Source organism: Loxodonta africana, chromosome 3 (genome assembly GCF_030014295.1).
Source record: "Loxodonta africana isolate mLoxAfr1 chromosome 3, mLoxAfr1.hap2, whole genome shotgun sequence".
In the NCBI taxonomy this organism is placed as follows: domain Eukaryota; kingdom Metazoa; phylum Chordata; class Mammalia; order Proboscidea; family Elephantidae; genus Loxodonta; species Loxodonta africana.
This window is the reverse complement of record NC_087344.1, coordinates 162903900-163048078: the sequence shown is the minus strand read 5'-3', so window position 1 is coordinate 163048078 and position 144179 is coordinate 162903900. Positions and strand designations below refer to the sequence as shown.

General features: G+C 40.9%; 1 protein-coding gene and 1 long non-coding RNA gene across 3 annotated transcripts; one reads left to right on the top strand and one right to left on the bottom strand.

Moving 5' to 3' along the window:
* Nucleotides 1-48591: 48591 nt before the first annotated feature.
* LOC135230777 (uncharacterized) lies at nt 48592-60174 on the bottom strand. The gene is made up of 3 exons (XR_010321492.1): nt 59995-60174; nt 59790-59861; nt 48592-49015 (listed from the first exon to the last, which is right to left on the bottom strand). It is a non-coding gene; the product is annotated as an uncharacterized LOC135230777 (long non-coding RNA).
* Nucleotides 60158-115903, top strand: LRIG2 (leucine rich repeats and immunoglobulin like domains 2). Of its 2 annotated transcripts, XM_003409589.4 has the most exons (18): nt 60158-60605; nt 81105-81170; nt 82488-82562; nt 82733-82867; nt 83372-83515; nt 83631-83774; nt 84282-84425; nt 84617-84760; nt 92775-92855; nt 93548-93619; nt 93758-93826; nt 100057-100220; nt 102075-102395; nt 103450-103731; nt 105005-105454; nt 106062-106211; nt 108657-108947; nt 111441-115903. In XM_003409589.4, the coding sequence occupies exons 1-18, from the start codon at nt 60367-60369 to the stop codon at nt 111665-111667; spliced, it is 3198 nt and encodes a 1065-aa protein (XP_003409637.1). In that variant the 5' UTR covers nt 60158-60366; the 3' UTR covers nt 111668-115903. The 2 variants fall into 2 exon arrangements, with proteins under 2 accessions (XP_003409637.1, XP_023403250.1); XM_023547482.2 differs by lacking the exon at nt 81105-81170.
* The last annotated feature ends 28276 nt before the right edge of the window (nt 115904-144179 follow it).

Sequence of the window (144179 nt, the reverse complement as noted above, 5' to 3'; positions counted from 1 at the left end):
GTTGAACAGAGACTGTCCACCTCAAGCTTGAGATGAAAATTAGAGTCAAATGCCAGCCCTGCTATTTACTAGCTCCATGACCTTCTGCAGGGCACATAAACAATTGCTCTGGGATTTGGTTTCCTCATGTGGGGTTGTGGAAGGTGAATTCACTAGACCAGGGGTCAAAGGATGAAGGTTCAACTGCAGGCTCTGCCACTTTGTTGCTGTGATCTTGGACACACTGGTTAGTCTGTGAACTTCAGTTTCTATAAGAGGGGGATAAAAGTTAATTTCCACGGAAGTCGTGAAAGTGAGACAAGAGATGTAAAATGCCTGTTGTCTAGGAGCTGTGGATTCTCAAGTCATGTTATTGTCCTTACCTTCCTCTTTACCTTCTTTCCACATTTTACCTCATAAAATGGGAAAGGAGAACTTTGCAGAATCTGCCTATTGTTTGGATCCCATGTCTCACATAGTGCTTTATAAACCGTAAACCAGAAAGTGGAATGAATGGTTATTTTGGCACCAGGCAGACATGGGGCCCCAGGCTATGAATTTCTCTGGCCTCTCTAAATTGTGCTTGGATTCCAGAAGAGAGCTCTGTTTATCTAGGTGGGAATTAAGCAAGCTTTTCCAAAGGGTCATGCCAGGCAGTCGGCTAAGGTGGGGGGCTTCTTTCCAGATATCTCCTCCTCGATTGTGCCAATTGCACCGTGTGTCTCAGCATAATGGAGCCACTTGGGGAGCCCGAGTGGTTATTGTTCTTCAGAGCCTCCTTGCTCTGTAAGGGCGAGAGAGACAGATCAGGCCTTTCAAACCCATTCTTGAAAACCTACTTGCATTCACAAGGAAGCCAAAACTGATGAAGATACTGCTAATAGCACAGATGCAGTCAACTTGATTCCTGTGTATTCCGTTCAGTGAGGTCCACGTGTACAGTCGCTGTTTATGTTGGTGAAAAAAGGTATTTCCAATGAATAGGTCGTTGGTCTTGCAAAATCCTATCATGCAATCTCCTGCTTCATTTCTATTACCAAGGCCATATTTTCTAATCACTTCTTTATTTTAGTTTATTCTAATTACTTCTTCTTTGTTTCTAACTTTCGCATACCAATCACCAGTAATTATCAATGCATCTTGATTGCATGTTTGAACAATTTCAGACTGTAGAAGTTGGTAAAAATCTTCAATTTCTTCAGCTTTAGCATTAGTGGTTGCTGTGTAAACTTGAGTAATAGTTGTATTAACTGGTCTTCTTTGTAGGCATATGGATATTATCCTATCATTAGCAACTTTGTACTTCAGGATAGATCTTGAAATATTCTTTTTGACAATAAATGCAACACCGTTCCTCTTCAATTTGTCATTCCTGGCATAGAAGATCATATGATTGTGTGATTTAAAATGGCCAATACCAGTCTCTTTCAGCTCATTAATGCCTAAGATACCTATCTTCAAGGGTTCCATTTCATTTTTGGCAACTTCCAATCTTCTTAGATTCATACTTTGTACATTCTACGTTCTGATTATTGACAGATATTTGCAGGTGTTTCTTCTCGTTTTGAGTCATGCCACTTCAGCAAATGCAGGTCCCTAAAGCTTTACTCCATCGACGTCATTTATGTCAACTCTACTTTTTTTACTTTGAGGAGGCAGCTCTTCCCAGCTGTATTTTGACTGCCTTCCAATCTAAGGGGCTCATTTTCCAGCACTATATCAGGTAATGTTCCGCTGCTGCTCATAAGGTTTTCACTGGCCAATTTTTTTAGAAGTGGATTGCTAAGTCCTTCTTGCTAGCCTGTCTTAGTCTGAAAGAGTCACTAAAATCTGTCCACCGTGGGTGACTGCTGGTATTTGAAATATCAGTGGCATAGCTTCCAGCACCACAGCAACACAGAATCCACCACAGTATGACAAACTGACAGATGAATGGTGGAGGGGCTCTTTGCACACATGTAAATTGCATATTTATGCCTGGTGCATAATTAAAAAAAATTTACATTAGGGGTGCATATCATAAAAGGAGCTCTGGTGGCACAGTGGTTAGCTAACTACGGCTGCTAACCAAAAGGTCAGCATTTTGAAGCCACCAGCTGCTCCTTGGAAACCCTGTAGAGCAGTTCTGCTCTGTTCTATACAGTTGCTATGAGTCAGAATTGACTTGATGACAATGTGTTTGGTTTTGGTTTTATGATTAAGGCATTTTACTAGACAGTGGAAATGAGTTAATTGCAGTTTACTAAACTGATATTTTACTGGGGGGTAATTGAGAGTACATAGTATGTCTAAATCAAATTTCATGTACAAATCATGGGTGAGCCACTTCTCAATTCATTGTTTTCTTCCTTCCTTTCCTCTTTCCCACCTTAGAAAAATTACACCTGTAATTCATTAGATCATTCTCATAGTAAAAGAGTCAAACAATACAGAGCAAAATCTTCCTCAGCCATTCTCCACACTGCCCTCTCCAGTCCCTCACCAGTGATAATCGCCACAATAATAATTATTCTGATGTGTTTTCCAGGCCATTTTCAAATTAAAGTTACATTATTACTACCCTTAAGTTGTTGCATTAAGAAAAAAAGGGATTCTGGAAGGAGTGAGGAAAAAGTGAGATTCAATAAACTACAAAACATATTAAGGCAGGGCACTTTTGAAAATGCAACAGGCAGAACTGGAAGTTGAGCTGAGTACTGTTTCCAGCACAGGGCATTGAGCCACCTCCACCTCAGTAAACGTTGTTGATTGAATGGCTGTGCCTCGTGCTCACCTGCCAGAGACAGCCAAACACGGGAAACCTGACGAATCACTCACTATAGCATCCTTCGCTTCTGTATTTTTATTCTTTTTAGTCCTCAGCTCCCCTGTGCCCTGATAATAGCTGGAAATAGGAGTTTCTCTTACACTAGCATGGGACACATTTTCTCTCCTCTTTTCTTTCCGAAGGACAATGTCAAGGACAAGTCCAAGCCAGGTCAGAATGTTACATCAGAGATACTGTGCTATATTTACCCCCAGCCACTTGCCTTTCAAGCTAAGCAATTTATGTGATGAAAAACAGCAGAGACAAACTGTCCTCAGTCTCCTCAGAGAAGGAAAACATCGAATTTTATAAAACTGTGTATGACTGTATTTTTGCAGTAGGTTTCTCTGCGGGCTAAATTTCCTTTTCTCTTTATTTTATTTTATTAATATTATTTTTAATACTCTGGAGGAGAGTGAAAGAAATGCACAGTTGTACTCTGTCCTATAGGGTCGCTATGACTCGAAATCAACTCGACAGCAATGGGTTTAGGTTTTTGTTTTTGTTTTTTTATTTCAGCCCAGGCCCAGAGACCTACAGTTGCTATTCATGGTTTAATTCATTCCAGGCTGTCACCACAGCCATCAAGAGGGAAGAGACTAAACAGACACTAAAACGACAAGCAGGGTCATCACTGGATTGTGCTTTGGTCTGGAAGTTTCCAAGCTGGCCTCTGTGACCTCACCACCCCCTCTGAATCAATCACGTTGATTCTCCAGGCCTCAGTTTCCTGCTCAGTAAAATAGGAAAAATCAATTCTGTTTCACCTGGAGGGATACTGTTTGGGGAATAAATGCGATAAACGTAAATCAAGATCTTGTCATTGTTAGTTACTGTACAGTTAGTTGATTGTGGCTTATGGTGGCCCCATGGGTGCAGAATAGAGCTGCTTCATAGGATTTTCAAGGCTGTGACCTTTTAGAAGCAGATGGCCAGGTCTGTCGTCTGAGGTGCCTCTGAGTGGGTTCAAACCACCAACCTTTTGGTTAGTAGTTGAGTGCTTAACCATTTTCGCCACCCAGGAACTCTTAATCAAGGTCTTTGTTGTTGTTGTTATTAAAAAAAAAAAAAAATTGTCAAGCTGATTCCAACTCATAGTGACCTTATAGGACAGAGTAGAACTACCCCATAGGGTTTCCAAGGAGCAGCTAGTGGATTTGAACTGCCAACCTTTTGGTTAGCAGCTGAGCTCTTAACCACTGTGCCACCAGGGCTCCATTATTGTTATTAAAAATTGTTATTAGGTGCCGTCTATTTAGCTGTCTATTTCCAGCTCATAGTGACCCCATGTGACAGAGTAGAATTGCTCCATAGAATTTTCTTGGCTGTGATGTTTTGTAATGTTTATGGGAGCAGGTCTCTCCCTCACAGAGCTGTTTGAGTGGGTCCCAACTGCCAACCTTTCAGTTAGCAGACAAGATCGCTTGACTGTTTCACCACCAGGGCTCCTTAATCAAGATCTTATTGTTGTCGTTAGGTGCCATGGAGTCGATTCCATCTCATAGCGACCCTATAGGACAGAGTAGAATTGCACCACAGGGTTTTGTAGGCTGTAAGGGTCACTATGAGTCAGAATCGACTCTGCAGCACTGGGTTTGGGTTTTGGTTTTAATCTTTACCAACTATATGAAGAAGAATGCTGCATCAGGACTAGAGGAAGACTCTTTAATGACCTGCGATATGCAAATTACAAGACCTTGTTTTGCTGAAAGCAAAGAGGACTTGAAGCACTTACTGATGAGGATCAAAGACTACAGCCTTCAGTATGGATTACGCCTCACCATAAAGAAAACAAAAATCCTCACAACTGGACCAATAAGCAACATCAATGATAAACAGACAAAAGATTGAAGTTGTCGAGGATTTCATTTTACTTGGATCCACAATCATCTCCCATGGAATCAACAAGTCAAGAAATCATTTGCACTGGCAAATCTACTGCGAAAGACCTCTTTAAAGTGTTAAAAAGCAAAGATGTCACCTTGAAGACTAAGGTGCACCTGACCTAAGCCATGGTGTTTTCAATTGCTTCATCTGCATTCAAAAGCTGAACAATGAATAAGGAAGACTGAAGAATTGATGCCTTTGAATTATGGTGTTGGCAAAGAATGTTGAATATACCATGGACTGCCAGAAGAATGAACAAATCTGTCTTGGAAGTACAGCCAGACACTCCTTAGAAAGGAGGGTGACCAGACTTTGTCTTATGTACTTTGGACATGCCAGGAGGGACCGTTCCCTGGAGAAGCACATCATACTTGGTAAAGTAGAGAGTTAGCTAAAAAGAGGAAGACCTTCGATGGGATGGGTTGACACAGTGGCTACAACAATGGCATAGCAACGTTGTGAAGATGGCGCAGGACCGGGCATTGTTTTGTTCTCTTGTACATAGGGTTATTATGAGTCGGAGATGGCACCTAACAACAACAACCTTTGTGGAAGAAGGCAGACTGACCCATTTTTGTCCCATGGAGTTGCTGGGTAGGTTTGAACCACCAATCTTTTGGTTAGCAGCCAAGTGCTTAACCATTGCACCACCAGGGTTCCTGATCCAGATCTTACGGAGGGGAAAAATAAGATTATTCAGCTCTGGTGGTGCAGTGGTTAAGGTGCTTGGCTGCTGAATATTGTCATTTCGAATCCACCAGCCGCTCCATGGGAGAAAGATGTGACATTCTGCTTCCATAAAGCCTTGGAAACCCTATGGGGCAGTTCTACTCTGTCCTATAGGGTCACTACGAGTCAAGTTGTCTCGATAGCAGCAAGGTTTGGTTTTGGTTTTGAGTATGATTCAATTCAACAACCACTTCTTGGGTACATATTACTGCTGGCAGAATATACCACTCAGACTAAGGCCTTGTCCCTGCCCTTAAGAAGTTTATAATCTGATAACTGGTAAAAGATAAATTCAAGAAGACTGATAAGAGCAGCCAGTGGTAAGAACCTATAGATTCAGAGAAGGGAATACTAAAATAGAGGGATTAGGGGAAGCTTAGAGCCCTGGTGGCACAGTTGTTAAGAACTCAGGCTTCTAACCAGAAAGTCAGCAGTTGGAATCCATTAGTCCTCCTTGGAAATGCTATGGAGTGGTTCTACTCTGTCCTATAAGTTCACTATGAGTCAGAATTAACTTGGTGGCAACGGGTTTGGTTTTTTTTTTAGGAGAAGCTTCAAAAAGAAGGTAATATTTGAGATGGGAGAGGACAAAAGGACAGAGAATAAAGAAAGGTGTAGAGGAGCAAAAGCTCAAAAGGTGTTCAAGGAACAATGAGTGCAGCAATCTGGCACATATCAGGGAGCCATGGGCAATAAACTGGGTTCACACTGCAGAGGTTAAGAGGTCTGTGCTTAATTCCATAAATAATGGAGTGTCATGGATGTTTTAGCTGAGGAGTAGTATGATCAAACCAGTGCTAATCAAAACAAAACAAAACAAAAACCTGTTGCCTTTGAGTTGATTCCAACTTATAGCGACCCTATAGGACAGAGTAGAACTGCCCCAATTGGGTTTCCAAGGAGCAGCTGGTGGATTCAAACTGCTGTCTTTCTGGTTGGCAGCCAACTTCTTACCCACTGTGCCGGTAGTGCTAGAGGGTAATTAATATGGCAGCTATGGGGGGGGGGCGTTGAAGGAGTAAAAGGCAGAAGTGCTTCAATGAGGCTGATCTACAGTGAGTATCTGGGTCAAACACTGTCAAAGGGAGAACTTCCACTCCTTGTATTTTTTTGTTATTGTGTGCCATCAAGTCAATTATGACTTATTGTGCCCTATAGGACAGAGAACTACCCCATAGGGTTTCCTAGGCTGTAGTCTTTATAGGAGCAGAAAATCAGGTCTTTTTTCCTGCAGAGGCACTGGTGGGTTCAAACCACTGACCTTTTTGTTAGCAGCCAAGCACTTAACCATTTCACCACCAGGGCTTCTTTCCCAGTGCTTATATACTCCATACTTATTTCTACCCAAACATGTTTTTGGTGCATCTCCTTTCTTTTCCAAGCATGACTCCCAGCTCCCCATTAGAGGGTGAGATTTCTGGGAACAGGGCCTTTAATTGTTCTTGTCCCCTTCTTGCCCTCTGGGCCTGCAGCCCACATGCCCCCTACCCCATACTGTCCCCAGCCTGGCAAAGGTCCTCGCTCAGAGTGAACAGACTGACATGCTATGTGTTGGGCACTTGACCATAAATTGGGCCACCTGCATTTTCCTCTCTGCTGTTGTTTCAACCATTTTTTCAACATCATCTAAAACATCCTATTGATTCAGAACGTAAAAAGGGGGGATTAATTGGTAGGCTGGTAGGGTAGGAGGAGGTGTGCCTGTGTCATAGTGAAAGACAAACTCAGGTTATGAACCTTTCAAAACATTATAAGACAACCGTTGCTGAGCAGTTATTATATGGCAGGCACCTTGTAGTTCAAATGCATTATCTCATTGCACCCAGGTGAAAATCTTATGAAATAGTATTATTTTACAGATAAGGAAACTAAGGCACAGAGAGTTTCAATAATTTGCTTGATTGTCCATAGCAAGTAACAGAGCTGAGATCTGAATGGTTTTTCTGCTGTTAAAATCCATTATTTAACCAATGTAGTCTACTCGTTCTGCATTTCAAAACAAACAAACAAAAAACCAAACCGTTTGCCATGGAGTTGATTGTGACTCATAGTGACCCCATGTATGACAGAGTAGAGCTGTTACATATGATTTTCTTGGCTGTAATCTTTATGAAAGCAGATCATCAGGTCTCTCTTCTGCAGTGCTGCTGGGTGGGTTTGAATGGCCAATCTCTAAATTAGCAGATGACTGCAACCCAGGGATTTGGCTCTGCATTGTTGTTCTTTGTCAAGGAGCCTGTAAGGGTGTATGTATCTCGAGCCCTTCAAACCTACCCTTCCCCCACAACACAATGACACTGTTGCTTGAATGTTTACTTAAGGAGTTTATTTATCCTTTTGGTTTAAGACTTTGTTCCCAGAGATTAAAATGCAAATCTCTGACCTTTTCATTACTCAATAGCTCTCAGGTGTGGACCCCAATGTTCTGAAAGATTTTAGCCTGCCAGACAAACATAATTTTTAATTAATAATTCATTTTCCCTTAAGACAAGCAGGGCTACCACAGTGAGTTGATGGAACTTCAGCCAAAAACAAAGGAACGTGAAGTTTCAGTTAATTTGGGTAGCCTAAAAGTATACCCACTCCTCACTCATTGAGTATCCTGTTATCCAACATTTTGCATTTACAAATAGTAAAAAATCTACTATCCAGCTATTTTTCACATTAACGACATACGTCCGACAGTAACGAACACTGAGGTGTGAGGTGAGAGTAACACTGGCTGTGATGATTAAGGTTATGTATCAACATGGCTGGACCATGATCCCCAGCGGTCATCCTCCACGCATAATGCTGATTTCACATAAGGACCTGGTTTTTGGAACCTAACCATGTCGATAAGTGAGAAGTGGGTATAATTGCCAATTTCTATTAGGCCTCTTTGAAAAGGAGAGAACAAATCTCAGACCTTCATTAGCACCTCCATGGATCCTCCAGGTAATGGCGGGAGAGCTTAGGGAAGGTCCAGGACCCCACCCCTCCTTGGAAATTCCTGCTTTAACCTTACAGGGTTATTTAGGTTAGAATGCTTGAGTGTCCGAGGGTTTCTTGAGAGCTCAGTTTGATAGGAAGGGAGGTGGAAAAGGGAAGAGAATAGAGCACCTGAGGAATAAGAGAGGGAAGAAAAGATGGTGAGAGTGGGGGAAGAAGAGGGTGAAGAGGAGGGAACCTCTATGGGTATATTCTTGCCTTAGAAATGAAGTTGTAGCTTTTAGTTAACTAACTAATCAGTTCCCTGCTTTGGTTCTACTGAGAAGAAGGCAGTGTTGTAGCACAGAAAGATTATCGGCTCTGGAGAGAGGCCCATTGGGGTTTACTTCCTGTTTCTTCCTCTCACTGACCACATAACTCTAAACTGCAACGGCTCAGATGTATAAATGGAATAAAATACTTATTTCTCAACATTGTTATATATGAGATAGAATAGGTAAAACGTTTTTGATAATAGGCATTGAATACAGGTCATGTATTAAAAATCTTGAGAACTATTTTGTATTGATTCAAAAGGACTCAGAATTAAGATGACTTGCATAATTCACACATTTTTATGAAGTTCAAGCCCGTTATCTCTAAGAAGCCATGGTTGAAATAAACTTAGAGACCTCAGATATTTTTAGTTAATAATGGGAGTTAGCCAAACAAAAACACATGACCTTAATGAATTTCCTGATCCCCAGGGAATATAAAATGTTGGCAAAACCACCAAATTTTTGTTCAGAATTTTTTATTTGACTTTCCTAATATCATTTAGATTATTTTTTAGAGTAGAAAGTCATTATTTTCAACATAAAGATCACCAAGAATGAACTAAGTGGCATCATTTCAAATGAGACTTAAGACATAATTTTTGTTTATTTGTGGTTTTAGAGTCTTCGTTCCAAAATCTGCTGGGTTGGATGTCTGGTATTTCAGGGGTCCAGTTCTGGCTTCCAAGCTTCTGCCTGACTTCCTGTTTTGTTGTTTTCTTGCCCAAAGCCAGATGCTGAGTCTCAGTGCCAAGATCCTATCAACAAATGGTTCTGTATCTCCAGGAGATGTGGGGAGAGTGGTGGGGAAGAAGGTGGACCCTCTAGCACTACTGTAAGTGCTGAATAAGCAAGGCCACTGGCATTTTTAAAAAAAAACATACCCAAGTAGGGACAACATAAGCGTATTCAATGGGTGTTCTTGCTGGGTTTCTGAGTCCCTAAATTTTAGAGTATACGTACAATAAAATAAAACCACCTGCTTCCATCATAATCAATTTCAAAATTCAAATAATGACCAAGGTAACTGTGTGCTGTCTCTATTCCCTGCATTTTCAGTTCATTGTTGCAACACACAGGGCTGTCCCTCGGAAACTAGTTTGGTCAGGTGAGGATGGAGAGATTCCAGAGACAGGAGTTAAAAAGCAACAAATTTTTTGGCAGACTTCCCTAGAATTAGTTAGGAGCTCTGCGCAATAACGTAATGAAAAAGCAAGATCATCACATGGGCAAGGTCTTTGCCTAGGACGTGCTTCCCCCACATCTTCACCTGGTCAGAGTCCGCTCAGCCATCCCCTCCTCAGGAAGTCTTTCCTATCACCTACCTCTCCCCTTATCAGTCTGGGTTAGGTGCAGGCTTACAAGCTTCCCCTCACCCAGCCTTGTTGTCTCATACAGCATTGTGATGGACTGACTGCACATTGACTGCCCTTGCCAGAACATGTTTCTCAAGAGATTTTTTTTTTTTTCTGATATTTACAGAACCTAGTTAGTGTAAGATCAGGTAAATAATAGGTATTTAATGGGTGCTACAAAAAGTTAAGTGCTCAACTACTGACCAAACTATTGGTGGTTCAAACCCAATCAGAGGCACCTTGGAAGTCAAGTCTGGCAGTCTACTTCCTAAAGGTCAGAGCCTTGAAAACCCTATGAATGTAGTTCTACTCTGCACACATGGGGTCACCATGAGTCGAAATCAACTCAGTGGCAGCCTTTTTCTTTTCTTTCTTTTTTTTTTTTTTTTTTTATCATTTTGCTCATGGAGGGAAGGAAGAGAAAGAGTGAGAAGGAAAGAAGGGCCAGGAAATCCCCGCTGATACTTCTCCTCCCTCCCCCTGCCTTCTACTCCCCTCACCCGTACTCATACTTGTACCCCACTTTGATTGATGAGAGAACAGTCTCCCCCTCAGTTATCAGGCAGGGAGGAGCAGTAGTGGTTTCTGAGCCTAAAAAAAGAAAGCAAATGCGTTTTGAGTTTCCGTTTGGTCCAAGTGTCTTTGTTTACCCTCTCCCAGTGGCCTGGCACTGAAGAATTGAGCATGGCAGGGAGCCTGCACAGATGCAGACACATTTATGCACTGAAATTTCGTATTTAAAAAATTTTCCAATTCCAAGCAAAGATGACTGCCTTTGTTCTGAGTTGAATCTAGCTCTGTGCAGGCAAAGTTGAGAGTTCTCGCTGGTGTCGACACAAGCTGAGTGACTCGGGGGCTTTCGCTTTGTTTCAGCTTGTTCATCAGCAAAATGAATCCACATTTAAAACTTCAAGTTGTGACCCATTAGTAGGCTGCGTCATCAATTTAATGGGTTGCAACTGGCATTTTACAACTGAAATCAGAATGTTGGTATGTGGTAAGGTAAGGATTATTTCATGAAACTTGGTTATATTTTATATTTATGCAGGTACTGGGTCATGGTATAAAATATATTTCTTTCTATGTGTTGAGGTAAAAAATTTTGAAAGACATTGCATCAGATGATCCATGAGGCCCCTCCAGGCCACAATTCTGTGTGAATTTGGCAGGACTGCAATGTAATCTCCTAAATAGAAGGGAGAAAGGGAGTGGCAAGAATTGAAGACAGAGATAAATTAGAATAGTTGTGAGACAGGAGGATAACTACAGAAGATGAAGAACTGAAAGAAGGGCACCAGAAGGGTACAAAACAGAAAATTTTCTTCTTTAATTTTTATTGTGCTTTAAGTGAAACTTTGCAAATCAAGTCAGTCTCTCATACAAAAATTTATATACACCTTACTGTATGCTCCTAGTTGCTCTCCCCACGATGAGACAGCACACTCCTTCCCTCTACCCTCTATTTCCACGTCCATTCATCTAGCTTCTGTCCCCCTCTGTCTTCTCATCTCCTCTCCAGATAGGAGCTACCCACATGGTCGCATGTGTCTACTTGAGCCAAGAAGCTCACTCTTCACCAGTATCATTCAAAACAGAAACTCTCATCAGAATTTTTTACTTTGCCCCCCTCCCCTCCCCCCCGGCCTTTAATCTCCCTGACCTATCCCTTGCCTTGCTTCTCTCAGAATGGGAAGAACATTGCAACTGTGTGGAAGTGCTCCCTGTAGCTCCACCCCCACCCTTCTACTCCTCTGTTTATATACAGTCTTTGTGCTTTTCCCGCCCCTTTGCAACTCCTCCCCACTCCCATCCTCATGCAGGCCATGGGCCTAATTACTGCTGGGTATCTGACCCACACCTCTTTCTATTCATCTTTGGTGATCTGCAGCACATATCCCACATACTCTTAGAGCCAAAAAGTGTGTACCTGGAATGTGGGGTCCGGATGGAGAACACTAGATGCTGGGAATGGGCAGATCATAGATAAAGTCTCTAGCAATGATTCTCTGGGGGAGCTCAAATCTTTCCAAGGGAGGCAGATCAGGGTCTCCATTGGGTGGAGAATTTGAAAACACATATTCTAATCCCAAACCATTGCTTCAAATCACATTAAAAAATTATGATTTTATCAAAAGGGAGCATGGGTTTTAAAAGTGTTCCTCAATACGCTCAGAAGCACCATTACCCACCCAAACCCAATTACCAGTCTTTGTTTTAGGTAAGGTGGGGAGATCCAATAGGGAGAGGTGGAAATGGGTCTCTGAAACCCTGCTTCGGAATGACTGGTGGGAAAGGTTTGAGCCTGAAAGCAAGTACAGTCTGATTTTTAACCTTCCCCCCCCTCCAAAAAAAAACCTGTTGTTGTCGAGTTGGTTCCAACTCATAGTGAACCTATAGGACAGAGTACAACTGCCTCATAGGGTTTCCAAGGAGCGGATGGTTGATTCGAACTGCCAACCTTTTGGTTAGTAGTCGAGCTCTTAACCACTGCGCCACCAGGGCCCGTGGTTTCTAAAATCACTTCTAATTATCAGAATCTTAAATATTAAGATTTTAGGATTTAAGGAACAAAGAGAGGTAATATGAGATTTTAGCAGGTACATACTCTATTCTGTTATCGTGGAGCCTATAGTCAGCCATGGACCTTCTGGACAGTGATTAGCAGAAACCCATGAAAGAATCGACTGTTCTCAAGGCCGGTGAAGGAAAAGATGTGAATTTCTCCCCACTCTTCCATGAGCTCTGAATCCCTGCCAGGTAATCTAGAGGTGGATAGGCTAAAGCCAGGATATCAGTGTTCTTGTCTTTTGTAACTGGATAATCAAATGACCTTTGGCATCTGACATCTGACTCCATCTCCCTGTTTCTTCCTGTTTGTTAAATGGGCATGTGTTCAAGTAAACTATAATGGCTTCCATGGCCAGGTACTTTTCCAGGTAATACATAAATTGAAAAGAAGCAGTAGTGGACAAGGAAGAAGTAGTAAATATTATTCCTACTTTATAAATTGGAAAGCTGAGGCACAGAGAGGTTAGCACCTCAGCCAAGAGTGCCTAGGTATTTGTGTACGTGTCCGAGTCAGATAACCACCTGAGGTTCTGTGGTTCAAAGGTGAATAACACATGTTGGTTGCCAGGAGTGGGGGCGGGAAGTAGTTAAAGAGAAAGCAGAAGACTTGTCTGGCCCTGCTCTGTAAGTGTCTAGGAATGATGCTGGCTGGGAGAGTCAAGTCATGGCCCTTCTTTTGGCCTCAGTTTCCTCCTCAGGAAATGACGGTGTTGACCTAGAGCCAAGGCCTTCAGATGTCTTCGCTCCTGTATCTTCTAAAAGAGTTTTGAAAAAACCATGTGTTCCCTTGCTCATTTTAAAACTCGCCTCTAACATTTTAATCGTCAATACGTTTAAGCATCATAAGTTTAAAGAGTTGTAAGATATAATTACTGGCCTTTTGTAAACATCGATATAATAAAACTATTAAATCACTTTTAAATTAATCCAATGGAATATACAAACCATAGTAATCTGACGCCACCATCAACCACTTAGAAAATTCATGACTAAGTTCTTTAAGTTGGAAATTTTATGTTTTTTTCTTTGAAATCATGTTTCCATTCTACCTGTGTAATTTTGTCTTAATATAAGTTTGTGATTGAAAGTATTTTATTAATCACAACAAAAAGCCATAAGTTGAAATTTAGTTTTAAAAATGTTTTCAGTGACTTTAAGGCTCAAAAAGTATTATTGTTATTAGTAGCATTTTCAAAAGAACAGATATTACAACTTTTGATTGTTAGCAAACGTTACCCATTGCCGTCAAGTCAATTCTGACTCATAGTGACCCTGTAGGACAGAGTAGAACTGCCCCATAGGGTTTCCAAGGCTGTAATCTTTAAGGAAGCAGACTGCCACGTCTTTCTCCCACTGAGTTGCTGATGGGTTTGAACCGCTGACTTTCTGGTTAGCAGCTGAGCGAGCGCTTAACCACTTCACCACCAGGGCCCCTTTAGTAGACATTAAGAAGTGAAATTTTATTGGAAATTTGTTTCTTAACTGAGATGGAAGGAGTAGGGTGGCGTTTATGATTCCTAGATTAAAAGAGGCGCCCTGCTGGCTCAGTGGTTAAGAGCTCAGCAGCTAACTGCTAACCAGAAAGTCAGATTAAAAGAATTGTGGAACTGCCCTTTTGTTTGGAGTCCTGGAGGTGTTTATACCTCAGAGCAAGGCATCATTTAGTAGGATTAGAGAAGTGTGAGAAAAAATTTTTAACTTCTATCAAGTGGAAAGAGGGCAATTGTGAAAAAGAGGTAGAAAGGAGACTCAGGCACACTAGCGTTAGGAAAGAACACCAGTGTGAGAATCTAGAAACTGATTTTTTTCACATGCCCCAAACACTGGCCTAGAAGATCTCTGTGGTCCCTTTCTGCCTGGACAGTCTCTGCGTTAACGGTGTTTCCCCCTCACCAACCTGGGTGGAAAAACTGGATCCTGGTAGCAATAACCATGCAATGCTCTTTGTCCCTACCCCGCAGGGTTTGCACAACTGCCAGCCCCTTCAAGGTTCTCCTGAATCATTCTGGAGTCTCTGGGGGTAGCTATCATGTGCTCACCAACTGGTCTTTTTGGCCTCCTTTGTGGCTTCTGCCCATTTCCTCTTCTGGAGCTTGGCACAGCTGCTCGCCTCTTAGCCACCAGAAACAAGTAGACTGTTCCTATAAGAAATCAAGCTTCAGAACCCTGGGACTCTTCTGGCTCAAACAGTAACATTCTAGAGGGAAACATACCTCCAGGTGTTCCCTGGAATAAAGGTGATTTTTTTTTTTTTTTTTTTTTTTAGGAAGGAAAGGACCTCCTGCTGGCAGTTCTTTCACGGCTTTGTGAAACAAATCTTCCCATTTAATCTCCTTTTTGTTGATGATAAGTACTCAGCTGCTAACTGAAAGGTTGGAGGTTGCAGTCTACCCAGAGGTGCCTTAGAAGAAAGGACTGGCAATTTACTTTCAAAAGGTCACAGCCTTGAAAACTCTATGGAGTACAGTTCTACTCTGACACACATAGGGTTGCCATGAGTCGGAATCTACTTGACAGCAACTGCTCTGGGTTTTTTTGCTTGGTTGATGAATGGTGATAAACGCTAAAGTGGCCTAAGTGGCAGGTGATTTGTAAGGGCAAAAAAGGGCTCCTGATCCCAGACTGCCTTTATATTTCAGTATTACTCTAATTTTTTCATATGTTATTGTTGTTAGGTGCTGTCGAGTCAGTTCTGACTCATAGAGACCCTATGCACAACAGAACGAAACACTGCCCAGTCCTGAGCCAACCTTACAATCGTTATTATGCTTGAGCTCATTGTTGCAGCCACTGTGTCAATGCACCTGGTTGAGAGTCTTCCCCTTTTCCACTGACCCTGTACTCTACCAAGCATGGTGTCCTTCTCCAGGGACTGATCCCTCCTGACAACATGTCCAAAGTATGTAAGACGCAGTCTCGCCATCCTTGCTCCTAAGGACCATTCTGGCTGTACTTCTTCATATTTTTCATAATTTTTTCGTATGCAAAAACTCAAATGGCTCCTTCTCTTGGGCCCGCTATTTTGTCTCTTTGGAGAACTCATACTCAACCTTCAAATCTCAGTTCAATCCCCTCTTTCAAGATGCCTTCCTGGTGCTTTGATGGCCATGAGCCTTTTCTGTTGTGTCCATGCTCTTACTACATTTTGGAAACCCTGGTGGCACAGTGGTTAAGTGAAACGGCTGCTAACCAAAGGGTCGGCACTTCGAGTCTGCCAGGTGCTCCTTGGAAACTCTATGGGGCAGTTCTACCCTGTCCTATAGGGTTGCTATGAGTCGGAATTGACTCGACGGCACTGGACTGGGTACTACATTTTGGAATTTATTTATTAGTCTTTTGGGTTCCTTGAGGGTTAGCACTAATTTTTTCAGAGATGACGGCACCCCCAAGGTCTAAAATGGTACCTGGGCAGAGTGGGTGCTCAAAGGATGTTTGTTGAATATAATGTCATACTGTTTGGAAAGACTCAGAGTAAAAAAAAAAAAAAGATAATAGAATTATCCTGCTGGTTTGGGCTTATGTCATAAATGGTGGTAAGGAGAGGATTGGAAATGTCCATCGTCTCACTGGTTAGGAGACGCTGAGCTTCTGTTTAGGGTGATGGAAAAAGCTGAAACAGATAATGGTGATGGTTGCACAAGATGATGAATGCAATTAATATCACTAAATTGTACATGTAAAGAATATTAAAATGGCAACTGTTTTATTACATGTATGCATATATATATATATACCAAAAAAAGAAAAAGAAGTGTTCATTGACACTTTTCCCTGTCTTGCTATCTCTTGGTGCATTAACAGAAGAGATGGAGTTTCCTTAAATCAGTTTAAGTGCCTTTGGGTGCTCAGCTCTCTGGAGGACAACCAGCTCATTCTGTCCATCTGCCTCTGTGACTCTGGAGGATCTGGTGTCTGGAGGGTGCTGAGGAGGGGACAGAGGCCTCTGGGCACAGGCTGCTGGATACAGTTGAGGTCAGAAAGAATTCTTCATTTTCACGTGGATTGAGTCTTCATCTCCTAGCCAGGCATGAAAGACATGCCGGCTGTGATTCTCTTGCCAGTGGGATGAAAGAAACAGTTAATGGAGAACCAGCCTATTATCTGAACTCAAAAACAAAAACAAACCCATTGCTGTCAAGTCGATTCTGACTCTAAGCGACCCTATGGCACAGAGTAGAACTGCCCCATCGGGTTTCCAAGGCTGTAATCTTTACAGGAGACTGCCACATCTTTCTCCTTCAGAGCGGCTGATGGGTTCGAACTGCTGACCTTTCCACTAACATCCAAGCACTTAGCCCATTGCACCACCTGGGCTGTGTTATCTGAACTCAGCCGTCCACAAACAGTGCTCTAGTTGATACACTCTCTGCTCCTTTTCCAAGGGGAGGGAACAGCAGCAGGCTGATGCCTGAAATCTTTCTTCTTGTTTGAAATTAGGGAGATCTGGGCTGATCGACCACCCGAGGAGAGGTCATCTCATCAGGATTCTATTCAAGCACGTCCTGGACCCAGATCCATACAAGGGATCCCCTGCATTGGGTATACAGCAGTGCTACTCAAAATGTGGTCATGGACCGGCAGCAGAGTGTTAAGAATGCAAATTCTTGGCTCCACCCCAGACCTACTAAATCAGAATTCCTGGTGAGGCCCAGGAAGCTGTATTTTAACAAACTCACAAAGATGACTTTCATGCATGCTAAAGTTTGAAAAGTACTGCTAGACTGTAGCTCTCTCTCTCACACACACACACACATACACACACACAGCTACCTATGGCAACTCCTGCAGCTGCTAATGCCACTTGATCATTTTCCTGTGGTTTCCCTCAGCAGGACCCTGGGATTTGTTTTTCTCCACTGTGGACCTTGTTCATTTCCTGCTGCTTTCAAGAGGTTGGGAGAGAAAGAGTGAGAATGAAGGCAGGAGGGAGGGGAAAGGGTTTAGCTGAGGCGGTAAAGCTTTCAAGAAGGAAAAAGAAAATGTTTAGTGACAATGTTCTTTTGTGAAGGGTTCAGCTTTATGTTGATGGAGCTGCAAGTCATTAGCAACCCGGGCTGTTGGCGGGGTTGACCGGGTCATTCTCCAGGGCCAGAACGCCCTCTGCTGCCAACTGATAAATAACACTTTGAGACTCTGGACCGGTCAACGAAAAGAGAGGAAGAGCCTCTGGGGCTGGGGTAGGAAAGAGGACATGACTAAGGCCAGGAGGTCACAAAGTCACCACTTCATGGCTGTAGAAGAAATTCAAATCTGCTTTGCAGGGAAAGAAGCAGCAGCCAATTCAGTGGGTGTTTCCAGGATTCATCCAACAAACAGTGGGTTTCTGCCAAGATCTCCACCGGCTCCCATGATTCCAAGCTCCCAGCTTGGCTTGGCTCTGCTGCCACCACTCTTACCCCTTATAGCTCACCCTTACCTCACCTTGAAAAGAAAGGGTGTTTAAAATAGAAAGAGGGAAACGAGAAAAGAAAAAAAAAAAGACTGGAATTTTTCGTGTGGAGGCATTTAGGGGCAATTAGTTAAGGCTCAGCTTAAAAAAAAAAAATCTAATTTTCTCAGACTTTCTTTGTTCTTTTGTCTCCATGAAAGCACAATGTCTTTCATTCTTTCTTCTCCTGCCAGGGAGCTGTTACCCCACAGCTGCGGCGTCAGCCCTTCTCTCCAACTTTATTGCCCCACTTTACTGCTGTTGGGAATGACGGTTCACGTGGGTCACTGGTGGAAGAGCAAAGATCTGTTCTCAGAATGAAAACTCAGGCGCAGCAGTTGCTTCTGCCAACCACGGGCAGTGACCCATTTCCTCCTGCTTCTTGCCTTTGCGCCTTCCCCGCTCTCACTAGAGCTGGCTAAGGAGGGCCTTCACCCCTCCACCACCACCCTTGAGGCCTCTGCAGAGTGCAGGCATCTTGCTGTGGAGTACCTTTAGGAAAACTATTTAAATTGCCCTAGAGGGGCTAGAGTTGTTGGGGGGAAGGGGGTAGGTTTGCAGGCAGGGAGGAGCTGAGAGCAACCCAAATTCTTCAGAATGTTCTGGTGTCATAGAGTACCCTGGCCTCTCTCCAAAAATCTAATGCACAGGATGGGTCTATCTCAGTAACACCAAGCCCCTCAATCAAAAAAGACATCTTTAGATTAAAAAAAAAAAAAAAAATTTTTTTTTTTTGCTTGGTTTTTGTTCTACCTGGGATAAAATATCCAAATCTTTAGAGAACCACATCTGGATAATTTTCCCTACATGCCCCCCAGACATATGCTGGTCATCTATTTCTATTAAAATCAAAGCATCTTATACAATGTCTTGTGATTATGGTACTTGAAGGACAATTTTCCTCTCATAAGTAATTTGCTTGGTTGTCTTCATTGTGAGCAAGGTTGCATCTCTGGGTTGTGTCTGCTGCTGGACTAAAACTCCAAGTAAAAGGGGCATGATCATGGGCACTTTGACTGGTGACAGGTAGTCTGGTCTCTGCAAACACAGGCAGGTAGAGAGCTAAGAAAAAAATGGTTATTAAAGGGCATGAACAGCTATATAATTTGTGGGGCCTGGTGCATAATGAAAATATGGGGCTGCTTGTTCAAAAGTTATCAAGAATTTCCAAATGGTGACAACAGAACATTAAACCAAGAACAAGGCTCTTCTAAGCATGGGCCCTGTGTGACTGCATAGGTTGCAAGCCCACAAAGCTGGCCTGGTGGAAGGTTCCTTAGGGTGAGCCAACAGACTCTATGAACAGTGATATATTCTCTCCAGTTTAGGTGTTCCTCCATTTTGATGTCATTCCCTCCTACTATCCTCAAGGCTTCAGCCAGGCTTTTGTTGACACCCACTTGCCGGTCTTATCTGCTCTTTGCTGGCTTGGGGAGACACACCTGGGAGAGAGCAGCAGCAGTATCAAGGAGGAGCCAGTCCCCAGAGGCCAGCAGGTACCCTCAGAGCTGTGGAGCAGCAGCAAGGTGGTGAATGTACTTGGGGAAGAAATCTGCAAATGTCTGGAACATGTTAGCTTTCTCCCAGGATTCCCACCATAAACAAACAAAGGGAGATCCAGTAATAATCAGCTTCTCACATCCCAGAGAAAGACGATTGGGAGTCAATCAAATGTGTATATTAAAGAAAATGTGACCTTATTCTATAGTCTCTGGCTAATGAAGTCTTGGGACACTTTTGGTCTCATAATCAGGTATGACTGCTATGACAAGTTTCACAACTTGGAATATAAATGTTGTTTCATCATTACTTTTCTGTTGATTACTTGAGCCCCTAACTGACTTTAGTGCCAAGAAGTCTACTATCTCCACTGAGTGCTTCCCATAACCCCTCTAAATTTTTAAGAACATGAGGCTTCTGCTTGTCTAGCCGGGTGACTGGGAGGATAAGCAGAAACAAGGAGTGGTTTAGGGAGTAGAGGAGCCCATGTTCTGATGTTAACTGAGGCAGAGAAAGCAGCACCACTGAAGATCTGCTTGATTCCCTTCCCTTTCAAGGCAGAATCCGTGCACATTTTTAGGTGAGTGAGCCAACTACATCCTTCCTGAATTTTTTTCTGAGAATTAGGAAACCCTGGGAGCCCTGGTGGTGCAGTGATTGAGAGCTACAGCTGCTAACCCAAAGTGTGGCAGTTCAAATTTACCAGGCGTTTCTTGGAAACCCTGTGGGGCAGCTCTAATCTGTCCTATAGGGTTGCTATGAGATGAGTTGGAGTCGACTCAACGGCAGTGGGTTTGGGTTTTTTTGTTTTTTATTTTATTTTTTTTAGGAAACCCTGATTTGCACTGGTAGAAGGGCAGTGGTGGTGCCAGGTTGGAGGTTTGAGTTCACCCAGAGATGCCTCTGAAGAAAGACCTGATGATCTACTTCTGAAAAATGAGCCTTTGAAAACCCCCTGTGGAGCAAAGTTCTATCCTGAAACATATGGGGTCACCAGGAATTAGGATGGATTTGCAGGCAACTGCTTGGTTTTTTTGGATTAGCATTCAGAACCTCGTTTTCATAGACATCAATCATTACAACATCAAAATTTACACTACACGCTGATAAAATTTAATATTAAGGAAGGTAATAAAACATTTAAATATATTTGAAATATACATTTTAAAATGTGTTTAAAATATTTTTAAATGTTTATTGATAAGTCACACTAATTAAAATTGATGTTTAAAATAAGAATTGATTGCCGATTCTTCTTTCTAAGAGAAGTGGCAAAATGCATGTTGCTACGGACATAAATCTCTGTCTTGGTCCCTCCCCAGAAGCCATTGGAGGGGTTGGATCTGGGGAAAGTGCCCACAGGTCAGCAGAGCACATTCGCAGAGTCTTTAGCTGGCAAGGAAGGCCTGGAGCTGACTAGGAGGTGGTAAGGTCAGTTGTTTTGCATACAAGAGAGAGAGAGAAATTGAATTCCTAGACAGACCAAGGAAAGGGGAGCCTGAAAATAAGCAAGGAGGCTTTGGGAAGAGTATGAGTGACAAAGATACTGGCTAAAAGTTTATTTTAGGATAGCCAGTTGTCGTTGAGTCAGTTCCAACTCATGGTGACCTTGTGTGTGTCAGAGTAGAACTGGGGTCCACAGGGGTTTCAATGGCTGATTTTTTTTTTTTTTTAAGAAGTAGATTGCCAGGCACTTTCTTCCAAGGCACCTCTGTGTGAACTTGAACTTTCAAACTTTTGGTTAGCAGCCAAGCACGTTAACCATTTGTACCACCCAGGGACTCCTGTCTAAAATTCAGTTTTGAATAGTTTGTTTCTACAATGTAAACCCCTCTCCTCTCCCCAAATATTCAACAAAGTCAGCTGCACAAACCAACACCTTGGCCAACAATTAATAAAGCAGACACTTATATAGTCCTTGTTTGTGTATAGTTAACTGCTTTGAACCAAAATCAATCCCGTTGCCATTGAGTAGATTCTAACTCACAGTGACCCTATGGGACACAGTAGAACTGCCCCATAGGGTTTCCAAGGAGTGCTTGGTGGATTCGAACTGCTGACCTTTTGGTTAGCAGCTATAGCTCTTAAACACTATGCCACCAGGGTTTCCCTAACTACTTTACATACATGAATTTATGAATTTATTTAATTCTCGTAATAATCTCATAAAGTTGGTACTATTATTATTTTGTTTTTTAAATAGACTTTATTCTTTAGGGTAGTTTTAGGTTTACAGAAAAATTGTGCAGAAAGTGCAGAGAGTTCCCATATGCTCCCATCCCCTGCACATTATTTCTTCTATTAAAACATCTTAGCATCTTATATTTCTGTGATACATTTGTAACAGTTGATGAACCAATTTTTTTGTAAATAATTTTTGAATATTTATTACCTTCATTTTTAAAGTATTTTCTGTATTTATAAAAAAATTTATAAGCATATATAATTTTTTATTGTGCTTTAGAGGAAGGTTTACAGAGCAAATTAGATCCTTATTAAACAATTAAGATACATATTGTTTTGTGATGTTGGTTGCCAAGCCCATGTTTTGTGCTATTGGTTGCCAAGCCCATGATGTGTCAACATTCTCCCCTTCTCGACCTTGGGTTTCCCTTACCAGCTTTCCTGTTCCCTCCTGCCTTCTCGTCCTTGCCCCTGGGCTGGTGTGCCCATTTATTCTCATTTTGTTTTATAGGACGGTCTAATCTTTGGCCGAAGGGTGAACCTCAGGAGTGGCTTCAGTACTGAGTTAAAAGGGTGTCCAAGAGCCATACACTCAGGGTTTCTCCAGTCTCTGTCAGACCAGTCTGGTCTCCTTTTTTTTTTTTTGGTGAGTTAGAATTTGTTCTACATTTTTCTCTTGCTGTGTTCAGGACTGTCTATTGTGATCCCTGTCAGAGCAGTCAGTGGTGGTAGCCAGGCACCATCTAGTTGTGCTGGACTCAGTCTGGTGGAGGCTGTGGTAGTTGTGGTCCATTAGCCCTTTGAACTAATCTTTCCCTTGTGTTTTTGGTTTTCTTCATTCTCCCTTGCTCCAGACAGGGTGGGACCAGTGGAGTATCTTAGTTGGTTACTCCCAAGATTTTAAGATCCCAGGCGCTACTCACCAAAGTAGGATGTAGAATATTTTCTTTGTAAACTATGTTATGCCAATTGAGCCAGATATCCCCCAAGATGATAAAACAATATTGATACATTATTATTAATTAAGTCCAGAGTTTATATTAGAGTTCACTCTTCGTGTTGTACAGCCCTATGGGTTTTGACAAACACATAATGTCTTGTGTCCACCATTACAGTGTCATACAATATTATTTCATGTTTATGGTTGAAGAAGCTGAGACACAGAAAGGCAAAGTAATTTGCCTAAGTTCACTCATTGTTAATATATTTTGAAACTCTTACTAGGTATTATTGTTGTTGTTGTGTGCTGTCAAGTTGATTCCAACTCATACTGACGCTATAGGAGGGACTAAAACTGCCCTATAGGGTTTCCTAGGCTGTAGTCTTTTCTCCTGTGGAGCGCTGGGTGGGTTCAAACTGCCAATTTTTGTGCCACCAGGGCTCCTTCATGTGCCATTATTTATTTAAATGCCATTAATTCAATAGGTTTAAATAAACATACATCAAATACTTGACAAATTAATTTTAAATAATTAACTTTAAAATTAATGGAGAGACATAGCAGGGGAAAGTGTGGACCAGGAATGTTTTCTTGTTTGTTTTCTGTTTTTTCCTCTCCTAAACTAAAGGATTGTACCTTGACATAAAGAAAACAAAAATCCTCAAAACTGGACCAATAAGCAGTATCATGATAAATGGAGAAAAGACTGAAGTTGTCAAGGATTTCGTTTTACCTGGATCCACAATCAACACCCTGGAAGCAGCAGTCAAGAAGTCAAATGATGTATTGCATTGGGCAAATCTGCTGCAAAAGGACCTTTTAAAGTGTAAAAGCAAAGATGTCACCTTGAGGGGTAAGGTGTGCCTGGCTCAAGGCATGGTATTTTCAATTACCTCATATGCTTGTGAAAGCTGAACAACGAATAAAGAAGACCGAAAAAGAATCGATGCCTTTGAATTATGGAGCTGGCAAAGAATATTAAATATATCATTAACTGCCAGAAGATCAAACAAATCTATCTTGGAGGAAGTACAGCTAGCATGCTCTTTAGAGGGAAGATAGTGAGACTTCATCTTAGTACTTTGAACATGTTATCAGAAGGAACCATTCCCTGGAGAAGGACACATGCTTGGTAGAGGGTCAGTGTAAAAGAGGAAGACCCTCAATGAAACGGACTGAAACAGTGGCTGCAACAACGGGCTCAAACATAGCAATGATTGTGAAGACGGCACGGGACCAGGCAGGTTTCCTTCTGTTATGAATTGGAATCTGCTTGACAGCACCTAACAACGACAACAAAAAAAAAAAACTAAAGGAGGGCTCCCTGGGTTGTGTGAACCATTAAGTGCTTGACTACTAACTAAAAGGGTCGTGGTTTGAACTCACCTAGACATGTCTGACAATCTATGTCCGAAAGGTCACAGCCATAAAGACCCCATAGAGCACAGTTCTACTCTGAAACAGTTGGAGTCACCATAAATCAGAATCAATTCAATGGTAATGGTTTTTGTTTTGTTTTGTTTTTTTAAGCAAAAGGAGCACTGAAGCCAAAATGCCGGATACCTAAGACACTGCTAGACAGAAAGGGTTTTTGTTCTACAACTTCCATGGACTCCATCAGACTGAGTCTAATACTACGAGATGGTGCCTGGCTACCACCACTGACTGCTCTGACAGGGATCACAATAGAGGGTCCCAAACACAGCTGGAGAAAAATGTAGAACAAAATTCTAACTCAGAAAGAAAGACCAGACTTGTTGGCCTGACAGAGACTGGAGAAACCTTGAGAGCATGGCCCTCAGACACCCTTTCAGCTCAGCAATGAGGCCACTCCTGAGGTTCACCCTTCAGCCAAAGATTGAACAGGCCCATGGAACAAAACAAGACTAAAGGGGCACACCAGCCCTGGGGCAGGGACTGGAAAGTAGGAGGGAACAGGAAAGCTGGTAACAGGGAACTCAGGGTTGAGAAGGGAGAGTGTTGACATATCGTGGGGTTGTTAACCAATGTCATACAACGATGTGTGTACTAACTGTTTGATGAGAAACTAGTTGGTTCTGTAAACCTTCATCTAAAGTTCAATAAAAAATAAAAAAAGCAAGGGACTAACTAGCAGGACAAGGGCATAGCAAGTGCAAACACAGGAAGAGCAGTGCTGAGAAGAAATTACTCCTAAGGGAGTAGGAAGATGGTAAGTGAGCTTTTATAAAATGCTGATTAAAATCTCTGGGCCCAGAGAATTACTTTCCATGGTAGTCACATAATTTGTAGATGGGATCATGGAACTACCAGTCATTATCTTTGAGCATAAAGTTATATGTATTTTAACTTAAAAAAAAAAAAAAGAATCCTTAAGAAATTGTGGTAAAAGGGAAGGGCGTCAGAAAGGGCGTCATGAAAATGTTATTATAAATTTCATGAATGAGGAAAGGGTGGATTTCAGAACCATGTGGCAGGAAGTAGGATACTGACCTCAGGAAAAATCCCAGAATGAAGTATTAAATAGAGTCGCTATGAGTCATGATTGACTCAATGGCAGTGGGTTTTTTGGGTTTTTGTGGGCACTTCATAAAGAAAGATGCTGACCCTTGGACTGAGTATGAATTTTCCAGAAATATGGCATGTCAAAACGTCTATTTTTTAAAATTTTATGACAAACTTGATAGATGTATAAATTAAGGTGATACAGTTGTTGTTGTTAGGTGCCGTTGAGTTTGTTCTGGCCCATAGCAACCTTATGCACAACAAAGGGAAACACTGCCTGGTCCTGCACCATCCTCACAATCATTGTTATGCTCGAGCTCACTGTTGCAGCCAGTGTGTCAATCCACCTCGTTGAGGGCCTTCCTCTTTTCTGCTGACCCTGTACTTTGCCAAGCATGATGTCCCTCTCCAGAGACTGATCCCTCCTGACAACATGCCCAAAGTATGTTAAGACACAGTCTCGCCATTCTTGCTTCTAAGGAGCATTCTGGTTGTACTTTTTCCAAGACAGATTTATTCATTCTGGCAGTCCATGGTATATTTCAATATTCTTCGCCAACACCACAATTCAAAGGCATCAATTCTTCTTTGGTCTTCCTTATTCATTGTCCAGTTTTCACATGCATATGATGCAATTGAATAATAGTCATATTAACTGGTCTTCCTTGTAGGCGTATGGATATTATCCTATCACTGACAGCGTTGTACTTCAGGATAGATCTTAAAATGTTCTTTTAGAGGATGAGTGCAACACCATTCCTCTTCAAGTTGTCATTCCCCGTGTAGTAGACTATATGATTGTCTGATTCAAAATGACCAATACCAGTCCATTTCAGCTCACTAGTGCCTAGGATATCGATGTTTATGCATTCCGTTTCATTTTTGATGATTTCTAATTTTCCTAGATTCATACTTCGTACATTCCAGGTTCTGATTATGAATGGATGTTTGCAGCTGTTTCTTCTCATTTGGAGTCGTGCCACATCAGCAAATGAAGGTCCCGAAAGCTTTACTCCATCCATGTCATTAAGGTTGACTCTGCTTTGAGGAGGCAGCTCTTCCCTAGTTGTCTTTTGAGTGCCTTCCAACCTGGGGGGCTCATCTTCCAGCACTACATCAGACAATGTTCTGCTGCTGTTCATAAGGTTTTCACTGGCTAATACTTTTCAGAAGTAGACTGCCGGGTCCTTCTTCCTAGTCTGTCTTAGTCTGGAAGCTCAGCTGAAACCTGTCTTCCATGGGTGACCCTGCAGGTATCTGAATACCGGTGGCATAGCTTCCAGCATCACAGCAACACGCAAGCCCCCAGAGTACGACAAACTGACGGACATGTGGGGGGAGGTCATACAGTAGTTAACACTATTTCTTTTTATTTTCATTTGTTTACACGTTTGCCAATGCAACATTTTCCATGTATACAATTTGGGTTACATTGTATCTTAATTTTAGCAAAGTGCAAAGTTCCTTGATATTATTATGGAAATGATTAAAAAAATGTGGCCAGATTCTAAAATGGTTAGCCAGGTTGTACAGCTTAAACCATTTGTGCCAACGTGAACAGATTCAGGGCTCTCTCTTTGATCCTGTCCTACTTGGTGCTTCTTATCAAGGGCTTAAGAAAGCAATATAATGAAATTTGTAGATGACAAATTTGGGAGCAATACTTAATGAATTAGAAAACAAGGTCAAGATTCAAAATGATCTTGTTATTTTGGAATAATTACTCCAAGCCAATAAAAATATTATTGTGTCATGCAATTAAGTCTAGAAACTGATTGTACAAGTAGTAGCCTGTGGAGGTCTGGTTCAACAAAAATTGCTATGAAAACCATGAGAGGAATTTCTTTGATTATATTTAGTATAACTGCCTCAAATAGTGTAATACAACACTATATGGTACAATATAATATAAGAACTCTTCTCTGGGTGAGCTGCCTTTGGAGCACTGTGTGTGGCTTGATGTACCACGCTTTAGGAGGAACCTTTAGAAACTGGAGAATATTCAATGATAATAATACAAGCAGTCCCGGGATTATGAAAGAGTTCTGTTCCTAAATCTGTCTTTAAGTCGAATTTGTATGTAAGTTGAACAGTTAGGTACGGTTCATATCTAACTAACATCAGTAAGTCAAATGTTTGTCTTAGTACATAGTGTATAGTGTACCTTTCTATGCATAAAAAAATTAAAGAAACACTTCCAGATATATTAAAATACCTTTAACATAATAATATAGTAATAATAATAATGTTTTGATGCATGTCACAAAGAAAATGCCTGTTTGTTATTATGAACCATTGTATGTACCTTGAATTTTTAATATAATAGGCTTTGGGGGTTGATTGGTAACTACGGGTTATATGTAAATAGGACATTTGTAACCCAGGGGCTTCCTGTACTGTGCAAGACCCAAAACTCATTTCAGTCAAGTCAATTCCAACTCTTGGTAATCCCATGTGTGTCAGAGTAGGACTGTGCTCCACAGGGTTTTCAATGGCTGATTTTTCACAAGTAGAAATAAGACCAGATAAGTAACAGCCCTATCTTCATTTCCTAGTGCTGCTGTAACAGAAATACCACCAGTGGGTGACTTTGAAGAACAGAAATTTATCCCCTCACAGTTTTGGAGGCTAAAAGTCCAATTTAGTGTCTTGACCATGCTGATCCCTTCCTTGTAGGTAGTCCCAAGTGTTCTTTGGTACCTTGGCTTGTAGATGCATCCTCACATGTCATCTGTCTTCCTCCCTGTGTGTCTGTGTCTAATCTGCTCTTTTTATAACTCAGAAGTGATTAGATCTAGAACCCACCCTACTCTTGTATGATTTAATTAACATAACAAAGAAACCCTATATCCAAACAGGGTATAGGGGTTAAGATTCCAACACATATTTGGGGGGAGTTGCGGATGCAATTTAATCCATAATAGGCCATTAAACCATGCCTTAATACAAATGGTCAAAGAGCTTGTGTCTCTTTAATTTAGGGAAACAAAATGTCACAGCTATTTTCAAATATTACATGTGTCTCTAGAGACACATAATTAGGATAAAGAAGTGGGTCAATATCTGCTCAATGTAAGCAAAGACTTTGTAATCATTAGAACTGTCCAAAAATGAAATAAGCTGCTTAGAAAAAAATTTGTGTGTGCGTGCATACCGCTGGTCCACACTCCTACATGCTGGGATACAACAGTAAACACAGTTCCTGCCCTCGGGGGGCTTCTTGTCAGTGTTTCAAAGTGTTCAAGGAAAAAATGGGTGGTGACCTTCTATGGTCTTAGAAGTGATGACATTTGAGTTGGGTTTATACCAGTTGCTGTCCGGTAGATTCTGACTCACGGTGACCCCATGTTTGTCAGAGTAGAACTGTGCTCCATAGGGCTTTTAATGGCTGCTTTTTCAGAAGTAGATCACCAGGCCTTTCTTCTGAGGCACCTCTGGGTGGACTCAAACCACCAAACTTTTGATTATCAGCTGAGCACTTTAACCATCTGCACCCCCCAGGGACTCTAAGTTGGGCCTATACTAGGTAGGAACTTGGGCTGGTGATATTTACATTTGCAATCAACTCAATGATTTCAATTTGTAAATGCTTGGATAACTGAATGTTTAAGATTTTATACAAATGTGAGCTGCATATACACTGAAAAAGAAATGGTTTACATGCCACTACCATGTCTCTTTCCACATCCCCTCCTCAGTCACTCACGGCTATTGCCGTTATCGTTCTATCAGAAATTCAAATCAGGCTGTCTTTTATGTTTACACAAAAACTCTTACGTTAATGTTCAGAGCAGTTTTATTTATAATAAGCCAAAAACTGCAAACAATCCAAACATCCATCTACAGATAAATAAACAAGTTGTAGTCTACACCATGTACTGTTTATTACTCAGCAATAAAAAAGGATGAACTACTGATACACACAACAATAGGGATGAATCTCAAAATAATTATGATGTGTGGAAGAAGCCAAACCAAAAGAGTATGTACTGTGTTATTTCATTTACACACATGCCTAGAATGTGTGAACTAATCTATAGTGACAGAAAGCAGATCAGGACAGGGTTGACTGGGGTGGGGGAAGGATGGATTACAAAGGAACATGATGATATTTTGAAGGTGACAGAGACAGTTCTGTCATGGATTGACATGATACTGTGAAGTGTATCAACTTGTTTAGGCCATGATTTCCAGTATTCTGTGGTTGTCCTCCATTTTGCAATTGTAATTTTAATGTTAAAAAGGATTAGGGTGGGATTTTAAGAGCCTTACCAGGTCACATCCCTGATCCAGTATAAAGGAAGTTTCCCTGGGGTGTGGCCTGCACCACCTTTTATCTCTCAAGAGATAAAAGAAAAGTGAAGCCAGCAGAGAGTTGGGGACCTCATACCACCCAGAAAGCAGTGCTGGCAGCAGAGCACGTCCTTTGGAACTGGGGTCCCTGCATGGAGAAGCTCCTAGTTTGGGGGAAGATTGATGAAAAGGCAGATAGAGAGAGAAAGGCTTCACCTGGAGCTGACGTCCTGAATTTGGACTTTTTGCCTACTTTACTGTGAAGAAATAAATTTCTCTTTGTTAAAGCCATCCATTTGTGATATTTCTGTTATAGCAGCACTAGACGACCAAGGCAAGTTCATTATCTTGATTGTGGTTATGGTTTCACAGGTACATACCTATGGCAAAACTCACCGTTGTAAATTTTAAATAGGGCAGTTTTAGTATGTCGATTAAGATTCAATAAAGCTGAAAGAAAAATAAGGTGTGCAAGAAAATACAGGCAACTGTAAGCAGTTATTACCTCTGAAGTTTGGACTGGAGAAAAGACGACTCAACTCTTATTTTGCTGTTTACATTTTTATCAAAAAATTGCAATAAAAAATAAACAAATATTTTAAAAATTATCTGGCTGCTCTGAACCTAGAAATTAATGAATATGAGAGAACTTTTCAAAATGGGTTGCATGTAGAACAAACGAGGCTGCCGTAAGTAGAAATGTTCAGAGGTGACCTCATTATTGAGAACTGCAAAGGCCGAGCTTTAAACTCTCTCAGAGGTTTCCTCATGTTCCTCTTAACCTGGGGTCAAAGTCTTTGGGACTCAATAGTAACCAGAAAATAGCAGCTTGCCTCTTTGGGATAAAAACAAAGGTCTTTAGGGTAAGAAATTTGGCCATCGTTCACTTTTTTTTTTTTACTTCCTAAGCATCTCTCTTTTTTTTTTTTTTCTGAACATCTTATTGTGGTTTAGGTGAAAGTTTACAGAGCAAATTAGTTTCTCAATCAACAATTTATACACAGCTTATTTCGTGACATTGGTTGCAGACTCCTGAGTGTGTCAGCACTCTCCTCCCTGCTTTCCCCGTGTCCATTCGCCCAGCTTTCCTGCCCCTACCATCCTTCTGAACTTTGCTTTTGGGCAAATGCTGCTTTTTAGGTATCACACAGTTGATTGTTCTGTGTACATTCCTTACTGGTGTTATTGTTCATTTCATAGGCTTGTCTATTGTATGGCTATAATGTGATCTCCAGGAGTGATTTCAGTTCCAAATTTGAAGGATGTCTAAAGGCCATCATCTCAGGGGTTCCACCAAAAAAAAAACTCTATCAGACCAGTAAGCCTGGTCTTATAAATGAGTTTGAATTTTGTTCTACATTTCTCTCCCACTCTGTCCATGACCTACTCTTGTGGTCCTGGTCAGAGTGGTCAGTAGTGGTAGCCAGGCACCATCCAGTTCTTCTGGTCTCAGGCTAGTGGAGGCCATGGTTCATGTAGGCCATTAGTCCTTTGGACTGTTTCCTTGAGTCTTTGGTTTTCTTCACTCTTTTTTGCTCTGGATCAGAAGACACCAGTGGTTGTATCTTACATGGCTGCTCACAAGCTTTGAAGAACTCAGTTGCTACTCACCAAGGAAAGATGTACAACATTGTTTATATGGATTATGACCACCACTCATCTCTCAGTTTGTCGTACTGTGGTGGCTTGCTTGTTGCTGTGATACTAAAAGCTTTGCCACTGGCATTTCAAATACCAGCAGGGTCACCTCTGGCAGACAGGTTTCAGCAGAGCTTCCAGACTAAGACAGACTAGGAAGAAGGACCTGGCAATCTACTACTGAAAAAATTGGCCCCTGAACACCTTATGAATAGCAGCGGAACATTGTCTGATATAGTGCTGAAAGATGAGCCCCTCAGGTTTGAAGGCATTCAAAATACTACTGGGGAAGAGCTACCGCTTCAAAGTAGAGTCGAAGTTAATGACATGGATGGAGTGAAGCTTTTGGGACCTTCATTTGCTGATGTGACATGACTTAAAATGAGAAGAAACAACTGCAAGTATTCATTAATAATCGGAATGTGGAATGTATGAAGTTTGAATCTAGGAAAATTGGAAGTCATCAAAAATGAAATGGAACGTATGAAGATCGATGTCCTAGGCATTAGTGAGCTGAAATGGACAGATATTGACCATTTTAAATCAGAGAATTGTATGGTCTACTATCCTTGGAATGACAAATTGGAGAGGAATGGCATCATATTTATCATCAAAAAGAACATTTCAAGATCTATCCTGAAGCACAATATCCATACACCTGCAAGAAAGACCAGTTAATATGGCTATCATTCAGATTTATGCACCAACCACTAATGCCAAAGATGAAGAAATTGAAGCTTTTTACAAACTTCTACAGTCTGAAATTGATCAAACATGCAATCAAGATGCATTGATAATTACTGGTGATTGGAATGTGAAAGCTGGAAACAAAGAAGGATAAGGTAGTTGGAAAATATGGCCTTGGTGATAGACATGGTGCCAGAGATCACATGATAGAATTTTGCAAGACCAACAAATTCTTCATTGTAAATACCTTTTTTCACCAACTTAATGGTGACTATACACATGGACCTCACTGAATGGAATACACAGTGTCTTAGTCATCTAGTGCTGCCATAACAGAAATACCACAAGTGGATGGCTTTAACAAAGAGAAATTTATTTCCTCACAGTAGAAAAAAAAAAAAAAAAAAAATTTTTTTTTTTTTTTTTTTTGAGTAGGCTAAAATTCAAGGTGTCAGTTCCAAGGGAAGGCTTTCTCTCTCTATCTGCTCTGGAAGAAGGTCCTTGTCCTTAGTCTTCCCCCGGTTGAGGAGCTTCTCAGGCGCAGGGACCCCATGCCCAAAGGAAGCGCTCTGCTCCTGGTGCTGCTTTCTTGGTGGTATGATGTCCCCCACTCTCTGCTTGCTTCCCTTTCCTTTTGTCTCTTGAGAGATACAAGGTGGTGCAGGTCACACCCGAGGGAAACTCCCTTTGCCTTGGGTCAGGGAGGTGACCTGCATAAGTGTGGTGTTACAATCCCACTCTAATCCCCTGGACATAAAATTACAATCACAAAATGGAGGACAACCACACAATACTGGGAATCATGGCCTAACCAAGTTGACACACACGTTTTTGGGGGGGACATAACTCAATCCATGACACACAGGAATCAAATTGACTACATCTGTGGGAAGAAACAATGGAGAAACTCAATATCATCAGTCAGAACAGGGCCAGGGGCTGACTGCGGAACAGACTATCAATTACTCATATGCAAGTTCAAGCTGAAGCTGGAGAAATGAGAGCCAAAGTACAACCTTGAGTATATACCACCTGAATTTAGAGACTATCTCAAGAATAGATCTGACAAATTGAACACTAATGACCAAAGAAGATCAGGTGAGTTGTGGGATGACATCAAGGACATCATACATGAAGAAAGTAAACGGTCATTTAAAAGACAAGAAAGAAAGGAAAGACCAAAATGGATGTCAGAAGAGACTCTGAAAATTACTCTCCCAATTCTAGAGTTGCTAAAGCGAATGGAAGAAATAATGAAGTAAAGGAGATGAACAGAAGATTTGAAAGGGTGGCTTGAGAAGCCAAGAAAAGTACTATAATGAAATGTGCGAAGAGCTGGAGTTAGAAAACCAAAAAGGAAGAACAGTCTCAGTACTTCTCAAACTGAAAGAACTGAAGAAAAAATTCAAGCTTTGAGTTGCAATACTGAAGAGTTCTATGGGCAAAATGTCAAATGATGCGGGAAGCATCTATAGAAGATGGAAGGAATACAGAGTCACTGTACCAAAAAGAAATGGTTGACATTCAATTACTTCAGGAGGTAGCATAAGATCCAGAACTGATGGTACTGAAGGAAGAAGTTCAAGATGCACAGATAGGAATGGCGAAAAATAAGGCTCCAGGAATTGACGGCATGCCAGCTGAGATGTTTCAACAAATGGATGCAACACTGGAAGCACTTACTCATTTATCCCAAGAAAATCGAGAGACAGCTACCTGACCAACTGTCTGGAAAAGATCCATATTTGTGCCCATTCGAAAGAAAGGAGATCCAACAGAATGCAGAAATTATCAAACAATATCATTAATATCACACACAAATACGATTTTGCTGAAGATCTTTCAGAAGCAGTTGCAGCAGTACAGTGACAGGGAACTGCCAGGGATTCAGGCCATATTCAGAAGAGGATTTGGAATGGAGGATATCATTGCTGATGTCAGGTGGATCTTGGCTGAAATCAGAGAACACCAGAAAGATGTTTACCTGTGTTTTATTGACAATGCAAAGACATTCGACTGTCCGGATCATAACAAATTATGGATAACATTGCGAAGAATGCAAGTACCAGAACACTTAATTGAACCACTGAGGAGCCTGTGCATAGAAAAAGAGGCAGTCTTTTGAACAGAACAAGGGTTTAAAATCAGGGAAGGTGTACACCAGGGTTGTATCCTTTCACCATACTTATTCAATCTAAATAATCTGAGAAGCTGGACCATATGAAGAAGAACTCGGCGTCAGGATTGGAGGAAGTCTCATTAATATTTTGGGGGGACGCAATTCAATCCATATCAGCTGCTAACACCAAAATGCTGAGAATTTGAATCCACCAGCCACTCCTTGGAAACACTGTGGGGCAGCTCTACTCTGTTCTATAAGGGTGCTGTGAGTTGGAATCAACTTGACGGCAACCACAACAGGTTTGGTTTTTTTGGCTATAGTACTAACACTGATATAATTTCTTGTCCAAACCTGGACATTTTTGAGAATTGTTGTTGTTAGGTGCCGTCAGGTCAGTTCCAACTCATAGCGACCCTATGTACAACAGAATGAAACACTGCACAGTCCTCACAATCATTGATATGCTTGAGCCCATTGATCCAGCCACTGTGTCAATCCATCTCATTGAGGGTCTTCTTTTTCGCCGACCGTCTACCATGCATAATGTCCTTCTCCAGGGGCTGATCCCTCCTGATAGCACATTCAAAGTACATGAGATTAAGTCTCGTCATTCTTACTTCTAATGAGCATTCTGAGGTACTTTTTCCAAGACAGATTGTTCGTTCTTCTGGTACCCCATGCTATGCAAAGGCATGAGACATCATTAATAATTACCTCAGAACAGGCTTAAACTGGCTGCCATTTTTCTTATCATGTCCAGTGGCCACCCTCAAGAGTAGAATTGCTGAGTTAAAGAATGTAAAAACTGTTTTAGATCTCATTTACTCACAATTATTTTAGAGATATTGATAGCAATGATTATGTTAGCCAAGATTTAATTACGTTTCAACGTGCGTTTCTGTATTTGATCTGTAAAACATTTTGTTTTTTCAAAGTTGAGTTCTGAAATTAGAGAGGTTCATTCAGATTTAGTAGGTTACCTGGTTTAATTTAAATGGGTTAGCTGTACTATGAAATGTTGATTGTGCTTTAACGCCATCTTCATGCAACAAAGAGCAGAAGATGAGTCTGTTTTATTAAATCTAGACAACACATTCTTTGGGGCAGAGTCTGTGTCCCTGACTGAGGGCAAAGCCTGTGTCCCAGGCACTACAAAAGGCCAGTGTACCTAATCGCAAGACACTGCAGATGGAGAGACCCAGAGTTGGGCGTCTGCCATTCAGGTTCAGGACTTCAGCGAACCGCCTCCAAGTCAAGGTAAGCTGGCCCTGCAGTCTAGAATAGTTCTGTCATATTTCTCTCTTTGACAACAGTTTCTCTTTCGAATACCTTCACCTTTGAATTTCAGAAGAGAAAGAGCCAGTCTTGTCCTATGTCAGAGAACTTTCTTCACCTTCCACTCTAACATCACAGTTTATATTTTTGTGTAGTAACCTCAGGTCATTTTCACACATACATGTATATTTATGCTTTTACAACTGCAACGTATGTGTCACTGAATTTTTTTTTCCCTTTTATTTTCTAACATTATTTCTTAAATGACTTTTCTAAGTTTTCCGAGCCATGGCGGCACAATGGTTAAGAGGTGAGGCTACTAAGAAAAAGTACACTGTTCAATCCACCAGCTGCTCCTTGGAAACCCTGGGGAGAAGTTCCACTTTGTCCTGGAGGGTTGCTAAGAGTCGGAAGGGACTCAAGCCAATGGTTTCTGTTGTTGTTTTAGTTTTTCTGGGTTTTCACCTAAGTATACTTGCCACGTTTAATTGTATTATACTTAACCTAATCATTGCATTATTGTTACATAGATTGCTTAACAATGGAAAGAACTACTTTTTTACGTATGTGGTATTTTTCTTCTTTTGTTAAATTATTTTCTTCAATACCTTCCAAGGTGTATTAGGCTAACTCTTTTGGATTGCAAGCATTATGTTTAATTTGCCTTAAAAAAATAGTTAAAAAACTAAGAAAAGATGACAGGGTTTAAGGAAGAAGGTTATCTCTATTGTCACCCAATCAGACCCCATCAAACTGGAATGCCACTCAGACAATGGAAGGCTTCCGAAGACTCCAAGTTTCATGTGGGCAGATAGCCTATTATTACACACATCTGTATCTCCCATATTTTTATTCACACTCACTCAAGCCTTGATTAGTTTTCCAAAAGTACTTTAATGCATTTAATCGGAACAGTATTTTGCCCTTAAAATTCTATGATTCTACAATGGGCAGCTCATTCATTTTGCAGTGGATTTTGCTTATTTTCCTTAGATGATAATTCTTTGAAATTCTGGGGGTCCCTTATAGTCACCTTTATGTGATGAGGAGAGTACGGTGGGCTTTATTTTTATCATCAATTTAGATGTGGAAATTCTTCCATTCTTGAACTGCAGGTGACTTACAAAGGAATACTGATTAGGGGCGTAGACTGCACTCTTAGAAAGGATAAGACCCAGCTCAGCTCAGCTGTCACAGAGAACCTCACCTGGAAGTCCTCAGAAAAGGTAAGCTGCCTCATCTGAAAAGACAATATCCATTGTCCTATTTCTCTCTGACCACCATCACCTCTGAAACAGCCAGCATTGCCTTGTCTACGTCAACACATTTTAATTTTTTCATGTTAACTTAAGGTCTTTTTCCACATGTGGTTTCAGACATATCCTGAAGAGCAGATTGCAGTACTCAGGGCTCCCAACTGCGTCTAGAAGCTAAGAAAGAGCCATTTCAGTTCATTTCACTGCGGACCTTCAGGAACTGTGGCCAAGAGTCTGAAAGCAGAGGTGGCCTGCCCTGTTTGTCTGGATTTTTTCTCTGAACATTTTCTCTCTCCTGTGCACACATCTTCTGTTGCTACCACATTAAAACTTGGATTCGCAAAACGGAGAAGCCAATATTGACCTGCCCTGTGTGTTGAGAAATAAATGAGAAACAATTTTTTGCAAGGATGGAGAATTACACCATTGACATTTTCCATCAAGCAGCATGGTCCCCTACTGGGGGATAGGCTGCACTTGAGTGATGAACTCCTAAGGTCCCGAGAGGATATGACCATGGACCCAGCTACTGCCAGCTCCTTACTTGTCCTCTCCAGTGACCTCAGAAGCGTTCAGTGTGGGAAGATCTGCAACAACCCAATGGAAGATTCCAATAGATTCACACACATGTTGACCTGTGTCCTTGACACCCCCTGCTTCTCCACTGGCTGCCATTACCGGGAGATAGAAGTGGCAGAGGGGAAAGAATGGTTTCTGCAAGGAGTCTGTGGACAGAAATGGGAAGAACAGTTTATCCTCTGAGCTTGGCTTCTGGACCATTAGCATAAGGGCAGGAGCAATCTACAGTGGCTCCTTTCCACAGATCAGAATTTCTGCAAGCCCTTGCCTTCACGGTGTGGGAGTTTTCCTGGATGTTAAGATGAGAGAAGTACAGTTTTTCGATATTAGAAGTGATGCCCTCATCTATACACATAGTCACCTCTCCTGTTTGGAGCCTTTGCGTCTGTTCTTCTGTCCTGAGCTGCCTGGAGAAGGTGACAGTGGAGCGCCCCTGAGAATCTGTCCATGAGAAACGCAGTTCTTAAGTAACTATAAGGTCTTAGGGGATATTATTAAGCTCTCTAAGCCTCAATTTCCTTGTCTGTAAATGGGGATAATTGTATATCTCAGCTGAATAGCCATGATTATTAGAGATAATACTGCATCTTTGTTCTGTGAAAAGGAATGAATTGGGGATTGTTAGATTGTAAATTTATTAGATTATTAAATTTCGTGTATAGAAACAATGTCCTTTTCATGATTTTTATACCCTTTTATATAATGTGATATAATGTAAAGAAAACAAAAATCCTCCCAACTGGACCAATAAGCAACATGATAAATGGAGAAAAGACTGAAGTTGTCAAGGATTTCATTTTACTTGTATCCACAATCAACACCCATGGAAGCGGCAGTCAAGAAATCAAATGACATATTGCATTGGGAAAATCTGCGGCAAAAGACCTCTAAAGTGTTAAAAAGCAAAGACACTTTGTGTGTCATGAAGACTATGGTGTGTGTCATGGGTTGAATTGTGTCCCCCCAAAAATATCTGTCAACTTGGCTGGGCCATGATTCCCAGTATTGTGTGTGTGATTGTCCCCCATTTTGTCATCTGATGTGATTTTCCTGTGTTGTAAATCCTATCACTATGATGTTAATGAGAAGGATTAGCTGCAGTCATGTTGATGAGCTCTACAAGATTAGATTGTGTCATAGGCCAATCTCTTTTGAGATATAAAGGAGAAAAGCAAGCAGAGGGACATGGGAACCTCATACCACCAAGAAAGCAGCACCGGGAGAAGAGCGTGTTCTCTAGGCCCAGGGTCCCTGCACCTGAGAAGCTCCCCGACTAGGGGAAGATTAATGACAAGGACCTTCCTCCAGAGCCAACAGAGAAAGCATTCCCCTGGAGCTGATGGCCTGAATTTGGACTTGTAGCCTACTAGACTGTGAGAGAATAAATTTCTGTTTCTTAAAGCCGTCCATCTGTGGTATTTCTGTTATAGCAGCACTAGACAACTAAGACAGTGTGTCTGACCCAAACCATGGTGTTCTCAATTGTCTCACATGCATGTGAAAACTGGGCAATGAATAAGGAAGACCAAAAAATAATTGACGCTTTTGAATTATGGTGTTGGCAAACAAAAGAACTAACAAATCTGTTTTGGAGGAAGTACAACCAGAATGCTCCTTAGAAGCAAGGATGGCAAGACTTCATCTCACATACTTTGGACATGTTATCAGGAGGGATCAGTCCCTGCAGAAGGACATTATGCTTGGAAAAGTAGAGGGTCAGTGAAAAAGAGGAAGACCCTCAATGAGATGGATTGAAACAGTGGCTGCAAGAATGGGTTCAAACATAACGATTACCAGATGGCACAGGACCAGGCAGCGTTTCATTCTGTTGTATGTAGGGTCGCTACAAGTCGGAATCAACAATAAAATATATCTGATGATGATATTGTCTGGGGAGAAAGAAGAATGAATGAAAGCTTTTAATTTTTTCCTTAGCACAGCTGTCTAAGTTTTCTCGCAATCCAAAAAAACTTTGACAAGATTTATGGTCTATAGCCACTCATTTTTCTAATGGGAATTGTTCTTTACCTGTTTCTATAACTGACACTTTGTGTGGTTGTCACACTGCCATAGTAATATGATTGGCAAAAGGGTGCCAATAGACTCAACCACAGGATGTTAAGTTTCTATAATGACAAGGTATTATGAGCCTTCTGGACTCATAAGGAGAGAAATGACTCTTCTGAAGGCTGGAACTCCGTCCTTCTGCCCACTGGGCATAGTAATGGGTGCAGAATCCCCTGTGCATTCTGTCAGAAGACCATCGCCCAGCAAGCCCAAGCTTCAAGCCCATTGCCGATTTTTGATTTGTAAGAATTCTTATCAACCGTACTAACTCTTGATCGTATTCAGCAAAAATTATTTTTGAGGTTGATTTTGAATTTATTTTTTATAAATGGATTTTTTAATTTTCTTGCAATTAAATCTATAAAACTTTTGATATTTTCATGCTTATTTGCTATGTATGGTCTAAAGTTTCACATTCAATCAGAGACTTGTGCTCTCCACCACATCCTCAGTGTCCCAGACTGTAATTTTCTGCAACCTAGTCTTGTACTCACCCCCGGGTGGCGCAAATAGTTTGCACAGTGGTTAAGCGTTCTGCTACTAACCAAAAGGTTGGCGGTTTGAATCTGTCAGCCACTCCTTGGGAACCCTATGGGGCAGCTCTACTATGTCCTGTAGAGGTACTATGAGTTAGAATTGACTTGATGGCAACAGGTTTGGTTTGGTTTTTTGGAGAGAGGCTGTGGAAGCTGGCCGTCTGCTTCTGTAAAGATTACAGCCAAGAAAACCCTACGGAGCAGTTCTACTCTGTAACAAATGGGGTCTCATTGAGTTGTAGTCAACTTGACAGCAACAGGTTTTTTTGGTTAGTCTCATACTTTAAAAATCTTAAGAGTATTTTGGGTTTTATTTCTTCTGATTTACTGAGTCATGCTTAATGTCTGCCCCAAAAGGGCTGGGTTGGAACATGTTCTGGAATCTGCCTTTGGCTTCCTTGCCAAAAAGACCTAGAATTGTCATCTCCCTTCTCTTTCCATTTCATTGGCGAGTGGAGCAGCTCACCCTGATTTCCATGATGGTTTTATATTGGGGTCTTCTTGCCCTTTCCTAACACTGAGCCTGGAATGGCTCTACCTGATTCACCTCAACAGATCTTTTAACGTTGAATAGCATTGGGAAATGGTTCATCCTGGAATGATTGTTTAATGTTTTTGATCATGAACTCAAGTAAGAAATATAATTTTACATTTTTGTCTAGTACATAATGTGTGTATGAAACAAAAGTTTTCCAAAACAATATTTATCCTTATGATGCACTATAGTTTTCTCATTGTACTTCATTAGAAAAAAGATTTTGTCTCACACACTAATTTGATTTCATAATTCACCAATTGATTGAGACCTGCAGTTTGAAAAACTGGGAAGGTCCTGGGCTCCTTCAGCAAAGGGTTCCTTACGCCTTCTCAGGTATTTGCATTCTAAAGAGAGGCAGCTCCAGTTTCCCCAGTACCTGAGGTAATGGCCTGCCTTCATTTACATACTTAAGGTTCTGTCATTGAGAGAACCACTAATGCCTTCTGTTTAATCCAGTGATTCTGATTTCAGTTGCCAAGACATCAATTTTTTTTTTTTCAGCTCACCAAGTGCTTCTAATGGGCAGCCAGGGTTGAGAATTACTGCTTTAATCATTCCTTATATATTTTTTATTGCCACTCTTCAGTCACATGCTTACGTTTATGCACAGCTGAACTATGTTGTATCTAAATGAATAAGAACACAGGCAAACATATAATAAAAAATAATAATGACTAACACTTATCGGAGGAACCCTGGTGGTACAGTGGTTAAAGTGCTTGGCTGCTAACTGGACGTCACTGGTTTGAACCCACCAGCTGTTCATGGAAGAAAGATTTGGCAATCTGCACAGCCTCGGAAACCCTATGGGGCAGTTCTACCCTGTCCTATAGGCTTGCTATGAGTTGGAATCAATTCGATGGCAGTGGGTGGGTTTAACACTTACTGAGACTTACTGTATTTCAGGTACATTGCAAGGTGTCTTGCATGTATTATCTCATTTTCTCCACCCAACAATCTTATGAGATAGAGAATATTATTATCTCTATTTCACAAATGAGAAAACCAAGGCCCAGAGAACTTAACTTAGTTGTCCAAGGTCATGCATGTAGTATATAGTTGAGACAGGACTTGAATCTACATGTGTCTGACTCTGAAGTTCCATGCTCTTAACCCTTGGTACATGTTATCCCAGGGCCATGACTATAAAGAACTAATTTATAATTCAACATTTCCCAACCCTATGAGTTGCAACCGACGCGATGGCACCTACCAACAATTCTGTTTCTGACACACCTGTGTGTTTGTTAGGGCCTGACAGGTCACATTTGGGTGGGGTTTTGTCTTTAAACCACATTTTCGCCCCTCCTGCATTATCTACCCTGTTTTATATACAATGTATTATTATACACACAGAAATTATACCTATTATATACCTATATGTGTATATAAAATTGGGTGTAATATAAATATATGTTCACAAATGACACATACTTTTAGACATTATATCTCTCTATATACACACATTGGAAACCCTGGTGGCACAGTGGCTAAGTGGTATGGCTGCTAACCAAAGGGTTGGCAGTTCAAATCCGCCAGGCGCTCCTTGGAAACTCTATGGGGCAGTTCTACTCTGTCCTATAGGGTCACTATGAGTCGGAATCGACTCGATGGCAGTGGGTTTCATTTTATATACACACACGCCTATATTTTACACACATATAAAAGTTGTAAATGTAATGGAGGGGAGAGAACATTGATTTAGCCTTCAAGTTTTGACAAGCACTGTTACCTTAGGCAAATTACCCAAATTTGGTGAGTCACCTTTTAATTCTTTATAGGATGGGGATAAAACAATGCTTGTTTTTTCTAACTGCATAACTATCTGAGGATAAAATGAAATTACCTTCCTCTTATGGAGTCTTGCCCATATAATTTATGCTGGCCAGTGAGTTGTACACATGAGCTCTAGTAAACATAGACAATGGGCTGGCATCACCTTTTTTTTTTTTTATTGACTTTTATTAAGCTTCAAGTGAACATTTACAAATCCAATCAGTCTGTCACATATAAGTTTACATACATCTTACTCCGTACTCCCACTTGCTCTCCCCCTATTGGGTCAGCCCTTTCAGTCTCTCCTTTCGTGACAATTTTGCCAGCTTTCCACTCTCTCTATCCTCCCATCCCCCCTCCAGACAGGAGATGCCAACACAATCTCAAGTGTCCACCTGATATAATTAGCTCACTCTTCATCAGCATCTCTCTCCCACCCACTGTCCAGTCCCTTTCATGTCTGATGAGTTGTCTTCGGGGATGGTTCCTGTCCTGTGCCAACAGAAGGTCTGGGGACCATGGCCGCCGGGATTCCTCTAGTCTCAGTCAGACCATTAAGTATGGTCTTTTTATGAGAATTTGGGGTCTGCATCCCACTGATCTCCTGCTCCCTCAGGAGTTCTCTATTGTGCTCCCTGTCAGGGCAGTCATCGATTGTGGCCGGGCACCAACTAGTTCTTCTGGTCTCAGGATGATGTAGGTCTCTGGTTCATGTGGCCCTTTCTGTCTCTTGGGCTCTTACTTGTCATGTGACCTTGGTGTTCTTCATTCTCCTTTGCTCCAGGTGGGTTGAGACCAATTGATGCATCTTAGATGGCCGCTTGTTAGCATTTAAGACCCCAGACGCCACATTTCAAAGTGGGATGCAGAATGTTTTCATAATAGAATTATTTTGCCAATTGACTTAGAAGTCCCCGCAAACCATGGTCCCCAGACCCCTGCCCTTGCTCCGCTGACCTTTGAAGCATTCATTTTATCCCAGAAACTTCTTTGCTTTTGGTCCAGTCCAATTGAGCTGACCTTCCATGTATTGAGTGTTGTCTTTCCCTTCACCTAAAGCAGTTCTTATCTACCGATTAATCAATAAAAAACTCTCTCCCTCCCTCCCTCCCTCTCCCCTTCGTAACCACAAAAGTATGTGTTCTTCTCAGTTTTTACTATTTCTCAAGATCTTATAATAGTGGTCTTATACAATATTTGTCCTTTTGCCTCTGACTAATTTCGCTCAGCATAATGCCTTCCAGGTTCCTCCATGTTATGAAATGTTTCACAGATTCGTCACTGTGCTTTATCGATGGCATCACTTTTTACAGAGTAATGCTGCATCTCTGTGTATCCCTGTTATGGGCCCTAAGTTCCCCCTCCTCTTTTTTCCTCCTTGTCATCTTCTGACAAACCTCTGGAATTCTGAGTAATGTGCATGGGTCAGAGGTTGCAAATTTAATAGAAAGGCAGAGGAGGGGAAAGGACAGATGGAAGGGGAAAGGATGGGTGAGGCATTTTTACAATTTTTTTTTAAAACTAGAAAACAAGTTGCTGTTGTTAGCTAGGGTAGGAGGAAATGGGCACTTTTATACACAGTTGGTGGGAGTGTAAAATTGGCACAAAATTTTGGAATGTTATTTATCAAGTTAAATATCAATGTATTAATTCCATTCTGTACTAGACAATTAAAAAAAAAACTTAAGCTCATGTTTATATCAAGATTTACGTAGAAAAAGGTGTGAAAGATAGACAACAAATGGTGAAAACAGTTGTTATCCTAAGGGGTGGGAGTGACTGGGAGAGGAGAATTTCACTTTTTATATACAGTGTATATTCTGCATGGTTTGAATTTACCTACAAGTATTTTTTTTTTTTTCTATTTTTTATTTTTGACGCACTGAAAGAAGTCCAGAGCAGAAGATAGCCAGACATACACACATCAGCTATGCTTCTGGGTCCTTAGTTTGAGACTCCTGTTTGCAAGGCCGACCTGCACTCCCAGTGTGGAGGGTGCTGACCCCTGCCTGCCCGGCCCTCCTCATGCTGTTTTTCAGTCCATTACCAGCTGCTTAAACAGCAGGTTCCCAGTGGCTGGTCAGCTGGAACTGCCACAGGAGGACAAACAGGAAGGACGCAGCCAGCGCCAGCATAGGTTACCCTGTTGGCCTCACGAAAAGGAAAAAGAGTTTTTTAACTTTGAAATGTTGAGGAAAACTTCAATGGTATTAGTAACTGCCTCACGCCTCCACCACTGGAGCGTGAGTGAGCGGAATGCCTTAAGCTGCCCTGAAGGATCTTTGTAGTGATATGTGTTACAAGCTTCCAGAAAGCCATGTCCTGGTTTCTTGCCCCAAACTTGGTTATGGCCACAGTTCCGCAGCGATCCTGATCCCCTATGTAAACTGGAGCTCCCTCTACTGGAAAATAAAATGATTTATCATTCCTGTTGCTAGAGAGGAGCCCTGGTGGTGCAGTGGCGAAGAGCTCCGATGCTAACCAAAACGTTGGTAGTTGGAATCCACCAGCCACTCCTTGGAAACCAGCCACTCCTTGGAAACCGTATGGGGGTAGTTCTACTCTGGCCTGTAGGATCGCTATGAGTCAGAATTGACTGCACAGCAATGAGTTTGGGTTTTTTTTCGGTTGCTAGAGTAAAAGATTGGAGCCCTGGTGGTGAAGTGGTTAAGAGTTTGACTGCCATCCAAAAGGTTGGCAGTTCGACTCCACCAGTCACTCCTTGGAAACCCTACAGGGTAGTTCTACTCCGTCTTTAGGATTGCTATGAGTTGGAACCTAAAAAGTGCAATGGGTTTTTGCCAGAGTAAGAGATGACGTAGGAAGCCCCCAGGAACTCAGAGCAAAGAGGTTCCTGAAAACAGGGGCAATGGAAAAAAAAAAGGTAAGAGCTCGAGTTCCGGAGTCAGATAGATGGAGATCAAATCCCTGCTCTGACACTTCTTAGTTGTGTGGACTTAGGCAAATTACTTCACTGAACCTCAGTTTCCTCAGCTGTAAAATGGGGAAATAAATATACCTGCCTCATAGGGTTAGAGGGGTTCAGGAGTGGATTATCCAATAAGCGAGGTAAGTGTGGTGCTTACCTTGCTTACCAGATCATCTATAGTGAACAATTTCACATCTTTGATATGGAGAAACGCATGTAAAATTGTTCACTACAGATTATAAGTAAACACAAGTAAGCCTGTGCTTACCTTGCTTACTAAATCATCTGCCCTTGTCAGGGAATATAAATTTGAAAAGAGGTTTTGATTCTGTAGGAAGGCACTGTGGGGTTGGGAGAAAGATAGATGCCAGCCATACCTAGAAGCAGAATCTTTGATGTGGTGAAAAAATTGTGAAGTTGTTCACTACACGTGATCCGGTAAGCAAGATAAGCACTGTGCTTACCTTGCCTATTGGATAATCTGTCCCTGGAGGGGTTAAATGTGCTGCTACCTATAAAGGGTTTATCACTATATGCCTGACATAGAGCAATGGGCAATAAATGCTGCATTTATTCTTTGAGCCTCATTTCCTATCACTTCCCACCTCGGCAGTGGTTAAGAGCTTGGGCTCTGTGATCAGATTGTCTGGGTTCAAATCCCAGCTCTGTTGCTTATTGCTGGTGTGAATTTAGGTAGTTTTCTCATGGGCAAAATTAGTATAAGGATTCCCGTCTCAAGTGGATGGTGTGAAGATTTGCTGAGAAAATGCACATAAAACAGTAAAGTGTCCGGAACATAGGCATTCAGGAAATGGGGCTGTTATAATTTGCTGATGAAAAATTTAGCATGTTTCCTACTATCTTCCCAATCCATCCCTGGCCTCCCACAGACAGTCAGAAAGTAAGCAGCTGGTTCCAATCCCAAATCTATTCCTGCCTTCCTATGCTATAGGATGTCCCTATCTCCGTCCCCGTCCTTCTCACTCTTTCTGTTTCTCTTTCTTGCCCTGTCTAGGCTTCTCATTAGTCAAATTAATAAATTGTGTCTGTCATTTCAGTTCAGCCTCATAAGCAGGGTCCCTTAGGGATAGGAGTCATGTGGGGAAGTGAGCCTGTTCCGAGAGCTTCAGGGATATCCTCATTTTCACAGGAGATTTGAATAAGGAACCAGGGTTGGCAGCAGATGTACCTCCCTGGACCCAGGTCTCCTGGGACATCATCCAGATAATCAGCAAGAACTTCATTACGCAGAGTGATTGTCTGGCTGTTTGGCAGAGCACCAGGGTCTCATTCAGGGACAGGAAGGTTCTAGCCTGGAGATAATGACCAGCTGGAGCCTCTGGCCTTTTGTCTTCCTCCTCCTTCTCCCCCCAGGCAGGCACACACACATGTGCATGCAGGCACGCACACAAGTTCCTCGGGCTTTCAATCAGCTAAAGGGTTTGTGGGTACATTCCAGGCGTGGAAGGTTGGTGAACAGGATGAAGACCGAGGGTGCAGAAACGCACGACTGCACTGGCTGATTGCTGAGAAAAACTAAACCCGGAGATTCCCAAGAGCCCATTAAACAATCACACGTTTTTCAACCCCAGTGAGAGCCAGTTCCCTCCCAACCTGGGAAGGATAAAGGAGCTGTCATGGGGAGCAAAGCCAAGAAGGGCTTTGATCTGCACAGCCTATCCAGCCGAAAACAAGAAAATGGGACTTGTTGCCAGTTAGCACAGAAGCTCAAGCGTTGGTTTGTTTGGTACAGGGTGGAAGTCAGCATTCGCAATCCCTTTCTCCCTACACCACTGGGACATGAAACTGGAGTTTGTGTGGAGAATGGGGGGAGGATGGTTTGGTGGGAAGTAAGCCCAGTTATTCCTCAACCAGTTGCACAGTTCATGTCTGTTCAAGTATATATTCGGGGAAGGGGAGTACACATCACACTCATTCTGCTGACACCTGGCTCCTACCTATTGCACTGTCAGCCCTTCCATTCCACGCCTAAAACTAGAAGCTTCCACACTGGCCCCAGCCCAAGGAGAACAAGTAGAATGCAGCATTTTCTTTCACTACTTTGTCCCGTAATTCCCACAACCAGAAAAACACTTGTGTTGTGTATGATACTCTTCATGGTAGGTGTTACAGATTGAATTGTGTCCCCGCAAAATGCGTGTTGTAAAGCCTAACCTCTATGCTTGTGGTTATAATCCCATTTGGGAATGGTTTGCCTTTGTTATGTTAATGAAGCAGGATTAATGTAGGGCGTGTTTTAAGTCAATCACTTACAAAAGATGAAAAGATCGAGCAGAGATGTGGGAAGATAGACGCCAAGCCACATGGAGATCTCCAAGAAACCAGAAGACAGGCTGAAGGACCTTCCTCCAGGGCCAGCAAAGAAAGAAAACCATCCCCCTGAGAGGGCACCTTGAATTTGGACTTCCAGCCTCCTAAACCGTGAGAAAATAAACTTTTGTTTGTTAAAGCCATCCACTTGTATTTCTGTTATGGCAGCACTAGATAACTAACAGCAGCTCTCAAAGTGTGGTTTTCAAAGTGTGGTCCCTGTACTAGCGGCATCAGCATCACCAGGGAACCTGTTAGAAATGCAGGCATTCTGGGGGCCAATCAACAATCTGTATATTAAAAAGCCCGCCAAGTGATGCTAATACTTGTTGAAATTTAAGAACCAATATTTTATGTTTAAGGATAACTAAAAAACAAGTCACGATATAGGGAGAGAAACAAAATTAAAACTGAATTGCAAATAGGGCTGTTTGCAAGTCTATAAAAACAAAACAAAACCTGCTCTGTGTCAAGTCCAACTCGTAGGGACACTACAGGGCAGAGTAGAACTGTCCCATAGAGTTTCTAAGGAACACTGGGTGGACTTGAACTGCTGACCTTTTGGTTAGCAGCCATAGCACCTAACCACTATACCACCAGGGTTTATAGGAACATAAGAAGGATCTTTGATGGAGTCTTGCTTCCCTGTCTGGAGGCCCACCTTCCTCCGCACTCTACAGAGACACCACCCTTCAAAATTTTACAGTGTGACTTTCCTCCTAGACTTAAAGAAAATGCCACCAGCTACTTGCAAACGTTGAGTTCTACATTTCCATGCATGTTTTTAAATGCTTTTACAAGATAGGTACTTATATATTCACAAATAATACAAATTATTTTTTGCGTATTTTGAACCTTGTATATTTTGGACAATACTGTATTTATCTGTTGGCAATTTGTTTTTTTCCATTCATCATTAAGGTTTTGAAGTTTATGTTTGATGCTACCCTGTCTATTTCTTTGTTGATGGGTGTTTCGTTTGCTTCCAATATTCAGCTATTATAAATAATACTGCAACTATTACTCTTGTACACACCCCTTTATACCAATATATAGGAGTTTCTCTAGGATATATGCCTAGGAATGGAATTGCTGGCTCGTAGAGAATGTGCATTTTCAACTTTACTAGATATTGCCAAATTATTCTCCAAAGTGTTGGTGTTGATTTAAGCTGCCACAAAAACAGGGCACGAGCGTTCCCGTTGCTCATTGCCAATCCTTGGTATTGTTAAACTTTAATATTTTTGTTAATCTTGCAAATTTTTGGATGTGAATGGTGTTTTATTGTGATTTTAATTTGCATTTCTCTGATTACTGTTCAGGTTGAACAGTTTTCATATGTTTACTTTGCTGTTTAGGATTCTTCCGTGATTTCAAGTTTATTTCCTTTGGTTATTTTTCTACTGAGTTGTTTATCTTTTTTTCCCATTGATTTGTAGTATTTTTTTTTTTTAAATATACTCTGGATATGCATTAAAAGATATCTTCTTTCAAGTTCTTTGTATTCTCATATTAAAAAAAATTTTTTTTAATTACTTATGGTATTTTGTAGTACAGATAGTTTTCACTTTAATGTAATCAAATTTATCAGTTTTTCCATCGACTTTGTCCTTTCGGCATCATGGTTACAAAATATTTCTGTGTTAATGAAGACTGAGATGCTATAGCAGAAAGACTCCAAAATATAGTGATTTAAAGAACAGGGACATTTATTTCTCTCTCATACGATAATCCTGAGATGAGCAGTCCAGGTTGCTGAGGTGGCTTTGCTCTACACAGGCATTCAGGGTCCCAGGTCTATGCCGTCCTGTGCTTCTGCCATCCCCCTGGGCATATCATCTTGCACAGTCAAAGCTGGGTCACTGCCATATTCAGATTCCAACCTGCAAGGAAGGCGAAAAACAGCACGGAAGCGGCATGCCTAATGTCTAAAGGCGCATCATTTCTGCTCACATTCTGTTGAGAGGACTTAATTGCATGGCCACACCCATCTGCGAGGGAGGCTGGGAAATGTGCCCAGCTACATGATTATTATGGAAGAATGGGAGAATAGATTTGATGGATGATATATTAGTATGTGCCACACTTTCCTTATCCTGAGGGCATAAGGGAATTCTGTGTATTTTTCTTCTCAACATTTTGTTTTTCACATTTAGGTCTTTAATTCTAATTAAAGGGTTTTTTATTTTCATTATAGTGTCAGGTAGGTGTCCAATTTTTTTTTTCTAAATGCTTAAGCAGTTGTTCCAGTACTTTTGTTGATTAATCCATCCCTTTTTAATTGTTTTATAATGCTATATTGTCATATCAAGTTTTCTTGTATGCATGATTCTTTTCTGGACTCTCTTCTGTTCTGTTTGACTCTATCCTTATACTCTTTCCCACTTTTTTGTTCGTTTATTTAATAACTAGAGCTTTCTTAAAAGTCAGGTAATCCGGAAGGGTAGATCTCTTGATTTAGCTTTTTTTTTTTTTTTTTAAATAGTCTTGGCTCTTCTTGGTCCTTTGCTCTCCTTTATATAATTTAGAATCCACTTGTCAAGTTTCATGAAATACTTTATTAGAATTTTGATTGGAATTGCATCACACTTATAAGTTCATTTTGACAAAATTGTCATTTTTAAGCCTCTCTATTTTTTTTTCTATTGTAAAATATAAAAGATAGAAAAGTGTTAAACAAAACCCATGTATTCTTAAGTCAAGAAACAGAATACTACTGAAATTTCAGAAGTCCCCTGTTTATCCTTTGCCAATCACAATCCTCCCCTTCCAGATAGAAGTAACCACTTTTCTTTTATAGTAATAATTCCCGCGTGTTTTTCCTTATAGTTTTACTGCCTGTGTATGTATCTATAAATGAAATAAATTTGTTTTCCTTGTTTTTAAGCTTTATATAAAAAGAATAATAGAACATGCACTCTTTTCTAATTTTTTTTTTTTTTGGCTCAACATTGTGTTTGGGTTGTTTCCAGTTTTGGGCAATTATGAATAATGCTGCTATGCTATCAACATTTTGGCACTTGCATCCCGGTGCACGTAGTGGCATGACTATCTCTAGGGTGTAGACCTAGAAATGGAATTGCTGGGTTGTAGCATATGCACATCTCCCTCCAGCTTTATTAGATAATACCATGCTGTCCTCCAAAGTGGTTATGCTAATTCACATTCCCACCAGCCTTGTACGAGACATTGCCTTACTCCACTTTCTTACCAACACTCAGCATTGTCAGCTTTTATAATTTTTGTCGATCTGATGCGTGTAGTGGTATTTCATCATGGCTTTAATATTCATATCTTGGACTATTGATGGGATTGAGCATTATTTTGTGTGCTTTTTGTCTATCTGTATTTCCTTTTTTTATTTTTTGAAGTGCACATTAAAAATCTTTTGCCAGTTTTTCTTTTGGATTTTCTGCCTTTTCCTCCTTGATTAATAGGAGTTCTTTGCAAATTTTGAATACTTTGTTGGTTATATGTGTTGCAAACATCTTCTTATGGTGTGTTTTATGGATGAAAATTCATTTATTTTAATAAACATATATTTAAGAAATAATTTGCTTTTTCAATATTCTTCACATGTACAATTCAGTGACAATAGTTATGTTTATCATCTTGTTCAACCGTTAGCATTATCCATTTCCAAATTTTCCCACCACCCTTAACAGAGTTTCAGTATTCCTTAAACAGTGAGTCTCTCCTTTCCCCTCCCTCCAACTGGCCTCGATAACTACTAATAAAGTTTGGTCTCTATACACTTGCCTAACCCAGATATTTTATATAAGTGGAATCATGCAATCATTTGTCTCTTTGTGACTGACTTATTTCACTTAGCATAATGTTTTCAAGGTTCAGCCATGTTGTAGCAGGTATCAGGACTTAATTTTTTTGGCTGAGTGATATTCCACTGTATGTAAGTACCACATTTCATTTATCCATTCATCTGCTGATGGACATTTAGGATGTTTCCACCTTTTGAATATTGTGAATGGTGCTGCAATGAACATTGCTGTATAAGTATTCGTTTGCATTCCTGCTGTCAATTCTTTGTGGGTATACACTGAGTGGAATTGCTGGATCATATGGTAATTCTATTATCTTTTTGAGGAACCATCAAATTGTTTTCCACAGCAGTTGTACTACTTTACAGTCCTACCAACAGAGGACGAGGGTTCCAATTTCTCCGCATCCTCGACAAGACATTTTTTTTAAATCATACCCATTTCAGTGGGTGTGAAGTAATCTCATTGTGGTTTTGATTTGCATCTACCTGATGACTAATGACATTAGTGTCTTTTCATGTGCTTCTTGGCCATTTGTATTTATTTTTCAGTTGGGTTGTTTGTCTTTTTGTTGATAAGTTATGAGAGTTTTAAAATATACTTGGGATGTTAAACCCTTATCAGATATATGGTCCCAGAAATTTTCGCCCAGTCTGTAGGCTGTCTTTTGCTTTGTTGATAAAATTCTTTGATGAACAAGTTTTTAATTTTGAAGAGGTCCTATTTATCTATTTTATCTTTTATTGCTTGTGCTTTTGGTGTCATATCTAAGAATGTGTTGTTAAAAATTAGGTCCCCAAGCATTAGGCCTGTGTTTTCTTCCAAAAGTTTGATGGTTTTAGTTATTACCATTTAGGTCTTTGATATATTTTGAGTTAGTTTTTGTGTGTGGTGTCAGGTATGGGTCCAGTTTCACTCTTTTGCATGTGGAAATTCAGGTGTCACAGATCGTTTATTAAAGAGGTTATTCCTTCCTCATGGATGGCCTTAGCACCGTCATCAAAAAATCAATTGTTCTATATGTTTATGATTAAACTAGTACCAGACTGTCTTGAGTACTCTAGCTTTAGAATATGTTTTGAGATCAGGAAATGTGAGTCCTCCTGCTTTGCTCTTCTTTTTCAAGATTGTTTTGGTTATTTGGGGTTCCTTGCCATTCTATATAAATTTGAGGATTGGCTTTTCCATTTAGGCAGAGAAGGCTGTTGGGATTTTAATAGGGATTGCATGGAAACTATGGATTGCTTTGGATAGTATTCACATCTTAATGATATTTCGTTTTCCAATCCATGAGCTCGGAATGTCCCTTCATTTATTTAGGTCTTCTTTAATTTCTTTGGAAGCCCTGGTGGCGTAGTGGTTAAGTGCTACTGCTGCTAACCAAGAGGCCGGCAGTTCGAATCTAACAGGCGCCCCTTGGAAACTCTATTGGGCAGTTCTACTCTGTCCTATAGGGTCGCTATGAGTCGGAATCAACTCGACGGCAGTGGGTTTGTTTTTTTTGGTTTTTCATTTCTTTTAGTAACGTTTTATAGTTTTCAGTGTACAAGTCTTTCACTTCCTTAGTTAGGTTTATTCCTAGGTATTTTATTCTTTTAGATGCTATTGCAAATGGAATTGTTTCCTTATCTTCCTTTTCGGATTGTTCATTGCTGATGTATAGATACTTAATTGATTTTTGTGTGTTGATTTTGTTACCTGTCACTTTGTTCATTTATTAACTCTAGTAGTTTTCTTGTGGATTATTTGGGGTTTTCTATATATCAGATCATGTCATCTACAAAAAAGGATAGTTTTACTTCTTCTTTCCCAATTTGGATACCTCTGGAGTCACTGTAACATTTAATTCAACTCAGCATGTATTTGTTGAGGCATATGATGTAGTAGGAAACCCTGGTGGTATATGGTTAAGAGCTATGGCTGCTAACCAAAAGGTCAGCAGTTTGAATCCACCAGGGGCTCCTTGGGAATCCTGTGGGGCAGTTCTACTCTGTCCTGAGGGTTGCTATGAGTTGGACTTGACAGCAGTGGGTTTGGTTTTTTTGTACGGTGTACTAGAAACACTAGTGGCACAGTGGTTAAGAGCCTAGGCTGCTAACCAAAAAGGTCACCAGTTCGAATCCACTGCCTGCTCCTTGGAAATCCTATGGGGCAATTCTACTCTGTCCTATAGGGTTGGTATGAGTTGGAATCTACTTGACGGCAATGGGTTTGGTTTGGTTTTTGTTTTTCGTATTATGGTTTTGAATTCATTTTTCTATCTGGCATGTGCAAAGGATCCAATTTTAATTTTTCCATCTGATTACCTGAGTTCCATTTATTGAAGAGTCTAACCTTTCTTCAGTATTCTGAAGCTCCACCTGCACCATAAATCAAGTGTCCAAAAATTCATTTGTTTATTTTTTGGCTCTCTGATATGTCTAGCAATAGTCTAATTTTCCCTGCAGCAATACTACACTTTTTAATTACTATAGCTTTAAAATATATCTTGATAGCTGGTAAAACCAGTTCTTCTACATTTTTCTCCCCAAAAGTATCTTTGCTATGGTTTTCTCCTTGTAATACCATGTACCTTTGGAATTTTTGCTAGGATTTTCATTAAACTTAAAATCAACATGGGAAAATTGATATCTTTACAATAATTTTTTCAATCTAAGAGCAAGGTATATTTCTACATCTATTTTGTTGTTGCTCTTAGTTGCCATCGAGTCGATTCTGACTCATGGTGACCCCATATGTGCAGAGCAGAACAGCACCATAGGGTTTTTCAAGGCTGTGACCTTTCAGAAGCAGATGGCCAGGCCTGTCTTCTGAGGTGCCTCTGGGTGGGTTTGAACTGCCAAACTTTCAGCTGGTAGTTGAGGGCTTAACCGTTTGTAGCAATGAGGGACACCTCTCCATTTTTTAGGTCTTCTTTTATACTTTTCAATAAAGTTTTAGGATTTTGTCCTTACTTTTACTCTTGCACATCTTTGTTTTATCTAGGTATCTTTTAGTTTCATTCTAGGCATCTTTTATCCTAGGTATCTTTTAGTTTTTATCGCTATTGCATAGAAGCAGTGATGGGCATCTGTCTTGTTCCTAACATAAAAGGAATATTTTTAATGTTTCACTAGTGAGTATAATGTTTGCTGCAGGTTTTTGGCAAATATTTTTTACCAGGTTAAGGAAGTTCATTCTATTCCAAGTTGGTTAAGAGTTTTTATAGTGAATGTGTCTTGAATATTACCACATTATATATATCATGTAAAATATATCATATGCTACATTTGCATATAGACGCCCTAGTGGCAGAGTGGTTAAGCATTCGACTCTCTGCTAACCAAGAGGTTGGCGGTTCTAACCCACCAGAGTGCTCCTTGGGAGAAAGACGTGGCAGTCTGCTTCTGTAAAGATTTACAGCCTTGGAAACCCTATGGGGCAGTTCTACTCTGTCCTATAGGGTTGCTATGAGTCAGAATCGACTGTATGGGCAACGGATCATATTTGCATATACTGGGATAGTTACATCGTTTCTCTCCTTTACCCTGATAATGTAGTGAATTGCTGGAACTCCCTGATTTACCTATCAAAAAGGTCTCATTGTTTACTGGGGAGAATGGTTTTGAAGGGCACAATATCGAAAAAAGGAAGTTTAATGAGGATGTTACTGCAGTGGTATAGATGAGAGATGACTGTGACTTGGACTGATGTGGTGGTAATGGAGATGAAATGAGGTGGTCAGTGTCAAGATATATTTTGGAGTATAGAGGGGATGGGGAGTAAGGGAAAGGACAGGCTCAAAAAAGACTTCTAAGTCTCTGGCTTTAGATTTTGTTTCAATAAATAGTAGTTACTACGGTTACTGGAAACCCTGGTGGTATAGTGGTTAAGAGCTATGGCTGCTAACCAAAAGGTTGGCAGTTTGAATCCATCAGGCACTCCTTGGAAACCTTATGGGGCAGTTCTCTTTCTACAGGGTCGCTATGAGTCAGAATCGATTCGATGGTAATGGGTTTTCTTGTAATCATTCATAGGGTCGCTATTAGTTGGAATTGACTCGATAACAATGGGTTTGGTTTAAAAAAAAATTATCATTATTCCTTCTTTGCTTTAAAGAGAAAAGGCGCCTGAGGAAGGAATTGCTGAAAGAAGGATACAAGAGGGATCTGAGTAGATTTGGGCTGATTCAGTACAGGAGTAGTGAAGTTAACAATAGTTTATTCAGTAATGAATATTTATTTAGCATCTTTTATATTCCAGACACTGTACTTAGCACTGGGGATATGTTTACTCATTTTGAGTAAACAGAGATTTCTTACTTGGTGGGGGAACAATTAAGAAAAAGATAATTTTGACACAATAAGATGACATGGCGGTGATATATAATATATATATATATATATGTATCTGTACCTATATCTGTATCTAGGAGCCCTGATGGCACTTGGCTGCTAACTGAAAGGTCAGCAGTTCAAACCTACCAGCCACTCTGCAGGTGAAAGATGGGGCAGTCTGTTTCTGTAAAGATTTACAGCCTTGGAAACCCTATGGGGAAGTTCTGCTCTGTTCTTTAGGGTAGCTATGAGTTGAATTGATATGACGGCAACAAGTTTGGTTTTATATCTATGTTTATATGAATGCAATGGACTGTGCTTGTAGAATTGAGGTGGAAAACACTATGTGCTTAGAAGAGTCAGAGAAATCTTTATAGAGGAAGAACGTGAAAGGGAAGTAGGAAATGCCTGGCCAGAGAAGGTGAGGAAGTATTTCCAATGGGTAGAACAGCATGTACAAATAAGTGTAAATATGAATAGCCCAATTTATGAAAGGTGAATAATTTCCTGTGGCTAGAATATGAAGGAAAGTGAGGAGATATGGGAACTTTGGTTAGTTAGGTTGCAGTCTGATTGTGGAGTCTTCAATGGTAGGACAAAGAATTTGGACTTCAACACTATAGGCAATTGGGAGTCATTAACTTAAAAAATATTTTTGTTTTCCAAAATAATCCATGTTTATTACAAAACATTTGTAAAAACACATAGAATAAAATAAAAACCACTAGAAACATCAAATATGTTTATGTAGGGGAAAGCCAGCAACTATCTATGCTTTGAAAAGACAGTTCTGGTGACATTACAGAGGCTGAGAGAGGGGAGAGACTGGAGGACAGGAGATGGGTTCAGAGGTTATTGCAATAGCTGAGGCAAAAGATGAAGGTCAAACCAAGATAGTTAACAGTGGGGATGGAGAGGGAAGGAAAGATCTGAGATATTCCTCAGGGGGAACATGACTGATTGGATGTGGGAGGAAAGAAAGAGGGGAAAGTGTGGGTGACCCTGAGATTTCTAGCTTGGGAGAATGGAATCAATCAGATCAGTTAGCTATGACTTGGTATAGAGTAAAGTTCTGAGATAACGGGATATAAAACAAAACACCATTGCCGCCGAGTCGATTCTGACTCATAGCGACCCTACGGGACAGAGCGGAACTGCCGAACAGTTTCCAAGGAGTGCCTGGTGGATTTGAACTGCCAACATTTTGGTTAGCAGCCATAGCTCTTAACGACTATGCCACCAGGGTTTCCTAAAGGGATATAAGGTAGCTAAATTTTTTAAGTTTATACAAAGGCCTGGAATAAGATATCCAAAGTGAGAAATTTTCTTAGGAGTTGTCTTAGTGTGAATACTAGACTGATGCTCTGATAGAAACTAAATCAAAAATTTTATTGAAGGAATAATGTGTTTCCATGGAATGGAGAAACACGTGGCATTCAATACAGACTGCAGTGGGTGTTCTGACTTGCAGGTAAAACAGTGAGGTATTGAACACGCGGAGTAAACATAAAATGGTCTCACATCAAAGAGGTCGCAGGGGAAGAAAGGAGAAATTTATAAGGGGTTGTCAAACAACAAACTTTTTTTTAACATTAATTTCTAGCCTAACACAAATCTCTTGATCCTGATACAGTTTGACTAAGGCAATATTTCTAAAGTGAGATGTATACACTTTCTTGATGTAGGGGTTTAGCAATGGATTGCAGGCTGAGTCAAACCTAATTGGAGTCCTTGAAATGTAAAGGCAACCATTACTTAGGAAAGAGTGAAGATTACATCACTTATAAATCTAAAGTCTTTTGAAATGTAAACACTGTCCATCAGGCTAAGAAGGAGTCAGTTAGGGGCTGGGCATTCAGAGTGAATTCCCTGAAAGCAATTAAGATAATAAGTTTATTTACATAAGTTAAAGCCCAAATCTCTGCACTCTGTGTTATAGACAGTCAAGACTTTTACAGCTTTGATCTGCCTCCCATTTTTCAAGCAGTAAAACTTTGACAAAAGGCTGAATGGTTTCTTTAGAATAGTAGAAAAGAAAATGTTAGTTTAATCTCGAATGGAGTTTTAATTTAGGTCCAAAGTCACCCAATTCAGATTACCTGGTACCTCAATTTCTAAAATTCACATTCACAGAGTCCAGAGCTGGGACATTCTCTGCTTACATATCACAATGAATTCTGAAAACTTGGCCCAGTTACTTTGACACCCAAGGATTGATTAGGCAATTCTAGGGCAATGAATATAAAAACTCTATTATCAATGAGAAATTAATTACAAAAGTCTTTATAAAAATATGTATTTGTGAAATCTAGTTGGCTATAAAAACCCGCCCAGTGCCATCGAGTCGATTCCGACTCATAGCAACCCTATAGGACAGAGTAGAACTGCCCCACAGAGTTTCCAAGGAGCACCTGGCAGATTCGAACTGCTGACCCTTCGGTTAGCAGCCGTAGCACTTAACCACTATGCCACCAGTGTTTCCTAGTTGGATATATGGGAGTTTATTATATTATTCTCTTTGCTGCAATGTATATTGAAAATTTCCGTAATAAAAAAGTTTTAAAAGAAAAATATTTAGTTAATTTTATCAATTAGGGAGTAAGATAATCTCATAATATACCTATTCATTTATTGAGTGTCTACTACGTGCCATGTACCATCCTAGCCAATTGGGAAATACAAAGATATCTGTGTATATAAGTGCTGCCAGAGTGGTAAAAATAATGTGCTGAAGGAATTAAGAGCTGGGATGGACTTAGAGCCGGAGTGATCTGTACCGTTTACTGGGGAGAACACAAGGTAGAGAGCATGCATTTCTAATGGGCTCATTTGGCATAGTTCCATATGGAAGCTCTGAAACTGTAATACGGAGAGGTAATAAGACATGCCCTTTTTGTGTGGTGTTCCTGTCTATGCCCAGTTTCTTACTGGAGGTCAGTAGATCTGCTCAACAGTCAGGGGAAGGAGGCTAAGCGTAAATTTTACTCTGCCATCTTGACTTTCAAAGTTTGGTTTGGATCTTCAGACATGGATTGGACTGGACAATGGGTTGGAGAGGGATGCTGGTGAGGAGTGAGCTTCTTGGATCAGGTGGACACTTGAAACTAATGTTGGCATCTCCTGCCTGGAGGGGAGATGAAAGGGTGGAAGGGGTTAGAAGCTGGAAAAATGGACACGAAAAGAGAGAGTGGAGGGAGAGAGCGGGCTGTCTCATTAAAATTAGAGGGAGAGTAATTGGGAGTGTGTAACAAGGTGTATACGGGTTTTTGTGTGAGAGACTGACTTGATTTGTAAACTTTCACTTAAAGCACAATAAAAATTATAAAAAAAAAGAAAAAAGTTTGGTTTGGATTGGAGCCTTGGATATGACCCTGATTCCAAGAGTGATTTCAATATTAAGAAAAGAAAAAAGATTTTTAAAGGATAATTGTGACTCCAAACTGCCAAAAGAAAGTTGATTTTGGTTATTTCCTAGGACAACTCCATGATTTAGGCATCATCTCTTTAACCTGCTCAGGTTTTTAATCTAGGAGAGTCAGAAAACTGCAAACTCATGCCAACCCTGTGGCTGCCTTCAGGTAACTTCGTTTAACCTCTCCATGCTTGTTTTGCCCATTTTGCAGTCATGAGACCCTGATGGTGCAGTGGTTAAGAGCTACTAGAGCTACTGCTGCTAACCAAAAGGCTGGCAGTTTGAATCCACCAGCTGCTCCTTAGAAACCTTATAGGGCAGTTCTACCCTGTCATGTAGGGTGGCTATGAGTCAGAATCGACTTGATGGCAACTGGTTTTCGTTTGTTTGTTGGTTTTTTGAGGGACCAAACAAGTAACAGATGCAAACGTTCTTTGAAAACCATATACCAGTTGCCTTCTGGTGGACTCATGCTGACCCCCTGTGTGTCAGAGTAGAACTGTGCTCCATAGGGTTTTCAGTTTCTGACTTTTCAGAAGTAGATTGCCAGCTCTTTCTTCCGAGGTGCCTCTGGGTGGACTCAAACCTCCAACGCTTTGGTTAGCAGCCAAGCACATTAATCATTTCCACTAACTACCATCACTATTATTCTCAAAGTCTTATTTATAGCCTTGGATATAAAACATGGCTGAGTGAGCCATACGGTGGACACACTTCACTGTTGCTAAGTTTTCCAGAGCCTCTGCTTTGGGATAAACAAAAAAATTTCTCACACCAGCCTTCACTTGACTGACTGCTCAATACTGTACTCTTTTTAACCAACGTGCCCCACTTGCTCTTCTGAGTGAGCGTTTTATCTAGAACACCATTCTCCGAAACAGAGGAAAGAAACGTACAGTATTTTCCGTAGAGACACGCCTGCGGCTGCGGTCCCACCCACATTTATTGAATTCCAAAGTAGAACAGAAGCAGGAGGTGCACAGATTAAGAATAAACAGGGCCTCTGCCTTCAGTAGCCTGAAGGCCCATCAACAGACAGCGATAACATGTTTGTATGAGAGTGGGCGTTGCCGCTCATTTGCGGGAATGCACGAGCAGCAGGAAAACAGCAGGGGGCAGTAGAGGCCCCAGCTCGGCTCTGGAGGCTGACCTGGAAACGCCGTTCTCCATTCGCGTCTGAGGCTTGGAAGACAGTCTTTCTGCGGTTCCCCTTCCCTGGAGCCTAGAAAAGATAAAAGATCCTCTCCTACTACTGTAGTAGATACAACCGCAGTCCGAACTTCGGACTCACAGCGCTTCGCCCTATCGCTTCCCTAAGAGAAACGGCGCCCTCCACTGGAGAAACGGAACCGTACCCCTGCAGAGTCGCCCGAAGGCGCAGGAAACCTTAAGGTCCTCCTCCGTCAGGAGCTCGCATGTCTCCGGTCCCGCCCCCTCGCGGAGCCCCACCCTGACGCAATCTCATTCTGTAGCCGGATTGGCTAGCCCCTGTGCGTGAGGACGTTGCGTCGCGGGGCGGGTCGAAGAGGGGTGTCCGTAGGGCCTCTCAGTCACCGCTGCACGGCCACCGCCCCCACCGCTGCGCGGCCTCCGCCCCTCCCCTGCCTTCCGAGAGTACAGGCGACAGCCGGGGCTTCGGGTGGTCGCACAGCCACCGAACGCCTCCGCCCAGCCGCCTCTTCTAGCTGGCGGCTCTTCTTGGCCCAGTCCGGGTCGGGGGGTGAAAAATGGCGCCGGCGCCCCAAGGCGTTCTGGAGGAGCCGCTGCAGGGGTCTCGGTCCGGACCCCTTGTCCGGCTCCTCTTCCTCGCCCAGGCCGGCCTGCTCCTGCTGCCAGCTGCCCGGGGAGGCCTCTGTCCCGCGCCCTGCTCCTGCCGCCTCCCTCTGCTGGACTGCAGCCGCAGGAAACTGCCCGCGCCGAGTTGGAGGGCCCTGTCGGGCCCGCTGCCCCCAGACACCTCCAGCCTGTGAGTTAGAGGGGCCGGGCGGGGGGACCAAAGGAGAGGGGAGCGCCCACTCCTAGGGGCTCGGGGGGAGGCAGCCCCTGGTCGGAGGAGGCCGTCGGGATTTTAAGGTCTGAAGGAAGATGCTATTCTGATGCTGTGAACTTTGTTTTGGGTAGTGGGAGCTTGAAAAAGCTGCTGTCAGGGTTTCTGGGGACTTGTATGAAGAACGGGGTAAAGATATTTGGGGCGAGAGAGTCGTGATCCCAGGGCTGGGGAGGAGTTGGGACGAGGATGTTGTTAGGGGCTCATGGGTCCTGGGCACATCTTTGGTTAGTTGGGAGGTGGGGCAAGCACGGAACCAGGCGCCTAGCTCACTTTGGGCTGCATCATTTGGGGTGTACTTCAGCTTGAGTGGTCTCCAGGTACGTGAGTTTATAACTGATGTCGCCAAAGCTTTGTGGCCATTTGCCCTACTTCACACTATGGCTAATTTTGTGCTGCAGTTTTGATACTTCCGTTGTTCGTGGTGGGTGCCATAGAGCGACTCCATGTGACAAAATAGAACTGCCCCATAGGGTTTTTTGGCTTAACGGTGCTGAAAACTTCAGCATGTGTCAGAAGATCCAGTACTGCCCAGAACAAGAATCTTTATAAGTAGCATATTTGATCTACTTTAGGATTCACTGTAAAAAAAAAAAAGGGGGGGGGGGAAGGGATATGCTTTCCAAAATTATGTGATGCTTTCATTGTTTTCAGTGCATATCCTTGTGGCAAAGAACTAAAAATCAGTGCCCTTTGTTTATATATGAAAAACTAGTACAGTGGTTGGATGAATTCTTCTGGAGGCTCCACTGTCGAATGCCTACCTTGATAGGCCTGTATTAGACAGTGGAACCTGGAGAACTCGTTAGCCTGTGTCGACCTGGTGGCATTAGGAACAACCAAAACAAACCAAACCAAACCCAGTGCCCTCGAGTCGATTCCGACTCATAGCGACCCTATAGGACAGAGTAGAACTGTCCCATAGAGTTTCCAAGGAGCGCCTGGCGGATTCGAACGGCCGACCCTTTAGTTAGCAGCCGTAGCACTTAACCACTACGCCACCAGGCTTTCCTTAGGAACAACAGTAGGCATTAAATGCTGCAATTATGGGGCACCTTAACTCAACCAGTAACATACAGTTATTTCTCTGCCACTAACTGAGCGACATGTTTATTAATTGGTAGACTTCTAATAGAGTTGTCTTACACCAAAAACAATAGCCTGAGGTGCAATTAAAATGAGGGGCTGTTCGAATTTTCGTTGGAAATAGACTGCTTGTACAAGTAGAAGCCCTCTCTGTGTTGCAGAGGTTAAGAAGTATATATACACTTCTGAGTTAGTGTAGATAGGAAAGAAAGTTACTTCATATATTCATTGAGAAAATTAAGGTAATTTAAAAAATCAAATGTAAGCCTAGAACTGCAGTATAATAGGATGCTTTCTGTTGTTTTATGGTAGCGACACCTGTAGCTAATTCTGGCTCTATCCACTCAAATTCAATTTAAAAATTCATATCAATATGCAACATAGTCTGAGTTAAACATAGCACCTAGCACGTCATCTTTGTTTTATATGCAGCAAGTGCTTTTTTCAAGAAATTCTTGGAACAGCTACCCGATTATGTCAGGATACATCTGGTGCATGTTTAAAAACAGCCCAACTTCATTTAGCTGTAACTGAAATAAATTTATCCTACTCTTTAAGAGTAGGTGAACAGTAATTAGAAAAACTTCTATGTAAGATTTGTTTTGTGTCTAGGTTTGATTTTTGTTTAATCAAGACAAATTGCCAAAAGCCAAATGACATTTAAAAAATTTGAAGGTCCTGTAATGAAATTGACATTTTCAGTTGAAGTGAAATGCGTTGGAGAGCAATTCTCTTGTAGAGATGTAATTGGATGGAAGTCTTATATTAGCAGATGGATACTTAGAATATTAGAAGATAAGGTTGTGCTGCTTTAAACTGCGAAATGTAACATTCTTCAGCAGTTGCCTTCAACTGTAAAACCATGTAACGCTTTAAGTATATTGGTGAGTTAAATCTAAATGCTCAGACTTGCAGCCATCAAAAAGATTTGGATAAAATTCGTTATTGCTGGTTTTTGGAAGCCTATTTAGATACTGTCTTTATTCTTCTCTGTATCAGGAAACGTCTTTCAAATTTTATCTGGATAATCAAAATTTGACTGACTTCTCCATAGGTGCAGTGCTCTGTATCATTTTATTCTGGATTTTATCCACACACAACGCACGCACATGTGAATTGGGGGACCAGGTATATTAACCACCTTCTCGTTTGTCAAGTTAAGGCGTTAGAACCTCTCTTCCCCAGTCATTTGTTATCATGGTCCTTTCATGATACACCGGCAAACTAGGAAGTCCATACTTTTAGAATTAAGGACAATTTTATAGATTAAATAAATTTAGCCTTATGAAAAATTTGTAACCTCATCATTCTATTTTCATTTTACTGTGGACTGGCAAAAACATCATCATGTATCGGTGTTTGGGAACCACTGCTGTACTTGATTAATTTTATTGAGTTACATATGTATTTGGTTACCTATAGTTTCTTAGTCCCTTTTGTTCTTATTGTAACTATTTAAGATTTGTTTGCTTTTGTTCTTTTAGAATCATTACCAACAGGTCAGTTCTTTGGTCTATAAAGTTCTTCGGTGAATAAATCCAGGGAAGTCTTTCCAGCTTTATAGTCACTTGTAACTTAGGGTTTAACCTCTTTAGCTATTGCTCTGTGTAAATAACACTGGTAAAGTATTTTCACTGGAAACATATGGATTCAGTCTTGATCCCTTCAAAGGACCAGAGCTCATTACCAATGACTTGTATGATATCAAGCAGAAACTGCGTAACTTTGTCTGTACTTCATATTTCCTTCTTAAAGAGGCAGATAATTTGTAGTATCCACCCTTTCCACATTTGTAGTGATACTGCAGAGTCCCTTGGTGGTGCAAACAGTTAACGTGCTTGGCTGCTCACCAAAAGGTTGGAGGTTTGAGTCCACCTAGACATCTTGAAAGAAAGGCCTGGAGATCTACTTCTGAAAAATCAGCCATCGAAAACCGTGTGGAGCACAGTTCCATTCTGACACACATGGGTCACCATGAGTGAGAATCTATTTGACAGCAACTGTTTTTTGTCTTTTTGTTAGCGATACTGTGAGGATTTAGATACTCTTCAGAAAATATTCTTAGGTTTTAGAAACGCGATATTGCAGGGAAGTTGATTTAAGGATCTTTTAAGTTTATTCCAGTTTTTTTTTTTTTTTTTTTCCTGAAAATGAACGCTTTCAACCTTCTATTGCATGTAGAGGATAAAGATTTTGAAGAAAACTCTGAGAGGTGGAAACATTTTTGACATAACACAGTACTTTTCAGTTGGGTAATCCAGAAGAAAAGTAAAAAGGAGAATCCACTTTAATTGCTTTAAACAACAGGGTAGTGAACTGAAAATGAGTCCTTTTTAAAAAGGTGCAGATTAGGTTTCCCATCTGCTAAGGTCCCTAATGTTCACTTCAGCTGCTACTACCTTTCTTTTCTGCTTTCTCCTTCCATTTTGTTTCCAAGATATTTTTCATGATACTTCTCACAGAGAAGTGAGATTGACTATGGGGCTGACCATACAGTATGTTAGAAACTTGGTTTATTCTCTGTAATCAAGCCCAGGTAGGACTTCAGCTCTGCTGGCCTCTAATCCTCAAGAGGAAACTTTTATGCTCTGGATAATATCACTGCCTTCCAGGCCTATACTCCAGAGTTAAGAAGTACTGTGCATGTTCCTGGAAATATTCTTCACCTCTTCCTTCCCAGTGTTCACAACTTACCATCAACAACCATTATCTGTTTTGAAACCATTAGCAAAAGTTTTATTATGCCCTTTATTTTTGTTTATATCAATGCCCACAAGAAGCTCAGGACTTTCAGATTGTCTCTCCTGTCCCAGAGGCAAACTCTCCCCTGCCTCCACTCTCCACCCCCATACCCACCCACCCCCGCTTGACCCCTTTTGGCTTTATTTTTTTCCTTAGCTGGTATCATCATCCAACATGCTACATACTTTGTCTTCCTTCTAGTAGAATGTAAACATCACGAGGGCAGGGATTTTTGTCTGTTTTGTTCATTGCTGTAAATGAACAGTCACCAGGTATATGAGCTCAAAGTATTTGTTGAATGAACGCAGTGAATAATTGAATTAAAGAAAGTGTTCAGTTAAGCTGTTTGAGAGAGATCAGGAGAAACTCTGAAGTTAAAGCAGTCCTGTCTTATTTTTTCTCTAGTCTTTTAAATATCTTGTGAGATGGTGTCTTAGCTATCTAGTGTTGCTGTAACAGGATAGCTTTAAAGAGCAAAAATTTATTTTCTCACAATTCAGGAGGGGCTAGATGTGAGAATTCAGGGCACTGGTTCTAGGGGAAGGCTCTCAGGGAAGAGTCTTGTTTCTTTCGTCTTCTGTAGTTCTGGCATTTCTTGGTTCCTTGGCGATCTTCAGTAGACATCTGTCTTCCCCTGTTGGTGCTTCCTTTTGTGTCTAATCTGCTCTTTTTATAACTCAGAAGTGATTAGTTTTAAGGTATACCCTATACTGATAAGCCCTCATTAACATAACAAAAAAACCCTACTATCAAATGAGATTACCTCCATAAGTATAGGGGTGTGGTGCAGTGAATTACTTAAGATAGCCCTTCTAGCTACCATAGTCTTTGCAACTCCCACCAAACAAATGAGTGGGATTATGCAAATGAGGTGCTTGTGGCCCACCAGGGGGATTGGATAGTTTACTAATAATGTAAATAAGGTGCATGGCCTCCTTATGGGAGTGGGACCATGCAAATTAGGTGTATGGAACCCCCTAATGAGGGGATTGGTCAATTTTGTCATACACCAGGCTTAAAGGCAGACATGGGGCCGGGGGCCGGGGGAGGGAGGAATGGAGTAAGGGAGAGGGAGGAGGTGCAACACAAAAGACAGAGAGGGAGAGCTGTAACACCAGAGATGGCAAGAAGCAGTGGCAGAGAAACAGCCGCAGCAGAGGCATCAGAACCAGGAGACTGGCAGGATTGGTGCTGTGGGCTTCCTAGCCCACGAAGCATGAAAGCTGAGTGCCTTCGGGCATGAGGCTTACTGGTGGAGTGGGGTACCTCTGGGCACTTATTGGCAGAGCTAAAAGAGCTTTGTAACAGTTGCCTGAGCAGGGCAGAGGCTGGGCCGAGGGTCCAAGAGGCCAAGGGACCAGAGAGATTTGCCTGTGGGCACAGCTGAGAAGAGGCTGCCTGGTCAAAGAACCGTATCCTGAGTGTTCTTGAACGTTCCTGGACCTGAATTTTAACCTGTTACTTTCCTAATAAGCCCCATCATTGTGAGTATTGTCTATGAGTTCTGTGTGACCACTGAAATGAATTATCAAACCCAGAAGAGAAGTAGAGAGTGACATGGGAGGTATAGTTGGTGTCAGAACTGGTAAAGATGGCGGGAGAGAAGGCACGTCTGACCTCCGCCTCATAGGATCAGCCTTAGGCTGTGGATCTTGATTCTCACTTCTGCTTGCGAAGTTAGAGGTGGTCAGATTCCTGTGCCACACCATTTTTACAAGGGGTTGCGATTCAAACACGTATTTTGGTGGATACAATTCAATCCATAACAGGTGGTTTCTTTTCAAGATACCTCATTCTTTATAATGAGCATTGTGAATGAATCAGGGCATCATCTTAGCTAATTATTTGTATTTAAAAATCATCTTAAAAAAAAAAAAAACAAAAGCCAAAAAATTTAAATATAGGCACATCGAATTATTATTAACTCCAACTCCTGTCTCACCTTCTATCTAAGACGTTTTGTCTAATTGCACCAGAATTCAGAAAAACTTTCACCTGCACAAATAATCTTTTGTTTATTCTGATCATCTTTGTTTTTAGCATCTATGAGATATTTACCAAATATTAATGAATAATCAATTGCAGGCAGAGTATCATTAGGGTTGCAGCTGGAGTGTGAGGAGTTTTTAATAGTCTTCAGCTCTTTCATTCCAGCCTGTGTACCAGTCACCTATCTCTAAAGTTGGGATACTTTAAGGGCATTGTGGGTGTCTCTATCATTCTAGGAAGTGGCAAAAACACCTATTTTATTCTCTAAAAGAAATAGACCTACTGACAAATCCTTAAACCAGACTTTTTTTTTTTTGAGAGAGGATAAGCTGCCGTAGCGTTTCCAGAATCCAGTATACTTTGTCCTTGGCTGGCATGCCACTGTTTTTATGAACTGTTTCACTTTCAACAGTCATTTTAAAGCATATACAGTATGCAGTAAATATACAAAATTTTCTTTACTTTGTGTTAAGGTTTTTAACATACTTCATTTTCTTTATCATGGTCTATCTGGTGGAAGTGGTGAACAAAAGATGTGATTGCCACTTTCAAGGCATTTTTTTTTTTTTTTTTAAATTCAGAAGATACCTGAATTAGAAAGCCTGCAGTGTGAGCCTTAAAACATTTGATCTGACAGAGAGCATTTAGGGTTGGTGCTTACAGAAGTCTACCCTGGATTATGTGAGGCAGTGGTGGTTCAGTGGGAGAATCCTCTCCTTCCATGTGGGAGACCTGGGCTTGATTCCTAGCCAATGCGCTTCACCAGTCTGTGCGTTGATGGAGGTTTGCATGTTGCTATGAAGCTGAACAGGTTTTAGTGGGGCTTCCAGATGGGATGGACTGAGAAGAAAGGCCGCCAGGCCTCTACTTCAGGACGTTAGCCAATGCAAACCCAATGGTCCAAAATGCAACTGATGATGGGGATAGCACAGGATCCATTGTGTGTGGGGTCTTCATGACTGGGGGCCAACTTGATGGCAGCTAACAACAACAACAACCCTGGATTATCTTGATTTTTAGATTAAGCCTAACGTAATACACCAATTTAAATTTCTTTTGGCAATGTGAGAGTGCATGCTTTATCACACCTTCCCTAGCAGTGATTATCATTAATTTTTTAGAGGAAAAATTGTATCATTTTAATTGATTTTCTTTGTACAGGCAATCTATTTGATTCTCTTAATAGTAACATTGTCTTCGCTGCTTCCCTAGCCCTGAAGGGCACATAATTTTAGATGTTAGAACCACCCGGGAAAGGAGAAAGCAGCATAATCAGTATATCTTTAAGAATTTTGACTTCCAGCTTTTCCCTTTTGATATGATCTTACTGGGCATGGGAACAATAGCTAAGAGATTAGAAAGGACAAACAAGGCTACTACTGGAAAGATGTAAAGAAACCTAGGGCCATTAACCTTGCTATTGACTGCAATACCGAAACCCAAATCCTACCCTCCAAATCCAGTGAAATACGTAGTCAAGGATTTATCCAAGAATCTATAATATGTATTGCTGCATTTATTTAGAAATTCACTTCTTAAATCTTACTGAAAAAATTAGGAAAGGGCATACATGCTCACTGTTAAAAAAAAAAAAACAAGCAAAATAGAAATGCATGAAATAGAAATAAAAGCATCCTTTTTTATACCCCTTCCATTTCATCCTTCTGTGGTGCAAAGAGGAATACATTTTATAATCATTTCATCTTGATCGTAAATATAACTCAGTGATACTCTGGTGCCTCGGTGAGGTCTTATTTAAGGTGATCCTATAAATTCCAGTACAAATGAAAATGTTTTGTTCAGTACTACTTTAGTGCAGTTCCTTGTGTAAATCTTTGTTAACAGATGGGTTTATTGTAGGGTGAGAAAAGAGTTGAATCAGAACAGAGCATCCTTTGGCCATCATAGATCAGGCTTTGGGGCATTATATTTCTGGGCTAGTACAATGGTTCTCAACCCTGGCTGCACGTTAGACTATTACTTGGAAAGCTTTTATAAAATACCAGCGTTTGAGCATCATTCCCCAGTGATTTCTGATTTAATTGGTCTGGGATGAGACCTCAGCATCATCAGTATTTTAAAATTTTTTCTGGTGTTGCTAATATGCAGCAATGGTTGAGAACCATTCAACCACAAACAGTTGTTGCTTATTGAATGTTAATTGAGGTGATCTGTGCTTTGCTTAATCCTTTAAAATTCCTTTAGGCTTTGAAGGAAACATTTAGTTTTATGAAGACCACCCACCTGCACTTTGTCATAATGTAGTGGCTTGTGTGTTGCTGTGATGCTGGAAACTATGCCACATGTATTTCAAATACCAGCTGGGTCACCCATGGTGTGTAGGTTTCAGTGGAGTTTCCAGACTAAGATAGACTGGGGAGAAAGGCCTGGTGATCTATTTCCAACAATTACCCAATGAAAACCCTGTGAATCATCCATGGAATATTGCCTGATATAGTGCTATAAGATTAGCACTCTAGGTTGGAACCAAAAAAAAACAATCCCAGTGCTGTCGAGTCGATTCCGACTCATAGCGAACCTATAGGACAGAGTAGAACTGCCCCATAGAGTTTCCAAGGAGCACCTGGGAGATTCAAACTGCCGACCCTTTGGTTAGCAGCCGTAGCACTTAACCACTACGCCACCAGGGTTTCCTCCAGGGTGGAAGACACTCAAGATATGATTGAGGAAGAGCTACCTTCTCAAAGTAGAGCCAACCTTAATGACATGGATGGAGTAAAGCCTTCAGGACCTTCATTTGCTGTTGTGTCATGGCTTTAAATGAGAAGTAACAGCAACAAACATCAATTAGTAATCAGAACATAGAATGCGTGAAGAATGAGTCAGGGAAAATCGTAAGTCATCAAAAATGAAATGGAACCATCGATGATGTATATCCTAGGCATTAGTGAGCTGAAATGGACAATCATTTGGTCTGTTGTGCTGGGAATGACAAATTGAAAGGAATGATGCTGAAGTCATCATCAATAAGAATATTTCAAGATCTATTATGAAGTACATCACTGTCAGTGACAGGTTAATACCCATATGCTTACAAGGAAGACCAGTTAATATGGCTATTATTGAAATTTATGCACCAACCACAAATGCCAGAGATAAATTGAAGATTTTTATGAACTACTGCAGTCTGAAATTGACTGTGCGGTCAAGATGTGTTGATAATTACTGGTGATTGGAATGTGAAAGTTGGAAACAAAGAAGGATCAGTAGTTAGAAATTACACTTTTGGTGATAGGAACTACGCCAGAGATCATGTGATAGAATTCTGCAAGACCAATGATTTATGCATTGGAAATACTTTGTTCAACAACATAATTGACAGCTTTACACATGTACTTTGGCAGATGAACTACACAGGAATTAAGTCTGTGGAAAGAGACGATAGAGAATCTCAGTATCATCAGTCAAGACAAAACCAGGGGCTGAGTTCAAGTTGAAGCTGAAGAAAATCAGAGCAAGTCCACGAGGGCCAAAGTACCACCTTGAATACAACCCTGCTGAATTTAGAGACCATCTCAAAAATAGATCTTGATGCACTGGACAGTAATGCCTGAAACCAGAAGAATTGTGGGAAGACATCAAGGACATCATACGTGAAGAAAGTGTAAGATCATTAAAAAGACTAGAAAGAAGGAAAAGACCAAAACGGATGTCAGAAGAGATTCTGAAACTTGCTCCTAAGTGCAGAGTAGCTAAAGCAACTGGAAGAAATGATGAAGTACAAGAGCTAAGCAGAAGATTTCAAAGGGTGGCTCAAGAAGACAATGTAAAGTATTATGATAAAATATGCTAAGACCTGGAATTAGAAAACCAAAAGGGAAGAACATGCTCAGCATTTCTCATGCTGAAAGAACTGAAGAGAAAATTCAAGCCTTGAGTTGTAGTACTGAAAGACTAGGTTAAAAATCATAAGTGATGAGGGAAGCATCAAAAGAAAATGGAAGGAAGTGTCACCGTACCAAGAAGAATTGATTGAGGTTTAGCCATTTCAGGAGGCAGCATAGGATCAAGAACTGCTGGTACTGAAGGAAGAAGTTCAAGCTGCACTGAGGGCATTGGTAAAAGACAAGCCTTCAGGAATTAACAGAATACCAGTTAAGACGCTTCAATAAATGGATGCAGTGCTGGAAGCACTTACTTGTCTACGTCGAGAAATTTGGAAGGCATCTCCCTGGCCAACCGACTGAAAGAGATCCATATCCGTGCCCATTCCAAAGAAAGGTGATCAAACAGAATGTGGAAATAATTAAACAATATTATTAATATCACATGCTAGCAAAATTCTGAAGATAATTTCAAAATGACTGCAGCTGTACCTTGTGTAGAAATTGCCAGAAATTGAAGCTGGATTCAGAAAAGGATATGGAGGGAGGGGTGTCATTGCTACGGTCAGATGGATCTTGGCTGAAAGCAGAGAACACCAGGAAGTTATTTATCTATGTTTTATTGACTACGAAAAGGTATTTGACTGTGAGGATTGTAACAAATTATGGATAACATTGCAACGAACAGGAATTTCAGAACTCTTAATTGTGCTCTTGCAGAACCTGTATGTGGATCAAGAGGTCGTTGTTTGAACAGAACAAGGGCATGATACTGCATGGTTCAGAATTGGAAAAGGCATGAAGTAGGGTTGTATCCTTTCACCCTACTTGTTCAACCTGTATGCTGAACAAATAATAGAAGAAACCGGACTTTATGAGGAAGAAGGCAGCATCAGGATTGGAGGAAGACTCATTAACAACTTGTGATATGCAGATGACACAAACTTGCTTGCCAAAAAATGAAGCCAACTTGAAGTACTTACTGATGAAGATCAAAGACTATAGCCTTCAGTATGGATAACTGAACATGAAGAAAACAAAAATCCCCACCACTGGATCCATAAACAACATTATGGGGCATGGCCAGCAGGGCTAGTAGGAGACAGCAATGATCAAATGGACAAGAAATTGAAGTTGTTAATGATTTTTTTCTACTTGGATCAACCGTGTCCATGGAAGCAGCAGTCAAGAAATCAAACAACATATTGCACTGGGCAAATCTGCTGCAAAAGTCCTCTTTAAAGTTTTAAAAAGCAAGTGACTAAGGTATGCCTGACGCAAGGCATGGTCTTTTCATTTGCCTCATATGCATGAGGAAGTTGGGATAGTGAAAAGGGAAGGCAGGAGAAGAATCGATGCATTCAAACTTTGATGTTGGTGAAGAATATTGAATATACTGTGGGCTGCCAAAAGAACAAACAAATCAGCCTTAGAAGAAATATAGCCAGAATGCTCTTTACAAGCAAGGATGGTGTGACCTCAACTCACTTTGGACACATCAGGAAAGACCACTTGTTAGAAAAGGACATCACATTTGGTAAAATAAAGGGCCAGTGAAAAGAAGGGAAACCCTCAATGACATAAACACAATAGCCACAACAGTGGACTCAAGCGTACCAGTGAGTATGAAGAGGGTGCAAGATTGGGCAGCGTTTCTTACTGATAAGGTTGCCATGAGTTGGACCTGACTTGACGGCAACTCACAACAATAATCAGCACGTGGGTAACCAAAGAATTACTTGTATGTGTTAAGGTAAGTCATTTGGCTTGCTAGTGCTAGAAAATGTATTTCCCCTGTTTTAGATCCGTGACATTTTATGTGGTACATTTTATTTTTTAAAGGTCCTTCAGTCCTAATGAAAAACTGGCATTTAAGCCAGAAGAGTGGGAAGGAATCACATCATATTAAGAGTTTAGCAAAAATAGTTTTTTTTAAAAAAATATTCTGAACATTTTCTTATGCCATATTTTCTTTTCTATGCCAGAGTAAATGACTCAGCTCATAGTCTTATCCTGTATTATTCAATCATCAAAAATGTTAAGATGTTCAGTAGATGCAAATAAAAAATAACAATTTAAGTAATTACATCCAACTTAATTAAGTCCATGTTTGAGACAAAAGCCAGAAGAAAGAAATAATTAATGTAAACTATAAGCCAGGTTTTTTCCTAAGTATGTGTGACCTTCACCTCTCCTTCCCTTGCTCTTTCCCAAAAAAGAGATTGAAATTAAACTATTTGAAATGAACTTAACTGGAAGAATACTAGTGATGATTAGCAGTTTTAAAGTTTATCTATAAACAGTACAACAGTAATGAAGTATGGTATAAATAAATTTGTTACTAAATACTTCTTAACTTTGAGTTTCTCGTACACATTTTTATTTTTTACACCAAACCCCAAAACCACTGCCTTTGAGTCAGTTTGGACTCATAGTGACCCCATAGGGTTTCCAAGGATATTAATCTCTACGGAAGCAGACTGCCATGTCTTTCTCCTGAGGAGCTGCTGGTGGTTTTGAACCACCGACCTTTCAGTTAGCAGTCAGTTGCTTTAACCACTGTGTCACCAGGGCTCCTTTATTTTTTAAATATCTGTTTCAAAGTCAGCACGGCAGCTTGCTTACTAGTTAAATTAAGATCTTGGCAGGTTGCAGCAGGAAAAGCATAGCAAACTCTGAGCATCCAAAACCAAACCAAACCACACATATTGCTGTCCATTCGGCTCTGACTCACAGTGACCCTATAGGACAGAGTAGAACTGCCTCGTTAGGTTTCCACGGCTATAATCTTACAGAAACAGACTGCCTTATCTTTCTCCTGGGAGTGGCTGATGGGTTTGAACCTCTGACCTTTCGTTTAGCAGTTGAGGCTTAATGACTGCGACACCAGGGTTTCTTTTGAACATAAGTGTGGTTATCTGAGGAGGTATTAGACTTGATTCTAGATTAAATTGTTCGGGCATTAAACTGTCATAAGGTCAATTTGTGACTTATATTTGCTTCCTCGGTGTCCATTCATTTCTCCTAATTGTCCGTTTACCTGGTTTCTGACATGGCCCTTCCTGTCTTGTCACACAGTCTTTCAACAGTTGCAGTCTCTAGCTAGCTCTCCCAGCCATGTCCCATATTGTTTCCTGTGATAGAGACCTCTTTGCTATTATGTAGTCCAGTCTCTTAAAAGCCGGAGTTACTCCTTAACCCCTCCCGGCCATCTGATTCCCTGTGATAGAAATTTTTTCCTGTGCCAGTGCCCTTGAAATCTTTAAACTAACCAGTAATACTTTAGCCTATAAAACCTAGCTAACCCCACCCTGCATGCTGTACCTGAGTGCTCTCATACAGTTCCAGCTTGTGTTGCCTTGTCCACAGGTGCAACCCCCTGTGTGTCCCTGCATTGAGGCGTGCCATAGTTTTCTCTCTGGTACCTATGAGTCCTAAATTCCATTTGCTCTCTGGCCTTCCTGCATGAGTGTCACTTTGTTATTCCACACCTGTTGGACCATCCAAGATACCCACAGACCAGACCCCCTTTGAGTCAAAATACATAAGGAGTGACGGGTTACATTAATAATGAGAAGCCCAGCTGATGCTTGGCTTTACTTAGACCTCCTCTGCTGATAATATGTGATAAGGCAACTTGTTTTAATATTCACTCCTAAAAAATCTTAACAACAATGAATGTAATACAATAACAGTCTAATACAAAGGTTGAACCCAGTTGACATCCAGAAAATAGCTCACTAATGATGGTAGTGAATACAGCTTTCTATGTATTTTTGTGAGTAAACAATAATCTTTGTTCCACTATTGCTGAACTATTATTTTATTCTAAATGGAAAAAAGGGCAGATATTAAAAACATGGGAGCAGTATTCCATGGTTTTGTTTAAAAAACAAACAAAACTAGTTGCTGTCGACTTCCAATTCATGACCACCCCGTGCGTGTCAGAGTAGAACCGTGCGCCACAGGGTTTTCGGTGGCTGATTTTTCAGAAGTAGATCGCCAGGCCTTATTTTGAGGTGCCTCTGATTAGATTCAAACTGCCAGTCTTTCAGTTAGCAGCCAAGGGCTTATGCTGCTTGCTAAAAGTCCAATTCTGTTAAATGCCATGAATTTTGAAGGCCAAACACTGGGTTCTAGAAAAAACTGGAATTTACTACTGTGTAAATCAGTCTGAAAACTTAGTATGTTTACATTTTCCAATATCTTCCTGAGGTACATTACTTTTTGGGAAGACAAGAGGACAGCTAGTTATCAGGCCTTTCTTTTTCCTTGTCCAGCGTCAGAATTAACTTGTTTTTTCCAAGTTATGGCATTATTCTGATACATTTTCTAGGAAGGATTCTAATCTCTTAGAAAAGTGAAAGAATTGCCCACTCACCTTCTGGGTTAAAGATACATGTTTTTATCCAAGTTTATTTTTATTTTGAAATAAATTAATTCCTTTCCACGGTAAGGTGTTAAAATAATACAAAAACATGTAAAGTGGAAAAGTAACAAGTTCCTTTGTCCTATTTAATGAGAAACCACTGTTAACTGTTTCTGGATATGCTTTTTGTTATATATATATATATATATATATATATATATATATATTTTTTCCCCCCTTTAAAAAAGCCACATACAAATGAAATAAATATGTGTGTAAGAGTATTATTCTTTTTACTGGAGCCAGAGAATTTCATTGAATGGAAGTTTCATAAGTTATTTAACTGATCCCATTTACTAGGCATTTGTAAGTTTATTTTGCGATTATTTCATTATTATATTATGAGTATATATGTAGAGTAGATGCTTAGAAGTTGTGTCACTGTGTTATTCCAAAACATCAAATCTTGTAATATATGTATCCCATATCCCAATAATTTGGCCAAATTTTTGATGGGCTGTCTTGACATTGGCATCTTTCTCATGAAGTTGTAATTCACAATATTCAGATTACTACTTTAATAAGTTAATGTAGAGGACTAGTTCCAATTAATTAAGGTTTTACCTTGGAAAGCTGATTATACCTGTGTGCCCAAAAGATAAATACTCAGAAAAGGAGGAAGTGCTGGACCATCAGCCTGTTCCAAATCTGGTATTGTAACCTACTGTTCACACTGACCTGTATGCTGAGTGGAAACCCTGGTGGCATAGTGGTTAAGTGCTACAGCTGCTAACCAAAAGTTCAGCAGTTCGAATCCACCAGGTGCTCCTTGGAAACCCTATGGGGCAGTTCTACTGTGTCCTCTAAGGTCACTATGAGTAGGAATTGACTTGATGGCGATGGGTTTGGTTTGGTGTGCTGAGCATTTTATGTTCTTTTAATTTTCCCAGCAATCCAATAAGGTTGGTGCTGTTGTTGTTAGGTACCATTGAGTCAATTTTCATTTCCTAGTGACCGCTTGTGACCAAGTAGAATTGCCCCATAGGGTTTTCTTGACTGCAATCTTTATGGGAGCAGATTGCCAGGTCTTTCGCCTTTGGAGCCACTGGGTGGATTAGAACTGCCAACCTTTCAGTTAGCAGCCAAGCACTTAGCCGTTACTCCACCAGGGCTCCTGACTAGTATTCTCATATTGCTGTACAGGAGACTGAAGTTTAGAGAGGTCAAATAACTTGCCCAAGATCCCAGTACTGGGCACACAAAAACTGTATTCTTAAGTGTATCTGTATGTCGTTATTGTATTTCCCAATGGAAAAGTATTTTCAGTCATTCAGAACCGAGGTAAAGATAGGGAGGACAATAAAACATTCCTCCTGTTTTTGAAATGAATGCTTCCGTCTTCCTCCCTCCAATTTTTTGGATTCATATAAAAGGTGTTAGTGCAAATGCGGAGGAATAGAAAGCTTAATTTGGAATAGCTTTATGCCTCACGCAAATAAAATCTTAATTACCCTGGAGATAATTTACGCAGTATCTCCAGCCATCTCCGTTCAACCAAAAAGCAAAAGTGGTCCCAGGAAGCTAAAAATAGTTGAGTTTTAGTCATACAGTTGCCTAAGACGCTCACTCAGATCTCATTTACTTCTGCTTCAGACAGTTCTCACAAGCACTGGAGTCTCCTAGCCCATGACAGTTGATTAAAAGCAACAAATAAGAAAAAAGATTAGTAGCACGATTACAGATGGGAAGACCAGCAGCTCCAAGAGGGAGCAGCTCTTAGTGTAAAGCCATTAGTGGTAAAGGAAGAGCAAACCTATAAATGCAGACAGGGTCTCAAGAATTGTCTTGGAATTCTTGTGTTTAGTGCTATATACCCAGGAGTATTCAAGATCATCAGCATGTTAAATCACAGCACTGTAATTGATCATAATGGTAACCCTGAGTATTATTCTTAAAAGTAAATTGTTAGATGTACTCTAATTAACAAGACGGGGACTCCTTCCACAAAAGATAGGGCAAAATATGCTATATAACTAAGTGAAGCGTTATTATATGTTATACCCCAAATACTGGATATAATGTTCTTATCCTTTAACTTTTGCAGAGGGTCCCTTTATTAGCTATTTGGTTAGTATTGAAGTTCACAATAGTTCAACCTATTAATGCTGCAGAATACTCAAAAAGATTGAAGGTATCTCAGAAGTGTATGTATGTGACTGTGGAGAGGAAAACCCCTCTATTTCCATTGCTGCTGGACTTCTTTGCAATTAGCTTGCAGAATTTGATTCTCCTCCTCAAACTGTTGTGATTGCTCTGTACATCCTATAAATTATTTACACCCTGATGGTACTAAACGACTACATTAATGGCACCTCTGGCTCCACATGATATCCACAAGAACTTTAATAATTCATCATTTATTACAGCTACATCCCTGTAGGCCAGCATGAGTGGGAGCTGAGTTTACATCAGTGAGATAAGGCCTTCTCTGAGACCTTTACTCTTCAATCGTCATATCCATAAATATTCAGATATCAGTAGCGTGAGACATTAAAGGAGAGATTATCGACTGTTGCAAAGCTAAACTCTTTAGGTTATATTCATCAAGCGTTAGATTACTTGAAGTTCTTGAGTACATTTTAGGGATACTTCAAGGGGAAAATCACTGAAATAGAGGTCACCATTTCAAAGCTCTTGCCCCCTTTTTTTTTTTTTTTTAAACTATCATCTGTTTATGGGAACTAAGTGAAATTAATGATTAGTCACTGGGAAGAATGGTAGGAGACTTTAATTGAAAAAATTATCCACATTTTGAATCTCAGAGTTCTGCATCTTACACTTGCAACTTGTAAATCTCAGTTATTTTAGCCTTTTTGGAGTACTTCTAAAAAAAATAGGAAAGGCACGTTTATGGGGAACAAGAGTGTGTCTGTGCTCCGATATGCACATGTTGAATGATTAAATTCCAGAGTTAGGTGTAAAAGAAAGTTAATTTACCCATTTCCAGTGAAGGTTGAATAGTCAAGTTGATGTGGGATTTATGTTCATAGTTTTGGAGTGACTCCACCTCCGAGTACTGTAAATGTTGCTTTTGAAGAGAAAAAGGGGTTACTAAAGTTGACAGTGTTTGTAATCCTAGTATTTAGCAGAGTGCCTAGCACGCATGGCTCAGTAAATGTTTATTGCGTGAATACCTGAGATCAGATCAATTCATATAAGTCTAGTTGTTGTTTTTGTTGTTGTGTGCCCTCAAGTTAATTCTGACTCATAGCGACCCTATAGGACAGAGTAGAACTGCCCCCATAGGGTTTCCAAGGCTGTAATCTTTATGGAAGCAGACTGCCACATCTTTCTTCCATGGAGCATCTAGTGGGTTTGATCCACCAACCTTCTGGTTAGCAGTAGAGTGCTTAACCGCTGCACCTAATTCTCATTAGGCAACAGCTATTTTCATAACTTAAACAGCGAAACTGATGTATATACTAGTTGCTTTCTGTGATGGTACTACTTTGGGAGTGTATTTCAGTTCACCATAGGTGCTTTTTCAGTCAATGTAGATTTGTTGCAGAAGGGCCCAGAGAGCCTCATTATATGGTCTTCTAACCTTTGAGGTTGTTTCAAAGCATATATTCTGAAGACGTTATCCAGGTATCCTTTGAGTTCCATTGAAAATCCTATAGATTCTTAAAAGATACAAAGAAAATTACACTTTCCCCCAATAGAGACACTAGCAAGACTTCACTGATACTGAATATAAAGTGGTTTATACCATGTGTAAATTGAGTTTAATTTTATTGCTTTAGGTTTCTTTAATAATGATTTTCTTTAAAAATGATTATCTAGTCATCATTGACATCTGTGGGAAAAATAGAGGGAATGAAATACTATCATCATTAAGAGTACAGTCAGGAATTACACCGTCAGGGAATGGTACAACCATTTTGGAAAACGATATGGCACTTCCTTAGAAAGCTAGAAATAGAAGTACCATATGATCTAGCAATCCCACTCCTAGGAATATATCCTAGAGAAATAAGAGCCGTCACATGAATAGACACACCCATGTTCATTGCAGCATTGTTCACAATAGCAAAAAGATGGAAACAACCTAGATGCCCATCGACAGATGAATGGATAAACGAACTATGGTACATACACACAGTGGAGTACTACGCAAGGATAAAGAACAAGGTTGAATCTGTGAAGCATCTCACAACATGGATGAATCTGGAGGGCATTATGCTGAGTGAAATAAGTCAATCACAAAAGGACAAATATTAGACCACTAAAAACTCATGAAAAGGTTTACACACAAAAAGGAACAATCTTTGATGGTTACGAGGGAGGGGAAGGGTAGGAATGGAAAAACACTAAATAGACAATAGATAAGTGGTAACTTTGGTGAAGGGTAAGGCAGTACACAGCACTGGGGAAGCCAGCACAACCTGTCGAAGGTGAGGTTATGGAAGTTTCACAGATACATCCAAACTCCCTGAGGGACCAAATTACTGGGCTGAGGGCTGTGGGTTGGCAGTTCAGATCCACCAGCCGCTCTTAGAAACCCTATGGAGCACTTCTTCTCTGTCCTATAGGGTCACTATGTGTCGACTCAACGACAGTGGGTTTTTTTTTTTTTTTGATGCTAGCCTGCTACACAGATGATATTAGCTCTCCACTTGCCAGACCAGCCACCTTGGGGCAGAGTATCTAATTCAAATTAGATCAGTTTACTTTCTACTTCAGTTGACACTCCGCAAAATATAATAAAATAGAAATAAACATCATTTCACTTGCATGACATTCTGTGTTTGTTGTTTAATAGCAAGTGTAAGTTGGATGAAAGTATCTGAGTGTAAGATTTTTATGTGAGACAAATTTATTTATATATATGTATATAATAAATTTGTGTTTGAGGTCAAAGTTTACAGTGCAAATTAGTTTCTAATTAAAAAATTTATACACAAAATGTTTTGTGGCATTGGTTGTAATGCACATTTATATTTTTATCTTTTATATTTGCATTCATGAGTGTCCTTGAGCTGATAGCTGCTGCCAAACATTTTAGAATAAAGACTGTAGAATTGTTGTGGAAAAGTGATTAGCCTTAGTCACCCTATTGTATAAATTAAGGCTTTTAAGTGAAAGTGGCTAGGTTTTACAGATGGGCAGGCATGACTCTAGCCAAGAACAAATTGTTCTGCTGTGATAGAGACATTGTTCAAACCTGCATGTACCTGTCAATTGCCTGTGGTGGCACAGTGAGATAAAGTGATCTGTAATGTATCTCTAGTGTGTTCCTATTGGTAGCCATATTGTAACATAGAGTACATGTTTTGTGCAGATGGCTTGTGTAGGCTGGATTCCACCTCAGCCTTGTAAAGATGCCAGGAAGCATCAAGGTGAATTTTTAAAGCCTATTTAAATATTTAGACTCATGACTGATTTCAGTGAAATCTTTACTGTATCTAGTAAACTACTTGCTAGAAGTGAGATGAATGTCGAGTTTACTTTTTATGGCTTCCCTACCTATCTGCTGAGTGACCTTGGATTGACAAATTATTAATCTCTCTGGTCCTGTTTCCTTATCAGGAAAATGGGGATTGTAAAAATATTTGCCTCGTAAGGTTGCTGTGTGGCTTTAGTCAATTAATATGTGTCAAGTGCATGGAAGAGTGCCTGGCACTTAGTAAATGTTAGCTACCATCATTAACTTAATTTAGGGTGAGATGAATTTTCCTCCCCTGAAGCTAGATTGTCTTTTTTTAGGAAGACCACATCCCTATCAAGGATGTGGTCAACCCCAGCTCTGATATAGAAGCTTACCATCTTGACTCAAAATCTGTCTTCAAATTTATCTACAGCTAAAGTATAGTACAGTATCATATAGTCACTTAAAGGAATGAGAAAACTCTTACCACTCTGGAATGATCTACAAGATATATTGTTAAGTGAAAAAACAAGAGGCAAAACTGTAAATTCTACCATCTATGTAAAAATTTGCTGGCACATGCATAAAATACCCGGAAGGCTACACAAGAAGTGATACATTTTCATTTGTTGCTATTGAGGAGGGGAATTGGGTGGCTGGAGACAAGGGTGGGAGACTGTTTATATACATACATCCTTTTATACTTTTTGGTTGTTGAACCATGCGAATGTATTCCCTATTTAATAATGAAAAAAAATGACAATTAAAAAGTAGAATAGCTATTTTGCAACCTAGAGAAGTTTTTATTCTTTATAAACATTTCTTCTTTTTGTCAGTATTTCTCAAATTCACATTGGATTGGGCTTTAATATTCCTGTTTTCTATCTGGTTTAGCTTTTTTTTTTCTTTAAGTCTATGTTTCAGCACCAACCTAAGAAAGATATTTTGTCCTTCCTTAGGGATTTGAGTCATAATCGGTTGTCTAACTGGAACGTCAGCTTGGCATCACAAACATTGCAGGAAGTGTAAGTTACTCTTATTGAATTTAAAGTTACGTTATATTCCTTGCGGTGATTGAATGAATTGTGAATTTTGTGATGTTCAATCCAGAAATGCTGTCCAAAAATTGAAGGAAAATAATAGAAATTAAAAGAAATTATTTAAAAACGTAAGCCATTGCCTTTTGCTTTGTCATTCTCACAGACTCTCTGGACATTGTGCCACTGGGTTAGTGGTTTCACGTTGCAAGTTGTGTACGATTATTATTGTACTTTACGGTTTCTCCCCTCTTCCGAGTTTGTGTTTTGTTTTCTTTTTGCCAGAGTTTTAACCAGTGAAACTTTCTGTTGTGTAAACTTTTCTTGTGTCTTGATGTTACCTGAGGTGGAAGCGTTGTGTCAAAAGTAGGTTTATATGAAATAAGGTCTCTTTTCATGTCGTTTGGGAATATGGTAGTCAATATAATTCAGTTTTTCTGGTTAACTGAAGTTTGTCCTTTAATACTGGGACGTATTTTATATATATATATATGTATATATATATATATATAAAACTGATATTATGTATTATTAATATCAGTTACTGCATGTGATGTTCCCAGGGCACAAATTGAGGTATATTGGACTGTTTGCTTCTATGCTAAACACCCCCAGAACACCCAGATTTCTTTTTAATTCATTGCTGACGAGAGTACTCTCAAGGCCTCGGCGTTCTCTCCTCCCCCACCCCCCAAATTGACTACTTCTAATCTGCTTTCGGGTCTCTGAGTCAGAAAGGGTTGGTTTTTATTTTTTTAATCTGCTGTGGACTGAATAAACAATTGATAAGATTTTTAGCTGAAAGAATAGGCACTGAAGAAAGGCCTGAAAATGCTTCAGTGGGAAGCTCATAGCTCATTGCCTGGACTTTGTAAGTGGTTGATTTCTTGGAGGCCTTTTAATTCTGAAGGTTCTTTGGTTGAATACCAGGTTAATCAGATGTGATTGTATTAAGTTTCTACCAAAACATTTGAGATAATCTGTTCAAAGGACTGCTAGAATCAGTCATAGGTTCCATCTCTGTATGTGTTATTTATTCTATCTTTGTTTAAGGAGAACCCAAAGTAGTTGTTAAAAACAACTATTTAAAGGGATTTGCTGGGATTAAAAATATTTAACATGCAAAATTTTTCCTATTTATTAAAATCTCTAATTTCTCAGTATAATGCTTTTTTGTCTTTATCTCACTCATTCTGAGTCATAAGCATTTTCAAATTTGGTACCTGTCCTAAATATGTATTAGCCAGAAACCAGAACTCAGGATTTCCCTCACTAGATTTTAAATCTGTTTTTCCCCCTGCCTAGGAAAATGAATTACAATGAATTAACAGATATTCCATATTTTGGAGAACCAGCCTCTAATATTACTCTACTTTCATTGTAAGTAAATAAGATTTTGGGTCTTTTAGTTAAATTATGAATAATATAGGTTTTTTTTTTTTAGTTTTGCCTTATTTCAAGTACCCATGTTGTTGATAGTCACTGTTTAACATCCCTTTGGCCTGGGGTGGATCACTGGCAACAGTTTCAATATAATCTTTATTTTGTAGAGTACATAATATAATTCCGGAAATAAATGCAGAGATGCTCCAGGTCTACCCTGCTCTTGAGAATTTAGATCTCAGCTCAAATGTAATATCAGAAATCAAGGCATCTTCATTTCCTCGCATGCAACTTAAATACCTGTAAGTAAAATAGAGTTTAAATCAGATTTACTTTAAAATGCATAGTTATTATTGAGATCTGTTTTCCCAGAAATGCCTGTAATTTATTGTGATTTTAACATGCATCTCTGAATGGGTCAGTTTTTTTTTTTTTTTTTTTGGATTTTGTTCTCTTTTTTAATTTAAAGAGTACATTATTTTCATAAAATATTCATAGATATCCAGGGTAATTTTTGACATTTAATTCTGGATTATTTCTTACTAAAATTCTGGAAAAGGTAAATAGAAGTGATTTGTTGATGATGATAGCACGTGTGCAGGTATTTTACAGTGTATATTTATAAATATAAGTGTTTATATTCACACGTACCATTCTCATTTGTGTGAAGTGAAGTAGACATCATCCTTATTTTGTAGATGAAGAAACAAAGTGGTTAAGTAATTAGTAATGGACTTTTGGCAGTTTTCCAGTGGTAGAGTTTTTTTTACTAAATCTTTTTGTTGTTGTTACCTTGCTCATTGTAGGAATTTGAGTAATAATAGGATAACCACGTTGGAGGCTGGTTGCTTTGATAATTTATCAAGTTCCTTATTAGTGGTAAAGTTAAACCGGAACAGAATTAGCGTGATTCCACCCAAGATCTTCAAGCTGCCTCACCTCCAATTCTTGTGAGTAACTAAATGGAAAAATGATAGATAGTTTTTCTTATAGTGCCTTTTTAAGTATTTTTTTTTAGCAAATCAGCAAACTAGTTTTCTGACTGTAAAACTATTTTTGTTAAAGGGAACTTAAAAGAAACAGAATTAAAATTGTGGAAGGCCTAACATTCCAGGGGCTTGACTCCTTAAGATCCTTGAAGATGCAGCGGAATGGAATTAGCAAACTTAAGGATGGAGCCTTTTTTGGCTTGGATAACATGGAAGAGCTGTAAGTACTGGGAACTAGAGTTGCGGATTTTTAGGAAAGGAGTCTGACACTTCCCAGGGCCAATCGACTAGGGTAGTTGCTTTAATTATAAAGGTAAACATTAGTTCATTCTTCATCTTCTGATATGAAATAAGTACACAGAAAGCCTTTTAATCTATATTAGCAAAGTAGTATTTTGCCATTTTTATAAACATCTTATCTAAAAAGTTCACATTCCCTTGACATTTTGGCTGATGAAAATTATTGGAGTTTATCCAGAACAGGTATACAATACCTTTTGGCATGTTGATTTTGTAGACCCGATGTTTTAGACAGTCTTATTACCTTCTAGCTGTAAATCTTAAGTAAGCTATAAATACTTACTGAATAGAATTTGTCCGTTTACTTGGGTTGAACAAAGCCATATGCTTGTTAAGCAAGACTTAATGAAGATGAAGATTTAAGACTGTACTTCTCATCAGAATGCCTTGTTTTGAAACATACTTTTTCCTCTCTTTAATTCTGCAGAGAATTAGAACACAATAACCTTACAGAAGTGAACAAGGGGTGGTTGTATGGCTTGCGAATGTTACAGCAGCTCTATGTGAGCCAGAATGCTATTGAAAGGGTCAGCCCCGATGCGTGGGAGTTCTGCCAAAGACTCTCCGAACTGTAAGTGTTGGATGGCATTTTAGTGGAGGCTGTGGGACTAGAACAGGTTGGAGTAAATCATGAAAGTCAAGTGTCGCTATTTACTCAAAGTTTGTTGAAAACTCTAAATTTGCCATATAAATAGAGTAAGAATTTAAAAAGTTGAACCAAAATACAATGAATTCCTTACCTTCTATGTTTCCTATTGTCAGTGATTTGTCCTATAACCAGTTGACTCGCCTGGATGAATCCACCTTTGTGGGTCTGAGCTTACTGGAGAGATTGAATTTAGGGGACAACAGAGTCACTCACGTTGCTGATGGTGTGTTTAGGTTTCTTTCCAATCTTCAGACGCTGTAAGTACATCCACCCCTGGCCCTTCCCCCTCTTTTTTTTTTTTTTTTGTTAAGCAAATGATCAGCAAATTTATGTATTCTTAGTATTTCGCGGCTCTTCTGTCCTGTGCCTTGGGGCAAGACAATCTTATTTGTCTCTATCCTGATAAATAAATAAATCTTACTTATCTCTACCCATACTACCGCCATGACTCCAACTTACGGCGACCCCACGTGTGTCAGGGTGGAACTATGCTCCATACAGTTTTTTTTTTTTTTTTGAGATTTTAAATTCTTTTAACTCTTTTTTTTTTTTTTAATAATTTTTATTGTGCTTTAAGTGGAAGTTTACAAATCAAGTCAGTCTCTTACACAAAAACCCATATACACCTTGCTACACACTCCCAATTACTCTCCCCATAATGAGGCAGTCTGCTCTCTCCCTCCACTCTCTTTTCCTGTCCTTTTTGCCAATTTCTAACCCTCTCCACCCTCTCATCTCCCCTCCAGGCAGGAGATGCCAACATAGTCTCAAGTGTCCACCTGATCCAAGAAGCTCACTCCTCACCAGCATCCCTCTCCAACCCATTGTCCAGCCCAATCCATGTCTGAAGAATTGGCTTCGGGAATGGTTCCTGTCCTGGGGCAACAGAAGGTCTGGGGGCCATGACCACTGGGGTCCTTCCAGTCTCAATCAGACCATTAAGTCTGGTCGTATGAGAATTTGGGGTCTGCATCCCACTGCCCTCCTGCTCCCTCAGGGGTTCTCTGTTGTGTTCCCTGTCAGGGCAGTCATCGGTTGTAGCCGGGCACCATCTAGTTCTTCTGGTCTCAGGATGATGTAGTCACTGGTTCATGTGGCCCTTTCTGTCTCTTGGGTGCATAATCACCTTCTGTCCTTGGTGTTCTTCATTCTCCTTTGATCCAGGTGGCTTGAGACCAATTGATGCATCTTAGATGGCTGCTTGCTAGCGTTTAAGACCCCAGATGCCACTCTTCAAAGTGGGATGCAGAATGTTTTCTTAATAGATTTTATTATACCGATTGACTTAGATGTCCCCTGAAACCATGGTCCCCAGACCCCTGCCCCTGCTACGGTGGCCTTCGAAGCATTCAGTTTATTCAGGAAACTTCTTTGCTTTTGGTTTAGTCCAGTTGTGCTGACCTCCCCTGTATTGTGTGCTATCTTTCCCTTCACCTAAAGCAGGTCTTATCTACTATCTAATTAGTGAATACCCCTCTCCCATCCTCTGTCCCTCCCCAACTCGTGTCCGCAAAAGAATGTTTTCTTCTCAGTTTAAATTATTTCTCAAGTTCTTGTAATAGTGGTCTTATACAATATTCGTCCTTTTGCAACTGACTAATTTCGCTCAGCATAATGCCTTCCATGTTCCTCCATGTTATGAAATGTTTTACAGATGCCTCACTGTTCTTTATCGATACGTAGTATTCCATTGTGTGAATATACCATGATTTGTTTATCCATTTATCTGTTGATGGGCACCTTGGTTGCTTCCATGTTTTTGCTATTGTGAACAGTGCCGCAATAAACATGGGTGTGCATATATCTTCATGTAAAGGCTCTTATTTCTCTAGGATATGTTCCAAGGAGTGGGATTGCTGGATCGTATGGTAGTTCTATTTCTAGGTTTTGAAGGAAGTGCAAAATCAATTTCCAAAGTTGTTGTACCATTTTACATTCCCACCAGCAGTGTACAAGTGTTCCAATCTCTCCACAGCCTCTCCAACATTTATTATTTTATGTCTTTTGGATTAATGCCAGCCTTGTTGGACTGAGATGAAATCTCATTGTAGTTTTGATCTGCATTTCTCTAATGGCTAATGATCGTGAACATTTCCTCATGTATCTATTAGCTACCTGAATGTCTTCTTTAGTGAAGTGTCTATTCATATCTTTTGCCCATTTTTTAATTGGGTTATTTGTCTTTTTACAGTTGAGTTTTTGCAGTATTATGTAGATTTTAGAGATCAGGCACTGATCAGAAATGTCATAGCTAAAAACTTTTTCCCAGTCTGTAGGTAGTCTTTTTACTCTTTTGGTGAAGTCTTTGGATGAACATACGTGTTTGATTTTTGGGAGCTCCCAGTTATCTGGTTTTTCTTCTATGTTCTTTATAATGTATTGTATACTGTTTATGCCATGTATAGGGCTCCTAATGTTGTCCCTATTTTTTCTTCCATGATCTTTATCGTTTTAGATGTGATATTTAGGTCTTTGATCCATTTTGAGTTAGTTTTTGTGCATGGAGTGAGGTATGGGTCTTCTTTAATTTTTTTGCAGGTGGATATCAAGTTACATCAGCACCATTTGTTAAAAAGACTGTCTTTTCCCCATTTAACTGTTCTGGGGCCTTTGTCAAATATCAGCTGCACATATGTGGATGGATTTATGTCTGGATTCTCAATTCTGTTCCATTGGTCCATGTATCTGTTGTTGTACCAGTACTAGGCTGTTCTGACTATTGTGGCGGTATAATAGGTTCTAAAGTCAGGTAAAGTAAGGCCTCCTACGTTGTTCTTCTTTTTCAGTAATGCCTTATTTATCCGGGGCCTCTTTCCCTTCTGTATGAAATTGGTGATTTGTTTCTCCATCTCATTAAGCAATGTTGTTGGAATTTGGATTGGAATTGCGTTAAGTGTATAGATTGCTTTTGGTAGAATAGATGTTTTTATAATCTTAAGTCTTCGTATCCATGAGCAAGGTATGTTCTTCCACTTATGTAAGTCTCTTTTGGTTTCTTGCAGAAGTGTACTGTAGTTTTCTTTGTATAAGTCTTTTACATCTCTGATAAGATTTATTCCTAAGTATTTTTTCTTCTTAGGGGCTACTGTAAATGGCATTGATTGGCGATTTCCTCTTCGATGTTGTTTTTATTGGTGTAGAGGAATGCAACTGATTTTTGTATGTTTATCTTGTATCCCGATATTCTGCTGAACTCTTCTATTAGTTTCAGTAGTTTTCTGGAGGATTCCTTAGGGTTTTCTGTGTCATCTGCAGATAGAGATACTTTTACTGCTTCCTTGCCAATCTGGATGCCCTTTATTTCTTTATCTAGCCTAATTGCTCTGGCTAGGACTTCCAGCACAATGTTGAATAAGAGTGGTGATAAAGGGCATCCATGTCTGGTTCCCGATCTCAGTGAGAATGTTTTCAGGCTCTCTCCATTTAGGGTGATGTTGGCTGTTGACTTTGTATAAATGCCCTTTATTATGTTGAGGAATTTTCCTTCTATTCCTATTTTGCTGAGAGTTTTTACCATGAATGGGTGTTGAACTTTGTCAAATACCTTTTCTGCATCAATTGATAAAATCGTGTGATTCTTGTCTTTTGTTTTATTTATGTGGTGGATTGCATTAATTGTTTTTCTAATGTTGAACCATCCCTGCATACCTGGTATGAATCCCACTTGGTCATGGTGAATTATTTTTTTGATATGTTGTTGAATTCTGTTGGCTAGAATTTTGTTGAGGATTTTTGCATCTACATTCATGAGAGATATAGGTCTATAATTTTCTTGTGGTGTCTTTACCTGGTTTTGGTATCAGGTATATGGTGGCTTCATAGAATGAGTTTGCTAGTATTCCATCCTTTTCTATGCTCTGAAATACCTTTAGTAGTAGTGGTGTTAACTCTTCTCTGAAAGTGTGGTAGAACTCTGCAGTGAAGCCGTCTGGACCAGGGCTTTTTTTTGTTGGGAATTTTTTGATTACCTTTTTGATCTCTTCTTTTGTTATGGATCTATTTAGTTGTTCTGCCTCTGTTTGTGTTAGTTTAGGTAGGTAGTGTGTTTCTAGGAATTCATCCATTTCTTCTAGGTTTTCAGATTTGTTTGAGTATAATTTTTCATAGTAATCTGATACGATTCTTTTAATTCCAGTTGGGTCTGTTGTAATATCGCCCACCTCATTTCTTATTCGGGTTTTTTGCTTCCTCTCCTGGTTTTCTTTTGTCAGTTTGACCAGTGGTTTATCAATTTTGTTGAGTTTTTTAAAAAAACAGCTTTTGGTCTTGTTAATTCTTTCGATTGTTTTTCTGTTTTCTATTTCATTTAGTTCAGCTCTAATTTTTATTATTTGTTTTCTTCTGGTGCCTGTGGGTTTCTTTTGTTGCTCTCTTTCTATTTGTTCAAGTTGTAGGGATAGTTCTTTGATTTTGGCCCTTTCTTCTTTTTGGATGTGTGCATTTATTGATATAAATTGGCCTCTGAGCACCGCTTTTGCTGTGTCCCAAATGTTCTGATAGGAAGTGTTTTCATTCTCATTGGATTCTATGAATTTCTTTATTCCATCCTTAATGTCTTCTATAATCCAGTCTTTTTTGAGCAGGGTATTGTTCAGTTTCCAAGTGTTTGATTTCTTTCCCCTGCTTTTCCTGTTATTGATTTCCACTTTTATGGCCTTATGGTCAGAGAAGATGCTTTGTAATATTTCAATGTTTTGGATTCTGCTAAGGCTTGCTTTATGACCTAATATGTGGTCTGTTCTAGAGAATGTTCCATGTGCACTAGAAAAGAAAGTATAGTTGGTTGCTGTTGGGTGGAGTGTTCTGTATATGTCTATGAGGTCAAGTTGGTTGATTGTGGCATTTAGATCTTCCGTGTCTTTATTGAGCTTCTTTCTGGATGTCCTGTGCTTCACCGAAAGTGTCCGTAGAGTTTTTAGTGGCTGATTTTTCAGAAGTAGATCACCAGGCCTTTCTTCCGAGGTGCTTCTGGGTGGACTTGAATGGCCAACCTTTTGGTTAGTAGCTGAGCTCGTTAACTATTTGCACTACCCAGGCACCCCTTGGCCCATAGTACCAAAAAACCAAACCAAGCCCAGTGCCATTGAGTCGATTCCGACTCATAGTGACCCTATAAGACAGAGTAGAACTGCCCCATAGAGTTTTCAAGAAGCACTTGGTGGATTTGAACTGCCGACCCTTTGGTTAGCAGCCATAGCACTTAACCACTATGTTGCCAGCGTTTCCTAGCCCATAGTAGAGTACTTCAATTCTTAATCAACTAAAAAAGCATCTCTTGGCCATGCTGAGTGCTGTAGAATAAAACACAGTTGCTAGTGTCAAGAATGCACAGTCATTTTCTTGTTCCTCTGACCTTGACAGTGTACCATGAGTACTAGTTCTCATGCAGAAGGGAACACACGGTGTGTAGTGGGAGCAGCTCTGGCAGGAGACCTGTTCAGTGTTAGAGTTTGCTGCATGACTTTGGACAGAAGGAAAAAAAACACACGTTTATTAATCATCTAATATGTGGTAGATGCTTTCAGATACTTGGACATTTGAATTTTTTTGCTGTTTTCCATATGAGGAAGCTGAGGTTCAGAGAGATTAAAATAATCAAGGTCGCATGGATTATAAATGATCGAACCAGGATTAAAACCAAGGCCCATAGACTTTTTGCCACACCACTTGAACAAAACTGCCTAGTCTTTCCTGGGTGTCATTTCTCTGTTTCTTTGTCAGATGAAAGAAGGACATAGAATTACATGTCTGCTAAAGACCATTCCAACTGTGGTTCTGCAAGCTGAATGTTTTACCCTGATCCACGGGGTATAATTTTACTGAATGAAGAGTTTTTGCTTTTTTTTTAAATAATTTTTATTGAGCTTTAAGTGACCGTTTACAAATCAAGTCAGTCTGTCATATATAAGCTTATATACACCTTACTCCATACTCCCACTTACTGTCCCCCTAATGAGTCAGCCCTTCCAGTCTCTCCTTTCGTGACAATTTTTCCAGTTTCTAACCCTCTCTACCCACCTATCTCCCCTCCAGACAGGAGATGCCAACATAGTCTCAAGTGTTCACCTGATACAAGTAGCTCACTCTTCATCAGCATCTGTCTCCAACCCATTGTCCACTCCCTTCCATGTCTGATGAGTTGTCTTCGGGAATGGTTCCTGTCCTGGGCCAACAGAAGGTTTGGGGACCATGACTGCCGGGATTCCTCTAGTCTCAGTCAGACCATTAAGTCTGGTCTTTTTATGAGAATTTGGGTTCTACATCCCACTGATCTCCTGCTCCCTCAGGGGTTCTCTATTGTGCTCCCTGTCAGGGCAGTCACCGGTTGTGGCCGGGCACCATCTAGTTCTTCTGGTCTCTGGATGATATAAGTCTCTGGTTCATGTGGCCCTTTCTGTCTCTTGGGCTCATAGTTTTCATGTGACCTTGGTGTTCTTCTGAATGAAGAGTTATTTTAATGAAATATAATAATCTCAAACATTGAGCATAATAAGAGAGAACAAAGAATAGAATTTATAGATTCTTAAAGTTCCTGAAGAGGGAACTTTGTGATTATTAGATTCAACGTTGATAAATGATCTCAGAAAAAAGACAGGCTTCCAACTTTGGGACTTAACCACTAATGAGAAAAAAAGTGTGCTAATTTTATGAAGTTGTCTGTATGTGGGAAACCCAGGTTAAGTGCTACAGCTGCTAACCAAAAGGTCGGCAGTTCGGATCCACCAGGTGGTCCCTGTCCTGTAGGGTTGCTATGAGTCGGAATTGACTTGATGATAATGGGTTGGTTAATGGATCTATATGTGCACGAGTGTATGTTTACCTTTTTTTTTTTTTATCTTAACTAGGTAGTCTTTGTTCAGATTGAAAGTGATTTTTCTGCATTACTAGAGTTGAAACTAGTTCACTGCAAACTCAGGAACTTTTGGCAATTCAGGGGAGAGCAAACAGGGGACACTAGCCAGTAATAAACTTAGCCAGGCTCTTTTGGTATACCACTGATTGTTACTTTTAGTATTAAAGTTTAGAGAAGTAATTTTGAGAAGTAAACGATTGTCTAATGTCACAGAGATAGTTAAGGCAGAATTAGGATTATATCTTAGAAATTATGGCTTTAGGCCAGTGCTCTTGGCAGACTAGATATACCTCTTACTCAGTTTGGGGAGTGAATTCTATTTACGTTGCGTTGTGGTGAAGGGGTATAAGTCCTGAAGAGTTGAGCCATCGATTGTTTACTGTTTATTCCTTAGTAAAATAAAATGAGCTTTGTTAGCTTTTCACTTCAGTTAAAGATAGCTAGGAAGAATGCTTTCCTATCTCCTTACTGTTAATCACACAAATTTACATATGTCTTCTAAAGCAAAGAGCTTTATGCTTTATTTTATTATGAGAAGGCTTAAGGAAACAAAAGTGTTTAAATATTTTTAGCTGGCATTTCTTCCATCGGCACATGGTATGGTGCCAACCGCATTTTCTCTGAGAATGGAACAGTGGACGTTAAAAGATCCATACTTTTCCTTTTAAAGAAAACATGATAATCACTCTAACACATGGGTATATCATTCTTGCTTCCCAGGGGGCGTGTTTAATTGCTGTGGAGCTGTGAAGCTTTGTATTGATGTTACCCTGTCAGCCCTTTGAAGTTTAAGGGCCCAGGGGAAGATTTGGGTCACCCCAAAATCCCATTAGTCCGAAATCAGATTCGTAAGCTGTATCCCCTGCCTCTTGAAATGCTTCTGCCTATTGTAGGAAACCCTGGTGGCATAGTGGTTAAGTGCTACAGCTGCTAATCAAGAGGTCAGCAGCTCAAATCCACCAGGCACTCCTTGGAAACTCTGTAGGGGCAGTTCTATTCTGTCCTATAGAGTCGCTTTGAGTCAGAATCGACTCTTTGGCAGTGGGTTTGGTCCTTTTTTTTAATTGTAGGACCCTGTCTGTAATCTTTAAATATGCTAACACAGCTAGGGGCTATTAGCTAGGAAGATTAATACTCAGCATGTTACTTAATTTATCAAGGCAAGCTTAATCCTGGAATCTCTTAGCTTTTGAGAATCAGTTCTTACATGTTTCCCTTTCAGGCGCTCACAGATATTCCTTAAAAATCAGAATTGGGCCTTCATCACAAATAGATATGTTATGAATAGCATAACTGTTAAAATATGGATCAAAATGCACATGTGCACCTTGACATAGCCATGCAGGGATACTGCCTGGTGGGTAGTGTGATGGCCATGTTGACTAACATCATCTTTTCTTTCCCTGACATGTTTACAGAGACTTAAGAAACAATGAAATTTCATGGGCCATAGAAGATGCTAGTGAAGCCTTTGCTGGACTCACGAGTCTCACTAAACTGTATGTATTTATACTATATATGTGTGTATCTAAAGATACATATCTTAGATCAGTTGTAAATATGACTGGATTATGTCTGTCTGTTATGGCCAGGAAGTCTGAGCACTCACTTATAGGAGGAAGCTTTGTTGTTTTATCACGTTGGTGTTTTTTGGCGGGGAAGGTGGCTTCCTTGCTTTTGAAGGAGCGTTCCTATGGGCAAATAGAAGTTATTTATTGAACTAGAATATCTACTCAAGTAAAAGAAAAGCACTGAAAAGCCAGAGTTGAACTGGTAATCTGTTTTATTTTGTGAGGTTTAGGGATAATTTGTCTAGTAGGAGAGGATTCTTTCAAATATTTTTAGATCATCTTCCATGAGAAGAATTTCTCCAAGGGTTCACACTTTCCTGAATTTCTTTGACCTGATGATCTTTTGGTCAGAAGGGAGAAACTGGGAATATAACTCACTTTGGCATATGAAAACTACCAGTTTTTTATCAATGGCCAGGATGGTTGTTCAGAGGTACCTTACTGAGCCCCAGCATTCAATGGACGCCTTCATATTATGCTTTATGTTAGTTAATAATAAAGGTTCGTAACTTTCTTAAACATGCATGTTAAGCTTATTTTCACCTTTTATAGGTAAATGTTTAATGAATTTAATTTTGTTCACTGGAGAGCTTTATTAGAAAGGTTTGTTTGTATTTCAGAATCTTACAAGGAAACCAGATTAAGTCAATTACAAAGAAAGCATTCATTGGTCTTGGATCCCTTGAACATCTGTAAGTATTTTACATACATTTTGCTTACTATATAAATAGTCTTTGCTATTAGCTAAGGTTTTTGTGACCACTTAAAGTGTTTATATAACTTAATTGTAGAAATGGTGACTAGAAGTTTTTCATTTCTTTTCATTTCAGAGATTTGAACAACAATGCTATAATGTCTATCCAAGAAAATGCTTTTTCTCAGACTCACTTAAAAGAACTGTAAGTAACTTAAGTCTTTTTTGTCACCAATTAGATCATTATCCATGCTTGTCGTGCTTAACATGTGATGAGCATGACCCAAATGTTTTCAAAAGTATGCAATTCAAGCAAGAAAAAAGAAAGCATTAATACTCAGTTATTTTAGCGGCTGGATGAAGTTTGAAAATAACCCAGCATGTAAAAAGCCTAGAGTGTGTGGCACCAGGACCTTCTGTTTGCCTGTGCTGCTGATGCTTATAGTTAGGAGACCTTGGCAGTGTTCCTGTGTGTTACGTGTACCCTATGCAAGGATGTTGCTACCAACTGCACTATAAAAGGGTCAAGGTGGGCAAACCCCACCTTTACCACTAACTGTGTGGCAAGGGTCAGCATGAATTGAGTCCCCAGCTGGAAATGGATCCAGGCCTCTCCTGCCCATGTCTCCATACCTTATCGCCAGTCACTTTCATGGCAATTGTTCTCTCTCTGTCTGTGATCCTCTAGTCCCCTGCAACTAGGTCACAAGCTAGAAGGAATCTATCCTTCTTTATCCACTGCCTGTGCAGCCCCTCTCTATCACCCAGCCACCCAGAGCTGGGTCTTTACAAATCGACTCTGTATTGCCAGCCCCTGCTGGCCCGTTGCCCCTGTGGGTTTGTTAATTCTCTAGAACAGCTCACAAAATTCACAGAGACTGTGACCTAAACTAAGGAGGCCTGGTGGCTTAGTGGTTTAACACTTGGCTGCAAACTGAAAGGTCAGTGGTTTGAACTCATAAGCTACTTGATGGGAGAAAGATGTGGTAGTCTGCTTCCGTAAAGATTTACAGCCTTGGAAACCCTATGGGGCAGTTCTGCTGTGTCCTATAGGTCTGCTATAGTTGAAATTGACTCAGTGCCAGTGGGTTTATGACATATAATTAAAGTTACCCATTTATTATAACCAGAAAGGATACAAGCAAAGATACGCATCAGACAAGTCCTGGGAGAGCTCCTGGCAGAGGGCCTCTATTGTCCCCACGGGTGTGCCGCACTCTCTCCGGTGCATGGATGTCCTCACCAGTCCTGGAAGCCCCAAAAAGAGAGCTCCAAGGTCCAGAGTCCCTAGTCTTTGGGAACTCAGTGAATGTGCATGACTGGTACTTAATGCATAGTTATGATTGACCCAGTCAGTATGTGTGACTGACTGCATCATGCCCCTTCCCTTTCTGAAGTTAGTTCACCAGGTGTGGGGCCTGTGTAAACCCTATTTGCCTGGCTATTTTAGAAAGACAAGGAGCATCTTAATTGTCCAAGCTGTTTTCTGAAAACAGGTACAGAAGACCAAATCTAATTTTTGTTCCACATCCTACTGTTTTACTTTTTCTCCTTGTTTCTTTTTGGACTATCTTTTTGGAATCATGTGTTTCCAAAAACTCACTCCTAGTGGGTTACAATTAAGATATGTGATTTTATTCATCAGTTTCTGAGATGATCAGGTATTTCCAGTACACTGATTCCAGATGATGTCTCTTGTTCAAACTACTAAAATGCTCAAAAAACGTTAACTAGTTGTATTGGTCTGCAACAGATTATAATTTTTAAAAACTGGTCCTTTATCAGATGGTTTGAAAAGCACTGGGAAAGTGTGAGTTCAAACTGCCTGGATTCAAATCCTTGCTCCATTCCTTACAACTGTGACATTGGACAAATTGTTTAGCCTTAAGACTCAGTTTCCCTTCTCAAAATGGAGATATTAGCATCTACCTTAGGGTGATGTGAGGATAAAATGAAATTATTTATTCAACAAGTATTTCTTGACCATCTATAATGTAAGGTACTGTTGTAGATGCTGAGAACACAACATGCAATAGTGAATAAGACAAAGTCTCTGTTCCCCTAGCATACTAGAGTAGATTCTAGTCAGGAAGATAAATAATGAACTAGTAGATATATAATATCCCATCAGACAGTAAGTGCTCTGAAGAAACATAAAGCTGGGTCAAAGGTATGGAGAGTGACCAAAAAAAATCCCCAAACCAAATCCATTGCCATCTAGTCAATTTCGACACATGGTGACCACATAATGTTTCCAAGGCTGTAAATCTTTACTGAAGCAGGCTGCCAGCCACATCTTTCTCCCACTTTGCCGCTGGTGGTTTCAAACCACCGACCTTTTGGTTAGTGCTTTAACCACTGCGCCACCGGGGCTTCCTATGGAGAGTGACAGGGGCTGCTATTTTAGATAAGGTGGTCAAGAGAGGCTTTCCTGAAAGTAAAGCGTTTGAACCAGGACTTAATGAAATGGAGCAAACCGTGTGAACACAGGCCAAGGGTATTCCAGCAGAGAGAAAAGCAAGTGAAAAGGCCCTGAGGTAGGAGCTTGCTTGTTGTGCTTGAGGAACAGGAAAGACACTGGTGTGGCTGGAACATGTGAGCAAGGGAGGAGTGGTAGGAGAGGCCAGAGAGTTTGCAGGAGCCAGATGATTTAGGGCCTAGTAGGCCATGAGGAGTTGGGATTTTTTTTTTTTTTCTCTAAATGCATAGGAGGGTTTTGAAAAAATGATGAGCACAGAGCCTGGCACATAGTAAAAGTTGAATAACTGATAATAATAAAAATAAAGATGTTATGGAAATCATGATTAATTATTTCCTGCCAGATTTTTAAAGTGGCTTTCTTTTGGTCTGTTGAGATATTTTGAGTTACTTCTCCTAGGCTTAGTTTAACTTGTAAAGGTCACAGAGTACTGGAAATCAGTATTACCTTTTTTGGCCAGTGATAATCTAAGGACCAGCAAGAATGTGTTCTAACTATTGTTGTAAGAACCCGGTTTCAAAATACAGTTTAGAAAGTAGGTGAAAGCAAATAATGCAGTTTCATTTTCAGAGAGTTGTTTAGTAATTTGGGAGTTGATTTGAACAAACTTGTAATACAGGCACTCTGTTGCAGTTTTTTTACTGAAAAGTTTTGGATGCTTTTGATTATATTTTAAATCTAAGTTATATTTATAGTACTTAGGCCAACATTAAACTCTTTCTTTATACTTCTTAGTATCCCTCACAGTGCTTTGCATAAATATTGGGGGGGGGGTTGGTAGGAGAGTTGCATATAATTTTTAAAATATTTCACACTGCAAACTATATACAGTCATGGTAGAAATATTAGAAAATACATTTAAACCCACATTGGGTTGGGAGGAGACCTCAAACCCCATTACTCAGAGACAGCCACTGTTAATATTGTTATATATCTAGCCATACGCTGGTTGAAAGAACGCAGTGTATTCTGTTAGACACTGTGGGTAGAGTTGGTTAGCATGTGAAGGATGGAAAAGATGCAAAGAAATACAAGTAGAAGGGGCTAACATAAAAAATTAAGTGTTGTCTATGGCCAGGCACTGTGCTAAATGCTTTATTTAAACTTTTTTTTTCCTGAGGTAGGTATTTTTAGTTCCATTTTCTAGAAATGGAAACTGAGATTTTGGAGACATTCAATGTCTTGCCTAAGGCAAGTAGTGAAGTTAGGATATGAATCCAGGACCCTTCCGTTGAGTAGCTTATACCTAAGAAAACATAAATCAGGCCATGTCATTCCTCTGTTCTTAGCCTTCCATTGGCCTCCATTACACTTAGGAAAAAAGAAACTAAATTCCTTCCTTAGCTTATAAGGTGCCTATACGGCCTGGTCCCTCCTGCCTAGCTCCCTGACCTCATTCCTGTCACTTATCCCCTTACTCGCTGTACTCTAGCCTCTCTGGCCTCCTTGCTTTTCCGCCAGCACACTAAGTCTGCCTGCCTCAAGGCCCTTATGATGCAGTTCCCCTGCCGGGGCACTCTTACCTTAAGCATCTTCACATGATTTTCTGTCTCATTTCTTTGGGTCTCTGCTCAACTGCCATCTCTTCAAAGAGAACCTCCCTGACCACCTTATCCAAACTAGCAACTGCTGTGTCTTTCTTTGCTAGCTTCATTTTTCTTCATAGCATTTACCATTTTCTGACTTTCTAACATGTGTTGTATTTATTTGTTTATTGCTTGGCTCTAAATATGTAAGCTCTACGAGGGCTGTATCCCCACAGCTTAGAATAATACCTGGCACATAGTAGGGTCTCAGATATTTCCTTATGAATGAATGAAAATAGTGTAAGAATTCTTAAATGCAACGGGTAGCTTTTGGCTTGTTTAGTTAAAATTACTCTTGATGAAGATATGGCTTTTGAGGTACTCTTAAAGACTGTTTAAGACTTCATTAAAGTCAGACCTTAGATACTTTATACCCAGCTTTAAAACTTGACAGGGATTTTGGTGAACACACAAAGCAAGCCATAATGTTCTCAGTCTTTTGCTTTGCCTACTTTCAAGTGGATGGGGCAGTTAATGGGTCATTAAGAGAAAATACCAGTTTTTCAGATATGTTTCATGTGCCTTTATAGACTGCAATACTTTTTCAGTGGTTCTTAATTTAAGTTGCAGTACACGTTGCCATAGGGCTGAAGTGTTTTCAGTCTTGATGAAATAATTTGAAAATAATTAGATCTTTTCCACAACAAAGGTATCACAACGCTCGTGTGTGTGTGTGTGTGTGTGTGTGTGTGTGTGTGTGTATACATATATATAGTGAGTTTTACCACAGACTTCTCTGGGGAAAATTTTAAACCTGAAAAATTGAAAGGACGGCACAATTAACATCCACCTACACCCACTCCCTGCTTATCAGCATGGTAGGTTCCAAAGACCAGGTCGTTACGTGAAAGTCGTCATTACAGGAAAATGGAGGATTTTTGTTTTCAGACCATTTGTCTGATTTTTTAATTTAGAAATTATGGTCATAGAAATAATAACAGCTAAGATTTACTAATGTACTCATCACTGCGACAAGTCCAGTTCAGTTATGGGTTATTCCTCTGTGGAAAAGGAGGCTTGAAGGAGACAAACCTGGATAAAGTCTAGCTGTTTGACTAGAAGGCTCACGTCTTAACCACCTCACCTTCCTCCTGTGCTGGGTCACAGCTTCCCTTGTGGAGCAGCTTCCAGAGCTCCACTCCCACCCCTGTAATCCCTGTGTTCATGATCCTGAAGCTTGCTCTGCCCTCTGGGCCTGGTGAGTCACCGAGGCTCAGGGCTTCCTGTGAGGGCGCTGGGAATCTGGCCATGCGCTTGGACCCACCGAGGTGGAGGCTTCACACTTAGTTCAGCTCACTTTGGGATGTCATTAAACTCGTGAACATTTCTCCCAAACACCCTCTCCAATGCCTCTTTCTTTCTTCCCTTCCCACCCCACAGCAGTTTTGAACTGCAGGGCCTCAGGTCAAATAGGAGCTGGGAACCCAGAATAGGCGCTGCTGGCTCAGTGCTGCCTGTGCACATACCCGGAGGCTGTGACCGTGGAGAAGGCCAGCCCTGTGTGGCAGCTAGACACTGTGCACCTGCCAGCAGGAGGGAACTGAGGGTGTAGGCAGCACAGCCCAGTTTCCCGGAGGGCGCCCAGAGACCTTCCTTGAGGGAGGGGACGCTCTGCAGACGTTGCTGCCATGCCCACCACCTCGTTAATGCACAAAATAGTTGGATAGATTTATTACTGTTGCCACAAATGTAAGATGTTGGGTAATGAGACAGTCAATAAGTGAGGGGCAGGTGTACTACTCTCTACCTAGATTTACCAGTTGTTAACATTTTGTGAAATTTGTTATCTTTTTTTTCTCCCTCTATCCTTCCCTCCCTCCTTTTTCTTTCTACATATATGGATATGTATATACATAGCATTTTTTGCTGAACCTTTTTTTAAAAGTGAGTTGCAGACATCATGACACATTATTCCTAAATATCTCAGCATGTATTTACTGTGAATGAGGACATTTTCCTACATAGCCACAATACTATTATCATACCCAAGGAAATTAACATTGGTAAAATATTATTATGAATATGCAGTCTGTATTCAGATTCTTCCTATGTCAACAAATGTCCTTTGTGGCTGTTTTTCTCCCCAGTCGAGGATCTAGTCAAGGGTCACACATTGCATTTTGTTGTAATGACTCTTTAGTCTCCTTTAATCTGAAACAGGTGTCTTGCCCATGCCCCCTCCTTTTTAGTGTCTTTCATGACATTGACATATTTGAAGAATTGAAACTGACAATCTGAATTTCCTTTTCATAATCATATTTAGGTTAAACATTTTTGGCAAGAAAAATGCGTAGGTAAGCTTTTAATGCTGAAGAAACTTGGAATGAAGAGTAAAACAAGGGATGCTTCTTTTCCTCTTTGTTTTTGCAGGATTCTGAACACAAGCAGTTTGCTCTGTGACTGCCATCTGAAGTGGTTACTTCAGTGGCTGGTTGATAGTAAATTCCAGCATTCTGTGAACGTGAGCTGTGCGCACCCTGAGTGGCTAGCAGGGCAAAGCATCCTAAATGTGGATCTGAAAGATTTTGTCTGTGGTTTGTATTTTTGTTTTAAAATTTTATATATTACACACTTACTATTTTAACAGCAGAATTAAAAAAAAAAAAATTAGACCAGAATGCTTTCCCACTATGTCCATCTGTCTGTCATCTTCTCCAGCCCTGTGTTTCAATGCATTAGCATTTTTATATAGTTGTAATAATGTATTTAATTTTGTATTCTGGTCTTTGACTTAATATATCAAATATTCTTTAACTATCATTTTTAATGGTATATAGGAACATCTTTATGAACTTAGGCCTTTTCCTTTTAGGGAGATTGTGAGCCTTAGAATAAATATCCAGTAGTAAGATTCCTGAGTCAAAAAGCATGGATTTTTTTTTTTTTTTTTTTTTAATATGAACATTCTTAATTGATCTTGAAAAGTACTACCAGGTATTTTCCAAAAAGATAAAATCAGTTTATGTTGTGTCAGCAGTATATGAATGGATCGATTTGGTGTGTTTTGTGTTTTTGATGTAATTTTTTAAGATTAAAGTAGCAGGATTTTTTTTTTTTTTGGTGGAGGGAGGAGAATCACAGGCAAGTGCTTACTTACAACTTCAAGTATACATCTATATTGTTCTTTGTCAACTTGGAAGATTTTCCTTTACACTTAAATTTCCATTAAAGTGAAATATCTGGTTCTTACTTTACATAGTAGGACTTGTAGATCAGGTATCTGCGTTGCATGCCACTAGGCACTCTGGTCATTTGAGTACCTGTCTATTGCCAGATCTACTTAAAGATCTATGTGACACTTGAAAATTCAGGCCCACAAAATACTTGTTAGGTTGTTTTTATAAATTTCAAAGCAGAACACAATGATCTAATAATATATACTGCTTACATTGCCATGAGTTCCTTTCTCACTTGGCATCATTTTAAATGTAAACATGCTATATATCCACCCCCCTTTCCAATTTCACTTTTATGGCACAGTGAAATGTTATCCAATGAAGATACGAGTAGAATTCATATATCTGTTTCTCTGAATTAGTCCAATAATATACTTATCATTGTTTGTGAACCTATGGTTTATCAGCAAGTCCTAAGACAATTGCCATTTGAACATTTGACTTGACATGTTTGGAATTTTTCACTATTTTAGATGAAAGCTATGTACATACAAAAACCAAAGCAAACTCATTGCCGTCGAGTTGATTCCAACTCACAGCGACCCTATAGCGCAGAGTAGAACTGTCCCATAGGGTTTCCAAGGAGCACCGGATAGATTTGAACTGCTGACTTTTTGGTTAGCAGCCGTAGCTCTTAACCACTACACCACCAGGGTTTCCATACAAAGTACATACAAAGTACTTTTAAATCACTGGTTTCATTAATAGGTATTTCCTGTGAAATACAATAAGTTTGTAATCCCTGTTTTCTATATTGGTACAGAAAAGATAATGGTTATTATGCACATGTTTATCTATGTATCATACACATACATTTATACAGGGGCAATGGGATTAGAACTTGTCTGAAAATTCTAACATAGGATTTCCTTTTTTCCCAGTAACTGGTAATGCATAAGAAGTACACTCTAAGCACACAAATAGCAGTGAGGCATAGTGGAAAGAGTGCTAGACTCTGAAGTCAGGAATCTGGGCTCCTGTCCAGGCTCTGCCACTGATTAAATGACTTTGGACAAGTCATTTGACCCACCTGGGCCTCATTTTCCTCATCTTTAAATGAGGGAATTGGGCTCTAGCTCTGTAGTCTCTTTCAACCTTAATATGCCACTTTGTAAACAGATGACACAACTTTATGTCATTTGTTTTAAAATTGAATTTTTAGAAGCAAAAGTAAATAACTGACTTGGCCATTGCTGTGTTCTGTTTCCTTAGATGATTTTCTGAAGCCACAGATAAAGACACATCCTGAAACCACGGTGGCTCTGAGAGGCATGAACGTGACTGTGACGTGCATGGCAGTGAGCAGCAGTGATTCACCCATGTCAACCGTGTGGCGCAAAGACAGTGAAATCTTGTACGATGCGGATATTGAGAATTTTGTTCGCTATCAGCAGCAAGCTGAAGAAGCTCTGGAGTATACTAGTGTCTTACATCTTTTCAATGTGAATTTCACAGATGAAGGAAAATACCAGTGTATTGTTACTAATCATTTTGGTTCCAATTATTCTCAGAAAGCCAAACTGACCGTGAATGGTAAGGAATTATGCTTTCTGATATCTTTGTAGAGTTTAGAAGGACATTTTATGTTTGGCTTTTGAACTGTATGATCAGGGAATTTAGGCTACACCTGACACTTGTGGGGAAGAGGTCTTACTGTTTTTGTTGTTAGAGTTGTGATAGTTACAGAGTGAGTGGGTTCTTTGCATTAGCCTGTCAGCCCACTTAATTGTCCCTAATTGGTCTTTGGTTGAGAGGTAAAGGTGAATTCCATGGCCCTAGGAGAGGGACTACTTTTACTGCTGTTTATACTTTTTAAAAAATTCTCCATTTTCTTTCCAGAGCCTTAGTCCTATTCTGAAAACTCTGAAATTTATTCATAGCCCTGTTCACAGGGCCTTTGAATAACTGAGAGTATTCAGGACAGTTCTGGGCCCAGTGATCATGATCATTGTCTAAATGTAGTCATGCAGAATCATTTTTTTAAATTAATACTCTTCTTCACTGGCTGTAGAAAACTTCTCCAAGACAGCTTAATTTATCTATTGCCTCTTAGATTGAATAACTACAGAATTTTGTACCCTCTATGTAAGGTTTTGTGCAACCAAAAGATATACTTGTGTGTTGCTTCTGTGTTGCTTTATGAGATTTCTGAAGGTTTAATTTTTTTTTTTTTGTCACATGGTTGCCTCGGCAGTTTTATAGATGTTAGTTTGGACAGCACCGTTTAGCCTTGTAAGTAAGAGCGTCAGTAAATATCAGGCGCTAAAATACAGAGTTTGGAAGAGTTTGCGGCCTTCTGTTCTCCCTGTTCCCGTCAGGGAGATCAGGTGGGCATGTCACATGCATCCTAGAAGGTGCTGTGTTGTCACTGTGCTTCAAATACTCTGAGGTTCTCGAAGATGACCCTTAAAGCCATATCACTATCAATTCATAGATCATGTCTTCTCAAGGAAATAGAACATTAGAACAGTTGGTATTTTGCCTACCAGATTCTCCTATGTGTGTATGTGTGTATATGTATGTATGTATTTATACACACACACACACACACACACCCCCTTTCTCTTGGTGCTCTTTCTTGTCACAGAGATGCCATCTTTTCTGAAAACTCCAATGGATTTAACCATTCGCACTGGTGCCATGGCCAGGTTAGAATGTGCTGCAGAAGGACACCCTGCACCTCAGATTTCCTGGCAGAAAGATGGCGGTACTGACTTTCCTGCGGCTCGAGAAAGACGCATGCATGTCATGCCCGAGGATGATGTTTTCTTCATTGCAAATGTGAAAATAGAAGACATGGGAATCTATAGCTGCATGGCACAAAATATCGCAGGAGGCCTCTCAGCAAATGCCTCACTAACAGTGTTAGGTAAGTTTACTACTCTGTGGGTCCCTGCTTTTTTAGAAACATTCTTATCTGGGATCCACCCTTCATTTTGATGGGCAAGAAAAGTCTAAGTTTGAGATTTCAGAATTTTGTTCAGAGAGAGAGGTCAGGAGGTTGTGATTCTTCTCTTTGTCACCTTTTTCAGCCAAGGATATTAGTGGGTCAGATAACTGAAGTGTGGGAAAATGCTGAGGGCAGAATTAGGGGTGTTTGTCACAAGAATCTTTCGAATTCAAATCCCTTTCGAATTCAGATCCCTTTGTCAGTTTATCCTCTATATCTTTCTTTCTAAGATTTCTGCTTTAGATATGTTTCATCTACTATTCAATGACTTTGTACTGAGAGTTTACTCTTTTTCTTAGATGCTTTCCAGCCTTTTGATACTGCTTCGCAGAGAACCCCAGACAGTATATGGCCCCCCTCCCAGAGTTTTTTTTTAATTTAGTTAAAAATAATGATCTGTTTTCCTGGTTAGATTTTCTATTTTACTTCCAGTGTGCTCTTCTTAATCCTATGCTCTTGTAAATGTCTTTTCCCTAAACATGTCCCATGACTAGCCTGTTTTTTCTTACGGGATTTTCTTCATGAAACCCAAATCCAAGGCAAACTTTAGATTCCAGTTCTCTATTTCCCTAGACGGTAGGGTTTTGTTTGTTTGTATTGTTTACTTTTATAATCAGAAAAATAAGTTGTTTATTGTTTTAAAAATTTAAGATATGTAGAAAATAGAAAAAAGAGGGAAAGTCATTCAAACTCTATTAACAATTTTGGCATATTTACTCTAGATTTTTTTTTTAATTCGTTTTTATGTATACCTACTTTTTTCTACTAAATATTACATCACAAGGGTTACTCTGTCATTAAAAGGTCTTCAATAAAACGTTGTGTGGCTGTACTGTAATTTACTGAGTCATCTCCTTGTTAGATTTCTAGATTTTTTCTTTTATTTTTTATAAAAGTGTTTTTAATTATAAATCAATTATAATAAAAACTTTTTATTATAAAAATAATTTTGTAATAGACATCTTTGTGTAAAAATCTTTGAGTTCTTTGCTTAGGATAGTTTTCCCAAGGCAGAATTATTGAGATAAGATTTAGGATTTTTGAGGCTTTTTTTTTTTGAAACATTAATTTCTAATCCCCCCGTGAGTATGTGAAAGTGTTCTTTTCATCTTGGGTGACCTTGTTAGCTAAATTCAGTAGGATTTGGGGAATAAAATTGCCTAACTTGATTTTTTAAACATCTTCCTGTTAGAGACACCCTCATTTATTAGACCCTTGGAGGACAAGACAGTAACCCGAGGTGAAACTGCGGTGTTACAGTGCATAGCTGGAGGGAGCCCTGCCCCTCGCCTCAATTGGACAAAAGACGATGGACCACTGCTGGTGACAGAACGGCACTTCTTTGCCGCAGCCAACCAGCTTCTCATCATTGTAGATGCTGGGCTAGAAGATGCTGGGAAATACACCTGCATTATGTCTAACACCCTGGGGACAGAACGTGGTCACATTTACCTAAACGTCATTACTTCCCCCAATTGTGACTCTTCCCAGAGTAGTATTGGGCATGAAGATGATGGCTGGACCACAGTTGGCATTGTCATCATTGTTGTGGTTTGCTGTGTCGTGGGCACCTCTTTGATCTGGGTTATTGTTATTTACCACATGAGAAGGAAAAATGAAGACTATAGTATCACAAACACAGGTGAGTGGTCCCCAGATGACACTATGTCTTGTCCTTTATTCAGAAATGCAATATAGAACTTATTATAAAATATAAAAAGCTAAGGAGCTTTGATATTTTACCTGATATGTGGTAGAAGAGTTTTTCTGTTAAAACGTCTGAATTGGTTGATAGAACCTCCATGATAACAATTGTAAGAATTTGTAAACCCTTCCAAAAAAAAACTTTGCTCTTGTAAACACATAACAGGTATACCTTCTTTTTTTTAATGCCTAAGGCGCATATTTCCACCATAATTTCCCCGCAGAAAAGAGGGGGACTGTCATGACTGAGATCAGCCTTTTACGCCTCCCGCTCTGTACTCCTGGGAGAAGAGGTCCAGCCACGTAGATTATGGAAACGTGGCTAAGGATAAGATTTCAGCTTTTAGCCTTTATTTCTTTTGGTAATGCTTTTAAAAATGAAACATTGAGGAAAATTCTAGTGAGAAATAGTTTTAGGGGAGTACTAAGAGCTATTACGGTCCTAAGTCGATATAATTTTCCTGGCTAGTATTATCAAAATGGAACATACTTGCAAAATAGTCTTTTACCTAACTATTTGAGAGTTACAGATGTCTCTCTTACAGAGGAGCTTAATCTGCCAGCAGACATTCCCAGCTACTTGTCCTCCCAAGGAACACTGTCTGAGCCACAGGAAGGCTACAGCAACTCTGAGGCAGGCAGTCATCAGCAGCTTATGCCGCCTGCCAATGGATATATACACAAAGGAGCTGATGGTAACGATTCTTGATAGTATATGTTTATAATTTCAGCCTATCCTATTGAGCTCATTTTTCAGTGTATAGTTTTCCCCATTAACTTGCAGTAATATTTTGAAGTAAATTATTGAATGAAAGCATTTGACTGCATGCAAAATAGAATGAAAATTAACTAAAGTCTTAATAGAGAAGAAAATGATCTGACACAAAGGAGAAACAAATTATCCTTAAATAAGGGGTTGAACTATAAGGTAGAAGCTCCCAAACCATGGTTTTATTATAAAAAAGGGATGCACTAGAAACTTTTTCCAAGCATCTTTCCTTTTCAGGAATGGACATCTTTCAGACCATATCCAAGGAAGGTTCATTTCTCGTGCTGATAGGCAGTCAGTAAAGTTCGAAGGGCAGTGATGGTTCTCAGGATATACTGAAGAACACCAGAGAGACGTGAAACGTTTTCTAGTTAAATGAAACTGACTTCTCAGCACTCACCTATCTGCCCCCTCCACCTTTCCCACACTCCCACTCTCACAGTGAATGGTAAAACAGGGAGGTGAAGTAAGGAAAAGGAGAATTGAAGTCTTAGTTCTTCCTCTTTTCAGCTCTGTTACCATGAACAAGCTACGTAAGACCTGAGTTTTAGTTTCATCATTTTTAAAATAAATAAATAATACTTCATAAAGTACTTTACCCAAGATTTTTTTTTTTTTTAACTTTTATTGAGCTTCAAGTGAACGTTTACAAATCAAGTCAGTCTGTCACATATAAGTTTACATACATCTTACTCCGTACTCCCACTTGCTCTCCCCCTAATGAGTCAGCCCTTCCAGTCTCTCCTTTCATGACAATTTTGCCAGCTTCCAACTCTCTCTATCCTCTCACCCCCCCTCCAGACAGGAAATGCCAACACAGTCTCAAGTGTCCACCTGATATAATTAGCTCACTCTTCATCAGCATCTCTCTCCCACCCACTGTCCAGTCCCTTTCATGTCTGATGAGTTGTCTTCGGGGATGGTTCCTGTCCTGTGCCAACAGAAGGTCTGGGGACCATGGCTGCCGGGATTCCTCTAGTCTCAGTCAGACCATTAAGTATGGTCTTTTTATGAGAATTTGGGGTCTGCATCCCACTGATCTCCTGCTCCCTCAGGGGTTCTCTATTGTGCTCCCTGTCAGGGCAGTCATCGATTGTGGCTGGGCACCAACTAGTTCTGGTCTCAGGATGATGTAGGTCTCTGGTTCTTGTGGCCCTTTCTGTCTCTTGGGCTCTTAGTTGTCGTGTGACCTTGGTGTTCTTCATTCTCCTTTGCTCCAGGTGGGTTGAGACCAATTGATGCATCTTAGATGGCCGCTTGTTAGCATTTAAGACCCCAGATGCCACATTTCAAAGTGGGATGCAGAATGTTTTCATAATAGAATTATTTTGCCAATTGACTTAGAAGTCCCCTCAAACCATGGTCCCCAGACCCCCGCCCTTGCTCCGCTGACCTTTGAAGCATTCATTTTATCCCGGAAACTTCTTTGCTTTTGGTCCAGTCCAATTGAGCTGACCTTCCATGTATTGAGTGTTGTCTTTCCCTTCACCTAAAGCAGTTCTTATCTACTGATTAATCAATAAAAAACCCTCTCCCTCCCTCCCTCCCCCCTTCGTAACCACAAAAGTATGTGTTCTTCTCAGTTTTTACTATTTCTCAAGATCTTATAATAGTGGTCTTATACAATATTTGTCCTTTTGCCTCTGACTGATTTCGCTCAGCATAATGCCTTCCAGATTCCTCCATGTTATGAAATGTTTCACAGATTCGTCACTGTTCTTTATCGATGCGTAGTATTCCATTGTGTGAATATACCACAATTTAGCCATTCATCCGTTGATGGACACCTTGGTTGCTTCCAGCTTTTTGCTATTGTAAACAGAGCTGCAATAAACATGGGTGTGCGTATATCTGTTTGTGTGAAGGCTCTTGTTTCTCTAGGGTATATTCCGTGGAGTGGGATTTCTGTTTACCCAAGATTTTTATAGACTCTCTAAACCAATCATATGGAAGTACCATACATATGAAAGATTTGTACTATTTCTTCAGAGATTTTTAGCTTGGATGTCAACAGAACTTCTCTTGGTTTGAGCATGACCTTATGCAGGCATGACAGAGATAGTTTAATGCAGTTTATAAGACCATGAGCTTTGGAGCCATAGTGTCTGGGTTCAAATTTTAGCTCCCCACTCTAGAAATATGATTTTGAGCAAGTTACTTGACTTCTCTGTGCTATTTGTAAAATAGAGATGTTGTAAGGATTAAAGGAATTAATTCTCAGAAAGACCTTGAAACTTCACCTGGTTTATAAAGTAAGCACTCAATGAGTTCTAGCTATGATGATGATGATGACAGCTGTTGAAGAAAGTTGATTGGCAAAGCTAATTCCCTAACTGAAGAATGTTGGGGTTCTTTCTTATATTTTCATTAGGTGGCCCTGGTACCCGGGTAATCTGCTCAGATTGTTATGACAATGCCAACATCTACTCCAGGACCCGAGAATACTGTCCGTATGCCTATATCGCTGAGGAGGATGTCCTGGATCAGACACTGTCCAGCCTCATGGTCCAGATGCCCAGAGAGACATATTTGGCACATCCTCCCCAAGATGCCACCACCCTGGAGAGCCTGATAGCATCAGCAGACAGAGAGTTGTCTGCCTTTCCTACCAACCATGAGAGAATAAATGAGAAGAAGCTTCCCTCCACACAGCTGAGCGGTGGTAAGGGTGCAGTGGTTTCTGTTTGTTTTGTTTTCACTTTGACGAATTGATGAAAGAGCCTGAGATTTTTAGATAAGAGTCACAAAGAAGTCTGTATTTGTAGGGTCAGAACAACTACTGAGGGGATAACAAGATCACCCTACTGAAAATTCAGAGGCCATACAGAAAAAAGTTAAAAAAAAGTGTCATATAGGTGTTAGTGATTTTTCTCCCACCTATATTTAAATAACGGAGAGTTGTAATGTTAAGAAAATAATTTTAAAATGCTTTGTTTGGTTGCTGTTCTGTGAGATGAATATTGAATGTCAGTATCACTTGGCAGGTATGTACTCTCTCCTGTGACGTGTGATCAGGACCATGAGTGGGAAAGCAATTTGGGGATAGTTTCCTCTGTCCCACACAGCCCAGGGAAAGAAATACTTATATTGTACAGATTGGGTATTTGATAAGAACTTGAAATGAACTTTCTAGACCATGCAGGGTACCGCTGAGCATTTCTTCCAGGCCCCCCAGGCTTTTCATCAGCTGTCACCTTCCTGTTGGGCTGAAACAGAAGAGAACTGGGAGTAGCATGGGGGTAAGAACTAGCAGGTCCACCGAGGAAGGCGAAGTGTCTAGTGGTGCTTCCACGGGTGGTGCGTCCAGAGGTGGTGCATCCAGGGATGGTTCTGGCAGGGGTAAATGGTCTCACATGGAGCTTCAGATGTGCTCTGTTCTTAAGAGACCAACTCTGAACACTTCTAAAGAGGGTATACCCATTGCCCTCGAGTCAATTCCAACTCATAGCTATCCTATAGGTCAGAGTAGAACTGCTCCATAGGGTTTTCAGGGAACAGTTGGTGGATTTGAACTGCCGACCTTTTGGTTAGCAGCCAAACACTTAAGCACTGTGCCACCAGGGTCCCAAGCAGGGTAGAGTAGGTCAGAAAAGTACTGTTGTTGAAGTTAGTCTCTTGTCTTTACATTCAGTGTCCATGAAAGAAATATACCAACACTAAATCCATTTTCTTATATTCTGGGAGAGTTACACAAATAAAAGGCTTTAAGTAGAACCAAAAAAAATAAAGTGCATCTTTTTCTAATCTTGGGGATGCCTTACTTTTTAACCTGGTTTGTAGGTGGGGACTCAGGATGTGAGAGCGTTGGCACATTGCCTGTTCCTTACCCAGGGTCCTCTAGCTCCTTGCTACTCAAAGTGTAGTCCACAGACTATCAGCATCAGCTTGTTAGAAATGCATTATCTTGGGTCCCACGCCAGATCTAGTGAATCAGAACCTACGTGTTAACAAGACCTGTATTTGTGTGCACATTAAAGCTTGAGAAACACTGTTCTGTTTTTATTCCCCCCTCCGAGTGCTTGTTTCTAGAGTATTTGGTTCTTTTTCCAAAATGCAGTTAATGTGGCTTTCAGTCAGTGATCTTTGGGAGAAAGAGCTCACCACTGCAGTAAATAAGGAAAATGAGAAATGCGTATTTTTGAAACCGAAGTGCAGATAATCTGATTTGAAATAGCTGTTTTTGGTTATTATTTTGTTTTTAGAATTATTGGCATGCTAAAAAAAAAAAAAGAGGTTGGAGGTGAATGTATATTTTTCAAGCAATTTTTAAATGTAGATACCTGTTATTTAAAGATGTAATGGCTGCACTAAATCAATGATTTTTATCAATGAATGCTGCAACTCAGGAGCTCTGGTGGCACAGTGGTTAAGTGCTCGGTTGCTAACTGAAAGTTCAGCAGTTCGAACCCACCAGCCGCTCCACGGGAGAAAGATGTAGCAGTCTGCTTCTCTAAAGATTACAGCCTTGAAAACCCTATGGCAGTTCTACTCTGTCCTATAGGGTCACTGTGAGTCAAAATCCACTCATTGACAAAGGGTTTTTGATGCAACTTTCCATTATAATACTAATGTCCTCAAATGCCAATTTTTAATTTGAGTGAGTTCTAATGCAGTGGTTAACCACTCACTCGGCTGCTAACCGAAAGGTCAGTGGTTTGAACCCACTAGCTGCTCCACAGGAGAAAGATGTGACAATCTACTTCCATAAAGATTCGCAGCCTAGGAAGCCCTGTGGGGCAGTTCTCCTCTCTCCTGAAGGGTCGCTATGAGTTGGAATAGACTTGACAGCAATGGGTTTTTTAATGTCATTAAGTCCCCTTTAGTCTGTTGCCACCTGCCGAAGGAGTTTTATTTTTAAATTTCTGTAGCAGCAGAATCACTAAAATAGTGGGTAACATATACGTGACATATAGCATATTCTCAGTAAATAATTTGTTAAATGTGTTGAGTAGAAGGATTTGAAAGAGAATGGTTCCAATTTTTATTGTTTTTTTTTTTCTAAGTTGTGGCTAAGAAGATGACATTTAATCTCAATGTCCTTATTCATGAATACTGTACATATTTCTTTAGGGATTTGATTAAAGCAAAATTAAGTCTTAGAAAATTAATTTTGAACTTCTAGTTGCCACTGATAATTCTTGTCTTTGCTTCTCAGAAATGTTGCAGCGGCCCTTGTGGAACGTAAACAAAGAACTAGGCCTGCCTCATCGCCCCTTTCCCCAGCAGCCAGTCCTCGAGTCACCACAACTCCTCCGAAATGAGGTCCTGGCAGAGAATGACCCAGACTGTTCTGCCTCCCCTATGCCTTGCCACAGGTTACATGACCACGCTTTTGATTTTAGTAGGACTCGGAGCATTCAAGATGGTAGTGAGGGCACATGAAACTCGCTCCAGTATGAAATCTGGGCAGAGACTCAAATCAGTTAATTTTGTATTTACTACCTCAGCGTTCAGAAGAAACCCCAAAGTCAGCATTTGTTTTACTCTTTGTTTACAAATTACATCTGATCACACCAAGGTGGGCCAGGTACTTGTTTGAGTTTATACCTGGTGAAGAAAGGGTAATGGCTGACAGAAATGGGTGCATCTAACCAAAAATGTGCGGCACTGGTATTGAAAGATATGGGGCAGATGTGCTTCCTGGAGGTTCCACAGGGATGTGCCCAGGTGTGCATTGCCTATCAGGAAAAGTCTCATCGCTGCTTAACCATGCTGGATTGTCTCAATCCTCGGAGTGATCCTAGGAAAACATCACTGTTGTACTTTGTCTTCCAAGGAACAAAAATGACTGGCGCCCTCTGGGAAGTGTACCTGGGATTTTCGCTGGTTTGAAGCATATAGCTGAGACTGGGGCTTTGATATTCAAGGTCTTCAGCAAGTATCACAGGCTTGGCTAACTGGTACCAGGTCATGGGGTTTTGTATTCTTGTGATTCCTTTTTTTTTTTCCTTGTCCCTACCACCCAGGAATCTCATTGTAAATACATTTGCATTTATAATTAATTTTTGTATTCATTGACCATATGTGTTCACTGCAATGTAAATATTTTTTGATATGCCAGAAGTATATATAAATAATACCAGTTATATTATCGACAGCAGCTTCTCCGATCACAAACAGATTTTAGTATAATTTGGTTTGGTGAGATCTAGAGACTTTGTTTAAAGTTTAAAAAACTTATTTGTTAAGTGTATGTCTAGAGGCAAGGTAGCTAGTGATTGCATACACACAAACACAGCCTTGGTGTAATTAACCACTTTGTTCATTCTTGGAGGTTCATACATCTACTCATTTGCCATCTGTTTACAAAAGCCAGCTGATACTACCTTACCAGTGTGAAAAGACATGCTTCTTCCAAAGACCAGCAGTCCTGGCATAACATGTGCACATAGATAGAGGAAGAATTGTTTGGGGAAAGTCTTCTTTCAACAAAGTACTTAGTTGGCAAGAAAACCAAAGATTGCTTCTTTTATGTGTTTGTGTTGCTTTTACTATCTCTTTTACCAAGGCACAACATATCTTAAAAGAAGATATACTTTAGAAGGGAGGTGTGCTTTGGGGAGTAGAAAGCAGGTGGAGGTGCAGAGATACCTATACTATGAAGTTTTGGGGTGGTCCTTTGCTTTATATAGGTGATGATTTAAGTCAAAAAAATTTTTTTCTTTAATTTCTAATAGGAAAAAGCTTTATGCAAAGGATTTGACACTCTAATGGAATGTAATGGACTAAAGTTCTTTGTGCTGTCAGTCTGTCCTCTCAGTCTAGTAAGTACTAAAAAAAAAAAAATAGTTACAAAAAAAAAAAAGTACTAGTTACTAGACGATGTCAATCACTTAAATAAAAATTTCTGAGTCTTTGTACATTTCAAGGGTTGTAAACTCACATTATTTCTTAGCTTTCTGCCAGAAAGTTTAGTTGGATTTCATTAGTTTTCAATCGTAAATTTCTCTCCCATATAGGCAGCAGCCCTTCTTTAACTGTTAAATAGCACCACGCATTTCTCATCTTCCTTTTTAAACTGTCGTTCCCGGCTCATTTTCACTTTGAACTTCTTAAATATCACTTTCAACATCTCTTTTTCTGTGCCGTCAACCTGTGATCCCTCTTCTTGTTTCTTGGGGTATAATTTAATTTGTATTGGACTTTGGAGTCAGTTCCTTTTTCTGTTATTAGCTGTGTAATCAAGAGCAAGTCCCTTTATTTCTCCAGGCCTCCGTTTTCTTGTGAAATGAGGGCATTTTCTAGATGCTTTAGAGCCCTCTCCAGCTGTAACATTCTTTGAATCTGTGATCCCTCCAGGAACCAGGGAAGATTATGATACTCTAATAAAAAGCTGCTCTCATAAAATGTTTGTTAGAGTAGAACAAGTGTGATGCTGCTTGCTCTGACTTGAGCCAAATTCATTTCCTCTATAGCAGGAGTGATGGTGTAGGAAATACTTGTGAGGAGAAAAAATTATTCTTCTTTTAAACAGTTACCGTAAACATAAAGAACAACCTTGACTCGATTGAAGGCCATCCGCTGCTCTCTGGAACAGCAGACCTGAATACTGGTGGTATAGGACACCAGAGGTCTGCTGAGAGGTATCGCCACTCCAATTTGTTGCTAATAGTAAAGTGCTGAATTTTGTGACTTGCTTACCTTCTAAGGTATTCAGGGCTATCCCTGTAATTACCTCATTCTCACTCAAATTCTGGTAGACTTTCTTGAGTGGGAGGGGTGGAGTTAGAGCTAAGCTGCCAGAGATTGTGCAAGTTGAGCCTCAGCTGTCACCTGTGAGGAGGCAGAGGATAGGCTGCGGACCAGTGAGTGCTGCCCCCGCACTTTAGCAGGGTTCCTACTGCCTGTGGTGTCAGAGCTTAGTCTCTTGAAGGGCCACATGGCTCTCTATCATGTCAACTCAGATTGTTGAGACATCCTCCCAGGTAGTCCAGATTTCTTAAATAACTAGTCAGAACTATGTTTAGATGTGAATATCCTACCCCTGGTCTTTAAAAGATCAGTTTAATAAAGTCTAATCTTAGGAGGGAAACCCTGGTGGCGTAGTGGTTAAGAGCTACGGCTGCTAACCAAGAGGTCGGCAGTTCAAATCCATCAGGTGCTCCTTGGAAACTCTATGGGGGCAGTTCTACTCTGTCCTATAGGGTCGCTATGAGTTGGAATCGACTTGACAGCAGTGGGTTTGGGTTAATCTTAGGAGAAGGAATTCCTGAAACTTTTCATTATTGCATATATTTTTGCCCAAGCAGTGATTTAACCCTCTAATATAAACAGGATTAGTGATGGCTCATCAATATTTTTTCCTAGCAGTGTAACGTCTGTCTAATGCCAGCTTAATGAGGGATGTTGCAAAGCAAGGCAAATTGAAAGGCTAAGAGAAATACCCCGTTCCCCACCCAGTTACAACTTTATTTCAGTTGGAATACATAAATTCTCTTAAAATTTGTTGTGTCCCTTTTAGTCTGATTCTCCAAGTCTACCTGGAAGAAGAAATTGCATTTTCCTTGAATTTAAGACTTAATACTAGCACAAGATCTACACCTAAGCCATTGGCTTTCTCTCATTTAGCAACTTCCAAAGTGCTTTCCCTAGTACGCAAGCTACTCTCTAGAAGAGGGAATATCAGAAACTCGCCCAATGTCCAGTGCCACTAGAGTGTCACCTCGGAATGCTTTACATGCGTGTTTTTCTATAGGATAACACAATCATGTTGTCTTCACATTGCCCGTTACCAAAAAAACCAAACCCAGTGCAGTCGAGTCGATTCTGACTCATAGCGACCCTATAGGACAGAGTAGGACTGCCCCATGGAGTTTCCAAGGAGCGCCTGGTGGATTCAAACTGCCAAGCCTTTGGTTAGCAGCCGTAGCACTTAACCACTATGCCACCAGGGCTTCCCATTGCCTGTTAGGAGGATGTAAAAGGCACATTAAGATGTCAAGACAATTTAGACTCTGTTACCCATTTTCCTAGAAATGGGAGATGGGATACAAGTCTTTTAATTACTTGAAAAGTTATCACATGAAGTAAGGATTAGATTCCCTCTTTTTTTTTTTTCCAGAGGACAGAGCTCATATCAGCGGGGTAGAAGTTAGAGGGAGTCATAGTCTATACTTTCTAGTAATCTCAGTATAAGCAAACTCTCTAACAGATCTGTCTGACAGTGGGAGTAACCTGCCTTGAAACTTAGTGAGCTCCCCCTCATAGCAAAGGTACATGCAGAAGCTAAGTAACCGAAAAACCCCAACCAAACCCAGTGCCGTCAAGTCGATTCCGACTCATAGCGACCCCTATAGTAACCATCTGTTAAAAGCATCTAAGAAATTTCTGCATTTTTGGTATATGAACAAGATGACTTTGGAAGCCTCTTTCAATTTTATCACTGGAAGTTCCCACAAGTAGTCTGACAGTCTTCAGACTTCAAAATCCTTGGTATTCAGTATTGTGCACTTCAAAATTTTTTTTATTTTAACTAAAGAATTTTGGTTTTTGGTTGACAAAAGAGGCCTGACTTCTACGTTCATGGCTGAAATTATGAAACTGGGTTTATTCCTTCTGGGGAAATCTGTAACTTGTTATTAACACAAATGGCATCATAATAAAAAATTGAAAAGCCTAGCATGTGTGACAGCTCTCCCTTTACTCTTTGATCAGTTTTTATTCTTGTGTCTTTTTGTTAGTGGGAGCCTATTTGGAGTGGTCTTGGAATTGCAATGTTCAGTTTTATACCTTGTTTTTAACCCAGGTGTATTGTGGCCTTTTCTGCTCTTGAATACCCACAGACATGCCAGAGGGGTGACAGAGCAACAGAGGTAAATTTGCTGTCCTTTTATGTACCCTCCCTTTCTTACTTGGCTTTTTGATGCAGGTTATAGAGGTAATTGTGAAACAGTTGGCTCTTACAAGGTTGAACTAAGATTTTTTTTGTCAGCCTGCAAGTCGTGTTTTATTTTTTCTATTACGTGGTCTCTTTCACAGTTCAGCTTGGCAGATGTTTTCCCCTTCTATTTCTTCTACCTTAAAACTTTTTTGGTTTTAGTAGAGTCTAAACCAACATCAGTTAGCCTTAATTTTATTTCTTCCTTTTTTGGACAACTGCCTAGTTTGTTGACAAAAATAGGTTCTGAATTAAGAGGTGTATTACAAGCTGCTCTTAACAAGACTTGAAAGCCCATGAACCCTCCACAGGGTACTAGAGGGTGTGGGTAGTAAGGTGTCTGTGTGTGTGTGTTAAGAGTAAGATTTGGACGCACTCCCTCAAGGTTTTGTGTTGATAATTTCTTAGCAGTCCTAATAGTCTCCAGGGAGGGATGACAGTTGAGAAACAGCCTTGACTGGTGCCTGTTTTTAGATGTAAGGAGTGAAATGGTCTTATCCAAATGGTAAAAAAATGCTAACTGTCTTGAAAAAGAAATTTACCTTCAGGTGATGAAATGCTCTTGGAATAACTCTTGGCGTAATGACCTTGTGATCTGTAGAGAGACTTATTTGTATCGTCTGCTTTCCCTGTTCTCACTTCTTTTTTCTCCTCTCAAAGGATGTTAGTCTGAGCCTTCCTGGTACTAGATGTACTTACAGAGACGTGTAAGCCAAGTTGTTGTTCAGTGTGACCCTGTCCTAGTATCTATTTATATTTTCTCACACATAAGAATGTATATTTTATAGAGCATGTGTTTGTCTACTTGTTTTTGTCTACTGTAATATGTCTCCAATAAAGCGAAAATACAATACGATTTTCTGGTCTTCTCTTGCCTAAAGTAGAGGAGTGAAACAGTGCGTCTTTAAGATTGTAGTCCTGTTGAGGGGGTTTCCAGAGAGCCGTATGTGTTAATGGTGGGAAGAGTTGCCCTTCCCTGGTTCCTGCCCTGTTAAGTGACACATGCTGCCTGGAGCCTGCCGCTGGCCGTGCCCTGCAATTGTGAGCTGTTCCACCACAGGCACTGTGTGCTCTTAGCTTCCTCCTGGTGTCCTTTGGGGTGCTAGACACCCGGCAGGTGTAGAAAACAAACACGCTAAATGGTTCATTAGAAAATAAGAATGCTTTCTACACAGGGAAGAATTTGAAGAGAACATTTTCCAGTCTAAGATCTGGTAAATCTTTAACAGAATTTTTGAAGAGTGTCAGTATTCCCATTAATTTAGGCACTGCCCCATTTTAAACCCAAAACCAAACCCAGTGCTGTCGAGTCGATTCCAACTCATAGCAACCCTATAGAACCCTATAGAACTGCCCCATAGAGTTTCCAAGGAGCACTTGGTGGATTTGAACTGCTGACCCTTTGCGTAGCAGCCATAGCACTTAACCACTGCACCACCAGGGTTTCCTGCCCCATTTTAAGGACCGTTTATTCTGAGACTGTCAGTTCCTTGAAGGCTGAGCTGATAATACTAACCCATTGTATACTTCTGCTTTGCTCTGCATTGTTAGCCTTGAGGAAGCACTTCCCATAAACATTGTCTTATTTGAATTTCAGCACTCTTAGGCTGTAGACTGGGCAGACTTTTTGTAAATAAGGCAACTGGTGTGATGAGATTATCACCTAGTGTCAAAACGCATTTAGACAATAAAGCCAGGATTTTCATCCAGATTTTCTGACTTAGATTCAGTTCTGAACAGAGCTTCTTGTCTAGAGTCTTCAGAAATATTTGAATAAAGCCCCCTGTACATTGATTACTGTCCAATGTGATGGAAGCATCGACTGACTGTCCCCTAGAAGCCATTTACTAAATTTCTGGTATGAAAACAGGCCATCGTTTTCTTCACTTGTAGAGTGGAATGCAGAAAAATGCCAAGCTTTATCCTACTTGGTTGAAGTTTTATTGCATTTTTTGTTTGTTTTGGATTGGGACTTGCTAGGGCTTAAGTAGTAGCGCTCTGCTGAGTTATGAAAGGCATTTGTTCGAACTCATTAGAGTTTGTGACCCAACACTTGAGCTACCTGTGATGCAGGGCTGGTAAAAGGCAATACTAATGTAAAATTCAATGAGAATGAATTTCTAGAAAAATGAAATAAAAATGACACAAAATACAAGCAAAAAATTTTTTATTATAGATTTAACAGACCTAAGATTACTTCGTCACACTGCTATTAAAGTTTCCAAACGCTTATTCTCAATTTAAGTACTTAAGTTTGTTGCGGGCCAGTAGCAAATAGTTTGCAGATTGGCACCGGTCTGCAGACTGCGTTTGAAGTCACTCTTCTGTAACCACATAATGACATGTCATGATGGGGATTGAATTTTCACTGATTGCTGGTGGTTCACTTTTTTTTTTTTAATAATTTTTATTGTGCAAAGTTTACAAATCAAGTCAGTCTGTCACATATAAACTTATATACACCTTACTACATACTCCCATTTACTCTCCCCCTAACGAGTCAGCCTGCTCCCTCCTTCCAGTCTCTCCTTTTGTGACCATTTTCCCAGTTTCTAACCCTCTCTACCCTCCCATCTCCCCTCCAGACAGGAGATGCCAACACAGTCTCAAGTGTCCACCTGATACAAGTAGCTCACTCTTCATCAGCATCTCTCTCCAACCCATTGTCCAGTCCCTTCCATGTCTGATGAGTTGTCTTTGGGAATGGTTCCTGTCCTGGGCCAACAGAAGGTTTGGGGACCATGACCACGAGGATTCTTCTAGTCTCAGACCATTAAGTCTGGTCTTCTTATGAGAATTTGGGGTCTGCATCCCACTGTTCTCCTGCTCCCTCAGGGGTTCTCTGTTGTCTGGCGGTTCATTTTAACCTGGCTGGTATGGAATGGCTCAAACTGAAGACTGGGCGTCTGTCCAGAGGCCTCCTTGACTAGAAGCAACAATTAAAACCCCTTCTCAGCTCAGCTACCTCCGCCTGCACTGCAGCTCCTCACTTGCTGGGTAGAGTTCTTTGTAGTTTGTTTTCCAAACTGCTGTGTTTCTGTCCCGGGCCCTCTGGGATGGCCTGCCGGCAGCTCTTCTTAGAACGGAAATCCTAGAACAAGATTTCATGGCCAAAGGAAAAGGAGGTACCTGGGTCATCATAGTGGGAGAGAGATGGTCTGATGCTACGGACTCTGATGTGGACTTGTGGGTGATTGCTATAGGAAGGCTCTACTGGGGGTGTTTCATCTGCCACCTCTGCTGCTGCCTTTCTTAAACCAATCAAGAGATGTTTCTTGAAATCTCTAGTATACAAGGCACTGTGTTCATTTTGTTCCAAGAACATGATCAGGGCAAGTTGCCAGAGCACTTTGATAAAATCAAAGGAGGTAAATAGTATTGATCACAGTTACCGCTGGGAAGAAATGATGCAATGATAGCAAATATATTCTGCCTACCCCTTCCAGATGCTGCTAAGCACTTCGCATGCTTAGCATTTTATGCTTATGACTACCCCTCCAAGGGAGATACCCTTATCCCCTTTTTACTGATGCTGAAACAGAGAGACTAAGAAGCTTGCCCAAATTCTCATAATAGAACCAGGAGTTGAAATTACGTCTTTATGATTTCTAAGCACAAGCTCTCTCACACCTTTTCCACAGGAAGAAAAAAAAAAAAAAAACTTATCAAGCTCCAGTTTTGTCATTTAGTCTTCTAGTAACCCAGCCAGGTTGGTAGAATTTTCTTCTAATTTTACAAATAAGGACACTTGACTCGAGTTATGTGAGCTGCCCAAGGTCACATGCTCTACAGCCCGTGCTCTTTCTACTGGGCCATATGGTAATTTTACCCTAGTTAGTTCTTTATATACTGAAAAGCACTTTTGAGACATGGTTGTTCTTGGTACTCAGGAGCAATTGGAAATGGAACCGATGAACAACACACTGGCCAGCTGGCTTGTAGTGCTGCACGTCCACTTGACGCACTGCACGTCCCAGCTTCACAGAAACTCAAACAACAGGCATCCGCAGCACCGAACGTGGCTTGCCAGAGAGCAAGAAACTGACACGTCTTCACAGCATAAATGATTGTAAGCTTAGTGCACCTGGGAACAAAGAAGTTATTTGGAGCATTTAAGTGTAAGTGCTTTTAAGCTCATTGTATTCTGCCCTCCCAAGGAAAAACCAGGTATTTAAAAATCAATATGTGAAATTCCGTCTCTGGAATGACTGCAGCTCTTGAGTTATATGCAAGATCAAGTAGTTCAATTTTGTCTTCTTTTCAAATGCTCCATCAAAGCCAAACGTGACTTCTTCTGTCTCGAAAACAATAGGTATGTGGTTAAGGTCGGTGGTAAGAGAGGCTAGCTTGAATTATTTATTCTTCTGGGCTTGGGCAAGCTCCAGAAACAAGTGCACTGGTTTATATTCCCTGCCAGAAACAGCTAGTGCAGAGAAGAAATACAATTGTTGTCAAACAGTGAATCACTGCTGCCTGTGTGGCCTTCTTCTTTATACATGTAACCCGGGGCTGGCTCAGGGACTACACAGATAACGCTCATACTAAAAAGGAACTTAAGGTTAAGATTCAAATGTGTGATGTTGAGAACTTTTGACTTTTAGAGAAGCGCAAAATCATTATAAATTGCAGATTTGGGGAAAAAGCAATGCGTCGTGTTGGCAGGAGTTCTGCTTCCTGGGCCCTGCTCCTCTGCAGGCACACACCTTTTCCAGACCTCAGTCACCTGGCTCACCTGCCAAACGTGCAAGACTTTAATACCCGGGAGGTCAGGAGAAGTTTGAAAACTACCTCCAGGATGTCCCCTGTTCCAAGTCTCTCTATCTTTGGGCAGCTTCACTTTAGAGACCCTCAGAGCTGGCTGTGCTCATTATTCTTAGTCCAGGAAGTTTTATAAAGAGAAATACCATTTGACCGAGATGATTCACTCAGCCTGGAAGCCCCTTCTTGTGGCTAATATTAAGTCCTGATGCAATAAATGGTTGCTGAGCATAGCAGAAGAATTTCAGAGCCGCTTGGAATTGCATCTGCAGCTCTTGAAGGCAGGGTGTGGCTTTTAGAATACCTTTGGTTAAGAAAACGAACTTGTTGTCTGTTTTATTTCTCTTGCTACAAAACCACTAGTCCTCAATACTTTCTTCTTCACTGCTCTTCCTACCTTTCCCCCACCCCAAACTCCCAATTATGTCTGTGGTGGGAGTCCCCTCTTCTCGCAGATTAGGGGCTGACAATATCCTGCAGGTACAGCTGTCTGGGTATAGGAGGATCTGCCTTTGTGTTTGAGTCTTTTTTATTTACCACATGGTTTTCAAATGTCGAGTGATTCCAAGCACTGCCTTTGATGTGGAACAGAGCTGGACTCCAATCCTACCTCCACCTCTTACCAGTCGTGGGACCTGGCACCAGTTCTTTAGGTGCTTTTGTCCCTTGTCCTTATCTGTAAAATGGAAATAATCATGCCTACCTGATAAGCTTGCTGAGAGGATTAGATGAGCTAATGCATACAGAGTACTAAGCACAGCGCCCAGCCCAGCGCTCACTCAATTTTGGCTGCTTTTTGCTATTGTTATGGACACTCAGAATGGAGCTCTCCTGCCGGTCCCTATTTTGGAAAAGCTCCAGGTGGGGTATGCAGAATGCCAGCAGCTTCCACAAAGAGCCATTTCAGGGGAGCCCTGGAAATTCAGGTTCCTAGAAACCAGGTACAATCTCCCGAAACCAGACTTAAATGGACAGCCCATTTAGCTGGGAGTCAACTGGACTGGGATTCCAACCTGCTCTGCCTCTCACTGACCATGTGATCTGAGGAAGTCACTTGACTGCTGGGCCTTGATGTCATCTGCCAAGGGAGCATTTGGATTTTCATCAGATGCTCTCCGAGGCCCCTTCCAACTCTGAGCTACTGTGCTTCTAGGCACAGTGAGCCATCCTCACTATGAGACCCCCTGTCTTTCTTCTTCCAATTGCTTATCATGGCTCTTCTCAACTCCTTCCCAGGAGGAAACTCATTTTATCAGGGGAACAACAATTATAAACATTTGCCTGGGGACTTTATAGGGGACAAAAGCGTCTGGCTCAAGTAGGAAACAAAGTCAGCAGAAATCTTTTGTTTAGTTGAGAGTTTTGGGCCTCCCAGGAAGTGTACTGCGTGAACTGACCTCCAGTGAGTATTATTCCAGAGTAAAGGTCCTTATTGCACCTTATAGCATAGTCCCATTCACACAACAGTCTGAATTGCTTCTCCAAATATTCTCTTCTGTACTTCACGGCAAGAGAGATGGTGGCATTGGGAAAACAGCAAGCTCTCTAGAGCCCGAACACTTGAGTTCAAATCTTGGCTGCTCCATTTATAGGCAAATTGAATTTCTTTCAGCCTCTGTTTCCTTACTTGCAAAATAGCAATGACAATAATACTTATCTCACAAGACTGCTAAGACTGCTGTGAGCACCAAGTGGTGGTGTTTCTACTGGGGAAAAGCAAACACTTCACACAAATCTAAGTTATTTTGTTGTTGTTAGGTGCCAGAGAGTCGATTCCAACTCATAGTGATCCTATGCACAACAGAACAAAATTCTGCCTGGTTCTGTGCCATACTCGCACTCATTGCTATGTTTGAGCCCATTATTACAGCCACTGTGTCAATCTTTCTCATTGAGGGTCTTCTTCCTTTTCACTGACCCTCTCTACTTTACCAAGCGTGATGTCCTCCATGAACTGGTCCCTCCTGATAACACGTTCAAAGTACATGTTATCATCCTCGCTTCTAAGGAGCATTTGGGTTGTACTTCTTCCAAGACAGATTTGTTTGTTCCTCTGGAAGTCCATGGTATATTCATTATTCTTCACCAAAACCATAATTCAAAGGCATCAATTCTTCTTCGGTCTTCCTTATTCATTGTCCAGCTTTCGCATGTGTACGAGGCTATTGAAAATACCATGGCTTGGGTCAGCCGTACCTTAGTCCTCAAAGTGACATCTTTGCTTCTTAACACTTTGAAGAGATCTTTTGCAACAGATTTGCCCAATGCAGTGTGTCATTTGATTTCTTGGCTGCTGCTTTCATGGGCGTTGACCGTGGATCCAAGTAAAATACAGTCCTTGACAACTTCAGTATTTTCTCTGTTTATCATGATGTTGCTTATTGGTCCAGTTGTGAAGATTCTTGTTTATGTTGAGATGTAATCCATACTGAAGGCTGTAGTCTTTGATCTTCATCAGTGTTTCAAGTCTTCTTCACTTTCAGCAAGCAAGGTTGAGTCATCTGCATATCACAGGTTGTTAATGACTCTTCCTCCAATCCTGATGCCGTGTTCTTCTTCATATGTTCATATTTGCTAGCTAGCGTACAGATTGAATAGGTATAGTGAAAGAATACAACCCTGATGCACACCTTTTCTGACTTTAAACCACATAGTATCCCCTTGTTCTGCTCTTGGTCTACGTGCAGGTTCTGCATGAGCACAATTCAGTGTTCTGGGATTCCCATTCTTCACAATGTTATCCATAATTTGTTATGATCCACACAATTGAATGCCTTTGCATAGTCACTTTAGAGATGGACAAAAGAAATGACCACTTCCTCTGGGTCTGTTGGCCAGTCAGTGGGCTGCATTTTATCCCTGAGAAGCAGCTGTGGCTTTTTCTTAAATTGGCTTTTTAATGGATAAAAACATCACTCTAGGTTCATAAAGGTTTACTTTAAAGGGAGCCCCTTGTTGAATTGTCATTGGTCTGAAGAGGGACCAGCAGCTACTTGCATGCAGAGCTGTGTTGTACCCTCAGTGGACATTCCCCAGATGCTGCACCCACAGCTGCTGCCCCAAGCATTGTGAACTAGGACACTTTGATGGAAAATAAGAACATGAATGTTTTATGTATCTTGCAGGAAGCCAAATTGCTGGCCTAGCAAAGGAATGAACAGAAAAAAACTAAAAAAGAGAGTAATAAAAAAAAAATACCCCTTGCTCTGTTTGGGAGCCTGGCTTATTTTTCTTGATACTCTGCTTCCATCTGGCTTGGATTTTCTTGAGGCTAAAATAACTTGATGCTGATTTTGAACTATGGGCTTATCTTCTATGCCTTTGTAGACTCATTCAGCTACTTCTGAACAAATGGCCCAGGATAAATGTATGTTCACCCTCAGTGCAAGGCAGCTGATTCCAGAAATCTAAGCAGAATCAGCAAACTCCCAAAAAGGAGGCCTTAACAAAACAGCCTTGGAGGAAGTACAGCCAGAATGCTGCTTAGAAGCAAGGGAGGATGGGAGACTTGAACTGCCTTACTTTGGACACATAATCAGGAACTATCAATTACTACAAAAGGACAGCGTGTTTGGCCAAGTAGAGGGTCTGCGAAAATGAAAGAAACCCTTAATGAGATGGTGTCACACAATAGCTACCACAACAATGGACTCAAACATACCAACAGCTGTGAGGATACATAAGGTGGCCTGAGTCAGAGCCAACTTGACAGCAATTAGCATCTACTACAAAATCGTTGTCCTGAGCCAGCCAGCCAGAGAGCCTGAGCACTGGGGCAGAAGAGGAGCGGATGTGCTGGGGTCTGGCAGCAGGGCAAACCTGGCATGTTTGTTCTTCAATCCAGATTTTAGAGATGTGAGAAAAGTGGCATTCCCCTGCTGGTTTCAAGCTATGGAGGAAATCCTGGCCCAGTGGTGGTGAGAAGCACAGACCTGGAGACAGTTCAGCCCTTGAATATCTCATTAGCAAATCACAGATGGGCTGGTGAAGGGACTGATGGAGTCCGTTTAAAGATATTCTGCCATCTCCTTGCTCTTTTGTCATTTCAACATCTCTTCTTTTGTTTCCCTGTTCTAGGCAAATTTTAAAACATATCCCACACATTCGTTTGAGCTAGAACTGGCCTCTAGGTGGCGCGTCAACACAGAGAATGGCGGTGGCTGGCGTCACCTCGGGCCAGCATTTCTCAGGGGCACCTTATATAAGGGGATTCGTGGGAAATCGGGCTTCTCTGGCTGCACAACAATAGAGAGAAGGCCTTTGTCTCTGGCCTTCTGGGACCCTGAAGAGGTCAGGCGGTAGGGCGGGGGTATGAAAGCGCCTGGTCCCAAGCAACATAACAGGTTTAGTTCCTGCCGTGACAGGGCCCAGCATGACTTCACAAGGGCAGCAAGATTTGAGCTTAGCCTCCTGGGACAGAGAGCGTCAGGCTTTGACCCCTTGCAGCCAGGAGGCTTCACTCAGGCTCACAGCCCCGGAGGAACACTTAGCTTGGCCAGCTGCCTGCCCAAGGTCTCCCAGACAAGCCTCCTCCTCCGCCCCACACCTCATTCTCACTCTCTGCTGTTTACAAAGCACTTTCGCCTGTGTGATCTCATTTGCTGCTCACAACCCGCAGGGAGGAGGGATGGGGTGGGGCCCTCCCTGGCTCCCTGGACAGACACAGTAGATCATAACGATCCCTTTATGTTTCTCGACCACCTGACAGCGAGTTCCTTGTGGCAAGTATTGTATTCAGCATGATGGTTTCTGAGCTTAGCACATGGTGCTTGGCACAGAGGTTGTTGTTGGGAGCCAGAGAGTCGATTTTGACTTATAGCAACCCCGTGTGACAGAGTGAAACTGCGTTATAGGGTTTTCTTGGCTGTAATCTTTACAGAAACATATTGCCAGGTCTTTCTCCTGGGGAGCCAATGGGTGGATTCGAACTGCCAAGCTTTTGGTTAGCAGTCAAGCTCTTAACCACTGTGCCACTAGGGTTCCACTAAAAGCACATTAAAAAAAGAAAAAAAAAAAACCCAAACCTGTTGTCCTTGAGTCAATTCTGACTCATAGCAACCCTATAGGACAGAGTAGAACTGCCGCGTAGAGTTTCCAAGGAGCACCTGGTGGATTCGAACTGCTGACCTCTTGGCTAGCAGGTGTAGCACTTAACCACTACACCATGAGGGTTTCCAATAGCACATAGTAGGTATTTAATAAATGCTTGGCCAGGAATTTTTGGCCAGGAATGGAGGAAGGAAGATTCTGTACAGAGGACAGCATTAGTACAGAGTAGTTTATACAGACATGGTCCCTATGGAATACACACTTGTCCCCTAAGATCTACTGACTAAGCACGAAAATCACCAAGGAAATGTGATCAGCTTGGAGGAGAAGAAGGGCGGGGGGGGAGGAAAGAGAAGAAACTGAAGTGGCCTGTTATCTGACCAGGGTATCAATCTCTCCATTGCACATGGTTCCATCAGCTCAGGCCAAGTTGAAAACCTTGCCGCTGCTCAGGGACATCAAAGGCATCTCCAATTGCTGTTTGCCCCAGAGATTCATCCTCTTTGGGAAGTTTGTCATTTGTTTTGTAGCCTCTCAGGTGCTCCTTTTAGAGACCAGCCAGCTGACCAGACACTTCCGTAGGTTTTGGCAGGAGAGACAGATGGGAGGTGGACAATGCTCCTGGAGAGTTCTTAGTAGAAGGGTTTCTGACCTTGGCAGTCTTATTCCAATTCTTAAGCCAAATTAGACTTCAAATAGGTCCTCATCCTTCCAGCCGGAAGGGCTTGGAGCAGACAGATTGTAACTAGAGACTACTCTAGTTTAAGGTTCCAGAAGAAGGTTGAAATTGAAACTCACAGAGCTTTTCTAGTAGACACATTAGCTATTTAATCAACTAGGTCATGGATGGTGAATAGGGCTGTCTCAACTGTCATGCCAGCTCTGATTGATTGATAATGCCTGCCTAGGCAATTGCCTTGAGAAGGATTCTGAGTCTGTATCATTACATCTGGGGCTTGGGAGAAATGCTATGATCAATGAATAATGTCTGTCACAGGTGCAGGAATGGGCAATGGCCTCAAGAATAGTAGATATTTACTTGCTTGAGTTCTAATGAGAAGGCTGTTTATTTGGAAATTGGGAGAACAAAGATGCTTGAATGGTCAATTATGTTCATTTGGTTAAATTAAGATGGAACTTGAGCAATTCAACTCTCAGGAAAATCAAGGTACCAGTTTAGGAAGAATGGCAAAGCAGGAAAAAGGGTGGGGCAGAGGAGTGTCCTGGTTCCATGTCTCTGTTGAGCCTTGTCAGTCTTTGAGAACAGTCGGATTTAGGGGTAGCAGGCACGACAACCTTCGCTGGTTGTTTGGAGTGGGAGTCCAATACCTGCGCACGTCCTAGAGCACAGTCAAGCCATTGGCAACCAGGTGGAAGAGCATAGAGAGTAATTAGTGTTCCCCGAACAGAGGTCCCTGAGTCACTAGCATCCATAAGATGCAATAGGTATTTTTCCATGAAAAAGAAGTAGTGGTGGGGAGGGGGACATCTGTGGTCATTCAAGTTTAGGGAAGCTCTTAGTCAAAAAAATTCAACAAGGTTAACTGTAGCCCAAGGTGGCCACTTGGCCAGAAGGGGTTATGGAAGAGAAATGTGATAGGCTATGAAAGCAAAATAAATAAAGTAGGTTGGATCAGGCTCTGAGAAACCTTGAATGGCAGGCTGAGGAGTTTGGATCTGTGGGCAGGAGATGTGATGCAATCAGAGCTGGGGTTAGGAAAATAACTACTGATAAATTTTAAGAAAAGATTGCAGGGAGGAGAGACCGGAGGTCAGAGGATTAGCTCAGAAGCTGTCATGTGGTCCCACACAAGAGGTATTAACAGCCTACACTAGGGCAGTTGTAGTGGGAATGGAAAAAAGAGCCAGAGTCAAGAAACAGTTCTCAGGGAGTGTTGTCAGGACTAGGCTGGCTTCAAGCAGCGCTCAAGTACATGAAGGGTTGTCTTGAGGGGGTGCTGACCAGCCCTTCTCCACACCCCAGAGGACAAAGCCAGCAGGGCAGGACACAGATTGCAGCGATGGAGGATTTGATTGGATAGAAAGCATAACTTCCTAACTCTAGGAATGATGAAACTCTAGCAGAGCTGCCAAGGGCACTGTTGTTGTTAGGTGTCATTGAGTCAGTTCCCATTCATAGCGACCATATGCACAACAGAACGAAACACTGCCCGATCCTGCGGCATCCTCACAATCATTGTTATGCTTGAACCCATTGTTACAGCCACGGTGTCAATCCATCTTATTGAGGGTCTTCTTCTTCTTCGCTGACCCTCTACTTTACCAAGCGTGATGTCCTTCTCCGGGGACTGATCTCCCCTGACAGGGCACTAGCACTGCTTTTCTCCTAGAAATCTTTCACAGGTGACCACCATTTGCCCCCAGACTGCTGAGGTGCATGGCCACTCGAAGCCCCTTCTGCTCTATGAGTCTATAACTATTAACGTTATGAGTTTATAACGTTACCTAGACAGTGGCTTTCAAACCTGACTGAGTCTTACGATCTTCTGAGGAGCTCATTATTAAAATGCAGATTCTCAGGCTCCATGTTCAGAGCCCTTGGATTCAATTGGCAGAGCCTGGAAATCTGCATTGTGATGTATAGTTCAATTTAGGCATTACTTATTTCCATCATTTCATTTTACAGGCATGTAAACTGAGGCCAAGCGAGGAGCAGGGATTTTCTCATGGTCACACTGACAAGGGCACCCAGTTAGTGGCAGAGCTAGACCAGTACCCCATGTTTAAAAACCCCATGTTTAGGACTCCTTCAATTTACCAGTGCAAATGCTTGGCCCCATAACTCATCTCTAGGCTGAGGGTTACACAGTGACTGGAAGGTTCAGAAGACCTTTTCCTATCACCTCCCCCAACACTCACACACACACTGTGAGCCCCTCAAGGAGTTGTGTTATTTGAGTATAGGAGATACACAGGAGAGTGTTGAGGGCACAAATGACAATAAATGTTAACATTTACTGTGTGCTAGGCATTGCTCTAGGGAGCCTGGGTGGTGCAAGTGGCTTGTACTCGACTGCTAACCTAAAGGTTGTTGGTTCAAACCCACCCAGCAGCTCTGCAGAAGAAAGCCCTGGCAAACTGCTCCCATAAAGATTACACCCAAGAAAACCACTATGGAGCAGTTCTGCTCTGTAACACATGGGGTCGCCATGAGTCAGAATCGGTCCACGGCAACGGGTTTGGTTTTAGCTTTAGTTTAACCATTGCTGTGAGTACTTTATATGTATTAACCTTTTAATCTTCACAATAACCCTAAGCAGTCAATATTGTCCCCTTTTTACAGAAGAGGAAACTGAGACACAGCAAGGTTAAGAGGGCAAGGAGCTGCTTTTGCCATAGGTCGTGTTCTGAGAGCTGCTTTCTTTTGCTTTGGGGCACTTCTGAGCCTCTGTTCTGTAGTTGGAGCCCTGGTGGTGCAGTGGTTGAAGCTACTGACTGCTAACTGAAAGGTCAGTGATTCAAAACCACCAGCCGCTCTGAGAGAGAAAGATGTGGCAGTCTGCTTCCCTAGAGATTTATAGCACTGGTAACCCTCTGGGGTCACTGTCAGTTGGAATCTAGTCACTTCTTTTATTCCACACCCTCAGGGCTGGCCCCTTCCCCTCCCTACTTCCCAAGGGGAGAGAGCCATTCAAAATGCAGTGCTGGGGATTTTTGGCTCAGAGTCTTCCCCGGTGCCAAGCCTGCTGGAGTTCCCCTTCTCTGAGGGGCCAGAGCCAGAGAGCCAAGCTACGAAGACTGGTTAGGTAGCTGGCAGTGGATGCCAGCGGCCAGGTCTGTCAGTGAGGCTGGCATGGGCCCACAGGTCAGCGGGACACGCAGGGGAAGGAGGCTGCTTCTCCTGCCAATCCCAGCTCCCTGCTACCTGCTAAAGGGCTGAGTATTTCAGGGAATTCATTCTTGGGAGATGGCAAGGGTGCCTCTTTAGGACGTATTCTTGGCCAGAGCAGAGGGGCCAGAATTGTGATGCTTTAAACAAGCATTTATTACAGGTGGAGGCAGAAGAGACACACGTTACATTGCATCAGCTCCAGAACTGCTGATAAAACCATGTCCATTCTGTTACTCGGAGCCCTTGTGTTAGGACTCAGTTGACAAAAGTTCCGCTTGGGCTTGTTGTTGTTAGTCGCCACAGAGTTGGCGCCAACTCATGAAGACCTTATAACAGAACGAAATGTTGCCCAGTCTTGCGCCATCTTCATGACATTTGGGCTTAGTGCCAGTGCAAAAACATTTATCTTTCTTGGCGTTGCTGGTAGTGAGTTCTCTTAAAAAAAAAAAATTTTTTTTTTTTTTTTCGAGTTCTGTTGGCTGTGTTTTAATTTTTTCAGTGGCTGCTAGGAAGCTCAGGATTCTATTTGTTACATAAGCGAACACTTCACCCGATTTTTTAGTTCTTAATAGAATTAACTCTCTCCTCTCCATTTTTCCTCTGATTATTAATCTCTGAATTGATTTGAAATTGCCCAATGGTGTGCTCCTATTTTTTTCATTAAAATATTGTTTTTACTGAGGTGAAATTGTTGTGACATAAAACTAACCACTTTTAAAGGGAAAAACTCAGTGGTATTTAGTACATTGACAATGTTGTACAACCACCACCTCTATCTAGTTCCAAAACATTTTTGTCACTCCAAAAGGAAATCCTATACGCATTAAGCAGTCACTCCCAATTCTCCTGCCTCCTAGCCCCTGGCACCCCCCAATCTGCATTCCTTCTCTAGGATTTACCTATTCTGGATATTTCGTATAAATAGAATCATACCATAGGTGACCCTCTGTGTCTGGCTGTGTGCTTTTATTTTAAGCTAACTCAAATAGTTTTCCAGAAATAAATGGGACAGAGAATGAATGAATTAAATGTCCCGTTTCTGTACTACAATGAGTATTTATGGAGCAGCCTTTTTGACCATTCAGTTTATCTACATTTGATTTCTGGGGTAATAACAATACTAACATTTATTGAGTGTATGCTATGTGCTAGACACTGTTATAAATGTTTTACGTGTGTTGACTCGTTTCATCTCCATAGCAACTCTATGAAGTGGGCACTATTATCTCTATTTTATAGATAAGGAAACTGAGGTACAGATTACTTAAACAACCTGCCTGTGTTCACACAGCTAGCAAGTGGGAAAGCCAGGATTCAGTCTTAGCCTGTATACTGGTGGCTCTCAATGGGGGTATGAGGGTTGGGGGTGTCTTAGTTACCTAGTGCTTCTATAACAGAAATACCACAAGCGGATGGCTTTGACAAACAGAAATTTATTCTCTCACAGTCTAGAAGGCTAGAAGTCCAAATTCAAGGAGCCAGTTCCAGGGGAAGGCTTTCTCTGTCTGCTCTGAGGAAGGTTCTTGTCATCAATCTTTCCTGGTCGAGGAGCATCTCATCGCAGGGACCTTGGGTCCAAAGGACAGCCTGCTCCTGACACTTCTTTCTTGGTGCTAATGAGGTCCCCCTGTGTCTCTGCTCCCTTCTCTCTTTTATATCTCAAAACAGATTGACTTATGACACAACCTAATCTTGTAGATTGAGTCCTGCCTCATTAACATCATAGAGGTAGGATTTACAACACATAGGAAAATTGCACCAGATGACCAAATTGTGGACAATCACACAATATTGGGAATAATGGACTAGCCAAGTTGGCACATATTTTTGGGGAACACAATTCAATCCATGACAGAGGGTTGTTTTACCTCCCAGGGATATTTGGAAATGTGGGGGGACATTTTTCTTTTTTTTTTTTTCCACCACTAGGGAGTTGCTATCAGTGTGTAGTAGGTAGAGGCCAGGGATGATGTTAAACATCTTACAGTGCAGAAGAGAGCCCCTGACAACAAAGATAATTCTTTATCTGGCCCAAAATGTTAGTAGTGCGGCTGTTGAGAAACCCTATTGTACACCAACTATTATATTATCTCCTTAAGCTTCCTGAAAGCTCTTTAGCCTTGTTCTCCATCCTGGATCTGCCAGTATAACTGAAAATACCCCATAATAAGTGGGCAATTATATCCATGGTGGCACACTCCATATGAGGGAGTGCAGGCATTTCTGAGGACACAGCCTGGTACTCATGCAGCCTTAAGTGTCAAAACCTAATGGGAAAGGTGCTGCAGGCAGGAAGCAAAAAGATGAAAGCCTTCATACTCAGCGTTATTTCCGGTCCAAAGAAGGACAGGACTGTGGAAGGAGCTGTGGACTTGTTACATCAGGGGTGGGTGCTCCATCCCATGACAAGAACCGTCCAGAAAATCCTAGGTTACTAAAGCCCCAATCCAAGCTTTTCATCTGCCCTCTCACACCTGTGCCTGCTTCCCTCAGCTCATGGCTCCCCATTCTCCCAGCTCCCCAGGAACTGATCCCACATCCTATCTCATCTATAGCTCCAAGAGCAGTTCCCTCGTATCCCTCCTGTTAAGGATTGAGTTCTTTTCCCAAAAGACAGGTCGAATCTTAACCCTATGAGTGTGAACTTATTTGGAAATAGGGTCTTTGAAGACTTTATCAGTTAGACCTCAATGTGAGGTCATATTGGAGTAGGGTGAGTTCTAATCCTATATGATTGGTGTCTTTATAAAAGAGGAGGAGATACAGACAGAGAGACAGAGAAAGGACAGCCATGTGATAACAGAGCCAGAGGCAGTTGCAAGCCAAGGAATGCCAAGGATTGTCAGCCGCCACCAGAAACTAGGAGAGAGGCATAGAACAATTTCTCTCTCAAAGCCCTCAGAAAGAATCAACACTGCCAACACCCTGAACTGGACTTCTAGCCTCCAGAACTGTGAGACAATAATTTTGGGATAAGACAACCAATTTGTGGTATTTTGTACGACAGCCCTAAGTGATCAATATACCCTCCATTTCACCTCGACTACTGACACAGCTGCCACTGTATGCTCCCTGGGGTAGGAATGAATCTTGTTTCCATTGTACACTAGCTCCGAGCATACTGCTATTGCTGTCGTTGTCAGCTGCCATTGAGTTGGCTCCAACTCATGGCAACCCATGTACAACAGAACAAAACTTTTCTGGCCCTGTGCCATCCTCAAAATCACTGGCATGTTCGAGTCCATTGTTGTGGTTATTGTGCTAATCCATATCACCAAGGACCTTCTTTGCCCTCGCTGGCCCTCTACTGTACCAAATGTGATGTTCTCCTCCAGTGAACGATTGCTCCTGATGATGTGTCTAAGGCCAGGGTGTCAGACAATGTTCTGTTGTGATTCATAAGGTTTCCATTGGCTAATTTTCAGAAATAGATTGCCATGCCTTTCTTACTACTCTGCCTTAGTCTGGAAACGCCACTGAAACCTGTCCACCATAGGTGACCCTGCTGGTATTTGAAATACTGGAAGCATAGCTTCTAGCATCACAACATGCAAGCCACCACCGTATGACAAACTGGCATATGGGTGATAGCCTAGTGCACTGCAGGCCCCTAGAGAGTAAATCTCAGCTAGAATCTCTGCACTCAGCCTCCAAGACCACCACTGCTAGAAGATTCCTCCTGAAACACAGCTCTGGCCCTGGCAGCTGGGGCATTATGTTGGAAGGCAGGGCTGTTGTAGGAAGAACACCACATAGGAAACTGGCAGGCCTGGGCTGGGGGATTTGTGAACTCAGGAGCCCTGCGTGGGGCTCAGTGCAGGCCTGAGTTACACTTGTTTCTCCACAGTGCCTGGCACAGGGTTTTGCATGGGGTCGGCTGTTATTTGTTGGATGGAATAAATACACCACTGCTTTGCTCTCCTATCTGGGCAGAGAGAAACCACCTCCACAAATGGCCCCAGATGACAGCAGCCGCCCTGCTCCACGGTAGAGGGTGTAGAATAGGTGCCAATTTGCTGGCTGCAGGCATAGCAGCCCTTCCCTCTGCTGTGCAGGCTCTGGACACAGGGGTAAATTCTGCCCCTTGGATGTGGGTACGGCTTTGTCTCAAGACCCACCCCCCTCCAACTCCATTCCACCCTCAACCACATTTATCCTGGGCTATAGCATCCTTGGGAAACCCTGGCAGTGTGGTTGTTAAGTGCTATGGCTACTAACCAAAAGGTCGGCAGTTCGAATCCACCAGGTGCTCCCTGGAAACCATATGGCGCAGTTCTACTCTGTTCTATAGGGTCACTACGAGTCGGAACCGACTTGACCAGAATGGGTTTTTATAGCATCATTGAGGCAAGAGATTATTAGTTAAACTGGGATTTATGAGGGGCCTACTATGTGTCAGGGAGTCCCTGGGTGGTGCAAATGGATAATGTGCTTGGTTGATAACCGAAGAGTTGGAGGGCCTCGAAATAAAGGCCTGGCAATCTACTTGCAAAAATTCAGCCACTGAAAACCCTGAGGAGCACAATTCTACACTGACATGCACGGGATTGCCATGAATTGGAATCAACTCAACAGCAAATGGTTTGGGTTTTTGTTTTGTTTTTACTATGTGCCAAATACTGAAACAACAATTAATAAGAGGGACATGGCCCATGCCTAGGGGAGATTAGAGATTGTAATCTAGTAACTACACGTGGGATATGTGTAAAGAAAGAAGTACAGGGGTGTTTGTTGCTGTGTATTACTGGTATATAGAAATGCTAGAAAGTCAGTGGACACAAGTTTCATCTTAGAAGCCATCTTTGTGTACCATTCCTTCTTGCTGATCCTACACCAGGCAAAGCTGGCAGTTACGTGCATAGCCTGATTGGATGTAGATTACAAATACATCTACCCCTAAAATGTCTGACCTTACAGCCTGTTACCATATAGTTGAAAGCACTGAACTTGTCAAAAGATCTGTCTCTCTGCTTACTATCTGTTCCCCTTTGGTAAGTTCTTTAATGTTTCTGAGACAATCTCCCCTCTGTAGAATTAAAATAATAATAACTATCCCCAGCACCCCAGGAGGTACCTGCTGAGTTACTAAAATCAGAATCAGCCTTGTTGACAGCCCTCCTCTTCTGTCAGGCCAGGAGTTCTCAGAACTCCAGCTGGGTCAGACCACTAAACAAGGCCATTTCTCCAGAAGCTATTATTAAAATGTCATGTTAGTGGAAGGTGGAGCAAAGAGAGGAACCTCATCCTCTACCCAAGGGGTTAGTTTGTAGAATGGGGCTGTCTTAGTCAACTACTGCTGCTATAACAGAAGTACCACAAGTGGGTGACTTTAACCAACAGAAGTTTATTTTCCCACACTTTAGGAGGCTAGAAGTCCAAATTCATGGTACCGTCTCAAGGGGAAGGATTTCTCTCTCTATTGGCTCTGGAAGAAGGTCTCTTTTGAGTTTCAGCTCCTGAGTGATCTTTATGGGGCTTGGCGTCTCTCTTCCACCTTATCTGCATTGCTCACTTGTTTAATCTTTTTTATATCTGAATATACACTTACACTAACCCTGCCTTATTAACATAACAGAGACAACCCATTCCCAAATACAATTATAGCCACAAGCATAGAAGTTAGGATTTACAGCACATATTTTGGGGGGACATAATTCAATCCATAGCGGGAGTCTTGGAGATCCTCTAGCCTAGGATTCCCAAATGGCAGGAGATACGGCAGTCATGACATGCAGGTGGATGATCATTTTTGCTGTTCCTATTTAGCATTGATTTTTTTTTTTTTTTTTTTTTAATGATTATGGGGTTTATTAGGGAAGCCACAGGTTAAAATTCAGGCTCAGGAACATTCAAGGATATAGTTCTTCCAACAGGGTAGCCCTTCCCAGCCATGCTGGTAGGAACACCTCTCCCTGGCCTTAGGTCTCTGCCCAAAGTCACTCAGCTTTCTCTCTCCATGGGCTGGGAAGCCCACCATGTCGTCTCCTGGTGCCAGGTCTCTGCTGCCGGGTCTCTCCTTCCTCGGCATTGGTGGGCTCTTCTCTCTCTCCTACCTCTGGGATGGCTCACCTTAAGCCCAGAAGGATGACGAAACTGAGCAATCCCTTTGGTGGGCCACAATTACCGTATCTGCAGTCCCGTCCAATCAGTTGGGTGGGAATTACAAGACCATGGCTAGAAAGGCCACACAAAAGTAATCAATCGTACCACAATCCCCTAAACCTTCAACCCTGCTCTAAAGGCTGCCTTTATCTTCTGGCTTTACCTGAAACCTGGCTGTTTCCTTAGGATGCTGCTTCCCCTGCAGTCCTCTCAAGAGGTAGCTGTTTTATCCACTCCCTCCTCTTTCTGGAGCTGACAGTGGGGTAGGTCTTTCCTGTTCCTCCTTGCTGCTTCCCAGCCATTCTCCTTCTCACCTTCCTAAAAAGCTATAGCTTTTAATCTCATGTCATTAGACATTATCATTTACTATCCCTCAATTGTTGTAGTCATCCACTGAACTGCCACATGGTTCTTAAATATTGGGTCCACTCTTACTGTCTTTCCCTCCAACCTGTTGCCTGTCATAGTTCTAGGTGATTTTAATATCCACATGTTTGAACTTTCCATATCCTGGCCTCCAGTTTCTTCATCTCCTCTCCTCCAATGATTTTGTCCTTGTGGAAATAAACAGACCACCCAAATGAGAACAAACAGAGGTTATTTGTTCAGAGCTTGCTATATATAGCAAAGGAGTTCAGCCACCATCACTTGTATTTGACAGAAACTCATAGGCAGTCAGTGAAATGGGAAATTTTATAGTTAAAAAAAAAAAAAAGGAATGTTTCAGGTATGCTCTGATTAGAGATTGCTGGTTTGGGGAAGTGGAAAGCAAGCTAACTAGAGGTGGAACATCTTATGTAATTGGTTTGAGAATATCTGTGGCTTCCTTTGGTTGGTCCTAAGTTAAAAATGGGGACAAAAAAAAAGGAAAACTGTCAATCATTGATCAAGTCGCGACCCATCTGGGCCAATTGTTGAAGAGGTTGTGGTTTGGCTTCCTGGGCAGAATGCTGCAGAGTTTGAGCACCAGAGTTCTTTATTATATAAAGTCCGGCCATTGTCCTTTAGTACATTTAGCCTCTGGCTAAACCACTCACCATCATGGCCACAATCCTGGACTTTTTTTTTTTTTTTTATTAACTTTTATTGAGCTTTAAGTGAAAGTTTACAAATCAAATCAGTCTGTCACATATAAGCTTATATACACCTTATTCCATACTCCCACTTGCTCTCCCCCTAATGAGTCAGCCCTTCCAGTCTCTCTTTTCGTGACAATTTTGCCAGTTTCTAACCCTCTCTACCCTCCTATCTCCCTTCCAGACAGGAGATGCCAACACAGTCTCAAGTGTTCACCTGATACAAGTAGCTCACTCTTCATCAGCATCTCTCTCCAACCCATTGTCCAGTCTCTTCCATGTCTCATGAGTTGTCTTCGGGAATGGTTCCTGTCCTGGGCCAACAGAAGGTTTGGGGACCATGACTGCCGGGATTCCTCTAGTCTCAGTCAGACCATTAAGTCTGGTCTTTTTATGAGAATTTGGGGTCTGCATCCCACTGATCTCCTGCTCCCTCAAGGGTTCTCTGTTGTGCTCCCTGTCAGGGCAGTCATCGGTTGTGGCCGGGCACCATCTAGTTCTTCTGGTCTCAGGATGATGTAAGTCTCTGATTCATGTGGCCCTTTCTGTCTCTTGGGCTCATAGTTGTCGTGTGACCTTGGTGTTCTTCATTCTCTTTTGATCCAGGTGGGTTGAGACCAATTGATGCATCTTAGATGGCCGCTTGTTAGCATTTAAGACCTCAGACACCACATTTCAAAGTAGGATGCAGAATGTTTTCATGATAGTATTATTTTGCCAATTGACTTAGAAGTCCCCTTGGTCATAGTCCCCAAACCCCTGCCCTTGCTCCGCTGACCCTTGAAGCATTCATTTTATCCCGGAAACTTCTTTGCCTTTGGACCAGTCCATTTGAGCTGACCTTCCGTGTATTGAGTATCGTCCTTCCCTTCACCTAAAGTAGTTCCTATCTACTGACTAATCAGTAAATAACCCTCTCCCACCCTCTCTCCCTCCCCGCCTCATAACCACAAAAGTATGTGTTCTTCTCAGTTTATACTATTTCTCAAGATCTTATAATAGTGGTCTTATACAATATTTGTCCTTTTGCCTCTGACTAATTTCACTCAGCATAATGCCTTCCAGGTTCCTCCATGTTATAAAATGTTTCACAGATTTGTCACTGTTCTTTATCGATGTGTAGTATTCCATTGTGTGACTATACCACAATTTATTTAGCCATTCATCCGTTGATGGACACCTTGGTTGCTACCAGCTTTTTGCTATTGTAAACAGACCTGCAATAAACATGGGTGTGCACGTATCTGTTCGTGTGAAGGCTCTTATTTCTCTAGGGTATATTCCAAGGAGTGGGATTTCTGGGTTGTATGGTAGTTCTATTTCTAACTTTTGAAGAAAACGCCAGATAGATTTCCAAAGTGGTTGTACCGTTTTACATTCCCACCAGGAGTGTATAAGAGTTCCAATCTCTCTGCAGCCTCTCCAACATTTATTATTTTGTGTTTTTTGGATTAATGCCAGCCTTGTTGGAGTGAGATGGAATCTCATGGTAGTTTTAATTTGCATTTCTCTAATGGCTAATGATCATGAGCATTTTCTCATGTATCTGTTAGCTGCCTGAATATCTTCTTTAGTGAAGTGTGTGTTCATATCCTTTGCCCACTTCTTGATTGGGTTGTTTGTCTTTTTGTGGTTGAGTTTTAACAGAATCATATAGATTTTAGAGATCAGGTGCTGGTCGGAGATGTCATAACTGAAAATTCTTTCCCAGTCTGTAGGTGGTCTTTTTACTCTTTTGGTGAAGTCTTTAGATGAGCATAGGTGTTTGATTTTTAGGAGCTCCCAGTTATCTGGTTTCTCTTCGTCATTTTTGGTAACGTTTTGTATTCTGTTTTTGCCTTGAATTAGGGCTCCTAACATTGTCCCTATTTTTTCTTCCATGATCTTTATCGTTTTAGTCTTTATGTGTAGGTCTTTGATTCACTTGGAGTTAGTTTTTGTGCATGGTGTGAGGTATGGGTCCTGTTTCATTTTTTTGCAAATGGATATCCAGTTATGCCAGCACCATTTGTTAAAAAGACTATCTTTTCCCCAATTAACTGACACTGGGCCTTTGTCAAATATCAGCTGCTCATACATGGATGGATTTATATCTGAGTTCTCAATTCTGTTCCACTGGTCTATGTGTCTGTTGTTGTACCAGTACCAGGCTGTTTTGACTACTGCGGCTGTATAATATGTTCTGAAATCAGGTAGAGTGAGGCCTCCCACTTTCTTCTTTTTCAGTAATGCTTTGCTTATCCGAGGCTTCTTTCCCTTCCATATGAAGTTGGTGATTTGTTTCTCCATCACATTAAAAAACATCATTGGAATTTGGATCGGAAGTGCATTGTATGTATAGATGGCTTTTGGTAGAATAGACATTTTTACTATGTTAAGTCTTCCTATCCATGAGAAAGGTATGTTTTTCCACTTAAGTAGGTCCTTTTAAGTTTCTTGCAGTAGTACTTTGTAGTTTCTTTGTATAGGTCTCTTACATCTTTGGTAAGATTTATTCCTAAGTATTTTATCTTCTTGGGGGCTACTGTGAATGGTATTGATTTGGTGATTTCCTCTTTGATGTTCTTTTTGTTGATGTAGAGGAATCCAAGTGATTTTTGTATGTTTATCTTATGACCTGAGACTCTGCCAAACTCTTCTATCAGTTTCAGTAGTTTTCTGGAGGATTCCTTAGGTGTTTAGCATTGATTTTAATGTGTATTGGGAAAATCCAATCAGCACAGGACACCCATAATTTTAGAGTATTTTTGTTTAGAATGATAAACCAGTTGCCTTCAGGTTGACTCCGACTCATGGCAACCCTATGTGCGTCAGAGTATAACTGCTTTCCATTGGGTTTTCAGTGGCTGATTTTTTGGAAGTTGTCAGGCCTTTCTTCAGCAGTGCCTTTGGGTGGACTTGAACCATCAATCTTTCAGTTAGCAGCCAAGCCTATTAACCATTTGTGCTACCTAGCGACTCCCATGCTAGGTTAAAAAAAAAAAAAAGGCGAGTTAGTTTCAAGAAAAAACCAGGTAAATAATCATTCATTCAGTTCAATAACATGATAAAAATCATGAAGGTGCTCACACATGACTGGAGTTTGAGAAGTGTTGGTCTAATAAACCTCTTCATGTTACCAGTGACGAAACAAAGGTCCAAAATGGCGAAGTTTAAAGTTGGCAAGTAACGGATCTGGGATTAGAATTAAGTCCTCCAAGGCTCCAGGCAGTGTTCTTCCCAGCATCCTAGGCTGCCTCCCTTCATTGAGCTACCTGTGATAGAAGGTATATTGATTAGAGTTCTTTCATGTTTTCATTTCAATAACAACTTTATTGAGATGTAATTCATATAACATAAAATTCACCCTTTTAACATGTGCAGTTCAGTGAGTTTTGTATATTCACAGAGTTATGCAACAATCACCATAATTTTAGAACACTTTTTTATCACCTCTCAAAAGAAACCCTGTACCAGTTAGTAGTTACTTCTCTCCTCACCCAACCCCCAGTTCCTGGTAACAACTAGCCTACTTTCTGTTCCTGTGGATTTGCCTATTCTGGACATTTTATATAAGTGGAAACATACAACTTGTATCTTTTGTGTCTAGTGTTTTTCACTTAGCATAAGGTTTTCAAGGTTCATTCATATTGTAGCATTCATTCAGTGCTTTTTAAAAAAAATTTTATTGTGCTTTAAGTGAAAGTTTACAAATCAAGTCAGTCTCTCATACAAAAATTTATATTCACCTTGCTATATACTCCTACGACTGCTAACCAAAAGGCTGGCAGTTCAAATCCACCAGGAGCTCCTTGGAAACTCTATTGGGCAGTTCTGCTCAGTCCTATAGGGTCGCTATAAGTCGGAATAGACTCCATGGCAATGAGTGAGATGAGATATACTCCTAGTTGCTCTCCCCCTAACGCCGGTGGCGAGTGTAGTGGTTAAATGCTATGGCTGCTAATGAAGAAAGCAGGAGTTCAAATCTGCCAGGCGCTCCTTGGAAACTCTATGGGGCAGTTTTACTCTGTCCTAGAATCGACTCAACGGCAGCGGGTTTGGTTTGGTTTGGAATGAGACAGCACACTCCTTCTTTCAGCTGTCTATTTTTGTATCCATTAGGCCAGCTTCTGACCCCCTCTGCCCTCTCATCTCCCATCCAGATAGCAGCTGCCCACATAGTTTCATGTGTCTGCTTGATCCAAGAAGCTCACTCCTCACTGGTATCATTTTCTACCCCATAGTCCAGTCCAGTCCCTGTCTGAAGAGTTGGCTTTGGAAATGATTCCTGTCTTGGGCTAACAGAAGATCTGGGGACCGTGACCTCTGGGGTCCTTCTAGTTTCAATCAGACCATTAAGTCTGGTCCTTTTATGAGAATTTGAGGTCTGCATCCCACTGCTCTCCTGCTCCCTCAGCGGTTCTCTGTTGTGTTCCCTGTCAGGGCAGTCACTGGTTTTGGCTGGGTGCCATCTAGTTCTTCTGGCCTCAGGCTGATGTAGTCTCTGGTTTACGTGGCCCTTCTTGTCTCTTGGGCTCATAATTACCTTGTGTCTTTGGTGTTCTTCATTCTCTTTTGCTCCAGGTGGGTTGAGACCAATTGATGCATTTTAGATTGCCTCTTGCTAGCTTTTAAGACCCCAAATGCCACCCTCCAAAGTGCGATGCAGAATGTTTTCTTAATAGATTTTATTACACCAATTGACCTAGATGTCCCCTGAAATCATGGTCCCCAACCCCCTGCCCCTTCTACGCTGGCCTTTGAAGCACTCAGTTTATTCAGAAAATTTCTTAGCTTTTGGTTTAGTTCAGTTGTGCTGACCTCTCCTGCACTGTATATTGTCTTTCCCTTCACCTAAAATAGTTCTTGTCTACTATCTAATTAGTGAATACCCCTCTCCCTCTCTGCCTCCCCACTCTGGTAACCATCAAGGAATATTTCCTTCTCTGTTTAAGGTATTTCTCGAGTTCTTATAATAGTGGTCTCATACAATATTTGTCCTTCTGCAACTGACTAATCTCACTCAGCATAATGCCTTTCAGATTCTTCCGTGTTATGAAATGTTTCATGGATTCATCATTGTTCTTTATCGATGTGTGGTATTCCATTGTGTGAATATACCATAATTTATCCATTCATCTGTTGATGGGCACCTTGGTTGCTTCCATCTTTTTGCTATTGTAAACAGTGCTACAATGAACATGGGTGTGCATGTATCTGTTCGTGTAAAGGCTTTTATTCTCTAGGATATATTCCAAGGAGTGGGATTGCTGGATCATATGATAGTTCTATTTCTAGTTTTTGAAGGAAGTGAAAAATCAATTTCCAAAGTTGTTGTACCATTTTACATTCCCACCAGCAGTGTATAAGTGTTCCAGTCTCTCCACAACCTGTCCAACATTTACTATTTTGTGTTTTTTGGAGGAATGCCAGCCTTGTTGGAGTGAGGTGTAATCTCATTGTAGTTTTGATCTGCATTTCTCTAATGGCTAATGATGGTGAGCATTTCCTCATGTATCTGTTAGCTACCTGAATGTCTTATTTAGTGAAGTTTCTGTTCATATCCTTTGCCCATTTTATAATTGGGTTGTCTTTTTGTAGTCGAGTTTTTGCAGTATCATGTAGACTTTAGAGATCAGATGCTGATTGGAAATGTCATAGCCAAAAACTTTTTCCCAGTCCGTAGGTAATCTTTTTACTCTTTTTGTGAAGTCTTCGGATGAGCATAAGTGTTTGATTTTCAGGAGCTCCCAGTTATCTAATTTCTCTTCTGGTGATTGTGCATTGTTAATAATGTTTTGTATACTGTTTATGCCATGTATTAGGGCTCCTAGAGTTGTCCTTTATATTTTCTTCCATAATCTTTATCATTTTAGATTTTATATTTAGGTCTTTGATCCATTTTGAGTTCATTTTTGTGCATGGTGTGAGGTATGAGTCTTGTTTCATTTTTTTGCACATGGATATCCAGTTATGCCAGCACCATTTGTTAAACAGACTGTCTTTTCCCCATTTAACTGACTTTGGGCCTTTGTCAAACATCAGCTGCTCACAGGTGGATGGATTTATGTCTGGATTCTCAATTCTGTTCCACTGGTCTATGTTATCTGTTGGAAACCCTGGTGGTGTAGTGGTTAAGTGCTACAGCTGCTAAGCAAAGGGTCAGCAGTTCAAATCCACCAGGTGCTCCTTGGAAACTCTATGGGGCAGTTCTACTCTGTCCTATAGGGTCGCTATGAGTCAGAATCAACTCGACAGCACTGGGTTTGGTGTTTGGTTTTATGTATCTGTTGTTGTACCAGTACCAGGCTGGTTCCACTACTGTGGTGGTATAATAGGTTCTAAAGTCAGGTACAATGAGGCCTCCCACTTTTTTTCTTTTTTCTTTTTCGGTAATGCTTTAATTATCTGGGGTCTCTTTCTGTTCCATATGAAGTTGGTGATTTGTTTCTCTATCTCATTAAAAAACGTTGGAATTTGGATCGGAATTGCATCGTATCTATAGATTGCTTTTGGTAGAATAGACATTTTCACAATGTTAAGTCTTCCTATTCGTGAGCAAGGTATGTTTTTCCACATATGTAGGTCTCTTTTGGTTTCTTGCAGTAGTGTCTTGTAGTTTTTTTTGTATAGGCTTTTTACATCTCTGGTAAGATTTATTCCTGAGTATTTTATCTTCCTGGGGACTACTGGAAATGGTATTGATTTGGTGATTTCCTCTTTTATGTTCTTTTTGTTGGTGTAGAGGAATCCAACTGATTTTTGTATGTTTATCTTGTATCCTGATACTCAACCGAACTCATCTATTAATTTCAGTAGCTTTCTTGAGGATTATTTAGGGTTTTCTGTGTATAAGATCATGTCATCTGGAAATAAGGATACTTTTACTTCTTCCTTCCCAACCTGGATACCCTTTATTTCTTTATCTAACCTAATTGCTCTGACTGGGACCTCCAGTGCAATGTTGAATAAAAGCGGTGATAAAGGGCATCTTTGTCTGGTTCCCAATCTCAATGGGAATGCGTTCAGGCTCTCTCCATTTAGGGTGATGCTGGCTGTTGGCTTTGTATAAATGCCCTTTATTATGTTGAGGAATATTCCTTCTATTCCTATTTTGCTGAGAGTTTTATCATGAATGGGTGTTGAACTTTGTCAAATGCCTTTTCTGCATCAATTGATAAGATCATGTGGTTCTTGTCT

Excerpts from the sequence above, each read along its gene's own strand:
- LRIG2 (XM_003409589.4), top strand. The coding sequence starts at position 60,367 with ATGGCGCCGGCGCCCCAAGGCGTTCTGGAGGAGCCGCTGCAGGGGTCT. Across the intron at positions 84,426-84,616 it reads TGCCAAAGACTCTCCGAACT|TGATTTGTCCTATAACCAGT; the intron begins GTAAGTGTTGGA and ends TCCTATTGTCAG. Across the intron at positions 92,856-93,547 it reads CTCACGAGTCTCACTAAACT|AATCTTACAAGGAAACCAGA; the intron begins GTATGTATTTAT and ends TTTGTATTTCAG.